The following is a 120000-nucleotide window of genomic DNA, read 5'->3' as shown; positions in this document are numbered from 1 at the left end:
TCAATCAATTACGAGAACTTTAGAACGCGCAATTGACAAGTTGTTTTTTCCTAAAAGTGAACGGCTAACTATGAAAATCGTTAGTTAAATATACCACTTGGACTGAATGAAATATACGCGATATGAACAATCCACCTCAGGCGGTGTGAATTTTCTAATAATTATTATCTTTATTTCTTAAATTTCTGTTTCTAGTTTATTTATGTATTTCATTATTCTTTTAATTCACATTTAAATTTTTTTTATTTCTATTTTGTTAATTTCTTTTTTTCAATTTTTTTTAAATATTTTTTTTTTTTAGACTCCGCACTCCGCACTCCGCACTTCGCACTCCTCGTTTTCGGAACAGCCAGTCATTTCAGTCAATTGATACAGGCCAAACTAAAAAGTATATTGTGGGCGTGGTCGCATGTAGTAATGAACAATAACGATTTTCTACTATGCTGTTCTGTCGATTAGTACTCTGCAGATCCTTTATCTCTTTTTAAACCGAAGTAAAATCATCAGATAACTGCCTGCTGCAATGAAATACCGCGTTCCCTGCCACTGACAAAATGCAGGCGGTATTAGCTTTAGCCATTCTTGTCCGCAGTGCTGCTCGTTTTCGCCGATCTCGTCGTCAAAAGAAACAGAGGCTCTGGGGACAAAAATGATATATAACAAGATCTTTTTTAGAAGAATGAACAGCCTCGACGGAAAATCCTTAAAATCCTGGCTAAACGGACTCGCAAGTAGTCGCAAGCAGCCGGAAGTTGAACTTGTGTAGAAAGTTGCGTTGGGTGGCTAAACGGACTCGCAAGTTTCCTCGCAAGTACCCACAAGTCGCTATAAAAACCATTTCAAGTCAGAAATATCCTGTATTTCATTGGCTAATAATAGGTTAATGGACATCTCTCAACTTGCGCTGACTTGGGTTGAGTGGCCAAACGGTGAAAAACTTGCGTCGACCTGCGTGCAAATTTGATCTCGACCAAAGTGAACGCAAGTCATCGCAATTCAACACAAGTGCACACAAAGCCTGGCCAAAAGGAGTCACAAGTAGACCCAAGTTTTCAACTTTCGTCTAATTGCGAGTCCGTTTGGCCATGATCCCAGTGTTTCACGGAGCCAGCGAGGTTACCAAGTTATGAAGGACAAAGGCTCCAGCTGCATACAGACAAGCGGAATCATTCGCCGAACGATCGCCGGCCAAACAAAACTGGTCAGACGTGAGGCAAACGGGAAAACATACGAAAGAGTCTTTTTTAGCACCTCATAAATGCCCTACTTTTTGACTTGTGTGAATTCTTTCCGTTTGTGTGACTGATTTAAGAGAGGTTTATTCAACTTGAAACGAAAAATAAAAAACGCTGCTTGCTATCCGCAAGTTTGGATGGTCTAAAATAAGGTCCCCACAAAACCCGGGGGAGTACTCTTAGAAAAATTGTGTGGGGGTGTGCAGCCCACTTCCCAAAGCCCTTACCTATTTATGACCAAAATCTGCTATGTTCTCTACCATATTTAAGACCTGGCCAAAAATTAGGAACCCTATTTATGACCTGATCCTTAAATCAATACTCTGTTTCGAACCTGCCTTATAATTAGTTCCCTAGTTCAGACCAATGCTAAATTGCCGTAAGCATAATTTGTGAAGGGCTTTTGTTGATGGTCTTATCAATAATGATGAAAGTGTGGCTGCTTCTTAAAAACATACTCATGTCAAGACTAGATTGCAAAAACCATACCCTGATTTATGACCAGAATGGCCAAAATTCGATACCCCATCTATGACCAAAACGGTTGAAAAACCATGCCCTTTGGGGCCGCACATACCTATATAGCCCATAAAAGGGAGTACCCCCCCCCCCGGGCTACAAAAAGCGCTTAATTAATGTATTCCCACTCCCTACTCACTCTGCACTCACTCACTCACTTACTCACTCACACACACACACACACACACACACACACTCACTCACTCACTAACTCACTCACTCACTAACTCACTCACTCACTCTCTCAAGGGGCAAAATCCTTGACACACAGAGATCTGTCTCCCTCGACTATAGTGAGAGACCTGCTCAAGGAAGACACACGAACAGTTCGGTTGCAAAAATCGTTCCGTGCCTAGACCTTCATGATTTTCATGGAGACCTTTAACCTTTAGGCGGCTTACCTGATTCCGACCTGTACGTGACCGACAGCTTCAAAACACGGAATTCGTGTTTCCTTTCTTTTGTCCTTAAGCAAAATAAGGCATCGATTGATGTTAGAAATTGAATAAAAGTAAAAAAAGACACCATGCCGATTTTTTTGTTTCTGTTTCGACCTCACACGCCGTGTAATAGAGGCTTGAAATAAATAAGTTACGCCATCTAAGGGAAAATCAATGTCCGTTTCTTTCAGGACTCCAAAAATGCCACGTTAATTAGTGTCGGACAACAAAGGTTCGTCTCTATTTATCTGTACAATTCACAACCCTGAGTGTATAATCTGTAATTAGTTTGCACCGTTAAACTTAAACAAACACCTGTTTTCCGATACTACCCGATTTTATTTTCTTTCTTCAGTTATTTCGATATTTTCTGTGACAGAACTGAATTGCGAAAGGGGAGTTAAACTCTACCAGATCAATTTAAGAAGTAGTAAACAAATTACAGGTCAAATTAAATTTAATTTTGTTCAGATTTTAACGCTAAAGAATTATTTTCACGCATTCGTGATAGAAAGCTACTTCAGATCAGGCGCAAATTTGATTTTCGTTTGTACCCCGATTCATTTGTCAGTTTGTATCCCGCTAAGATCAGAGCACATGTACTCACTAATCTCAAGAGCAGCAGTCGAGTTATACTCTGTTGTACGCATAATCCTGCTTCCTCGTTTTCTTGGTATTCTCTTAAGAAAAAGATACGCGTAGGCATTTCTAAGCGACAGTGTATCCACCCACCTACTTTCCAATTCTAATCGTCGAATTTAAAACTCAATGGGACCCCTAAAAAATAGCTTATAAAACTCGAGTTCGAGTTTGTGTACGGGAGAAGGTACACCGCAACCAGAGCAGTTGCAGGAGCAAGTTGGGCTAATTTCTGCAGATTACAGACATGACGGTACTTCTCAGCAAAAGGAAGATAAATAGCTTCACTTTCATGGCACTTTTAATAGTAGTACTCCTTGCTGATAACTCTCAAGGAATTATGGGATGGTTTGGAAATTCGGGAAAACGACCAAATGGCCGGAGGTCCTTAATTAAGGTATGATATAAAGACAACCAAGTTGACAAGATATGAGATTTAACCCATTCTGAATTTGGTTCGCGATCTGGCTTCAAAAGCGAACATTTGCTTTGATGTACATGCAAGTAAGCTCCCTCCAAACAATTACACAGACGACCGCGTAATTTCACCGCGTACCAGATTTTTATCAATATTTGTCAAGCCTCTGATAGCGTAATAGTATTATGTGACAGTATATTAGCAGCATTGTGTGCCACGCTAAAGGTGTCTGAAAATGGACGTTCATTTCAATGGAAGCTCGTTACAACGTTATCCTTGTCTAAGTGAAAGCACAATATTTGGATTAGCTAGGAAAAAGAAAATCCAAAAGGGCGTTTTTTGCTTGGCGATAGAAACTTTCCTGGCCTTAAAAATAAAATCTGGAAAGAGTTGTTTACTTTATCGTTTCTACACTTCTTAACTGCTGGAAAGCGTATAATTATTTATTGACAAGTTCACTCCTCTGCGAATCTCGGAATTATCAAAACATCGGTCAAACTGGTTATGCGCGCTGATTTAACAGTATTTTTCAGATTCTTTTCATTGTGTGCTCGATAACCAGGGAAGAATGAACAGTAAAAAAACAATTTAAATCGCTAAATACATACACCATACTCGATAAGAAAATTATGCCGGGCGGACGTAGGAGGTTAAAACCGTCTCTCTTTTTTTTGTCTTTTTACTGAATGCGACAGAACAAAAACCCGGATACAATTAGTCGGCGTTTACTTTATAAACCAGCGAGGAACATTCGATGAATTTTGTTTTACCCACATCCAAGTTCATAGCCTCTTCCAGGCGTTCAGTTAGTTGGGGCGCAGCGCGAAAACCTGCGAGTGAAAAAATAGTGGGAGCACAACGCTTCTCCCCTATTTTTTCGTTCGTCGTTTTTCCCGTTGCGCCCCAACCAGCTGAACGCCTGGAAGAGGTTACCAGGTTCAAAGAAGCAGATTGAATGGGCTGTAAAAACATCAAGAGAGAAACGAAACGCGCAACATGGAAGAATGCCTACTCTTCAACTGGAGACTAACACTGCCGATAGGTGTTCTCAGCCCGCGTCGGCCTAGCCACGCGTAACATTATTTTTTTATTTTTTATTTTTTTGTCGTGCCTAGCAATACTGAATAGGCTTCGGGGGAAAGAAACACAAGAATAAAATTCTGGGGCCTGTCTGTGGTAAGAAAACAAACTTAATCGAGAATTCGTATTTTTCCTCCTAGTTGCCAGATGATTTAGAACTGACTCGGGGCAATAACGTAACACATCGCCCCGACACAAGACCGAGTGCTCTGGGACAAATTAAAAGACAACCGCTGAACAAGCATCGCCGCCGCAAGCTGGTCGTTCTTGGAAAACACTTCTGCTTAAGGATTGATGACTGAAACATAAAACGGGTGGAAAATTGATTTTATTGCCAGTCTTACCGTACACGTTTCAACTGGCTCGCAAAGTTCTCCTGGCCTTCCGCGTATGAATTCCAAGTTTCATTATTAAACAAAGAAAGTCATAACTATGACCAGCTATGACTGTGTAAGGATATGTGATCTTAATTAGCATAGATTTTTACGATTTTATTTCTCCGTTTTCTCTGCAGTTTTAGTTTTGATAGAGAAGATATATCAAACACTCAAGACAGTGTTTGACCACATTTCCAAGCACCTCAAAGTTCGGCAGAATACTCCGCTACGCGTGGTATTCTCAACTCCCTTCTGAGGACTCGATGTCTGGAAATGTGGTCAAACACGGTCTTTCGTTTTTGATATACTACATTAAGCTGTCTCACTCGCGCTATCCTCTCTTGAAGAAATGGGTAACATATTTCGATGAGGAAAATCGTCCGAGTGGGAGTGGTTACTAGCCTGTGAAGGTGACTTCCGGTTAGATTGTCACCATATTGGTGGCGGCGGCCACCTTGGTGTCCCAAATGGGAGTTGAACTCTTGTCTTGTGTAAACACTTTCTTTTGTTCCTATAAATTTGCATGGCTGCTGGCCACCTGAGTGAAAACGCTCTATCTGATACAATAATTAGCACAAGAAGCCTTGTTTTGTTGGGTTTTCACGGATTACTTGCTAGTAAAATAGAGCCAATAGTTACACAGTGTGGTTCGGATTTGCTGCCAGTTTAGTTTATGGCTTTACTAACTTCAAAGATTTGTAAAGAGTTACAACCAAATAAACCAGTTTCACGACAATGTGTGCAATTTTTTTCGATAAATAATCACTAGAAATTTATTTTGCGACCGTGCACATGTATGTGTTTGTTTCGCGCACGATCTAAGTCTAGCTGTTAATAAACAAGATTACTTTTTAATCTGTTGAATAAACTCTTGGGTAAGAATGATATTGTTCCCGTCTCGCTTCACTGTTTAAACTAGTAAGATGCACTTTACAAAGCAGCAACTGATGGTTGCCAAAAAAAAAAAAAAAAAAAAAACGAAAAGAAATAATAATACTAGTGACAAAATGTCCAGAATCTGCACATCAGCTTTCTAAATGAACAATACTTGACAAGGGCCCCGACCATACTCTTATAACTACCACCGAAAATACCGCATTGAAGAGAGCATTGAACATTTCAGCTACATTCCCGTAATTCATAGAATGACTGTCTAAGATCACTGACGCCTCTATTGAAGTCATGCAAAACTCCCTGTTTCCATGCGGCGGCTTCAAACCGACATAAATGTACATCCCCTTCCCACGATTGCTTGCCTTATTTTTACTTGAGCCAATCAGCGCCTAGGTACTGTATGCGCTGCACCAATCACAGCGTAGCTTGCCGTCTTGGTGGGGACGTGGGGAAGTGGGGACGGGGAGCTTTTCGTGAACTTCGGCCTGAGCGGTGACTAAGGATCACTCACTCGGGGCCACTCCACTGTAGCCGATTGACACACCCAAGCTCAAAGCCATGTACAGCTTCTTATCTATTTCTTTGCCCAAACAATATGACACGACAGGTTACCGCCATCTGCAAAATAGTTCGCCTGGCAGCGAAAAGGAAAGCTATCGTGAGAAGGACAAGACCAAACATGTACACCGACACTGTTTGGGCATTTTCTTGGGCGCTTTTGGCAAGTCTCAATGCCTGGATCTGTGGTGGAGGATCCAGGATCCACCTCAAGTAGACAGCAAGGAGCCCCAACCCTGCTCCAGTGCTGTCACTTATACATCCGTCTGTAAATAAAGACAAATAGACAGTTTAAATGTTCGTCCAAAGCATCAGCCGTCAAACATAGTTATTTTCTTTTTTCAAACTTGTTTGCTGCATGTTGAACTATACTGTAACACCTTTATTATTGTATGTCCCTGGTTGACTTAATCTGTTTATAAGTTTGGAGAAAGGGCTTAAATAAGTAAAGGTAAAGTCTGCATACGAGCCAAGTGGCCCATCAGGCCCGAGCTTATCCCAGGTGCTAGTCCATCACAAGGCTACCCCCAGCATTACATTTGCTGTTGCCCATGTGTACACCCGGGTAGAGAGAGACACTGAAAGTGAAGAATGATCATCGCAGTTAATTTTCCAATTTAAGCAATTGGAAAGAAGAAGCCTGAAAAATTAGGGCTTCAACGGGATCCGTGACCTCCGCGATACCGGTGCGATGTTCTACCAACTGAGCTATGAAGCCACACATTGGGAGCAAGGTCAATTAATTGAGTTCATATCTTCCCGTGAGGAGTGAAATGATGTGAAGTTTATATGAAATAATTCATATATGAACTCCGGTAGTAGATGAAAGTGAAGAATGATCATCGCAGTTAATTTTCCAATTTAAGCAATTGGAAAGAAGAAGCCTGAAAAAATCAGGGCTCCCGTTGAAGCCCTGATTTTTTCAGGCTTCTTCTTTCCAATTGCTTAAATTGGAAAATTAACTGCGATGATCATTCTTCACTTTCATCTACTACTGCAGTTCATATATGAATTATTTCGTATAAACTTCACATCAGAGAGAGACACTATGAGAATAAAGTGTCTTGCCTAAGAACACAACACAATGTGCCCAGCCAGGGCTCAAACCTGGACCGCTTGATCTGAAGTCGAGCGAACTAACCACGAGGCCACTGCACCTCCACAGGGGCTTGTATAGGGATAGGACAATAAAGGGCCTCAAATAAGTTGAGCTGTTTCACTGCAGGATCATTTTGTTGTGAGCTAGAGAAACACACCATTCCCACAGCATCTCTCTACCCAGGGGTGTGTTATGGGTGCTGGCCATGTGCAATAACTGTTAGGCCAACATGATAAAATGCCAGAGGTAAACAGGGTAGACTAGCATCCCATCATGGGGGATTGGCAATACTCAAGCACAAGACCCCCTGGTATTGAGGAGGAGGCATTACAGTACAGGCTTAAGTTTATGTACAAAGAATAAACTTGCATAAAATCAAACCCTGTGTAATATTGAAAGCTAAGAGAAAATAATGAAACAAAAATGTAATGTAAAAGTGGAAGATGAATGATTCCATATTAAGCAAATGGAAAAGCAGTTACCTACATGTACATATTGTTTCTCCATTCATAAGTTGTCTTTAACAATGCACAGTTTGGGTGGAGACTTATTAGAGAAGTATTAATCATAATAAATTTGTAGTTGGAGAATTCATTAAGGGTATTGTGTACAGTGTTTTCAAACCGATTCTCTACTCAACCCCTTAAAGCTTTCCACCTAGAGTATAAAGTCATCGTGTCCACATTTATATACTGATGAAAAGGTATGTCAGAACTACAAAAAGGTTCAACCAATCGGAAAGCACGACAAATGGAATATATATCTTCCTAACAAAGAGACACATGTATATGCATGTGCGATACTAAGTACTCACTTCCAAGGTAAGTTGACTTTAGCTCACGTGTTGCCTTCCCAGCTTCAGTTTCACTGACAACAGGAAACAAAACCATTAAAAATGTGCGGACATACCTCAATGCTAAAAATGGATGTCTATTGTTATGTACACAATGAGCTGCTACATAAAGTGAAAGGCTGCATTTGAGCCCAGTGGCCTGTCAGGCCAGCATATGTGGTCCTAGTATCTGTACTGTAAAGCGACAAGAAGTATTTCTACTCCCTCCTGGATGGGAAGCTGCGCCTAGTCTATTGTATGGTTACCCCCAAATTAAATTTACTGGTACCCATTTATACATATGGGTGGAGAGGCAGGGTGAGAGTAATTTGTCTTGCCCAAGAACACAACACAATGACCCAAGCCAGGGCTCAAACCTGGGCAGCTTGATCCCTCCCACAGACAGCTGAGAATAATGAACAAAGATTACAACTCTATTTATCATAGTGGGAAAAGCATACTGCCTTGATCTTGCAACTTTTCTTTCATTTCAATCCTTTCATTATAAAAGAAATATTAAGTAACTACCTCTAGAAAAGTTTCCTATATAGAAAGCAATAGCCATATTGACATACATGTACAAAACATGGCCACAATCTTCAAATTTTACATTTATCATTCCTTTATTACACCATTTCACTATGATGTTAGGTCAAAAAATGTGCAAAATATGAGCCCATATAATTAAAACTTTTCTGCAGATTCATATTTTGTTCTTGTCATTTGCACGAGCCTTACATGATTGGTACAATTTTCAGATGATGCAGAATGTATTTCAAAATCTGCAAGCTGAAATACTACAAAACCGGCAACATGATAGTATAGTAATAAATCCTTTATTGGATGGTAACATGTAATACATGTTGCATTTTGTTCATTGCTCTGATTTTTCCTTGCCCCCTTCAGGCTACGACACAACTCACAAAATATCTGCACACATTAAATATGTTTTAACTAAACCATCAAATAAGGTGTATGTACATAAATTATATACATGTATGTATTTATTTAGCAAGAAGTAAATGTATGTGTGCCATACTGTTTGAAGCAAAACAAGCCATATAGAAATAAGTCAAAGCCCCCTTCAAGTCTGAACTAACCAACACAAAAATGTGAATCGTTATTACATAGCGCAATCATACTGCATTGTAATTCTTGTTTACCTCATTTTCTTCTCTCCCATTCTGGTGTAGTCTCCATAACATCCACTTTCCAGTTGCCAAGCAACAGCATTATATAGCCCACCCCCTGTTAACAGCTCATGGTATCCTAACAAGCCACAACTAAAGCTAAGCTTCAAGATCAGCATGAGGCCCTCTGGGTCACCTCCTCCATGAAACTGAGCCCAAGCGTTGTTGAAGTATGCTAAAGTACAAATGTGTTGTAGGTGTGTCGCTAGCTTGTCTCCAGAGGCTTCTATTCTTGACAGTAGTTTGTCATGACAGCCTTGTTAGTAACCAAGTAAAAGAAATACAACCAAAAAGATTTAATGTGACTACACAACAAATTCATTCTATTAACAAAATATCAAACACCACAAGCAGAGAAACATGCACAACTGATTAATATTTATTTAATAATGTATTAATTAGAGCAATTGATGAAAATAGTCAAACAAGCTCTAAAATTTAAAACTTTCAGATTTCAATTTTTGTTTTAAGCCATTCTTGCTGCTGTTGTTGTTGTTGTTGTAGTTGCTGTTGTAAAGAGTTTTTTCTCCTGAAGGCCCACCTGGAACTTCATTATTATCATCAAATGACTGTATTCAGTGTGTCATAAGCACAGGCCAAAGAATAGAGAATGCTGATTTTCCACGTGGGAACTCAGAATAGCCATTCTCCCATAAATTCATTCTAATATTTTGCTTGTTCCCTACTCATTATATGTACATGTATGAGGTACATTTATGCGATGTGCCAATGGGTGAGAGTGGAAAATTTAACAATTTGTCTTTGTAAAAAAACAAACTGACATCAGTTTTTCATGTGTCTGTCCAGTTGTTGACAGTGAATTTCATCATAACATTGTCAAAGTAGTCTGCAGATCCACTCAGCTATCGACAATGTTATGACGAAATACATGATTAATAACAGGACAGACACATGAAAAACTGACACCAATTTGTTAAATTTCACATGTGAAATTGCCATGGCAACATTTGGCACAAAATTTGGCACAAAACATGCGTAAAATTATCCCTTAAATTTTACCGGTCACCATTTGATTACTCATACTAATATCACTTTTATTTCTAAAGGAATTGTTATACCTACATGTACAAATGATTTGGTGACAGACATATATACAGTGTATACACCATGTATGGTGACTCATAAGAATTCCCTTCTCATTAGACCAATTTTGATATATTAAAATTCAGCCTAAAACAATAGACCTCAGTGCGAGGCTCTGCGGAATTAAAAAAAAACTCAAAGCAAACATACCCGCTGCCTCGCCTAAGATGAAAAACAAAGACTGGTGATAAAGAACATTACTCGGGGCTCCTTTTGTCATCATAGTCGCCCAACACTCATCAGAAATTGTACATGGTTCACTCTGACTGCTCCTGCTTCCCACAACTTCTCCAACACAGTGCAAGTATCTTTCTCTATCATCTGGTCTGCTTTCTCGTCTCCCAGAAACACCCCCTAATTCTAAGAATCTGTAGGCTTTGTAGTAAGTCCATGGAGAATTCAGAGCAGGATAAAACAAAGGATCATTTTCTTGCAACAGTGGAACAATCTTTTTCAAAACTTCAGAGACTTGGTTTAGAAGTTCTGTCACATTGCTGTAAGCTTTCAGGCTCAGCTTTATTTTCCCATTGTCTGTCTCTTGTATAATCCTGCGAATGTATCCTGCAGGTATATGCAGAGGCAAATTTGAGAAACATAGCACAACTTCATAAAAATATTTCTAAACAAAGAAAAATAATTGTAGAAGTGCTCGATACAAATACATGCAGAGCGTAATACAAATTAAGATAAATATAGAAACTACAGTTACTTGAGTATCACACTTGAAGTGATCATCAGAGTGTTATTTAGAGCCTACAGTGTACCATAAACAGGCTAATCTGAGTGCTATTCAGGCTACCTGTCATGCTCTTCAGCCTAACCAGAGCTCTTCAGACTTGCCCCCCCCCCTCCCCCCCCCCCCCACTTTTCACCCATCATTCCTGTTTTAAACCAAGCTCTAGAGGAAGAAGTTCCAGCGATCTACAACAGAGTCTCAAAGAATTATGAAACATCTCTCAACATCATAACCTAGACCATAATCGTTCGCAGTGGAGTTGGACCTTGATCGCGACACAGTGGGCTCACATAAACGCAGCAGTTTTGTTGGTGAGCGCATGCATGCGAGCCTAAACCAGCGTTTAAACTAGTTTTACAGGTTCAAAGTTAATTTATTCGTCCATGACACTGGACAGCGGTTAACTCAAAGGAATTAATGGTTGCTCACAATGGTTTCTCTCTCGTTCGGCACATGAGAAACCAACTGCTCACAGGGGATAGTAAAATATGTCAACTAAAAAAAGATTCTGCAAAATGAGAAGAATTTCATGAAACTTTACTCAGGGCTTCTGATACTTTGCACGGTTGCGGGGCCGCGAATTTCAAGCACATTCGTAAAATCCCACAAAATTCACAAAAACACGCAAAATACCACAAAATTCTCTAATAATCGTACCAAATACATGTCGGTACAACATATTTGAAACTTATCTTGGCTGCTGGAGCCCTTTACGTGCCGTAAACTCGCAAATTTATCGTGAAACTTCGTCACTGCAATGACTAAACAACATCCAAAACTACCGGGCACTAACTGTGGCCACCATGTAAAAAGCTTTGCCGCTGACTCATTTCTTGAGCGCATTGTTGTTAACAGAGTAAATGATGATTTCTGTTAAAAAGAACCTCGTGGTCAAACAAATACAACACGTACGATAGTCCAAACGAGTTGCTCAAATTTTCCTGCAAAATCGGCCGTTTTTTCCGCGAATTTGTCTCTGAAAATCACGCGAAATTAGACTCTTTGTTTCCACGACCTATCATAACCCCTGTAATTACTTTACAATACCTTATATTGTTTTGTGAATTTTCCTTGGATGGAAATCAAAACTGTTGATTAAAAAATCACATGTGGACGGAAAGGGAACCAAACTGGCCCTGGATTTAACCGTAAGTTTTATGCCTTTGATACATTGTATCGCTCTCCCCGATGCCAGAAGAGGTTAATCCTCGTGCACCGGTACACAAGAACCGATACAAAAGCTCTAACAATATATACAACAGCTAAAAAAAGATGGTTATGCTATCAGTGTAGCGGTACACCAGGAAACAACCCCAAAAGGAACATTTTTTTTAGCTTCTTTTGTAAACATGTACCTTCTGCAACTCGCAGCCCAAGCACGGCATCTGAATCCAAGTACTTGTATTCGTGGTTAAAATAAGACAAACCATTCATGAAAGCCTTATAAATATCCTCGAAATTACTGTCATCCACGCCATCTTGTGATGAGGCAACTTTCAGCAAAAAATTTACCAAGATAAGAGTAAAACCCGAACGAAAATAAGCCGACATAGCAAAAACAGGGCTTGCAAGACGAAATGAAAAACACACTCCAAAAGGACTGGGTAAGAACTTAGGTGTACATCCGCTGAAGGTTGCGCGCAGGCGTTAAATGTGTTGGCGCTCAGAGACTGAGTTTCTGAAACTGAGCGGGCACAGGCTTAGTGCTAGGCCAAGGGTGTTAAGTGAACTTATAACTGGGGAGAAAGCCAAAAGAGAAAACCAACATGAAACAAACTAAAATCATGGAAATTATGCTAGAGAAGCAAATTAAGAGGATAATCATATAATTTCTATAATAAGAAACAAGATAATGAAGCAGAGTCAATGTCTTAGTGATCACAAGCTTTCGACGCTGTCACAGCCTTTTTCTCAAATGAACATGGCGGATATTTGTCAAGTGAAACAAGTCACGTGCCAAAACATCCCCGGAAGCTCATCCCGGAGGTTCAAATCCACGGTCTCGATTGAGCGTCAGGGACTAGCACAGAATTTTAAAGACCTCGCCATTCATACATCTTCGGATCTTCTTCGGTCGTCTTCGGCAGTATTCGGAAATTGTTCGGAAATGTTCGAAAAATGCTCGGGAACGTTAGTCTGGCCTTCGGAACAATTTTGGAAAATCTTCGGAAAGTGGTCGGAAATCTTTGGAAAATCGTCAAGAACGGCGTCATCAGCATGTCCATATAATAAAAAGAACACGGCAAAAACAATATCTCACGAGTGTCGTGAGATATAGTTCTTGCCACTCGAACATAAAATTCATACCTTCTCGCCACCGTGTAATATTCTCTATGTACAATGATAATTGTGGGCCGATAATCGGTGAGTAAAAAATGGTACTCGATTGGATTGTGTAGTCCTTGAATGATTCATTTCCAGGGGAATGCAATCGTTCCAAATACGACCCTAAAAGCGTCGTTAAAAGAAGAACTGCCGATACAACCACAAAAATGCATCGGCAAATATGTGACCTCTCACGCGAAAACGTTCCTTACGGCCTCCGTTCGAACGGCTCAACGCACGGCAAGTGAACGGATAATTTGAATAACGATAGTCAATTTACTTGTTCCAAGATATCTTCAAACTACTTGGTTCTATATGAGTTAATAACCATTGAATATAATGAGTAATGACTATAGAAACGATTTAATGAAATGCAAACTGTGAAGGTAAATGTGAGGGATTAATAAGATGTGGGCTGTGTAGGTATATGTTGGGAATTAATACGATGAAAGCTGTGTAGGTATTTGTGGGGGATTAATGAGATGTAAGTTGTGTAGGTATATGTAGGGGACTAATGAGATGTAGGCTGTGTAGGTATATGTGGGGGATTTAATGAGATGTAAGCTGTGTAGGTATATGTGGGGGATTAATGAGATGTAGGCTGTATAGGTATATGTGGGGGATTAATGAGATGTAGGCTGTGTAGGTGTATGTGGGGGATTAATGAGATGTGGGCTGTGTAGGTATATGTGGGAAATTAATGAGATGTAGGCGGTGTAGATATATGTGGGGGATTAATGAGATGTAGGCGGTGTAGGTATATGGGAGGGATTAGTGAGATGTAGGCTGTGTAGGTATATGTGGGGGATTAATGAGATGTAGGCGGTGTAGGTATATGTGGGGGATTAATGAGATGTAGGCTGTGTAGGTATATGTGGGGGATTAATGAGATGTAGGCTGTGTAGGTATATGTGGGGGATTAATGAGATGTAGGCTGTGTAGGTATATGTGAGGGATTAATGAGATGTAGGCTGTGTAGGTGTATGTGGGGGATTAATGAGATGTGGGCTGTGTAGGTATATGTGAGAGATTAATTAGATGTAGTCTGTGTAGGTATATGCAGGGGATTAATGAAATGCAGACTGTGAGGCTGTGTAGGGGATTCAGATGTAGGCTGTGTAGGTTTATATGGGGGATTAATGAGATGTAGGCTGTGTAGGTGTATGCGGGGGATTAATGAGATGTAGGCTGTGTAGGTGTATGTGGGGGATTTAATAAGATTTAGGCTGTGTAGATTTAATGAGATGTAGGCTGGAGATTTAATGAGATGTATGCTGTCTAGGTGTATGTGGGGGATTCATGAGATGTAGGCTGGGTAGGTGGATGTGGGGGATTTAATAAGATGTAGGCTATGTAGGTGTATGTGGCAGATTTAATGAGATGTATGCTGTGTAGGTGTACGTGGGGGATTCATGAGATGTAGGCTGTCTAGGTGTATGTGGGGGATTTAATAAGATGCAGGCTGTGTAGGTATATGTGGGGGATTAATGCAATGTAGGCTGTGCAGGCATCAGTGTGGGAGATTAATGAGAAGTTAGGTGTACGTGGGGGATTCATGAGATGTAGGCTGTCTAGGTGTATGTGGGGGATTTAATAAGATGTAGGCTGTGTAGTTATATGTGGGAAATTAATGCGATGTAGGCTGTGCAGGCATCAGTGTGGGAGATTAATGAGAAGTAGATTGTGTAGGTATATGTGGGGGATTAATTAGATGTTGGCTGTGTAGGTATATGTAGGGGATTAATGAAATGCAGACTGTGAGGGGATATTGGGGGATATTTAGGGGTTGGTTGAGAAAGAATACTTGATTATATATCCAGGAGGTATTGTTTTAAGAGAGAGATGTAAATATTGCGGTGGAGTTAACTAGCCGCCCAACCATCCGGGTGGTGTCGCACTTATAAAGCGGAAGAACAAAAGGCTTGGTTTTGAGCCAATGAGAAAGCACTGAGGTCATAGCCAAACTGGACAAACGAGGTTCTGATACCGGCTTGATTATTCAAAATGGCGGACATACCTTAATTTAAGGCTACAATATGCTAAATTGTCAAACATTCTTCGCGTGCACGCTTATGTTCTGTAACGGCTTTGTAATTTATGCTAACATACAGTTTTAAAATATTATATTGAAATACGCGTTCACCTTGTGTATCTTGAGTTACAGTAGCCAGATTAAGCCTTGATTGATGAGGTTCGTTTCAATTTCTCTCTGCTATCTAATATTACACGTTGCAGCAATAGGGTGGACCCAATTCGTTGACAACGTCTACCGTCTACGAATGCCTACGAGCGAAAACAACTGCCGGTGCCTCGCCGCCTAAAGCATCATAATTTTCAATGTTATTCCACCAGATATCATTGTCTCCGCAACACTTTAGATTTGAGGTCAATTAAGTGGCGAGATCCCTGAGAACTGCAAGCTATGGAGAGAGAAATACTGTAATAATTACTTGGTTTGGAGTGCGAAAGCCACGAGTATCAAGACCTATCAACTCGCCATGTTCAAGCACGCGATTGATGACGATGACCTTTAAGTGTTCCAAGCCTTAAGCTGTACTGAAGAAAAAGATGCTAACGATTGCCGTGTAGAAATGGGGAGGATAAACAAGTATTGCATCGGCGAAGTAAAGTAAACGAGATTGTTTCAGCAGGAGGGAAAAACTTCCCACCGAAACGCTCGACAACTTAATCGCTGAATTAAACTGAAAACCTTGGAAAAGAGCTGCAATTTATGTGATTTTTTTACGGTTTTTTACACGATACTCTCATCTGGGTTTGATTGTCTTGGGATAAAACATGAGCAAAACACAAAGCAGCCACTTAGGATGACAGACCCCACGTTAAACAAGTGTATCGACCTTCCAGCATCCGAAATGCAAACATAGGGATCTTAACAATGACGACGGCGACGCCGAGGACAAAGCCTTGTAAAACTGAATTTCTCCAGGATGCCGATGGCTCTATAGCCTCTCTCAGGCTAAATGTGTTATGACGGCGTTCAATTCAAAATGGAAATACGAAAATTAGCAGTTCGACGTCTCACCGGTCATTTTGCGTCGTTGTTTTGCAGAGGACGGCTATGAACTGTACAAAGGTTTACTGAACACACTTGTACAGCCATTGTTTTCCTCATTAAACCTTTTGTTTGGTGGTGCTCATTGACATCGTGGTTTGCTCCAGACTCCGTCCACACTACGCCTCAGGAATTTAAAAACGCATAGAGCTTTATTTCTACGGTTAGGTCTACGGTCCGGGGGAGTAATCCGTCCCGAAAACGGAGCTTTTCGAAAACGCTCTTCAAACCGGAGGAATTTGAAAACGCCGGCTTTGAGTTTTCGTGTGGACGGAAAACATATACAGCGGTTTCGACAAAGGCTGTCCCACACAAGCGTAAACGCGAACGCGACAATGCCGATTGATATTGTGCCAAATATGGGTAGTAATAGTTTGGCATTCCTTGTTTGAGGTCAACAATGCTTCAGGGAAAAAATAACAAATATACGTGCTTGTGCTGTGTCGCTCTGTCATGATGAAATGCCTTTAGCTTCAATCAAGCAACCGTTGCTCGCCATTACCCATAATACCTTTCGACATTGTCGCGTACGCTTTTGCACTTTCGTAGGGCAACCTTTCTTAAAACAGCAGTGTTTTAAAACGGACCTTTTAGGACTGTGGAGAACCACGTGATTTCCCTGGCCGAGATTTTCTTAAACTAAAATATAAAACGACCGGTGATTGTTGCGTTTTTAAATTGTTCCGGTGTAGTGTCGACGCTTCCTAGGCTCCTAATGAAGTCAATAATTTTTAACTTTTATTCACAAGATCTGACACTGAAGAAGCTTTATGCTAGGACAGATATTTTTAAGTAAAGCTATTTTAATAGGATTGTCCATATGTGGAAAATGCTGCCACTGTCAATTCGTCATGCTTCTAGCATCTCTGGTTTTAAAAAGGGAGTAAAGAATTGCCTAATTTCAAGAAATGTTTAATTTAATTAAGCTGTTTTAGAATTTTTTTTCCTCTTTTTTCCTTTTATCAGGTGGTCTGCCTAGTATGGGGACTTTGGTTTTTTTGCTGACCATCCTTATGACCATTTTATTCTTGTATTGCTTGTATTTTCCATGTTATCTTCGCCATTAACTTGAATAATAATAATAATAATAATAATAATAATAATAATAATAATCAGACAGCGCTCTTCAATGAGTCCAAAGAGAAAAAAAACGGGAGGAGGTCCCGCCCAAAGGAGAAATATACCATAAATAAACACCGCAAACAAAATAAATATTTAGGAGTGGAACGAACTCTTTGAGGACCTCGATCAAGTTTAATATTCGTTATATGTTACTAGCATTATCATTATTTATTATTATTATTATTATTATTATTATTATCGGTCGACAAACTGGTAAAAAATAACACTGAAGCTCATAGTCCTTTTGCAAGGTTTAACTATTTTCAATTGACTTCTTCCTATGATTTGTATCACAATTGTTTGGACCTATAGTAGCATGAAAATCCATGAAGATCAAAGACATCAGAGGTCAAGAAAAGGATTTGCCACGATTTGATGATCTCTTTTAAGACTCTATTTACCATTTACTTCGAATGAATGCTATCCTTCTAGTTCGAAGGACGTTCACTTATCGCGGAAATCTAATTGGTAAATCACGCATCACGTGCTTGTAAAATAGCAAATCATGCATCACGTTATGATGTCTTGTCCCGCGTCACGCGGCTAATCTATCACGCATCACGCTGCTGATTTTGGGGCGATCACGCGTCACGCAAAAAGCGTTTGCAACCCTCAAAATGCAATGCAACCCTAATGCATCCACAAAGTAAACGTCAAGCCGGTTTTCAACAGGAATTATTCAAACGTGTTACTAAACTTCAAATAACAGCTGCAGTCGGCGTCATGCTGTGGACCCTCTAGAAGTTCCACTTGTTAAGAGAGTCTCAATGGGGGCTTACCTTGGACGGCTGACGGTTGAAAAGTATATAGACCTTTTTGACGGTTGATGGTTGATTTTTGGTTGTTTGACGGCTAGCTGACGGTAATATATTTTTTCCTTATTTGAAGGTTATCTGTTTTTTTCACTCATAATCAATATGCTGCAACGAGTGTGAAGTCTTTATTGGGGGGAATGATGGTCGAGTTCGTTCTTTGCAAGTTTATGGGCCCAGCCGTCAGCAAAGTCCATTAACGTGGAAAAAAGAACGAGACCAATGTTTCACAATACGAACCGAACAAAATAAAGTATTTGCTTGATGAAATAATCCTTTTGATGGCGCTTCTTGATTAAAACTTTGCTGGGTAATTGATTCGTCCCTGTAATCTACTCTCGAGAAATATTGTATAACCATTTATTTACGTTTCTCAGTTCGTTAAACTCAACTTGTCTACCAAATATGAAGGGAGGAAAATTAAGATTTCTTACTTCATCTTAACAACAAGCTGTTCGCTTTTGTGCAAAGGTTTTAAAAAAGCAATTTAACACACGGAAACAAATTCACGAGTCATTCATTTTAGCGATCCGTATTGTAAAATTCGGACCCCTCAGGGAATCAATCAGAATTCTCCTTGTCATCGCGTGCCAGTTTGCAAATTCTAAATTGAGATCAGTAACAACACCGGCTGCAATCATATGGCTCACACTCAAATCATAACAAAAAATGGAGACAAAGTCATTGAGTCAAGATACCACTGCGCAATGAGATCGTGGTCTACCAAACTATGTTCAGACCAATCCAGAAATACGCTACTCTTTCAGGCATTTGCATTTTCATATAATGGTTTTACTCACTCCTGCTCACAGTGAGGCATTTTCAGCTAATCTTAACAAGACCAGACTACAACAGGAGCGCCGAAGATTCTACCCGGAGGTAGAATTTCTTGGCAGCTAATTTAACAATTTACAAATGCTATAATTTGGGACAAAGATAGTAGTCAATACCAGCGAAAACTTCAGAATTTATCAGTAGACTGCGACTCAAAAAGGACAAAAACTGAAGAAGTTCTAAAACTTCATGCTGGTATCAAATTCATGACTTTCTTCCCTTAAAGGAGTTAACTCACGGCCGCTAATTTGAGTAATTTTGGCCACGGAAAAATTTATCTTTAAATTGGAGGAAAGCTGAAACCAGCAGTTTACTAAGATTGAAAAACACCAAGGAGATACTAATAAACCATAAAGGAACAAGGATGGAGAAAATTGACGCAGATTACAGACGTCCGACGAACTTGAAAAATTTAGTCTAAACTTTTCAAGATGCGCAGACCTTGAGGTAGCTCCTAGAAGCCTCCTTAGAGCATTTTTTTTTCTGTTTTTCCCTGACACATACTAGCATGATCGCGATAATCTAAGGACTGGCGGGACGAGAAAGTGGCGCCCGGCGTTTCATCTCAAAATTCAAATCCTATTTTGGGCCCAGCTAACAAGAGCACGGATTATATGACCTTACCGTGGGTAGAGTGAAAATTATTAACATTAGGGACATTTTTCTCATTCTTTCCAAATTAATCATATCCCAGCTCTAGTATCTGGAAACGTCATGTAAGTTTTGCAAGGTGTCGACAATATCTTTATCAACCCTAAAGATCAGACGCAACGAGACTCTCGAGCTCTTCGTAAAATCGTTTTGTGTCTTATTTTACTTGTTTTCGTTTCGATTCCTTCAAAAGATCAGGTGATGCAGACCAGTGTCGTTTATTCTTTATATCTTTTTTTCTAAATTGTTGTTTGCTTATTATTATTATTTTTTAATGCAATAACGTCTAGCTTTTGGACTGAGGCTCGACGTTCTTAGTTTTGGTTCTTTTCCTTTCATTATTTATTATTATTATTATTATTTTTTTGCCATTTCAGCTTAAGGTGTTTTCAACATGTTCTTAAGTTACCATTCCCAATTCCAATTACTCAAGTTATCGGTAGTTTATAGATAACCATACGACTTTGGGGTGGGGGGAGTACCACAAATAACTATTTTTCTTTTTCCCCATCAACATTAGTGAGTATGTAGCCTTTATCGAAAGTCTGCGTAAAAGGAAGCCAATTCTGGTTGGCTGCGGACATATTATTTAGAACCATGAACTACAGTGTAGAGGTCTGAAATGGGGTATCGAATTTTCGCCCAGGTCTGAAAGAGTATTGGAAGTCACAGATTTTGGCCTGAAATAGGGAACGGGCCACAAGGTTCGGGCCGCACACCCCCACCAAAGACATTGGCGAATACCTCCCGCCCCGAGCATACAACCAAAACATTTGATTATTGGACTGTTACAGTGTTCCTACTGATCTTGGTTGTCAAAGTTGGGTTGGACGTAGCCTGTACACTTCTAGTAACTTCAGTTTTTAAGGATCCGCTGACATTTATAGTCCTCTGTTTTTTCAAAAGGCACGCAATGGCCTCTTTTAATTTGCATGTCGCATTTGCACAGCAGTTCAGGTTGTCCAACGAACGCCTCGCACAGTCTGAATCGCATTGAGATTTAAGGTTGAAATAAAATTAGTCCCTTTATGCGGAGAAAGGATTGCAGCATACAACAAACTCTTCACTGTTAAATTGTCTTCAAAATATCATTCTCTTTTTTTTTATATTTTGAGCTATCCGCATGCTGTGAATAGTCAATTAAGCGCGGCGTCTGTTTAGGACCTTTCCGGGCTACCTCAAACTACAGGTGCGATATTTCGCAGTATATTTGGGTCGAAAAAAGCGCACCAAAAAAAGGGGAAAAACAACTTGGTGTGGTCCAGAATATCAAGAATCCGGAGCCAGTTCCCGCCACTTTTTAAGCACAAAAATTAAACGTAGAACATTGCATGTACTCGTGGACGCTTATGATTGACTAGCTAATATTTTAGCTCGCACTTGTCTCATTTGAGTTCTTTACGATAAAGGAAGTCCATCTGTTTTGAATTGACACGATCGCGCGATCAGGAACAAAAGATAAAAAGGACGCAGTTAAAACATTTTTAGATTTCCAAATATTTTATCTTTTTTTTTTTTTAACTGGGAGACGTGCTCGTTTCAAACAGAACGGAAAAACAGCTGTTTGAAGCTATTCTTTAATCCACGATTGTTGATATATTTTCTTGATCTCAAGTTTTATCTGCCGCTGGGATGACAAAATATTGAAAATAATAAAACCTGTGAGAAACGGATGCATTTATGATTTTAAACAGAAGGTTAAATATACAACTCACGCGTGCTTTGTTTCCTTTCTATGCTTTGGTATAAAAACACACCTAATCAAAAAAGACGGCACTGTACCTCCAACTGTTAAATGTTGTTTTAGTGTATACATCGGATAGGCGTAGCACTAAACGCTTGGAAGAGCGTCCGCGTCACCTTCCACGGGGGTTGGCGTTTTCTTGTTTTGTTTTGTTTTTTTTTTTACAAATAGAAAACAACTTAGTCCTTCCAGAATTATAATTCAGTGTTAAAAAGGGAATAAAAACGAAAGCCTTTTAATTCTGTGCTCACAGATGAAGTCACAGCTGTAGCCCTATTATTAACGATACTTGGAAAGCTATATAAACTCCAAAGAACCGGTTAGAATCAATAGCTACTGACGTCTGTAACTGGCTTTGTAAGGTTTCAAAGAGACGAAGACAATTATGAAGAAAGGTTTAGTTGCTTTTTTGGTTTTCTCTGCCTTGCTTTGCAACTTCAGTTCTCAAGTATCAGCTGCTTTTGGTGGCATAGACATGCCGGGTGGAAAAAGATCAAGTATTTTCGATATGGTAAGTAATTATCAGGGTAGGGAGGCGCCGAGTGGAAAAAGATCTCTTCTTAATTTTCGATATCGTCAGTAGGAACTAAGTATAGGGAGGTTTTTAGCAGAAAATAGGAATAAATTTTTGGCGGAGCTACTTCTAAACTGAGACTAGGCCCGAAATTTTAATTTTTGTTCTTAATAAACAAATTCAAATATAAAAAGATTCCTCTTGTAAAAACTGATTTCATGTTCCAGATCTCGAAATAGTTTCGGCGGCCTCAGCCGCATCTATCTCAACACAAATTCTCGTTTCTGTTGTGTTTTCAGTCTCGGATTTTGCGAATGTGGCTCAAGTTGGCATCTCGTCATGCAAGACTCGGATTTTACCATTCGTCACCTCGTTCTTTTGCTGTACACATCTACTAATCTAATCAACACACAGAGGCAAAGAGGTTTAGGATTTAGGACGTAGAGGGGTTGGTAGAAAAACACTTGGGAAAAACTTTTTATTTTCGTTACTTTATTTTATCTTACAGTGAATTAGTCATCGGCTACAGAAATAGTTCATGCTGATCGAAAAAAATAGAAAAGTAAAAAACAAAAAACAAAAAACCCAAACAAACAAACAAACAAACAAATAAAATAAAAATAAAAACTGGAAGACACTCGTTGATGATGACGACACCGGGTACTAGTTTAATACACGATTGTTATGGAGATGTTAGTAAAGACTGTCACAACAATGTTTTTTTTTTTTATAATAATAATTTAAAAAGTAATAATTATAACCAAAAAAAAAAAATCGATTTTAGCTCTGCATTATATAAGCAGCACAGTTCATTTCATTATTCTGTAAGTCTGAGCACTGCCAATTTGCCTGTGAAATGTTTGTTTTTTAGACGGGATTTGTTCGTTTGTATGATTATATGAGCTATTTGTTCTCGTCTGAGACTGTCGCTGTTTTGTTTGTTTGTTTGTTTGTGTTACTATCCATCCAAGTACCTGAAATCTTCGAATTAGCGCCCGGGCGCTTATTTAATTTTTCCCAAATCGTAGCCTGACATTATCATTTTTTTAATGCATCATCTGCGCATAAACACCAACATAAGCTGTTTATTGACATAAAAAGCTGATCCTAAAGTTTAAATCGCGGCACCGTTAGTACTTAACGTGTTCACAAACTGAAACAATGTACAAATCCAATACTACATGACGAAAACTATACACCCTTTGTTGTCTCATTACTCGTCCACAAAATGGGGGCAGAGGAGGGGGGCGTTTATTCGAGGGGGCCGCTTATTTTAAATTTCGGCCGATAGGAGGGGCGCTTATTCAAGGGGGGGGGGGGGAAGTGGCGCTAATTCGAGGATTAACGTAGTTAGTACATCAATGTTTGCGGTGACCTGCCAAACACTAGGGACTTTGCAGCGGGAACGCGGACGGCGACGGGGAGGCCGAAACCTGTGAGAAGGCTGGGGAGAGAACGCCGTTGTGGCGGGAATTCACAAACATTAAGCAGCACCGTCGGAAACCGCGGTTTCCACACTGTCAAGTTTATTGACATTATTGATATTCGTCGTCTGTTTATCAGGATGAACTAGGATGACTTCATTGAAAGAAGTTCGCAATCAACTCTTGATAATCCACGATGAAGGTGTGTCAAACGATGACGAACTTCCACTCTTGTACGATTTAAACCGATCTAATGATCTCGACCAACCTTGATTCCTTTCCTGATTTTAACGTCGATGATTTGAAGACGACGAGTGCCTGTCTGAATTTCGCTTCCACAAACGCAACTTGCCCCTTGGCCCCCTTCTCGCTGAGTTGTACAATGAAGTAAATGAACTTGTCAGCAGATGTTTAATCTGACTGGCGCGACAAATCAGTGTGCCGACTGATAAAGATCTAAGTAAAGCACTGACTTACGACTGAAAATGGAAACAGCTACACAAGGTTTTATAATGCCATTTAAATGTGTTAGAATTTCACCATAATGAGTCATTTGACATTTGAGTACCTCTTGAAAGGAAAAATTTCGATTGAAATTCGTGTAAGTTGTCTTAATTTACATAAGTTTTCAAAAGGATATTTCACGGTACTCACATGTTCGCCGACTGGCTTGAGTTCGCTTCAGAATTCTCGACGTTTCTTTAAAATGAAATATCTCACTTAACAAGAGAAAACAAGCATTTAAGTTCCTCGAAGTTAGTAACACGGGTTATTTAGCGTTGACACAGCAGAGGAAACGAAAGCGAAAACTCACGTTTCCAGACAACGCGAAATGAGCTTCACTCATGTCGGGCCCGAACACAGAACGTCAACCTGTTTCCCGCCAGTTATGTGCAGCGGACCTTTTGGCGTTTCCCTGATCTTATGACGTTCCCGTCGCCGTCCGCGTTGTCGTTGCTCAAAGTCCCTACTAGCGCTTTCTCAACGAAGAAACGTTCTGATGTAATGAGTTTGTCTCTGTGAACGATATGATCTTATTAAAAGACAATAAGTTTCTTTTTTCCAGGCTTCGAAGAGAGAAGCCGACACAACGGGAAGGAATCGAATTCGAGAGTACTGTAGCACATGCAGTAAAGCCTGCAGCGGCATGGAGGAAGAACTGCTGAAAAGGCGGAGAAGATAGATTCCACTGACAGGCATGGCCACAGATCAAGGGCTCGTCATTGACTGATTGTGGAAGAAATGTATTGTCAAGGCACAAAGTTAACTCGAAAATGTTGTTTAGAGAATTAAATTAATTAAAGAAACGAAAAGCAACGATATTTGTGTTTCTATTGTTTCCTATAGCTAGTATAATGACAAGATATGATCAGTAACACTAGGTACAGTTTTGTAGTCTTTAGACACTGTTTGAAGAAGATTCGTCGACATGCGTGAAATAATGGTGCCACGATGTGTTCCCCCCTCAGATCCTCATTAATGTGTCAACAGTGAACCGCATTTACTTTTCCTTACAGACTAGTATAGAAAGTAGTCTATAACCTGAAAACAGCATTTTGAGTGTTTAATCTCAGAAGTAAAAGAGAAAAGACTATCATTCTGTTTATGGCTCGGCTTAGTTTGTGTATAAATTTTAAATATTTTATAAAGTGCTTTAGATTATTTTTACAATTTTTGCGCCATGGAAATGTAATTATTACTAGCTAAGTAGATTTAATTTAAACATGACTGCTCCTTGAAGCACAAGCGGGTCCCAGAAAACTATAAGACTTTTGTTCGAATTCTGTTAACCCTAACCCAGACTGTACGGAAAGCACCCAGGTTCATTTTTAACCGTTTATAGCTTTTGTCAATGTTAAAGTAAAAGCTGCTAAACTTTGCGTCTCTATCTGAAATTTATCTAAAAACAATTTGGTATGACATTTTATCGTTCCGAAACTTAATGTTACCATGGCAACCATATTTTGATCGCATATTTTTTTACTGACCTATGACTGGAGCTCATCAAGCTCCTGTCGGAGAATAACAGTTATTCGAGTTTATCTATGAACAAGGCAGACGAATAGTGAGCAGTACCCTGTCGCAATTAAGAATAGTCTGATACTCAGTCATCATGACATGTTGTTCTGGACGAACTGAATATCCTAGAAGTCTCATTGCTAATAAAATACTCTTGAGTGAGGTTACTAAGGGACCTGGCCGAATAGACAATTAAAATAAATATCAATAAAGTAGATAAATTAATTTTAGAAAGTAAGGGGAAAGATTGCCGGCGGCTACGAGGCAGACTTCTACTTTGGAGACCAAGCTAAACTGTAATTAAGACCTTAGTCGACAGAATCACTCGTCAAGCGGAAATTGTTAAATTCTCGAAAGCGCTCAATCTTATTAGGGAAGTGAAAAAAAAAAAAAAAAGTCAGTGCGAGATATAGTACTTGTAAACCCTGTCTACCAGCCAGGCAACTTCTTACCACTATAGTAAGAATTTTGTACATCTTGCTATTGTCGCTGGCTTATTTCTTTATTGTCTCGGTCTGTCTCTCCAACAGTCTCTTACAGTATAACGCTAAATCATAGGATAACTAATCAATTAATTCTTTATCGCGTTGCATTGAATTGAATTGAATTGTTCACCGGACCACCATCCTAAATAAGGTCAGTGAAATATTTCAGTGTCTTCAATATAAAGCCGGCCATTCTCCTGTTGTACCGGTAGAGGGATATCTTCTTCCGTTAAATTGGATTAGCTGCTAAGATCTGGGAGACGCTTTTTGGTCTTGTCACGCCGCCCAAAGGGCGTCGACGTAGTAAAGAGGCTAAGACCTGGCTAGACTTGCGGAGAGCTTCACACGCGAGTACGGTGTTTCAGTGTCCCAGCGACAGTTTATTTCTGTTGACTAGAGACTTGCAACGGTTCAGTCCACTTAAACACTGAATGCAACAGTACAGTAGGCAGTATGGAATGAATAACATGATGCAACTGAGAGATTTTTCTTTCCTCTTGTGTCCTTCCTTCCCAGGCTCCTCTCTTCTCCTCTCCTCAGCTTCCTTTCTAGTTCTTTCCTTACCTTTCCATTCCATCTTTTTCCTTCCGGTCCTGTCCTGTCCTCTCTTTTTGCGTTGCCTTCTCTCTTTCACACCAGATCCACTGAGCGTGCCACGGTCAGCCTGACCCGTGGTCTGAGAATGCGAGCGCCAGCTGAATCTCTTTGTCTCTTGCCCTGTGTTAAGGTCACTTCTGTCTAATAAATATCAGCCGCAATCACTCAATCATACTTTATTTATTTCTCACAGATTACATTTATAAATTAAATTACTACTTTTTTTGTTCACAGTATATGTTGGCCAGAATTTAGAGATATTAAAGTTACAGTATGGAGTTCAAGTAAACCATTCGGTTTTCTTGTTGGCTCCCACATTTACAATAAAATTAGTTACTTATTGGATTAGTTACAATCAGATCAACAAAACCCTATTGTTTGCAAGTTTTTTTTTTCTTCGCAGTTTTAATTAATTAATTTGTAATTACATTCTTGAAAGATGGCTTCTAACTGTGTGATTGTGAGGGAAAAAAAAAAGACAAAAGCAAAAAAATTCACGTGCTCGGTCAGATACTCTAAAAGTGACGATTGTCTTATCTATGTTGATGGTCGAACCACCCTGTTGCTGTTCATAGTTTGCAGAACCATATTTTCAACCCGCGTTTCAACTGATTTTATTTAATTGAGTCTGCACCCGTTACCAGAATCATTTTTACCTGGCCTCCTTCCCGAGGTCTCATTCTCTCTCGATTCTCTCCTAGAGAAAGTTGTTCAATTCGCAAATTCTGCCTCGTTTCCCTGGTCAAGCCTCAGTTCGGCAAAATTTATTCATTCTTCTTGTCCCGTGCTGCTGTACCTGTCATAAAATGCCCCGCTAAACTGCCTGTCGTAATGTGCAGGTAAAACTCCGACGGCGTAGATGATGCCTCGCAAATGGCGGTGAGCCTCGCGCGTCGCTCTCGCAACACGCACACTCGTGGCTGCAAGGGAAAAACCGTATTTCCCGCAGGCTGTATATTATGTAAGATCATTAGTTTCGCAATTATTTGCGACTTAATTTTCTGAATCAAACCCTTGCTGGGTGTCGGCACAAACTAGCGTTTCTTTTACAGGAAATTCACCGGATATCAACAATGTGACCTTGATGTTCTCAAATCAACACGGCACATCTTGCCTGCGTGTATTACAGTGTCGAAAGCGGATTTGAATGGATTATAAACATGTTTACTTTTTGCTCAGAAACGCTCCGTTCCAGTCTTTCCTATTCCTATTACTATAATTTGTCACCGCGACTGAAATCGTCTTTAGATTATCCGATAATTTCGAAATCCAGGACGAAGTAGCAGACGTTTTCCGATTTGAGAAAAGTAACCGGAAATTGAAAGACTGTGAAATGGAAACTGGCAAACACAGGGGCACAACGACGATTTGATGTTCAGTACCATGGAATTCACGCCTGAAATTCGCGCAACTTTCACCTTTCGCCTTTTTCGACTCGGCGGGCGTTTGGATATACCATTCCCCCAAAACAAAGCAACTCGAAGGTTTAAATTAACGCGGAGAATTTCCTAACGCGTGCTAATCCCACCTAATCCATGTTACTTGCGACGGGAACGGCGACTTTTCGCGACAAAATGAATTTTCAATTGTCTCCTTTGATTAACTCCGACTTCATATTTCTAAGCGAGCGTCACTGGACTAATGAGTCTTGGTTTATTTGTGACATGTCACCTTTGATTGTGTTCAAACAATGCCCCACCCCGAGTGCATTCAGCACACGCATAATCGATCGAGTGTTCATTTACACAATTGCCTCGCGCGCTTTTCGGACTTCGAAAAGCTCGGCGCTTGAAGAGAGAGTCGGGAATCGTAAGGAACATGAAAATCATGCTTGCTGTCTGCACTTTTCTGCAGCTGTTTGTCTTTGCGAACTGTGTGAGCCTGGAGGACTTTTTCTCCTTTGGCGAGGCGGTCGGTGATGTGAAATTGCCAAACAAAAAGCATGTGTTTGGTAAAGTGTTTAACCTCTACAGCACGTACTCATTTTACAACAAGGGCTTCAACGACCTACGAGTAAGTGAGTTTTCAAGGTTTTACTTGCGATGACCACTATTTAGTGCACTATATAGAGTAGTTTACGGATTAAGCCATCTTTCATTTTATCTGATGCTGTGGAATTTTTTTGCGAGGTATTCAAGCAACACCCCGGTAATGCATTTAGTGTGCCTTGAATGTTTGTTTTCTTGTAGATCATTCATTCAGTTCGGTAAACCTAATCTGAAACCAATTGTCTCTTAATAAAGTACTCCGTAATTCTTTTGAATTAGAGTAAAAGTCCATTGCATTTGCGGCAAAATCCCTTTCAGAGAAACGAGTCTTTTTGCGCTAATGGTTCGCAAAGAACTGTTTTGTGTTAAAGATTTCTGCAACACGGCTCTCCTTTCCTTTGACAAGCCGTCAATTGTTTTGAGTGCAAATCAAACACGATGGCCGATTGCTATCGAGACTTTTTAGTTTACCTCCATTTTTGCCCCTTAAAAAGTATAATGGCACGAGGTCAAGACCTGTCGAAGAGTTTGTCATTTTGAGTCGCGGAGAATTTCAACGCCCTTGCGAACATCCGCAACGCCAGTTAGCAAAATTTCGCAACCAATGACGAGTTGATGACCCACTGCATTAACTTTATCTTTATTTAATAATTCACAGCTATTCAATTGCATTCCAACAGGCTGGCGTTTATACAAATGTGTGTTGATAAACAATTGAGACAACGATGTTTTTAAAAATTCCAGGCTGGCAGGTTATTGAGAGTTTTGAGGTTATCTCTGCAAGGCAACTTTTTATCTCGGAAAAACGCGTGAGGCCTTTCCTGATGGTGAACTTGCGCAGACTTTGAAATATTGAAGTGGCGTTTTCTGTGTTCGTGGGTGGCCTGTTTTGGCGGCAAAATGGACCTTTCATAGGCCGATTTGTTTGAGTTGTGAGGCGATGGAAAAACATTGCGTTATTCTTGACACTATAATAGCAGCAGCGGTTTTGGGGGTTTCGTAAAACTGCAAGTTAGTGGCGGGAATGAAGTCTCACAATCAATCAGCGCTGAAAATCAAATGCGATAATACCGGTGATTTGCGAAAGCGGTTTAGCTGTCAAAAAGGAATTATGTGTTCTCTCTCTCTCTCTTGGAAGCGGCTAAATCTTGGCTTCATTGCTAGCAAAAACAATCAGATTTGTTTTAATTGGTTCTCAAGCAGTCTTCAGGGTAAAACGTCTGAAAGTGCAAGAAGATTAAAAATGCATGCCAATGGTGTTTTTAGAGGAAAACCCATTTGGAGCGTAAATTATGCTCTTTTATCATCGCAAAATATGCAAAGGATGTTAAGACGGTCACGGAGGGCATAGTAGTTTATTTCGTTTATTTTCCTACTCAATTGACCTGAAATATTTTCCCTTCAAAAATGTCGTGCGTCAAGACTTTAGTATGATGTTGTAATCCAGTTAATGTGAGCCGGTTACAAAGCTGCTTAGCCGGGCTTTTCATTCGCTGCCCCGTTTGCTTTCTACCTCGGCGTCTTCTTCATTAGGCTCGATTTCCGCCGCTCTCTCGGGGGTGAGTGCGGTCTCATTTCCCGAAACAGCGGCTGGACATGAAGCCTACTTCTTCATCAAGGGTCTAGGGTAAAAGTGAGCGACTTGAAAAAAAAAAAAAAAAAAAAAAAGAAAAAAAAAAAAAAAGGAAAATCGGCATATATAAGTCCGGATTTCGCCTTCTACTTAAAAACGTTAAACCAATCGGCTGTAGTCAAGACACTCAACTAATTGTCTATTAAACGTCGCAGCGCTTTAGTAAGATTTGTTTTAAATCATACACTTTGTTCAGTGCCTCTTGTTGATCGGTATACATAACGTTAACACGCCAAGTTCATATTTCACCTTTCCTCTGTTGTTTTCTCCTGTCTTTGATTGATTTCCACTGCCAGCATTCCTTCGGTCCATTTGCGCACGATCTAAACCGCGCAGCTGGCGGTTTGCGGTTGTATTTCACTCAACAGGCTACTTACATGTAGGCCAGCACGTTTCTCTGCTCGCCCAAATTTTCTTTTCAGTAGGTTGTGTTTTAAGAACGATTTGAAACAAAAGCACATACTTTGTTTGTTTATTGATATCTAAAATTACATAAACACCGTTAGTAGCTTAAGGATTCTTAAGCAGGGTAAAATATACCCAGGGAAATGATAAGGTGATTGACGCAGGAGAAAACACAACAAAAGCTAATAAATTAAACGAAACACCTAGTGCTGGTCACGTGACTATCAGCATTCCCTGACGTTCGTTTTCGCTAAAAATCCGGGAACTCGAAAATTTAATGCAATCATTTGGGTTTTAACAATAATAGGCTAATTTCAATATACTTAAACTCTAACTTGGCTCCGAGGCTTGGGTAATAAAACAAAAAAATCACATGGAGGTCTGGGGATGAGTGACTGATTTCTTTTGTTTTACTCCGCCAAACTTCGAGGCCAAGTCAATATTTTAATCTATCGCAATTGGCCTGTTCTTAATATGTATTCGTTTTCTTCTATCATAGGTACATGCCGACGGAATTATCACTCTCGGAAAACAAACTTTCTCCCAAGCTGCGCTACGACACAGGAAATTTCCATTTCCGCCTAATGTCCCATCCATAGCAGTGTTCTACGCACCCATTGAAGTGAAAAACGCCAGTGAAGTATTTTACAGAGAAACTAGAAACGAGAGCATCGTCAAGAAAGCAACGGACCAAGTTCGCGTGAGTTTTGTCAGAGAGAAAGATTTCCTCGCCACGAGTGCTTTCATCGCTACGTGGAAGAATGTGGCGCATGCAGATGGCAAGTTTCCTAACAAGGTAAAATTACCCCCCAAAAGTGTTCCGAGAACAACTTTGCAAACACTACCAGCAATCAAGCAGATTACTTACGTGGGGAGAGAAGGTTGCTAGCGAGTGGGCAAAAATTTACCCACCCCACCCCCACGCCTTCCCTCACCCTTCTCTTCCACGTCTATCGTTTGCAGAAAATGTTGGGGCGAAAAGAAAGTGAAAAAATTGTTTTCCTGTTTCTTTTTCACTTGCAATTCTACTGGCTAAGCAACATACACAATCTGTTTTATCCTTTTTAAGAACTTCCTGGATGAAGGCTTGGGGGGGGGGAGGGGTGGGGGGGGGGAAGAGACTTTAATCTTGGGGATATGTAGTCCCGTAACCTTTCTCTAACCTTGTTACGGCAAATGCATAAAAAACTGTCGGAGCCGGTGAAGTGATTCGGTTGGTATGAACTAGGGTAACTACACCATAAAACCTTTTAATTTATTCTTTGTTTTTTGCACTAGAATCAAACCTCTGTGCATACATGTACTTTAGTAGTGTTCTTTCATTTTCCTAGACGAACACGTTCCAGGTTGTCCTCGTAACAGACAACAAGAATACATTCAGTCTGTTCCACTATAAATACGATGGACTGCAGTGGATCAAAGGTTATCATGTGCGTTACCAGGGCGGGAGATTTCTCGATGCACAAGTTGGCTTCAGCGCTGGGGATCAAGTGAGGTACAGTAACGGTATCTAAAAGAGCTAGAAGTCGTTCTCCGGTATTGGATATTGTTGCACGAAATTTCGGAAATGCCACCGTGATTTCAGTAATTATGCCCAAACATCAGGCCCCTTTCACACTTCGCCGGAGAAATTTGAACACAGCTTTATTTCTGCGGTTAGGCCTACCGTACACACGCTATTCAAACCGGAGGAAGTTTGAAAACGCAGGCCTAGCGTTTTAGTGTGGACGGACAACATTTGAAAACGGAGCTTTTCGAAAATGATAACGTCATGATAGTCACGTGATTTCCCTGCCCGGGGTTTCCTCAAACACGACTGAATCCAAAATTTCCGCTAAATAGTTGCCTTTTCAAATTTCTCCGGCGCAGTGTGGACGGGAAACGCTTGGTCCGTTTTCAGAGTAAAATCTGTGTGGAAATTTCTCCGGTGTAGTGTGAACAGGGCCTGAGGCTCCAGGAACAGAACTGCTATGTAGTGTTATGTCTTAGACGTCCAAGAGCAATTTGTGATTATTTTATATCTGCTTCATGGACGACTGATTCAAATTCGTTAATTGCTTCAGAAGAACGTCAAAATCTAACGGAGGTTATATCTTTGATATTTTTCTAGATCCTATTTGTTACCCGGGTCAGGAACCAAAGATATTAAGTTGCTGACTGAGAGGTCCAATGTGCAGTATTCGGGACAATGGATGTTTAAGATCGGATGGCCAAATATGGGAGGTTTAAATGTAGAGGCTGCGGATAGTTACTTCCAAAAGGATTCCGACAAACCGCCCTTCTTCATAGTGGAACAATGTGAGTACTATGGGCAGTCTAAATTGCAGTGAATGGTCTGCTGGCAGTAAGGGACCGTATAGCCCATCTGTTTTATAGAATACCCATTTACAGCTATGAACTGCGGAAGCGAACGTCTGGCGTGGATTGTGAAGATGAAAGATATATTTGCACATAACTTCATTGCTGGTTCGAAAGTCTGTGTAGTGTTAATTCATGCAGTATGTCTGTTATTGATGCATTCGGCATGTTCACAAGCCAGGTTAAGGTTACCAGAAGCGGAAGGGAACAGAAATATGAAACAAATGAAGCAATTCTTAACGCAAATCTCACAGGGTACTTCTAGTAAGAAGATCAGGATAAGATTACCTGACATTTCATCACTGAGTATCCGCGCTAAGCTATGTCTTTCGTAGAATGCCGGAAACGACTAGCAGTATGACTGCTTCCCGGAATCGGATGCTACAGACTACCAGAGTTTGGTTGTGAAGACATGACTGATTATCACAGCGATGATCAATCATTTCTTCATATCTTTCTCCGCATGCAGTTCAAATATATGATCTTCCTTATATTCACTTGTATTCTTCATCATCTACGGGTATATTACAAACTCACAATGTGACCAGCTCCCAGTTGGCTTGATCGCTCAGTTGGTGGGGCACTGCACCAGTTTCGCAGAGGTCATGGGTTCGAATCCCGTTCAAGACTGACTTTTTTGTTTTTTCAGACTTAAATTTCGCAGATGCGATGTTTATATAACTGCGATGATCAATCGTTTCTTCATATCTTTCCCCGCAGTTCAAATAATAAGATCTCGTAGAGTTTGGTTGTGTTTGCTCAACAATTAATCATTTATATCCTCTTGGGTACGGAGGGGATGTGCTGGCTTGGACCGCTGTAACTCTCGTATTTCCAATATCTTCCAAGTCTAACGCACGCACCCTAAAACCGTTCTTCCTATAAACTATACCACTGACAGAAATTCTGGCTCCTTCTTGTTTCAGATTTTGAGGGTTGCTTTAAAGTAGACGCGTATCTTTCTTTATCCAACGCGAGTCAGATTTGGCAGGATGTGAGCATTCGTTCGTGCATGATTCTGTGTCATCAGAGAAATCATAAGTACGCTGCTCTCCACAATGGTAATGAATGCGCCTGCCTGAATGACCAGGAGGTTTCGAGGCTAGAGAAATTACCAGCTGAAGCATGCGACGTTCCGTGCAGCGTAAATGACGAGGAACGTTGCGGTGGGAAGACCGCTGCGTCGATATTTCTGGCTGTTGCCAAATCCATCTTATCCGCTGATGAAAGAGCTGCAGGACTGAATGGTGAGAACACTCGAGACTATTATAAGGAGACCAGGAAAAAAATTGAAATCTCAAAGGGCGGGGGAACGGGTGAGGAGGAGAGGCTGCATTGTATTTCGTTCAAATAATTGTACAAGTAGGTATCCACAATTAGCAGATGGTACTTCCCCTCAGCTACGAAATTTTGACACGTTAGGAAAGTTTTTGTTTTTCTAATTATTTATGTGAAATTGTCATTCTGGCATGTGTTCCATCCACAAAACCACAAAAGTGAACGTTAGTAAAATCTTGAAACCTTGAACAAAGTGCTGTTCATTTGAACGTTTTTAATGCTATAACCGTAATAGTTCTTTTCATCGAGTGTCATAAAACGAAGCCCAAAGTAATGACTCTGGTCAATCACGAAGGACACAGACAGTCCAGTGCACCAATCAGAACTTGAAGCAAATACGTGTGGCTGTCATGAAATGCTAGAAAAGGTGCGCGATGAACCACGTCTTGCTTTGATATTAATTTGGATTGGCTGACCAAGTGGCGCGAGTTATTATTATTATTATTATTATTATTATTATTATTATTATTATCGCGTAGCGTAGCGGTGCAAAACCCTTTAAAAGCGAACTACTTCCAACACAGGTGAAACCTCCCTGTTTTACAATAGATAAATAAAAGGTTCTCCTTGAAGGAGCTATTCAGTAGCCTTCATTTGAATGGTCACATATTAGGGTTTCATCTAGGGTCACATTTACATTGAACCATGTTTTATCTTTTCCTTAGATGTCGATGAATGTGACAACGGTGTATCTCAGTGCCATTCAAACGCGCTTTGTAAGAATAGCGCTCCAGGTTACTGCTGTGAATGCATGAATGGTTACTATGGGAACGGAGTCGACTGTGTCAAGGAAGGTAAGATAATTGTTTGCTCCAGAACTAAGAAGTACTGAGCAAAAAATTAAACAACATGCACTACACATTTTACCCGAACACTGATACAGCAGTAGTTTGTTGTATCTCTGACATTGGGACATTGCCTCCATGAAATTGGGAACAACAAGGCACCTGGAAAGAGTGTATTAAAATAAACATGTTCAGTGGGTTTTTGTTTAACTCTTTATGTCTTGGAAGATGCACCGAAACTGTCATTTCGCTATTTGGTGTTTTAAACACGTCCCTTTATGAACTTCAATTTTTCATCTTTTATCTCGTCTAGGAGAAGTCATTCATTTCCTCGGCAAGTTTTCTGGCATCCTTAATGGTGTAGATCTCCAAGATCTTCGTCTGGATTTAATTGCCATGTCTAGCGATGGCCGTGTTTACGTCGTAATAAGAAGACCACCGACTGCTCTGGCGCATTCTCTGAAGATCCTCACCCCTTTCGCTAACACTGCTGGCTGGATGCACGGTGTAAGCAAAGTCAAGGGTGTTCCCAATGGCTTTAGTGTACTCGGGACAAGGTTGACAAGAAACATGGTGGTCTCCTTTGACTCGGGTAACTTTGTTTTAAAATGTATTTCAACCAGTTGTTGCACGCAGAAAACAAGTAGCACAAAGTGGAACCAAAATCCTGTTCACAAGCAGGATGCTTAAACAAACACACAAACAGATATTTTTACAACGCATGTGCCTTATAACTGTCTTAAACGACGCAATATTATTTCTTTGTAATCAAAAGGCGAGGAATTACGTTTGAAACAGAAGTTCAAGGGTAAAGATGCCAGCGGCCGTTACATCTCCATAGAAACTACGATAAACGGAACAATGCCGGACATCAGCTCTGACTCCGATATCAGAATGGATCCTTTTAAGAAAGTGTATCGTCGTGAGGATCACGGGAAAGTAGAATCCGAAGGGACAACAACATTTCAAGTTGATGGTGAAACCAACGGATTCTCTGTCTTAGAGACCATTGAGTATGATGAACTGAGAGGATGCGATGACAGTTTCTACAGCTTTGATGTGGAATCTAGGGTGCTGTTAACCAAATATGACCCCAATCAGAAGTACGCGTCAGTAGCCATCCAGTCTTACATCGTCAACGCCTCTACACCAGACAGTACGTATAGTTCACTTGATTTGAAGACTTACCCATCGTACACCAATAGAGCTTGATAGTTAAGGCTTTGGGCCATTTTTCACAGGGGCAAAAGTCGGGTGTAGGGCGTTGTTTGAAAGGGTTTGGAAAATCCAAACGAAGGAACTGACATTTGGGCCAATCCCATTAACCCCAGTGCCACAACCGCCCCCCCCCCCCCACCCACTCCCCCACTCCTCAGTCTCGTCACTCGATTGTTTCGCGTTCTCGTGGGAATAGGAGGTGATAAGAGCAGTATACATGTATAATCTGTTGCTTTAAGGGTAGGGTTTTTTTTTTCTCAGCTCAAGGTCAACAAGGTAATGGTAGCCCCTGTGGATCCCAGAAAGTCACCTGTCACGCTAAGGCAAGCTGCTTGAATGACCAAGGATTGAAAGAATGCCGCTGTAAAGACGGTTACCAAGGCGACGGTACCAAATGTGAAGGTGTGTCCTTTAGTCTTTCTATTAGCAGCTTTTAAGCTATAAACGAGCCAAATACTCTTATGACTTTTTGTAAACAGATTTCCGTGTTGAGAAATGTGCGAAATTTCTTTCTTTAACCATAACTTGAACTTAAAATGGAGCGATCCCACCGTAAACGTCTTTGCTCTCGCCAGACGTCGCCAACTTAAGCTAAGGAGATTCCAATGAAGAAAGAAGCAATTCATATGCATGCGCCCTTAGGAACTGACAAAACCCTGGCTATTATTAATATAAAATCCCCCGACTTATGTTCTTCTCATGACTTTGCAAGATAGATATACATGTGTACCTTTTTCTGCTAGATGTGGATGAATGTAAATTGGACGTGGCCGGCTGCAGCTCTTCTGCTGACTGTATTAATACTGAGGGCTCATTCTCGTGCAAATGCCGCAGCGGATTCACTGGCGATGGTTTCAGTTGTATAAAAGGTATAAATTTCCCTGCGTTGCAGTGATTCTTCTCCCTCTGACAGGACTGACAGGATATGTGCGCGCAATAGAGAATGCTATCTTATGCAAGATCGAACTGCTCCGAAAAATGTCATAGCAAAGATACGACTTAGTTCAGATGGCTGGGATTCCCCTGCCGTTTCGGGACTCGGCGAAGCGAATTATACCGCTGAACAAGACGAATCGGCCCACGGAGCAAGTCACGAGAAACTGCAAAAGCATGCAACAGTAGACCTGAGAAGAAGAAAGTTTGATTGCGTCTCTGAAATTAGCAAGGAATGGGATTGCAAACATAAATCTTAAGGTCGGCTTTAGTTAACCAAACCAATGTAAACTTTCGAATAAAGGCGGAGGGAGGAAATTGGTTGCACGTTTGTCTCCGGAATGTAGGGCGCATGCGTATTAAGATAGCCCTCAGAGATATCCCACATGGAAGGCATCGCTGGTCTCAATCAGTATGTATACGTAACGCAATCAATAAAATAGTCGAGGTCCGGATTTGGGGGGGGGTTATCCACTACCTAATATGAGTTGATTCTTTCCCCCTCCCCGCCCTTTGACCTCATCTTTTGAACTTTTAAAATTACAAGTTCAGAATAGGCCCTTTGCAGGATCCGGTCACATGGTACGGAATTAATTATGCTGGGACGCAAGTTACGCAGTGGGACTTCCAAAACAAAGGAAAGTCGGGCTGGACTGGTACAAGTTCCTTTGTTTTGGAGGTCCCACTGCGTAACTTGCGTCCCAGCATAATTAATTCCGTACCATGTGACCGGATCGTGCGAAGGGTCTATTCGGCAAAAAAAAAAAAAAAAGCCTCGGTAAACTTCCTTACCGACAGTAAGGCTGTCCATCAGTAACAACTAGGAGATAGACTGAGTTCTCCTCACGATACGTTCACTTAATTGATTACTCATTAATTATTTATTTTCTTTGTTTTGTTTCCCTTTGTAAGCATAATCAGCTCACACATGATTTGAATTTGTTTCCGTAGTAACCGAACTACAGTGTCCTAGCAATTGTGACCCGGACGCTAAGTGCGTTCAATATGTAGGAGGCTGGAGGTGTGTGTGTAATCCGGGATTTAAGGGCAATGGAATCATTTGTCAACGTAAGTTTGGTATATTATCTTTTATTGTATCTCTCACTTACTACGCGCGTTGTGATTGGTCAATTTAGTTGGCCGCTGCGATTGGTCAATTTACGACCCGCTAAGGTTTAAGGCTGTTTTTGTTGCCAATATCTTTCGTGGTTTATCGCCAAGTTTTCTTAACTTTTGTAGCAAGTAAAAGTTTAAAACTTTCTTTAACTTCAAAACGTGTATTAAAGTGTGCTAACGACTTAACGATTTCAAATTGACTCGTTTTGCTTTCAACGTGCGTCAGAAATTTGAAGCCGTTCGGCGTGAATAGAAATCGTTCCCGAACCCGTCAGACAGAGTAGAGACACACTAAATATCTTACTAACCGATTTCGCGGTCCGTCCTTATGTTACGGATCCGAAACGCTTGGGCTATAAATTGAAGGGGAAAAACGAGAATCCGTAACTTACAGTACGGACCGAGAACTCGGTTAGTATGAGGTATGTATCTCGTACGCTCGTTGTGTAACTGTAGTTGTTAAAAACTGGATCATTGGATGATGCAATTCGAGAATTTTCATTGGCTTAGCCATCATGGGGTATGAATCATTATATCTTACTCTACAAATATGGTAAGCGCACGCGTGATTTCTTGGGGATTTTTTTCTTTTTATTTTAGTTAACGTTTAGTTTTCTATATTTTGGGGGTGTTTTTAATAATGCAATTATTCCACTCGCGCTTGTTGGATGTGAAATGATTATAACCGACTCATATCCAACGCGTGCTCAAGGAATAATTGGTAAGTATGTAGGTATCTAAAGTTTTGTGAGTCAGTTCTGGTAATGAGATCAGAAGAGTTCGCAGAGTTTTTCGCTAATGGTTTACTCTTTATCGTTACAGCTGATGGGTCGTGTGCGGGAGTACAGTGCAGTGAAAACGCCCAATGTACCTACACCGCAGACAACTCGAGGAAATGTGTGTGTAACTTGGGATACAAAGGCGACGGTGAAACCTGTTCCCGTAAGTAACTTTGCCTTGGGACAACGTCGGCGAGTGAAGTGAATTAGCTTTGGTTAATTACCTTCTTGCTTTCTTCTTTTCGTTGATATTTCTTACCGTTGAAAGGAAAATCCTTTAAACTGTTTATAATGTGGCCGAGGGTTGCATTGTTTTCGTTTAAGAAATTGAAACAATTGTTTCCCTAGTTGAAGTAATTGCACCCAAATTCGTGCAATACCTTTTACCACAACATTCAAATAAATGAAGTAAACATTGTTCCGTTATTTTCCTCAGCTCGTGATAAATGTGAAGGGGTAACCTGTGGCACCAATGCGACTTGCGATGCCACTGGAAACTGTGCCTGCGACCGCGGTTTCCAAGGGGATGGACAGCGTTGTGACGGTAAGGGATAACATCGCAAACCAGTTCTGGAAGATTGCGTCAGCGCGCGCGATCCGTGCCCGACCAGCGCTGATTACACGTGATGGGAAAGGGTGCAACAGAAAACATCAGAATGGCTTCGTGTTTTAACATGCACCACTCCTAGAAGCTAAATTATAAAATATTTTACTTCCTGCAGAGCCTGAAACACAGATTTTCTGTTTTCAGAAAAAGAGAGAAATTTGAGTTGTACTTCAAAGAACCCTCGTCACTCAGCTTGGCTTATCTTAAATCCCCACTTTAACTTATCTTAAGTGATAAGAAAGGCGCCTCAATTAGGTTGCTTTATCTTGTAAGATAAAGACAATCTGGTATCATGACAATTTCGAGCGGCGCGTAGCCCGTGTTAAGTCTGTTCTATTTCACGAATTCGATGTTTTACATTGAGAGGTTTTATCTCGTAATCAGTAATTAGCAAAAGCAACTTGGTGGTTCTCATCAGAGAATAAGTGTTTACAATGGATTGCAATATGTTTGTTCACGAAACACTAATTCGTGAACAAACGAATTGTTTCCTCCAATTCAACCTGTTCACGATGTATTGAAATCGATGACCACTCCGTACAGCTGTGCTGTAATTTTCAAGGCATAAAATTACATGTCACGATTCGTTTCAAGCACGGCCGTATCCTGCTTTACGTCAATGTGGTCAGTTTCTTCTCTGTCACGGAACCTCCCGCGGTGAGTATTGAAAAGTTGTTCCTCAGCTCTCTTGGACTGCCCGCACACGAGTGTATCTAATTGTCGAGAGTCGAGAGTCGAGGGTAACATGTCGGGGGTAACATGTCGAGGGTCGAGGGGTAACTTAAAAAGTATATTGAAATAAAATTTTAAAAAAAGTATATATGAAATAAATTGCTGAAAAAATCAAGACAGAATTTTCTTTCTCCAGCTTTTCTTTTTCTTTTTTTATTTTTTTGAGTAAAGCGTTGCGTGACACGGCCAAATGACTTCTCGCTCCTTGTAGTCTTGGGCGGTAGTACCAACAGCGCTCTCTGTACTGTCACGCAAACGTAAACTTTTATCAAAGGAAACATGCACGCTAATTTTCATTTCTCGATATTCACGCTTATTATCTTCATTTAGGACTATAGAACATTATTATAAACCAGTAACTATCTTTGCTTTCATTGTTTTCATGCCTTGTTCTAATACTCGCCAAGCAAACAAAATTAACGTAAACACTGGATTAAAATAGGGTTACGTGAAGTACTAAAGAATAGAGGATAGCATGTCTGTCATCTTATCTTAGCCTTCAATGTCTTCCTGTTTGTCCATTGACTGCCCAAGATAACATTGGATACTTTCAAATAGTTCTCTCTAGTTTATTTAGTATTTATTGGAAACTGTGCAATACTAGACCACCAGCTCTAAAGCAGGGTGTAACCTTAGTCTTTTGAGCGTACGAGTATAGTAAATGCAGTTATTGGAGATCATTTCTACGACCAAAACGTCGCGTGACAAGTGGATAAAACAGACATTGCCATCCCCTTTTCTTTAAAAGCTGGCGAAAGAAAATTCTGTCTTGATTTCTTCAGCAATTTATTTCATATATACTATATTTTTATTTTTATTTTTATTTTTTTATTTTTTATTTTTCACTTTATTTTAATATATTTTCTAAGTTACCCTCGACTCTCGACTCTCGACATTGAGATAGTTACGTTAGCTGGCAATCATGTTCATTTGGTTTCATTTTACCCTTGGCCCTATCTTTGTCCATCAAGGCTTCTTTTCTTCTGAAAAGCTAAAGCAATATATGCTGTTAACAAATCGAAATTAAGAGGGTTTTTTTTCTCAAATCACCAATTACGTCTTGACTGTTACCCTGATTGATAATAAACTCTATTTGGTTAGGCTCTAGTAAATGCTCTCGGAGTTGGAGGGGTGGCGTGTGTGGGGTGTGTGGAAGAGGTGGCTAGGGAGTACGAGAGACAGTTCGTAAGTTGAAATAAGGGCTCCTGTACATCTATAGACTTGAAGATTTCCTTCTTAAAGTTAAAGCACAATTTTACTTTGCCATGTGCAGAACCAAGATATTGCAGCAGATTTAGGAAAATCGGTAAAATATGTTCAATTTAATTGGACGAACGTTGCATTTTTTGTTTTAGATGTAGACGAATGTAAAGAAAGTCAGGACAAGTGTCACAGTGACGCTGACTGCACGAACACCGTGGGTTCGTATAAATGCCAGTGCAAGAAAGGTTACCTTGGTGATGGATTCACGTGTGTGAAGGGTGAGCATTCTAAAAAGAAAATGGATAGATTTCGGTTGAGTTTCCATATATTGATTTACAAACCCCCGCAACATAGCGAACAAAGACGATTTTAACATCTTGAACATTACAGACCCCGTTTAAATTTATGAATGGAAAAGTAAAGAAATCAAATCAACCTAGACATTAGATATCATGTAGACTCAATGGACCTTTCAGGCGATACGACGGCCATTTTGAATTCCATTGTTTCAAATAGCTATGTTGGGAAAATGAATGCTCAGGTGGCAAATGCATCACTGGAAAAGCCCGGACTCGAGAGAGCGGTGGAAATCGAGTCTAGATATCATGCCATAACCTGCAATTCTTTGTTACTGCGAGTTATTGTCTTGATTTTCAAAACTGAGTAAAAGTTTTGTCCTGGAATTAGTAAGAGGAATTTCAATTCCCAGTTCGTGGCTGCAAGTATCAACTTATTTTCTGCTTCCAGAGGAGGTTGGTCAGTTGTGCAGTGGCAAGAAGTGCCATTCACAAGCTCAGTGTCTCGACGATCAGGACAGCCTTAAGTGTGTCTGTAACAATGGTTACCAAGGAGATGGGGTCACGTGCGCAGGCAAGTATCAGTGAATAATTTCCGATATTTTCAAATCACATGCTGCGTGCATCTGCCCAGCGACATGGAAATTGCGACAAATATCGTCCTGGCTTTTTTTTTTTCTTTTTTTTTTTTGGGGGGGGGGGTCTGCAATGTCGCTGTTAGGTTCATTTCCATACTTAGCAGAAAGATATTCTTACTCTAGATTGGGAGGTATTTTCCGGTAAGGAAATTAACGACTTCTTAGGTTCCAGCTTTCCCGCTCTAAATCTCTATTTAGATGCAGGCTTTCATCATGTAGATGCCGACACGAATACATGATATCAGTTACATATATAGTTTTCGGTTAAAATACTTATACGCTTTGCCCGCAACACGAACGAACTGAATCGAGCTCATGTTAGGAAGTTGTTGGTCCTAGTCTCTAGTGAAATAATTTGGTTTGTTTTCTAGACAATAATGAATGTTTGGAGAATAACTTGTGTCATGAATTCGCTGACTGCATCAACACTGAGGGCTCATACACGTGTAAATGTAAAGAGGGTTACACAGGAAACGGACAGGAGTGCACCAGAGGTAAGGTTGCGTCTAAGTAAACACGATTTTCATTTGCGGTCTTTTAATCCGCAGCTACGGACGGTTATGATTCAACGGGGTTACTTCCGTACCAAAATTCATATTACAAGATTTAGAGAAGACCCACATCAGCTTTAGCAGGTTTTCATATGGGTCCTTTATCCCGGTCCAATTGGAATTTGAATACGTTATTGCTGGTGGTCAAATTTTATTTCTGACGCTGTTCATCTTAGTTTCCAGCATTCTACAACCTGTCGTATACATAAAATAAAATTTCCCCGATTTTCGCTTTCACGTTTTAAATGAGAATTCTGAACTTTTCCTCGCCCAGTCATGATCAGAGTACTCGCTGTTGACCCTTACTTATTATTTACCACCTCACTTGTTTTTTTATGTATTGCGTGGCAGATTCCACTGATGGCTGTGGTGGAGAGAAGTGTCACATGTATGCCTCGTGTCAAGTAAAACCTGATACGGGCAAAGAAGAGTGTCAGTGTCAGTACGGCTTCACTGGCAACGGAGTAGACTGTAAAGGTTACTAATAATTTTTGCCTTTTTCGTGTGTGTTTTTCAAAAATATTGTATGCCTACTTTTGCGTTAGTCAAAAGTTCTGTTTTGTTTTCTTTAACCTTTATTTCGTGTCGTTGTTGTTCATGTTTCTAATTACTTCCTAGTCAGTGCCTATTTACTTTGTTCTGTCAAGTTGTATCTTTTCTTTTCTGTTATCGTGTTTAGTGTTTTTGTTTTTCCTTCCTGTATTAGTTAACCTGATATTGTTTGTGCTTTCTAATGCTCTTCTGTTGCAGATTTGAATGAGTGTGCTGAAAGTGACGACATTTGTCCAGACAACAGCACTGAATGTCAAAATACATTTGGAAGCTATGAATGTCTATGCAAGAAAGGATATATGGAAGTTAACCGCAAGTGTGTCTGTAAGTTGTTGATCTATGCTCAAAATATTTTCTCTTGTTAATTGCTCTCAATATATTTTTCTTTTCTCTCCTTTTCTTTTGTTGTTGCTGTTGTTGTTGCTGTTGTTAACTTCTGTGTTTTTGGCGGCTCTTCAGAGCATTTTTCCAAGCTAGGTGATATTTTTTCACACGTTGTAAATGGCCAGTTCCCGTCCATGAGACGGGCCGGGCCTGCAGGGAATCCATAGAGGCTGCATTCAGCGTTGCCAAGTCTTACACTTGTTTAACTTGTTCTGCTGAGTGAAAATACCATGATTACCTTATAAATGTAGTTTTGCTTCATAAAGTGAGTTTGGAATTTGTGGCTACCTACGATTTAACTTTAAAACCAAGGCAGAAACTTTTAAATCAGTTTTAAAGGTTGCTAGCGATAGCTTCTCACGGTGTGTGCCTGTGCATGTGTGTTTATATCTCCAGCTGATGATTCCTGCATGGGTGTGGACTGTCACCCGGATGCTATTTGTGATTCTATTCGGGGATGTTTATGCAAGGATGGTTTCCAAGGCGATGGAGTTAGTTGCGAGGGTAAGCAATCCATGCAATACACACTGTGATCTAAAAGTCCCCATCAAATGTCAAAGTGCTTAAGGAAGAGTGGTGTGATACTACGAACTGGCACAGGAGTTATCAGCTCCTTACTCCCCATTAGTCTTTTTGTAAACATTTTGTTAGTAAATTTAGGTTTACGGTTCGATAAAGCTCAATAAACATCTTTCATTGCTCTTTAAAGTCTTCTTTTTTTTTTTCCTTAGACGAAAACGAGTGCAATCTTACTCGAAGTCCGTGTGACCTGAACGCAAACTGCATCAACACGAATGGCTCGTTTCAGTGTGAATGCAATACAGGATTTACTGGTGATGGATTCCGTTGCGAAAGAGGTAGGTCCAGGTATAAATGTCACAAAAGGATCTCCTTCATTCTGGGCTGTGTCTGTTACATTATTTTTAACATTGGACACTTGATTACGTGGCCGTTTTCATCCGACTTCTCTATCGTTTTTTATAGATAAATAAGAAAAACGATCTTTCAGCCATCGACCCATGCATCTGTTCCTTATTTTGCGGCATGGAGTCACAATCATGACAGTTGAAACTGATAGAAGCTGTTTTTTAATATTGTCCTTTCCTTTCAGCTGAGGGAAACTGTAATGGCGTTGCGTGTGATACCCATGCCCAATGTGTCCAGCCTTTGGATGACGGTCCACCCCAGTGTGAATGTGACAAAGGTTGGGAAGGCGACGGACAAGTCTGTTCTGGTAATACGAACATTAAGTCGTTTGCATTGTAGGGCTAATCAGTTGCATGCTTTAAATGGCGGTACAGGTGATCCTTTTTGGTCCATTAGTGAGGCCATACTTGACAATTAAAATTTGACTTTTGTACTCTGATTAAGCAGGCGTTTCATTCCGTCCACGGCTTGATTCTTCCTGCGCTCGAGACACCTCCGAAATTCTCTGCAGAGATCCGCATAGGGTCGCTGGTCGATGCATGTTAATACGTGTTCGCAAATTGAAGGCCTTATCTTGGCGACGATTCAGAGACACTACGCGAACCGCTGCGGCGCTTCGTCATTAGCAAGGGTTATTTTGTTCGTTTCTTTAGTGAGAAGTGGCACTGGTTACACAGGCTGGTTCGGAATAAATAGTTATGTAGCTCTTTCTGATCACATATTCATGTTATATAAGATAGTCCAGCATTATCAAAAATCGTTTACCAAACGAAGAGCAACCAGAAAGGGCACCCAGACGATACAGTGTTCCACGCAGATTCTTGGCTAAGTACAGAGGGTGAAACAAATAAGTAAACTCTTAACTGATCTGGCATGCTGTATCTAAGACGACTACCTCTCTTTTTACAGATGCTGACGAATGCAAACCCTTTAAAAACTTGTGCCATCCGTTGCGTGCTGATTGCATCAACACAGTTGGTTCGTATAATTGCCGCTGCAGGCCAGGCTACCAAGGAGATGGCTTCAATTGCATATGTAGGTGCCTAATTACGTATGCAGAATGAACAAAATGGCGCTGGTAACATTTTCGTCTGTCTGTTTTTCTGTTTACAGAAGGGCTTAACACTGTTGAAGTTGCTTTTCACCTCGCTCGTCTGTTGGTCAAGAGTAGCTAAGAAGTAACGAAACAGCAATTAAACAAAGAAAACAAACAAAAAACGAAAACAATCTTTCTGGTGCTGTCTTATTATTTTCCCCCTATCAAACAGTTGTCGTGTAATACAAGTCATCCGCGTTTTGTGTCTCTCTCTACCAATCAAGCTACCAGACGAAATCATTACCACCAGACCTGAGTAATACAGTTCTAAGTTTCTCTAATTTGACCGTGTAGGAAATCAGTAAAGTAAGGGTACTGCATTTGTTTTGCAGTCGATATTCGGTTTACCTGAATTTCATTTCCCTTTTTCAGCTGATGGTACCTGTGATGGAGTCCAATGCGATGTCAACGCCACTTGTTTTAAACCGTCACCTGAAAAACCTGGTCAGTGTGTATGCACAGATGGCTGGCAGGGTGACGGAAAGACTTGTGAAGGTCAGAAAAAAAGCGAAGCCATTTGCGTTTTAATCTTTCTTCTTCTTACGTACCTCTAAGGATGTTGACAGGGAGTTTTAGTGTGATATTAGCAAATTCGATAACAGGAAAGCAAATTAACAAGGGTTTGGTTTAGTAGGGCAGCATGCGACGATTAGAAGGAACCCGTAGTTAGGGAGTGACTGTAGTCGATGTGGCTATCTTTAGGAAAATGGGAAACTGGAAAAATAATTTGAAACTTAGTAATTATGGCAATAATTAGTGAAATAAGTTGAATCTTGAAAACCGGCTAAGAAAAACAAGATATACACGACCATTCTGTGATGGGAAACTCAACCTTAGCTCTCTAAGTATTAGCTTTCGGATATTATTGAATATGATTAGTTAAAGCGAAAGTGTCATGTTATGTCTAGTGTATAACCACCTAGGGCTTGTAACGGCGCGCATGCTTGAGGAGGCGATGGATTAAATTTGATTGCTTATAGCATAACCTATTCTGTAAAGAAATAGAAACCAATGATGCGGTTCAAATCGGTATTTTAAGATTTCTCTCTGTTATGATTCTTCCTCCTTTCTTTTTTTTCCCTAGCAGTCGACTTGAAATGTGGTGGAGTAGTCTGCGATGCCAACGCTAATTGTTCCCAGCCTTCATCCGGTGAAATGCGGCAGTGCGTTTGCAATCCAGGATGGACTGGAAATGGCCAAACCTGCCTTGGTATTGAAACATTTTTTCTTGCAACATTTTCTGATCCTAGCATTCTCTTCTAGCATCATGTAAAACCTTCATGACAAGGTTTGAGTCGAAGCTGACCCTCCGGCGTGTTTTTCGTGAAGTTGAAAAATTTGCTGCCAGCTTTGAAGCCAAAATCAAGCGTTTCCTTGTTGCTTTCATCCACAGATATAGACGAATGTCAGCCTTTCATGAACAGTTGCCATAGAGATGGTGAATGCGTCAATACCGAGGGTTCATACTCATGCCGGTGTAGACCTGGTTTCCAGGGAGACGGATATGACTGCGTCTGTGAGTCTTTGTTATATTGGATTTCAACTTCCATAAGAGCCTCGTTTTGCAAGTTTTGTTGCATGCAATGGTTTGCAAGTTCTCCTCGGATCGTGTCAGTGGACAAATTGAGCGCTATCCAGCGATCTTTAGATCGAGTTGTTCTCCTGGATTTCCATAATTACTTGTGTATAGCGAGCTACGTTTAATTGTCACTTTTTAAAGTACTAGGTCACTCTATTTTAGGGCGTTATGCGATACAAAGAAAAAAGTATAGTTATACCAGTAAAACGGCCTTAACATTGCTTCGTTCTGTTTTAAAGAACTCAAATAAGTGACCTGAACTGCCCAAAGAAGTGTAGCGTTTAAAACCCTCCGTAAAAAGGTTAAATTTTGAAAAACACTTGTTTGTAGTGCGCTTGTATGGTGCGTTGTTCAAGCTTTTTATTTTTCTCTTTGTCCTTTTCCCTTCAGCTGATTCGGATAAATGTGAAGGAACCAGATGTCATCCAAATGCAGAGTGTATTGAGTTCGTTCCTAGCAGACGACGATTGTGTGTTTGTAAGGAAGGTTGGCAAGGAGACGGACGAACCTGTTATGGTATGTGATCAGGGGAGGCTTTCCATTTGTAGGGAAAATCCTGTGGGAAACCAAATGCTGTTTCACTGGACCATCTTTGGCTTGTTGCTCGCCGAAAAATGTTAAAAAAGAAGTTCTTCTCTCCGATTATTCCTGTCACGTACCTCCTTCAAAATGCTTGCTTTGCAAGGATGAATTAATGTTGATCACTCTCGGCTGTTGGTCTTTGGAGGAGCTAACTGATAAGCACTCCTCTCGAACATACGTACGTGCAGATCTTCGATACTACTATAAATCGTTGCTTTTAATCTTTCTTAGATATAGACGAGTGCCAGGCAAAAGAAAACGAATGCGACCGCAATGCTGACTGTTCAAACACTGAGGGCTCATACCAATGCCGTTGCAAGGCCGGGTTCAAGGGAAATGGCTTCAACTGTACTTGTAAGTGAACACAAACAGAAAAGAAAGTCTTTCCTCTACGTAATCCATCGCAAGCTTGCTGGTTCTTTGCTCATACTGATTCGATCTTCTGTTGTCGTGCGATAAGGTCGTCACCAAGTAATTCATTGGTTTAACATACCGTTCGCTGTATGAAGTTACCACGTGTTTCGCAAAGCTTCATCTGTGTTCCACTATCAACCTCTTCACGAATTGCCCCTTCTCCTTCTTGGGTTCAACTGTGTACCTGCCTTTACTCTCTTCCTTTTTGAAACAGAATACATATACCGGCATGTCCTTGCCAATGATGTCTGTCAATTCCACGTCCCATATACATCCTAAAATACCAGGTTGACGTTTTCTAACTCGCCGTGCTGATTTGTTTACTAAGCCCGACACCCTCGGCCTGACTTTTGCAAACAAATAAATTTTTTATCACAACATACCCCAAAGAAAGTATTCAGCTTTTATTAATTACATTTTCTTCATTTTTCCTTCACTAGCGGATGGCAGTTGTGCTGGAAAACTTTGTGACTTGAACGCGGAATGTGTTTTTGATGAAGGACAACAGCGTTGCTCGTGTAACAAAGGCTGGAATGGAGATGGCCAAACCTGCTTTGGTCAGTATCTTGAAACTGTAAACATGAAGTGATCAAAGCACTGGGGCCAACTAAGTCACAGCACTACGTCTTTAATAGGCAAATTTCGCTATACTAAAATTCTAGCTTAGCTCCGAGGCCTAGGAGGATAAAACAAAAGAAATTCATTATTCATCCCTCAACCTCGACGCAACTTCTTTTGTTTCATTCTCTTTAAGCCTCGGTGCAAAGTTAGAATTTTATTATATCGAAATTGGGCTAGTACACTTGTAACCATTTAGTCTGGAAACTAAAGAGACCAGTAGGAAAGAGTTTAGAGGTTATCATTGTATCGTTTTATTTCCACAATACGTTATTGGAACGTGCAGTGTATATGTGGGCACCAACATGCTGTGCATGCTTGGGTGAAGTAAAATCAGTAAAGAACACGCATGTTGATTAGCGTCTGCGGGAAAAATTGAACGTGCAATGTATCTAAAACCAGCCTAACTCTTGTGACGTAACAAAGGCTAACCAATGGAAATTAAACTGATGGGACAGCTTACATTTCTGGGAATTGTTCGACGTTGTTCACTTCCATCCGTATATGTACCTGCGTATGAGAGATGTAGAATTACCAGCTAATCAAGGGATCTAACATTGTCTTGTTATTCTGTTCAGATATAAACGAGTGTAAACCCTTTAAGAACAACTGTTCCTTAGAAGCTGAGTGCGTAAACACCGAGGGCTCATATGAGTGTCGATGTAGGCCTGGTTATCAAGGAGACGGTTTTACCTGCGTCTGTGAGTCTCGTTTTTTTGTCTTTTCTTTTCTTTCCTTTTTTTTTTTTTTTTTCAGTCTTTCTTTTTGAAATTAAATGACAGTATGTTATGCTGCCGAGGTTCTGCAAAGGGATTTAGGTAGATTGTACTAAGGATGAGGAATTTTCCAATGGTTTTTTTGATTTTATTTAGATTGTGTGAAAGACTTTTTCTAATGCTTTTTTCGTCCACCACTCTATCGTTTTTGGATAATCTTTAGGATTTAAATTCCTACAGTTCCATTAAAGGAACATTGCTACATCACTGGCCATCAAAGTGCTAAAATTATGACTGTGTACCTTCGCTCGTAAACCAAACGTTCCTTGAAAGCACCATATGAAATTGTTAAGTTAACTGATCAAGAGAAAACAGATTGTTAAGGCGACAGATTTTTCCAACCTTCCAGGCTTAATCAATTTGACATCCCAGTCTTCTGCATACGTATCTTATTATATCGCTCTTTTTATAGCTTCAATGCTCTCAGTAATGTGGTAAATTTGACAAACGTAGACCGTTCTGTTACATAAAAAGTTGTTTTTCGAATTTTAAATTTTGAAGCTCTGCTCTTGAAAGTGATCCTTTAATATTTAATTTAAATCCTTTCAGCGGATGGCTCCTGTGAAGGGGTAGTTTGTGACTCCAATGCCGAATGTCTCCGATCGTTTATCGAAGGACGGCGACAGTGCAAGTGTAAAGATGGTTGGCAGGGAAACGGTAAAACCTGCTCCGGTAAGGCTATACAATGTTTATAACTTCAACTGGTCCAACATGTTTTATGAGTGAAATAAAATAGCGAATGCGTATGATGGCTAGCATCTACGGAAAACGCCGAGGGCGCAACCTACCTAAAACAAGCTAAACTCCCCCCATATGAACGTAACAGAAGCGAACCAATGGAAATTAAACTAATGCCATGGCTTGCATTCTGATTTGCGGAGGGTGTTCGACATTGTTTGCTTCTATCCGCAGAAGTACCTGTCCATAAGAATAAGCATATCATCAACTAGTCAAAGGATCTAACATTGTCTTGCTATTCCATTCAGATATAAACGAGTGCGAGCCAATCAAGAACAACTGTTCCTTAGAAGCTGAGTGCTTAAACACCGAGGGCTCATATGAGTGTCGATGCAGGCCTGGTTACCAGGGAAACGGCTTCACCTGCGTCTGTGAGTCACGTTTTGTTCAGTCTTTATTAACCTGTAATAATTTCGCCGTACTGTAAATTTTACTATGTCGCTAAAGTTTTACTCAGGTCGGCAAGGAAATTTAGGTAGACTATATTATGGAGCAATTTTGCAGTCGTTTTCCTGACAATGTTTGACATTACTTGTAAGAATTATCAAAAATTGTTATATATCTCTATCTCTTTGGATAATCTTTGGATTAAAATCCTTATAGTTCTATTAAAGAAATGTTGCTACATCTTTAGCCACATAAGTACTAAAAAGAATAACTGAGTACCTTATAATTGGCTCGCACACACCACTGAAATGTTCCCCCAAAACACCAAGCTGAGTTGGAAATATTCAGTCAAATGATGAAGGGGGGACTACGTAAACGTCGACTTATTTGAAAACTTCTGCCAGGCTCTCTCAATTTGACATCACAACCTTGAGCATATGTAACTAATTATATCACTCTTTTTGTAGCCTCTGTACATTTATTTAGTAAATTAACAAAAGTAGATCATTATGTTTAGGTTTAAATCAATGACAAGATGTGTTTCGGGATGTGATCGACTTTTTCGAAGCTTTGCTAATGTAGTAGCCTGTTGATATACTTTTATTATTTAATTTAAATCCTTTCAGCGGATGGCTCCTGTGAAGGAGTAGTTTGCGACTCCAATGCCAAATGTCTCCGATCGTTTCCCGAAGGACGGCGACAGTGCAAGTGTAAAGATGGTTGGCAGGGAGACGGTAAAACATGCTCCGGTAAGGCTATACAATGCTTATAACTTCAACTGGTTCTACATGTTTACGAGTCGAATAAAATAGGGAACGCGTATGATGTCTAACGTCTTCGGAAAGCGTTGAACACGCAACGTATCTGAAACCAGCTAAACTTCCCTCCATACGAACGTACCAGAAGCGAACCAATGGAAATTAAATTTACGCGATGGATTGCTTCTGCGGAAGGTGTTCGACGTTGCTCGCTTCTTTCCGTATATGTAACTTCCCATAAGAATTAGGAAATTATCAACTAATCTAAGGATGTAACGTCATCTTGTTATTCTGTTCAGATATAAATGAGTGCCAACCATTCAAGAACAACTGTTCCTTAGAAGCTGAGTGCTTAAATACCGAGGGCTCATATGAGTGTCGGTGTAGGCCTGGTTACCAGGGAGACGGCTTCACCTGCGTCTGTGAGTAACGTTTTGTTTTGTCTTAATTTCGTTGATAAGTCTTCTGTATTGTAAATGACACTATGTCGGCAATGTTCTGCTGGGATCAGCAAGGAGATTTAGATAGAATATATTATCGAGGAGCAACTTTGCAATCGTTTTCTTGATAATGTTTGAGATTACTTGTAAGATGATTCAAAAAATTGCTTTTCCCCTCTGTCTCTTTGAATAATCTTTGGATTAACATCCTTACAGTAATATTAAAGAGATGTTGCTGCCACAGAAGTGCTAAAATTATAACTGAGTCCTTATAATTAGCTCGAACGCACCATTGAAATGTGCCCCAAAACACCAAGATGGAAACGTTAAATTAACTGATGAAGGGGGGACCACGTAAACGTCGACTCAAAATGAAAAGGCTCTGCCAGGCTCTCTCAATTTGACATCACAACTTTGAGCATTTGTAACGAATTAGATCGCTCCTTTTGTAGCTTCTGTACACTTAATTAGTAAATTTAACAAAAGTAAATCTTTATGTTAAGGTTTAAATCAATGATAAGATGTCTTTCGGGATCTGACTTTTTCGAAGCTTTGCTTATGATAGTAGCCTGTTGATATATTTTTAATATTTAATTCAAATCCTTTTAGCGGATGGCACCTGTGAAGGACTAGTTTGCGACCCAAATGCCGAATGTCTGCGATCGTTTCCCGAAGGACGCCGACAGTGCAAGTGTAAAGACGGTTGGCAGGGAGACGGTAAAACATGCTCCGGTAAGGCTATACAATGCTTATAACTTCAACTGGTCCTACATGTTTATGAGTGAAATAAAATAACAAACGCGTATGATGGTTAGCGTCTGCGGAAAGCGTCCAGGGCGCAACGCACCTAAAACCAGCTAAACTTCTGTCCATATGAACGTAACAGAAGCGAACCAATGGAAATTAAACGAACGCGATGGATTGCATCGGCGGAAGGTGTTCGACATTGTTCGCTTCTTTCCGTAGATGTAACTTCCCATAAGAATTAGGAAATCATCAACTAATCAAAGGATCTAACATTGTCTTGTTATTCCGTTCAGATATAAACGAATGTAAACCATTCAAGAACAATTGTTCCTTAGAAGCTGAGTGCTTAAACACCCAGGGCTCATATGAGTGTCGATGTAGACCTGGTTACCAAGGAGACGGTTTTACTTGCGTCTGTGAGTCACATTTTGTTCAGTGTTAATTCCTCCGTAATATTTTCTCTGTTTGGTTAAATGACACTATGTCACCGATGTTCTGCTTGGATCGGCAAGGAGATTAAAGTAGACTTGTGGTATCTAGGAGCAATTTTACAATCATTTACTTGATAATGTTTCAGATTGTTAAGGTTTAAATAAAAAAATGCTGTTTTCGTCTATCTCTAGGACAATCTTTGGGATTAAAATCCCTTTGGTGATTTTAAAGGGACATTGCCACAGAAGTGCTAAAATTAAGACTGAGTACCTCCGCTCGCATACCAGGATGAAAATATTAAGTTAACTGACGAAGGGAGAACAGCTAAAACGTCGACACAATTTGAAAACTTCTGCCAGGCTTTCTCAATTTGACAACACAACCTTGAGCGTTCGCAGCTAATTTTATTACTCTTTTTGTAGCTTCAGTGCACCTCTCTGCTAAATTTAGCAAAAGTAGGCATTATTATATTCAAGTTTCAACCAATGGTAGTCTAGTGTGTCTGTTAATATATATTTTTGATTTTTCATTCAAATCCTTTTAGCGGATGGCACCTGTGAAGGAGTAGTTTGCGACCCCAATGCCGAATGTCTCCGATCGTTTTCCGAAAAACGCCGACAGTGCAAGTGTAAAGATGGTTGGCAGGGAGACGGTAGAACATGCTCCGGTAATGTTGTACGAAATTTATAAGTCAATCGTTTCCACTTGGAGGTTCGCCCATTCTTTTATCAGTAATTTATGTCCTTTCTCGCTCTCATTTATTATTATTATCATTATCATTATCATTATCATTATCATTATCATTATCATTATCATTATCATTATCATTATCATTATCATTATCATTATCATTATCATTATCATTATCATTATCATTATCATTATCATTATCATTATCATTATCATTATCATTATCATTATCATTATCATTATCATTATCATTATCATTATCATTATCATTATCATTATCATTATCATTATCATTATCATTATCATTATCATTATCATTATCATTATCATTATCATTATCATTATCATTATCATTATCATTATCATTATCATTATCATTATCATTATCATTATCATTATCATTATCATTATCATTATCATTATCATTATCATTATCATTATCATTATCATTATCATTATCATTATCATTATCATTATCATTATCATTATCATTATCATTATCATTATCATTATCATTATCATTATCATTATCATTATCATTATCATTATCATTATCATTATCATTATCATTATCATTATCATTATCATTATCATTATCATTATCATTATCATTATCATTATCATTATCATTATCATTATCATTATCATTATCATTATTATTATTATTTGCATTGTCAGATGTCGACGAATGTCAGCTATTGAAGAACAACTGTCACGGGAAGGCAGAGTGCGTAAATACTGTGGGTTCGTTTGAGTGCCGTTGCAAGCTTGGTTACCTTGGAGATGGAGTGAATTGCACGTGTAAGTGGACCTAAAACGTAAGGTGGCATGCATTGTTAATCATCATAAATCAACACAATCCTCGTCGTTGCCACTATCGTCATCATCATTATCGCCGTCAGTTTCATAGTGTCACTGATTAACACCAATGCGCAACTGGTGAAGACCTTTACTGACGCGGTTTGTTATCGTAACTTAATACGAAGGCGTGAGGTTTTAAATGACTGACCTTTATAATTTCCTCCGTTGAGTTACAGGTCAGCCAGTTTGTTGCCAAATTTTCTGTAGATACGTACTACAAACGAAATGCGAAAATTGGACATACATTTAAAATCTAAATTCATGAAACTCTCTCGTTGTGTAAGGGACGAACACACAATGTTGCATTCAGCCGACGCAGTAACATCCCTGCCGACTTCATGTCAGAGAATCACGAGATAAGCGCCACATGTTTGAACGCTGCCACAGTGGTGCCACTGGACTAATGTCAACAACACTTTTTTTTAACAATTTTCTCTCTAATACTTTCAGCTGATGGTTCTTGCGATGGATTCTTTTGCGATGCCAACGCCATCTGCGAGGAAAGAGCTTATGGTGATCAACACCAGTGCTCATGCAGAGACGGTTGGAGAGGGAATGGAACCTACTGCGCTGGTAAGCTGCGAGAAACTGGGCATTAAGTAACGAGAGAACAAGAAAACATCCAGCAACAAGATATTTAGATTATACGTCATGATCGTGTGGTATATGTAAATCGACTCGCTGTTGGTGAAAACCTTCGAATTAAAAAGCCTTGCTTTTTCTTAGGCGGATTTTTGGTCAAGCATGCAATGAGACTGTTCGGTATCATCTTTTATGAGAAATTATTGATTTAAAGACTTCTCGGTGAATATTTGCTGGTACAAGACTAGACTTTATAGCCTCACGCTGACTGTTAATCATTTTAACCATTCATCGAGACATTCCTGGAAAGGAATCTCTTGATACTGATTCCATTATCTTGCTGTTTATTGCTGTTTATAGTATCTTTATTGTGTTGTTTGACTATTTCTTTTTTAGATATTGACGAGTGCAAATCGTCCGCAGCCAAGTGTGACCTGAATGCAGATTGCTTCAACAACCCAGGCTCTTATCAATGTCGCTGCCGGCTTGGTTACCAAGGAAACGGAACTCAATGTGTCTGTGAGTACTTAAAGAAGAAACGGAGAACGAGAACACGTTGATTTCCTTTTCAATAACATCGTTAGGGTTGCTCGGGCTGTTATATTCATCAAATTATTTCTTCTCTTCTGTAGCTGACGGCACCTGCGATGGAGTAGTATGTGATCAACATGGTGCATGCGTACCGAAGACCGCTAGCGGAAGAGATCGACAGTGCGTTTGTGTGACTGGCTGGACAGGGGATGGACGAAGTTGTGATGGTAATTGAATAGTACATTCGTGCTATTTTGTGTTTTTGAAGTTCACTGAAGGTTTTTAAAACACAAATGGCTGTCGTTTATTTATCATTGGCTCCCTCTAAGCAGGTTTTTCACAATTTCTTAGACCTTGAAGCATTCTGTCCCTGACAAAATTTTATTTGCGAACTAAACTATAGAGTTTCTCAGCTATTTTGTCACCCTCTTCAGCCCCGTTTCTGGGTGTTGTGTCATACGGTGTGTTCGAACACAAAAACAAGGACTGTGTGCATGTTTTGCTGGCAACCCGTCTCATTTTACTTGGCACCACCTGTGAAGCTCTTTGGAAACACCTATGAGCCAAACATACTTTTTATGAAAACACGTCCTTGGGGTCCGACCAATCTTTCGTTTGTTTATGCTTCCTTCTTCTCTACACTAACCCTCTAATCTGTTCCCTGTACAGATGTGGATGAATGCCAAGCTGCAAATGACAGCTGCCATCAGCATGCTGACTGTCGCAACAGTCCTGGGTCATTTTCTTGCCGTTGCAAGCTGGGATACAAAGGAAACGGTTTTGAGTGCGAATGTAAGTAGCAATGCATCTGTGGATATCTTCCGAAAAGCGATAGTTAACATTCTTGGAGATGGCCTGTGAAAAAGTCTTTTTTTTTCCGCGTGAAAGGAAGCATTAGTCGTCTCCGTCCTAGTTGTCTGGAAACAGACCACTCTTGTGACACGTATATACTTTTCCTAATTCACCTAGCGAAAATTAGATTTACTTTGGCAAAAATGTTTGGGTTATTTTTCTTTATTCCAAACGCGTTTGATTTGCTATGTCTCTTGACTTTTCTTGACTATCAGTCACACAACAGGCATAAAGTTTTCATTAACAGACATGACAAAGCTTACTTTTTAAACGCTAGAGCTAAAACATTTAGATGATTATTTTTTTTGTAATGATTACAGCTGACGGTACATGCGCGGGAGAAGTGTGTCACGTGAACGCTACCTGTCGCAACTTGATTCAGGGACCAACCTGTGTGTGTAAGCGTGGCTACCAAGGGTCTGGAAAGACTTGCACTGGTGAGTGAGTTTTGAATAAGTACTGCCCTAGAAACTGCTAAACACAACAAAATGGTCTACGTTGTTTACTCTCTCTACACAAGTCAGGAGAGTTAAAAAAAAAAAGGAAAAAAAAAGAAAAAAATCTTTCCTTCGAGCCGGATTCGAACCAGCGACCTAAGGATATCATTCACGCTTCTACAGTCCTCCGCTCTACCAACTGAGCTATCGAAGGAACGCGTATGTAGCCACGATATCAAAGGGTAGACATTATTTCATACCACATCGATAAAAATAAAGTGGAATTTACTAGATTGGATTATAGTTTTCTTTTCCAAAGGTAACAAGTAGACGGATTTCAAGCAATACCAAAAAAAAAACAAACAAACAAACAAACAAACAAAAAATAGTTATTAGCGGTTTGCTGAAAACGCTCTACCAACTGAGCTATCGAAGAAACGCCCGTGTAGATGAGATCTCAAAGCGTAGTCACTACCTCCTCTCTCTTGTCTCTAGTATTTCGGCTTCTAGTCTTTTTATACATACTGCATCATCCGAAGATCGTACCAATCGCATAAGCTTTAGGTGGCTCAAAAAAGTTTTCTGCTTTTTGAGACTTATAGAACTAGGTGCAATTTTTCAGGCTTGAAACTGCACTGTTTTGAATGGCTGTGTTAATTTTTTTAAAGGAAACCTTGGCTGAAAAGCAGTTCAAGTTCCAAAGTATACCTAACGGTTTCCTTTAACTAATCTCGGGGTGTCAAGTTGATATCTCTGTAAGTGGTTCGAATACGAAGTGTTGGGCTTTCAGTTTAAATCACCTGGGCGTCCCCATGTTTACTTTATGATAATTTATGACGTCAGTGCGCGGTAAGAGTTCTCAATATGGAGTCTACAGAAGAAGATTTCTCGTTGGAACTGTACATATTCATCTGGAACGTGAATTATAGAGGATTAGAAGCACTTTCATATCTTAAGGTTCACCCAATGCAGTGTTTTATGAACGTCTAATCGCGCAATGACGTCACAATTTCCCATCAAACTGCAAAAATAAACATGGCGGCGTGCGGGAAATTTAAAATCTTAAAATAGCTGAGAGGAAACGCTCAGCATTCAAAACAGACGAAGCTAAGAATTATCGACTTCCAATCAGAGAAACAATTTAACAACAAGCATCAATTTGTGATTTTGAATAAAATTGTTTTTGACCAAGATTCCTTTGAAGGTAACTCTCCACTGTACCTTTCATCGTGTTTAAGTCATAAATTAAGGTTGCACTGTTCTGTTGCATAGCAACAATCTTCACCCTCTTTTTACCATCGATTGCACCTATCTTAAAAACTAAGCCTGTGACCCCAGATTTTTTTCTAAAAATCTTTTTTATTAGCCACAGAAGAAGAAACAGGGAAAATTGGAAAAAAAAAATCTGTGGAGTAGATTTTGCCTTAATTGAAAAGAAAAAAAAAAAAAAAAAAATTAAAGTTTCCAGGTTGGGTGAATTCAACTCCATAATTTTATTTACAAATTCGCACATGCATTCCGGTTTTGTTGTTGAATAATCTTTTCCTTTAAAACAAGTAGGGTCACCGAATCAGTTTTTGAGATATTAGCTTCGTGAATACGGAATTTTTGGCGCGCGTTCTACTACACGCAAATTAAAAACTCGACCAGGAGATCTCGGATTTCATCTCGATCTCGATCTTTGAACTCGACTTTGATCTTGATCTCTGATCTCGACTTTGCAAGATCGCCCCTTGCGCACGCGTGAAGGCGGTACACTGATCAGCAAAGCCCGCAATTCCGCCCCAATAAAGGCGAATAAACGCGAATAAACTCGAATAAACGCGAAGAAAGGCGAATAAACGCGAATAGCGTTTTCTTTTTCGCTGTTGTTGTTAGCAGCATAAGTGGTAGGAGAAGAGAACCATACATACCCGAAGGTGAGGCTGGTCAAGTTGAAAGAACGAAGAAAACCTGAAGAGTATTTTATTTCCTACTGTATTTTAGACTGATAGCCGGCGCGATCGATCGCAACATCAACATCACAACTTTCGTTTACGTTCCAGCACAGCAGTTTAAAAAATGTTTTTCCTTTGAAATTACCTGAAGGATGGATGTTTTCGAAGGTAAAAGTAACTGATAACGCAAACAGCTTACTAAACTTGGCGGAAACAAAGTTTTACAAAGTAGGCCTCGCGCCACCATGTTTGTTTTGAGTTTTGCAAACTTTAATCTCGCGCGTTATCTCGCGACCCCTCGGGTGATTGGGTGATGCCTCGCGCTGAAGTGCGCGTTAGAGCCCAGGCGTCTTACGGAAATAGTTCTGTTTTGAGCCACCTTAACGCGGGCTCATATTTTGCGCATGCTCTTCAATCTCGTTCCCAGGTTAAAGCCTTGGGAACGAGGTTGCGTTTTCTTGACCTAATATGGTAAAATGGCGCAATGGCGTGGAATGAAATAATGATTAGTGATTAGTTTGCTTCCCATAGAAAAAACAATAGAATTGAAACAGCAAATGGTGTAGATAAGATTGAAAAGCAATAAAAAATCTCCTCGAGCCGGATTCGAACCAGCGATCTAAGGATGTCGTCTACGCTTCTACAGTCCTTCCGCTCTACAAACTGAGCTATTGAAGGAACACGTTGCCGGGAAGTAATTATGTCAGGGGAAATTACGAGCAAGTGAAATTTCACTTACACTAACCTATTTTAGATCCACTGACAGAGAGGAGGTTTAATTGAGTGTCGTAAGACCAAAGCCAAAGTAATCACTCTAGCCAATCACAAACTGAAGGACACAGACAATTCAGTGATCGAATCAAAACTCGAAGTAAATTCATGTAGCTGTCGCAAAGCGCGGGAAAATCGGATTTCATGGCAGACCGAGAAAATTGAAGCGAAAATTACTAGATTCAATCTTTCCTTTCGAAGGGTAACAAAAAGACGGGTTTCAAGGTTTACCAAAAAACAAATGAAAATAGTTATGTGTACTAAAATAAAATCCTTAAAAAGAGGAACATACGAGCTCTCGGTTATGTTAAGAAAGAAAAAGATTCCTGCGAGCCGGATTCGAACCAGCGACCTAAGGATGTCAACTTCACTTCTACAGTCCTCCGCTCTACCAACTGAGCTATCGAAGGAACACGTTGTAGGGAAATAACTTTGTCAAGTGAAATTAAGAGCAAGCATATTTTTACTTACATTAACGTACTATAGTTCCAAGGACAGAGCAATTTTCAATAGGCCGTTTCCGAGTTACCTTGTACCTTTGTATTGAAACGATTCTTCGTGCAAAACCTTTGCTATGAAAATGAGTTTCATTTGCACGAAGATTAACGTGAAGGCAGAACACATTTTGAGATAAATGGCTTTGCATGAAGACTCGTTTTGACACAGAGGCCAAGGGCAACTCGGAAATGGCCTATTGAGTGTCGTAAAACCAAAACCAGTGTAATCACTATAGCCAATCAGAAAGGGCGCACAATCCAATGATCCAGTCCAAACTCATAGTAAATACTTGTAGCTAATGCAAAGCGCTGGGAAAGGCAAACGAACAAGTCACAATTGGTGTGGTTTTACTTCTGATTGAATAAATGTGGTGCGAGTTCCTTTAAGCCAATCGTGTCGCGTAGTAATGCAAAACCAATTACTTTTCAAAACAAAGTGAAAGTTAAAAAAAAAAAAAAAACGAAACAAAAAACATTCCTTCGAGCTGGATTCGAACCAGCGACCTAAGGATATCAATTCAACTTCTACAGTCCTCCGCTCTACCAACTGAGCTATCGAAGGAACGGCTGTGCAGAAGAGATTTCAAAGTGTAGGCATTTCCTCCTATCCGTCCCTCCAAATTATTCTTAAGTAATTTAGGGTTGAAAAATATAAAGTAAAATGTTTAAATTTCTCACAACTTTTACGAAAAGCAATGACCTAAATTCACAACTTCTTCAGTCATATTAAAACCATCAGCCACAAGTTAACTAGAAATATTCTTACTTCGCATAAAAATGTAAAACAATGAAATCAGCACATAGAGTAAATGAAATTGAAAAGCAATTGAAAAAATCTCCTTCGAGCCGGAGTCGAACCAGCGACCTTAGGATGTCAACTACGCTTCTACAGTCCTTCGCTCTACCAACCGAGCTATCGAAGGAACGCGTATGCACGGGGGCAAACATTATTTCACGCCGCGCCGATAAACTTGAAGAGGAATTTATTAGATTCGATGATAATCTTCCATTCGAAAGGTAACAAGAAGATGGGTTTGAAAGATTATCAAAGAACAAATGAAACTAGTTATGTATACACTAAAATCAAATGCTTGAAAAGTGTAACATTCGAGCTGTCGGTTACGTTAAGAAAGAAAAAGATTCCTTTAAATCAGCGAACTGAGGTTATCAATTAAACTTCTACACGCTCATCCTCTTTACCAACTGTGTCACTGCTGGGTTCCCTGTGAAGACACATTTAGGTTCGCGCATGCGTAGAGGTGGCCTCTTCGAACGGTGACCACGAGGCCACCGAGTTAAAACCTCAGTTATGTCAAGTTTTCCTGGGTTTTTAGGTCAGATTTAGTTCAAATTGTCAGTGTTTTTCTGAGAATTACGCCGTTGTAATATTGTGGCATCACTGTGAGTTGTTCTCATGGCCCATCGTGAATTAAACGTTCTGGTTAAAGTGAATTTGTCCATGGTTTGTCGCCGTTCGCAGCTACAAAGTGAGCTATCAAAAGAACACGTTGTAGGGAAGTAATTGTGTCAAGTGATATTACCAGCAAGTATATTTTCACCTACATTAACTTATGTAAGGACAGAACAGTTCCTGAGTTACCTTTTGCCTCTGTTTCAAAACAGGTCTTCCTGCAAAACCTTTCATATGAAAATGAACCTGGAGGCAGAACATTAAGGAAGTTAAAAAATTGATGCCAGTTTTTCATGCGTCTGTCCTGTTATTGATCATGAATCCTCATAACATTGTCAAAATAGCTGTGGAACCACGAGGCGACAGCAAAGAACCAATGGAAACTTGAAGTAAATACACGTAGCTGACGCAAAGCGCGGGGAAATGTAGTCACATTTGGAATAAGTCACAATTGGCGCGGTTTAACTTCTGGCCCGGGTTGTTTGAAAGGTAGATAACGATATCCACCGGATAAATCACTACCCAGCGGATAGCGCGGTTTGTTTTGTTAAGATTTATCCACTGGATAGCAATTTATCCGGTGGATAACGTTATCCATGGCTAGCGTTCCAAAAACGAGCACCTGATTGAATGAATGTGGTACAAGTTTCTCAAAGCAAATTGTGTGGCGTAGTAATGCAAAACCAAATACTTTTCAAACAAAGTGAAAGTTAAAAAAACAAAAAAAGAAAAAAAGAAACAAAAAAAACCTTCCTTCGAGCCGGATTCGAACCAGCGACCTAAGGATGCCAAGTCATCTTCTACAGTCCTCCGCTCTACCAATTGAGCTATCGAAGGAACGACTGTCCAGGAGAGATTTCTAAGTCAGTGTAGCCATTTCGTCCTCTCCCTTTCTCCATATTATTTTTTAAGTATTTTGGGGTTGAAAGAAAAGTACAATTTGAAAAACAAAACCAAAAAAACGTTAATTTACAACCTCTTCAGCCGGATTGCATCATCAGCCACAAGTTAAGCTGAAATATTTTTTGCATAGTATAGAAGAAAATAAACCAATAAAAACCGCAGATAGAGTAAATAAAATTCAAAACAATAAAAATAAGCACAATTTCTAATTCAGTGTAGAGATTTCGTCCTCTCCTTTTCTCCATATTATTTTTAAGTATTTTGGGGTTGAAAAAAAAGTACAATTTGAAAAAAAGCGCAAAAAAAAAAAAAAAACGAAAACAAAAAACAAACAAACAAACAAATGAACAAAACAAAAATCCCTCCTGAATTTAAAACCTGTTCAGCCGGATTGCATCATCAGACACAAAGTAAGCTGAAATATTTTTTGCATAGTATAGAAGAAAATAAAACAATAAAAACCGCAGATAGAGTAAATAAAATTGAGAAGAATAAAAATAATCTCCTTCGAGCCGGATTCGAACCAGCGACCTAAGGATATCAATTCACCTTCTACAGTCCTCCGCTCTACCAACTGAGCTATCGAAGGAACGGCTGTCCAGGAGAGTCTTCTAAGTCAGTGCAGGCCATTCGTCCTCTCCCTTTCTCCGTATTATTTTTAAGTGTTTTGGGGTTGAAAAACAAGTACAATTTAAAACAACAACAACAGCAACAACAACAACAACAACAACAACCTGAATTTACAACCTCTTCGGCCGGATTCCATCATCAGCCACAAGTTAAGCTGAAATATTTTTTGCGTAGTACAGAAGAAAATAAAACAGTAAAATCAGCAGATAGAGTAAATAAAATTCGACACAGTAAAAATAATCTCCTTCGAGCCGGATTCGAACCAGCGACCTAAGGATATATATTCACCTTCTACAGTCCTCCGCTCTACCAACTGAGCTATCGAAGGAACGGCTGTCCAGGAGAGATTTCTAAGTCACTTTAAACATTTCGTCGTCTCCCTTTCTCCATATTATTTTTAAGTATTTTGGGGTTGGAAAACAAGTACAGTGTGAAAAACAAAACCAAAAAAAAACCTGAATTTACAACCACTTCAGCCGGATTGCATCATCAGCCACAAGTTAAGCTGAAATATTTTTTACATAGTATAGAAGAAGACAAAACAGTAAAAACAGCAGATACAGTAAATAAAATTTAAAAGAATAAAAATAATCTCCTTCGAGCCGGATTCGAACCAGCGACCTAAGGATATCGATTCACCTTCTACAGTCCTCCGCTCTACCAACTGAGCTATCGAAGGAACGGCTGTCCAGGAGAGATTTCTAAGTCAGTTGAAACATTTCGTCGTCTCCCTTTCTCCGTATTATTTTTAAGTATTTTGGGGTTGAAAAAAGGTACAGTTTGAAAAACAAAACAAAAAAAAACCTGAATTTACAACCTCTTCAGCCGGATTGCATCATCAGCTACAAGTTAAGCTGAAATATTTTTTACATAGTATAGAAGAAGACAAAACAGTAAAAACAGCAGATACAGTAAATAAAATTCAAAAGAATAAAAATAATCTCCTTCGAGCCGGATTCGAACCAGCGACCTAAGGATATCGATTCACCTTCTACAGTCCTCCGCTCTACCAACTGAGCTATCGAAGGAACGGCTGTCCAGGAGAGGTTTCTAAGTCACTTTAAACATTTCGTCGTCTCCCTTTCTCCATATTATTTTTAAGTATTTTGGGGTTGGAAAACAAGTACAGTGTGAAAAACAAAACCAAAAAAAAACCTGAATTTACAACCTCTTCAGCCGGATTGCATCATCAGCCACAAGTTAAGCTGAAATATTTTTTACATAGTATAGAAGAAGACAAAACAGTAAAAACAGCAGATACAGTAAATAAAATTTAAAAGAATAAAAATAATCTCCTTCGAGCCGGATTCGAACCAGCGACCTAAGGATATCGATTCACCTTCTACAGTCCTCCGCTCTACCAACTGAGCTATCGAAGGAACGGCTGTCCAGGAGAGGTTTCTAAGTCACTTTAAACATTTCGTCGTCTCCCTTTCTCCATATTATTTTTAAGTATTTTGGGGTTGGAAAACAAGTACAGTGTGAAAAACAAAACCAAAAAAAAACCTGAATTTACAACCACTTCAGCCGGATTGCATCATCAGCCACAAGTTAAGCTGAAATATTTTTTACATAGTATAGAAGAAGACAAAACAGTAAAAACAGCAGATACAGTAAATAAAATTTAAAAGAATAAAAATAATCTCCTTCGAGCCGGATTCGAACCAGCGACCTAAGGATATCGATTCACCTTCTACAGTCCTCCGCTCTACCAACTGAGCTATCGAAGGAACGGCTGTCCAGGAGAGATTTCTAAGTCAGTTGAAACATTTCGTCGTCTCCCTTTCTCCGTATTATTTTTAAGTATTTTGGGGTTGAAAAAAGGTACAGTTTGAAAAACAAAACAAAAACAAACCTGAATTTACAACCTCTTCAGCCGGATTGCATCATCAGCTACAAGTTAAGCTGAAATATTTTTTACATAGTATAGAAGAAGACAAAACAGTAAAAACAGCAGATACAGTAAATAAAATTTAAAAGAATAAAAATAATCTCCTTCGAGCCGGATTCGAACCAGCGACCTAAGGATATCGATTCACCTTCTACAGTCCTCCGCTCTACCAACTGAGCTATCGAAGGAACGGCTGTCCAGGAGAGATTTCTAAGTCAGTTGAAACATTTCGTCGTCTCCCTTTCTCCGTATTATTTTAAAGTATTTTGGGGTTGAAAAAAGGTACAGTTTGAAAAACAAACCAAAAAAAAACCTGAATTTACAACCTCTTCAGCCGGATTGCATCATCAGCTACAAGTTAAGCTGAAATATTTTTTACATAGTATAGAAGAAGACAAAACAGTAAAAACAGCAGATACAGTAAATAAAATTTAAAAGAATAAAAATAATCTCCTTCGAGCCGGATTCGAACCAGCGACCTAAGGATATCGATTCACCTTCTACAGTCCTCCGCTCTACCAACTGAGCTATGGAAGGAACGGCTGTCCAGGAGAGATTTCTAAGTCAGTTGAAACATTTCGTCGTCTCCCTTTCTCCGTATTATTTTAAAGTATTTTGGGGTTGAAAAAAGGTACAGTTTGAAAAACAAACCAAAAAAAAACCTGAATTTACAACCTCTTCAGCCGGATTGCATCATCAGCTACAAGTTAAGCTGAAATATTTTTTACATAGTATAGAAGAAGACAAAACAGTAAAAACAGCAGATACAGTAAATAAAATTCAAAAGAATAAAAATAATCTCCTTCGAGCCGGATTCGAACCAGCGACCTAAGGATATCGATTCACCTTCTACAGTCCTCCGCTCTACCAACTGAGCTATCGAAGGAACGGCTGTCCAGGAAAGGTTTCTAAGTCACTTTAAACATTTCGTCGTCTCCCTTTCTCCATATTATTTTTAAGTATTTTGGGGTTGGAAAACAAGTACAGTGTGAAAAACAAAACCAAAAAAAAACCTGAATTTACAACCTCTTCAGCCGGATTGCATCATCAGCCACAAGTTAAGCTGAAATATTTTTTACATAGTATAGAAGAAGACAAAACAGTAAAAACAGCAGATACAGTAAATAAAATTCAAAAGAATAAAAATAATCTCCTTCGAGCCGGATTCGAACCAGCGACCTAAGGATATCGATTCACCTTCTACAGTCCTCCGCTCTACCAACTGAGCTATCGAAGGAACGGCTGTCCAGGAGAGATTTCTGAGTCAGTTGAAACATTTCGTCGTCTCCCTTTCTCCGTATCATTTTTAAGTATTTTGGGGTTGAAAAAAGGTACAGTTTGAAAAACAAAACAAAAAAAAACCTGAATTTACAACCTCTTCAGCCGGATTGCATCATCAGCTACAAGTTAAGCTGAAATATTTTTTACATAGTATAGAAGAAGACAAAACAGTAAAAACAGCAGATACAGTAAATAAAATTCAAAAGAATAAAAATAATCTCCTTCGAGCCGGATTCGAACCAGCGACCTAAGGATATCGATTCACCTTCTACAGTCCTCCGCTCTACCAACTGAGCTATCGAAGGAACGGCTGTCCAGGAAAGGTTTCTAAGTCAGTTGAAACATTTCGTCGTCTCCCTTTCTCCATATTATTTTTAAGTATTTTGGGGTTGGAAAACAAGTACAGTGTGAAAAACAAAACCAAAAAAAAACCTGAATTTACAACCACTTCAGCCGGATTGCATCATCAGCCACAAGTTAAGCTGAAATATTTTTTACATAGTATAGAAGAAGACAAAACAGTAAAAACAGCAGATACAGTAAATAAAATTTAAAAGAATAAAAATAATCTCCTTCGAGCCAGATTCGAACCAGCGACCTAAGGATATCGATTCACCTTCTACAGTCCTCCGCTCTACCAACTGGGCTATCGAAGGAACGGCTGTCCAGGAGAGATTTCTAAGTCAGTTGAAACATTTCGTCGTCTCCCTTTCTCCGTATTATTTTAAAGTATTTTGGGGTTGAAAAAAGGTACAGTTTGAAAAACAAAACAAAAAAAAACCTGAATTTACAACCTCTTCAGCCGGATTGCATCATCAGCCACAAGTTAAGCTGAAATATTTTTTACATAGTATAGAAGAAGACAAAACAGTAAAAACAGCAGATAGAGTAAATAAAATTCAAAAGAATAAAAATAATCTCCTTCGAGCCGGATTCGAACCAGCGACCTAAGGATATCAATTCACCTTCTACAGTCCTCCGCTCTACCAACTGAGCTATCGAAGGAACGGCTGTCTAGGAGAGATTTCTAAGTCAGTTGAAACATTTCGTCGTCTCCCTTTCTCCGTATTATTTTTAAGTATTTTGGGGTTGAAAAAAAGTACAGTTTGAAAAACAAAACAAAAAAAAAACCTGAATTTACAACCTCCTCAGCCGGATTGCATCATCAGCCACAAGTTAAGCTGAAATATTTTTTGCATAGTATAGAAGGAAGTAAAACAATAAAGGCAGCAGATAGTGTAAATAAACCTCAAAACAAAAAAAATAATATATCTCCTTCGAGCCGGATTCGAACCAGCGACCTAAGGATATCAATTCACCTTCTACAGTCCTCTGCTCTACCAACTGAGCTATCGAAGGAACGGATGTCCAGGAGTGATTTTAAAGTAAGTGTAGACATTTCGTCGTCTCGTTTTCTCCATATTATTTTTAATTATTTTGGGGTTGAAAAACAAGTACAATTTCAAAAAAAAAAAACAACCTGAATTTACAACCTCTTCAGCCGGATTGCATCATCAGCCACAAGTTAAGCCGAAATATTTTTTGCATAGTATAGAAGAAAATAAACTAATAAAAACCGCAGATAGAGTAAATGAAATTCAAAACAATAAAAATAAGTACAATTTCTAACTCAGTGTAAAGATTTCGTCCTCTCCCTTTCTCCATACTATTTTTAAGTATTTTGGGTTGACAAAAAAAGTACAATTTGAAAAAAAGCACAAAAAAACAAAATAAACAAAAAAAACAAAAAAACGAAAACAAAAACCAAACAAACAAACAAATAAACAAACAAAAAACCCCTCCTGAATTTACAACCTGTTCAGCCGGATTGCATCGTCAGACACAAAGTAAGCTGAAATATTTTTTGCATAGTATACAACAATAAAAACCGCAGCTAGAGTAAATAAAATTGAGAAGAATAAAAATAATCTCCTTCGAGCCGGATTCGAACCAGCGACCTAAGGATATCAATTTATCTTCTACAGTCCTCCGCTCCACCAACTGAGCTATCGAAGGAACGGCTGTCCAGGAGAGATTTCTAAGTCAGTGCAGGCCATTCGTCCTCTCCCTTTCTCCATATTATTTTTAAGTATTTTGGGGTTGAAAAACAAGTACAATTTAAAACAACAACAACAACAACAACAACAACAACAACCTGAATTTACAACCTCTTCGGTCGGATTGCATCATCAGCCACAAGTTAAGCTGAAATATTTTTTACATAGTATAGAAGAAAATAAAACAGTAAAACAACAGATAGAGTAAATATAATTCGACACAATAAAAATAATCTCCTTCGAGCCGGATTCGAACCAGCGACCTAAGGATATCAATTCACCTTCTACAGTCCTCCGCTCTACCAACTGAGCTATCGAAGGAACGGCTGTCCAGGAGAGGTTTCTAAGTCACTTTAAACATTTCGTCGTCTCCCTTTCTCCATATTATTTTTAAGTATTTTGGGTTGAAAAACAAGTACAGTGTGAAAAACAAAACCAACAAAAACCTGAATTAACAACCACTTCAGCCGGATTGCATCATCAGCCACAAGTTAAGCTGAAATATTTTTTACATAGTATAGAAGAAAACAAAACTGTAAAAACAGCAGATACAGTAAATAAAATTCAAAAGAATAAAAATAATTTCCTTCGAGCCGGATTCGAACCAGCGACCTAAGGATATCGATACACCTTCTACAGTCCTCCGCTCTACCAACTGAGCTATCGAAGGAACGGCTGTCCAGGAGAGATTTCTGAGTCAGTTGAAACATTTCGTCGTCTCCCTTTCTCCGTATTATTTTTAAGTATTTTGGGGTTCTAAACAAGAACAGTGTGAAAAACAAAACAAAACAAAACAACACAAAAACCTGAATTTACAACCTCTTCAGCCGGATTGCATCATCAGCCACAAGTTAAGCTGAAATATTTTTTGCGTAGTATAGAAGAAACTAAAATAATAAAAACTGTATATAGAGTAAATGAACTTCAAAACAATAAAATAATCTCCTTCGAGCCGGATTCGAACCAGCGACCTAAGGATATCAATTCACCTTCTACAGTCCTCCGCTCTACCAACTGAGCTATCGAAGGAACGGCTGTCTAGGAGAGATTTCTAAGTCAGTTGAAACATTTCGTCGTCTCCCTTTCTCCGTATTATTTTTAAGTATTTTGGGGTTCTAAACAAGAACAGTTTGAAAAACAAAACAAAACAACACAAAAACCTGAATTTACAACCTCTTCAGCCGGATTGCATCATCAGCCACAAGTTAAGCTGAAATATTTTTTGCGTAGTATAGAAGAAACTAAAATAATAAAAACTGTATATAGAGTAAATGAACTTCAAAACAATGAAATAATCTCCTTCGAGCCGGATTCGAACCAGCGACCTAAGGATATCAATTCACCTTCTACAGTCCTCCGCTCTACCAACTGAGCTATCGAAGGAACGGCTGTCCAGGAGAGGTTTCTAAGTCACTTTAAACATTTCGTCGTCTCCCTTTCTCCATATTGTTTTTAAGTATTTGGGGTCGAAAAACAAGTACAATTTGAAAAACAAAACAAAAACAACCTGAATTTACAACGTCTTCAGCCGTTTTGCATCATTAACCACAAGTTAAGCTGAAATATTTTTTGCATAGTATAGAAGAAAATAAAAGAATAAAAACGGCAGATAGAGTAAATAAAATTCGTAACAATAAAAATAATCTCATTCGAGCCGGATTCGAACCAGCGACCTAAGGATATCAATTCACCTTCTACAGTCCTCCGGTCTACCAACTGAGCTATCGAAGGAACGGCAGTCCAGTACAGATTTCTATGTCATTTTACACATTTCGTCGTCTCCCTTTCTCCATGTTGTTTTTAAGTATTTTGGGGTTGAAAAAAAAAAGTGCAATGTGAAAAACAAAACAAAAACAATCTGAATTTACAACCTCTTCAGCCGGATTGCATCATCAGCCACAAGTTAAGCTGAAATATTTTTTCATGGCATAGTATAGAAGAAAATAAAACAATAAAAACAGCAGATAGAGTAAATAAAATTCGACACAATAAAAATACTCTCCTTCGAGCCGGATTCGAACCAGCGACCTAAGGATATCAATTCACCTTCTACAGTCCTCCGCTCTACCAACTGAGCTATCGAAGGAAAGGCTGTCCAGGAGAGATTTCTAAGTCTGTGTAGGCATTTCGTCGTCTCCCTTTGTCCATATTATTTTTAAGTATTTTGGGGTTGAAAAATAAAGTACAATTTGAAAAACAAAACAAAAACAACCTGAATTTACAACCTCTTCAGCCGGATTGCATCATAAGCCACAAGTTAAGCTGAAATATTTTTTTCATGGCATAGTATAGAAGAAAATAAAAGAATAAAAACAGCAGATAGAGCAAATAAAATTCAAAACAATAAAAATAATCTCATTCGAACCGGATTCGAACCAGCGAGCGACCTAAGGATATCAATTCACCTTCTACAGTCCTCCGCTCTACTAACTGAGCTATCGAAGGAAAGGCTGTCCAGGAGAGGTTTCTAAGTCAGTGTAGACATTTCGTCGTCTCCCTTTCTCCATGTTATTTTAAAGTATTTTAGGGATGAGAAAAAAAGAACAGTTGGAAAACAAAACGAAAAAAAAAAAAAAAAAACCCGGAATTTACAACCTCTTCAGCCGGATTCCATGATCAGCCACAAGTTAAGTTGAAATAATTTTGCATAGTATAGAAGAAAACAAGACAATAAAAACAGCAGTTAGAGTAAATAAAATTCAAAACAATACAAATAATCCCCTTCGAGCCGGATTCGAACCAGCGACCTAAGGATATCAAGTACACTTCTACAGTCCTCCGCTCTACCAACTGAGCTATCGAAGGAATACGTTGTAGAGAAGTATTAAATTGTGTCAAGTGAAATTAAGAGCAAAGGTATTTTCTCTTCCATTAACTTATTTTAAATCCGAGCCACAGTTATACGATTGGCGTAGCCCAGTTGGATTATCCACCGTTGGTTTTGCTAGAATCATCACCCGAAGATCGTCTGATTGTTATTATCATTATTTCGACCTAAGCAGATAACATTGATGTGGAATGAACTTGACTCAATGATAGTTTTCCTTTGGAAAGGAAACAAGAAGACGAGTTTTAAGGAATATATAAATATATAAATGAAAATAGTTATCTATACAAAAAATAATATAAAAAAAGCTTGGAAAGTGTAGCATGCGAGGTGTTGATTAAGAAAAAGATTCCTTCGAGCCGGATTCGAACCAGCGACCTAAGGATATCAACTACGCTTCTACAGTCCTCCACTCTACCAACTGAGCTATCGAAGGAACGAGTGAGCAATTCTGATATCAAAGGTTAGACATCATTTCATGCTAAACCGATAAAAAGGGTTCGTACGGTCCTTGAAAACCTGGAAAGCCTCAGAATTTTATTCCGGCATTTTCCAGGACTGAAAAATCCTGGAAAAAGGCTACTGGTCTTGGAAAATTCTGGAAAACTGTTAAACTCAAGTAATGAAGTTTTCTTTAAGAGCGGTTGGACGGAAATCTTCAACCACTGAAGAAGAATTAACCCCTTTACTCTCAGTAGTGACCAATAAGTAATTTCTCACAATATGCAATTGTCAAGCTGATAGGTGATAAGAATAAAGAAATTCATCAACTAGGAGACATTGTTGATTTAACACCACATTCTTCAGTAGAATTAACTGTATAGGAAAAGTATGGCAGACAGTGAGGGGAATTAATATTGAGATCTCAGGAGTAAAAGAGTCGATGTGAATTTTAGAGTCCTGGAAAAACCAATATGAGTCCTGGAAAAGTCCTTGAAATTTTGTTCTTAAAAAAAAGTATGAACCTTGGATAAAACTGAAGTGGACTTTACAGATTCAAGGATAGCTTTCATTTCGAACGGTAGCAAGAAGTTGGTTTCAATGAGTGTTAAAGAGTCAATGAAGACAGTTACGTGTACAAAAATAAAATACTTTAAATGTGTAGCATGTGAGCTGTCGGTTATGTTAAGAAAGAAAAAGATCCCTTCGAGCCGGATTCGAACGAGCGACCTAAGGATGTCAACTACGCTTCCACAGTCCTCCGCTCTACCAACTGAGCTATCGAAGGAACGCGTATTGACACGATAAAGACTGAATTAAAATGTCATTAGCTAAAGAACATTTTTACGGCGGCCATATTTGTGTTCCCAAACATTGAGGAATTTTTGCAGAAGAAAACGACTCAATTTCATCATGTACATACATATATACGTCTATACATATTTTTCAAACATAAATATCTCTGAAACTAATGCAGATATGTCCAAACGGTAAACGGCGTTTTCATTCTTTCATGGAATTCTATACGATACACCTAAAAAAAAATCAAGGGGTAAAAATTTGATCATAGTACCACTTAATGTGTTTTATTATATGGTTAGCTCCGTGAGCGGGTAAGATGAATCAAATCCTGCGCTGTGATTGGCTACCCGAGCGGGCAAGATGGAGCTATCTTGCCCGCTCGGGACTACCCGCCGTTTGCCGCAAGAAATATTTCCGCGAAAGCCATATAATAAATCCTCTATTGACTAAGCTTGTTTGGTCAAGATGGCTGGATATTGGCCTCATTCTTTTTTTGTTGTTGTTGTTTTTGTTGCGAGTTTATATGAACATCGACTCCGTCTCGGTCTATAAACACGTAAAAAATAGAACTTGGCCAATATCCAGCCATCGTGACCTCACACTTGGTCAATTGCAATAACCCATACATATTTACGTTTATTTATTTATTTATTTTTTTTATTGTTTCTTTTTTTTCCTGTGAAACAGACATCGATGAATGTCAGACGGATGATCATAGTTGTCACTCGAACGCGGACTGCCTCAATTCTATTGGCTCCTACACTTGTCAGTGTAAACCAGGATTCAACGGAAGTGGCCTCAGCTGTGAATGTAAGTAAATAAGAAATGGAGAAGCTAACAGACGCAGAACCTGTGTCTCCACAGGTTCGTAAACGTCTACCAGCAAAACGAATTTGGAACGTTCTTCAATGTGTGCTCCTCTACCGTTAAAAATATTTAACGTTTTCGGTTAGCTTGGTTCACCAACGTTTCCAAACCGCATCGCATCAACCTCACAGTTGAAATGGTCTCAAAATTGACATCGGAATTATCAACCACATCATAAAAATACAAGCACAAGCGGAAAAGCTCCGTTTTCGTGACGTATTAGTGTGGACGGTAGGCCTAACGGCAGAAATATAGCTGCGGTTTCAAATTCCTCCGGCGTAGTGTGAACGCTACCTTAAGCTTGTCAGGTAACAATAATGGCCAGGCAGACATCATCTAGAATAGACTCCCTGCACGTGAGAATCACAGACAGAGACCACAAGAGACCCAGTTTTCTACCGGGGCACTGGAAGTCGGCGGTGGCCTGGTGTCATTTCTAGTTGCTACACATTTCCATTTTTTTTTAGCTTAAACTAATGTACACTTTTTTATATATAAGAATACATTTTATAAGAATATCGAGGTTAAAAATTACCGAAATCTTAAGAATAATTTACGAATAATACCGAGGCTGCAATGTTGTAAAGAATATAATTTTTTGGTGTGTTGAAATTCTGTAAATACATTGCAATTATATGTTTCCAACTGAGCCATAAAAAACTGGCCAAAAAACAACAAAAACGCCATTAACCCTTTGTTCGATGCTAGTAACTTTTCTGTTATGTCTCATATCAGGCTTTATTGCCTGCAGTCTGGCTACAAAATTACTTCAACGGCTTCAACGGCGCCAAAGTGGCACCGAAACATTATACGTTAAGAATATTCACAAGAATATTTTCAGCCCAAAACCGGCAGAAAAATAAGAATAAGCAGCCTCGGACGGAAAAACAATATCCTTGATAAAAAATAGTGTAGTTCATTTCTCAGTTGTTTCTCTTCGAATTCGCCTTGCGAGAAATACGATTTCTGTTACATTCTAATATCTTGGTATTAGAAGCAAAAGATGAGGTCAATGAGCGGTGAGGGGGGTGAGAATCATTTTTGAGATAACCCTCACCAAGTCCGGACCTCTGTTTCCACTGTGGACCGCTTTAGCTATATATAATGATCGGAACTACCGATGTGCTCCATATGGTGCTGTCTAAGAGCTGCTTGATCATACGCATGCGCACATGCACATTGTGATTGACATGACTAAAGGTAGGGGTATCTTTCGTATCAAAAAATCAAGGTATAACACACATAGCCTTTATCTCAGCCGGCGTTCCAAAAGTACGACGAGAAAAATTTTCTTAACTTCTTGTATATTGTTTTCAATTTTAAATTGAGTAGTCGCCACAATGCCTTATTTTGTTGTCTATTTCCGTGTTTCATTTTATAGTCAAACATGGTATCATGAATTCACATATATTAACGGACGGAAACGTTATTCATTAAGATTTTTGACTCTGTCTCCATTGAACAAAAATTACTTGCATCGTTCTGTCGGTTAACAGCGTTGAAAATACCACGAAATAAACAATGTTAATGGGGAAAATAGAACTCCAAATCAGCGACTCAAAAAAGTTAAAATAAAATTACGTGGTTTCCCAGTTTTAGACATTGCTTGCGATATTTGCATATTTTCGTTTCCTTGAACAAACATCTGCTCCTTTGGTATGTACGCATAGGGAAAAGAGTTTTTTGAAGTTGTAAAATATCTTCTCTATCTTCTTCGAAGTAAAACTGATATGTAAATTGTTTTACGTATGCTAGGAGGGTGATAAGAACTGTGATGTTTTTGTTCTGGGAACATTGAAACGCGACGCCATAATGAAAATGAAAGTGGGGGGTTTCCCCAAACTGTAAAAGTGGATATACTATTTGCATATTTTCGTTTCCTGCAACAAACATCCGCGTCGCGCCATTTCCTTCAAGTTTGCTTCATTCACTAACTTTGTTAATTTATTACACAAATTAAGCGAACCAAAACTGACGGATTTTTGGAGAAACAGTTTTCTCATAGAGGCTCTATTGTCTGGAAAAGTCTTGATAGAGCATCACGTAAACTGAATTTTCCTTAAGGCGCTATTTTAAATTATAACTAGTATCTGAATAATTTTATTAGTAGTATTTTTTCTACATAAAATACGGCGGAAAGATGGCACCAATTTGTACTCAGGGACACGGCGTCCCCTCCCCTATTTTGCTAGTTAGGGGAAAAAGGGAACAAGCCAAGAGGAAATTGATGAAATGTAACTTAGTCTGTCAAAACTGCTTAATCTATCAGCTGACGTATTCTCCAGGCGATTGGTCGAGATGACCACATTTTCTCGCTCTAGGATACCTTCCTTCTCTCGTTTTTCCTTCGACCATCCTTACTTGATATGAATATCTGGAAGCACGCTTCAACATGGAGTACAACAGTTTTCGTTTGCGTGGCCAGATTTCTTGCGCTGCGACATTTCGTTCTAATTCCATAGAAATCATTTTATTTTGCAATTCCGTCGTGAATGTGGTTCAGGTTTGCCTGGTAAATCAGTTAACAAATTTCCTTCCCTTACAGGATTACCGTGTTAATATTATTTCCTTTTAAGTTTCCTGCCTTCTCGTGTTGTGATATTCTCAACATTCCCACGAGTGGAAGGCAAAAAAGTGAGGTCAATGAGCGGGGAGGGGTGTGACGAGCACTATTGAGGGGTAACCCTCCCCTAATCCGGACCTCGATATACCGAATGGCTTGCTTCATGTATTTATATTGCTGATAACTTGTGCTGTTAGCCATGTAGGACAGTTTTAAAATATGATTCATTTACGCATGCGCTACGCGCTCCTTTTGATTCATTTCGGTCAATTGAAAACACACGTTCTTAAACGAATTATTGTCTTAATCTTAAAGTTTGCTTTGATTTCGTATAATTGTTTTTGTAATGCGATATATTTCGGGGAAACCCCCTTATTAATATGCAGTGTGTCGTCATGTTGGTCGCAGGCCGTGAAATCGGTGTTATTCTTCTGCGAATTGAAAGCTTGCGTCCTTAATTGATATCGGGAGTAAAAAATTTCGCTCAGTTCAGGTTTTTCTGGACAGTTGGGTTTATTTGCTACGCTTTCCCTCAGTTTTACAGCGGTTGGCTAGTGATGGAGCCGACATAGACTCTTGAATCGGGACATAGATTAGCATCAACAGGCCACGTTAACACTCCCAAAATAAATATTGATTCTTCGAAAACCTCTTGATTATTTTCGTAGACAAAGAAGTTCAGCTGTCTCGCTGCAATGCATTATGTGGGTGCTGTTCAATGCGCCAGTTAATCATCTTAGCTTTTAGCCCGCTACTTTGTGCCAAAAGGAAAGGTATACATGTATAATATGTAGAACACATGAACGATGTAACAAAATACGAGAGTTCAATGTTTTTCACTCCGTGCTACCTAGTCTGAGTTCAAAAGATGAGGTCAATGAGCGGGGAGGGGGGAGTATCAACTGATATGAGGTAGTGGATAACCCTCCCCAAGTCCGGACCTCGAAAATGTAGGGGGCCTGCTACAGTTAGATATATTGATCACAGTCAACCATGCTTTCCATGTGGGATTGAGTTTTTTCCGTTGATGCTTTACGCATGCGCTCTAAGTTGGTGCCTTCCGTCAGTAAATGTTGTAAACCTTAGCTGTAGTTTCTTCATGTTCTAACTTAAATCGTTGTCATCAAAAGAAGCTGAATCAGCTTGGTACATCATGGTTTTACCAGTTTGGCGACTTTTATAATCTAAGTCGCAGAGAGCCTTGTGAAACGCTTCGTTTGTTTTTCTCTCTCGGGCAAGTACACTGTTTTACCTCCCACTTCTCGGCTGGCCGTTCTTCTTCGGCGATAACTGCGCAACTCGATTCGCTACATTTTTAGAGGAACAAAAACAAAGTATTACAGTTTTGTTTTAAAGGTTAGCGTCTAAGCAGAAATAGTTGAGATTTGTCTAAGCAGACTAAGACCTACAACCTCCTTTCCTTAGAAATAATAGTAACCGTGCGTTGTAAGACTGAATTCAGTTTGCATGACTCTGAGTAACGGATTTCAGTCAGTGTGCGATATTCCTTTATACGAATTTTAGACCGTATTCAATGTTTATTATTCTGTGTCAACATCAAAACATGTTTCTTTTCTCCTTCCCCTAGACGTACGAAGGGGAGTGGGAAGGGAAAGGCTTTCTATATAAAATACGGGGGAAAGATGGCACCAATTTGTACTCCGGGACACGGTGCCCCCTCCCCTATTTTGCGAGTTTGGGGAAAAAGGAATAATTAAGCAAATATAAAATTGAAGAAATGTAACTTAGTCTGTCAAAACTATGTAATCTATCAGCTGATGTATTCTCTAGGCCATTCGTTGAGGTGTCCGCATTTTCTCACCCTAACATGACTTCCTTGTCTCGTTTTTCCTCCGTCCATCTTAACTTGATATGAATGTCTGGAATCACACTGCGACATTGAGTGCAACAGTTTTCGTTGGCGTGGCCAGATTTCTCGTGTTGCGACATTTCGTTCTAATTCCATAGAAATTATTTTTGTTTTGCTACTTGTATTCCGTCGTGAATGTGGTTCAGGTTTGCCTGGTGAATCACAACAGATTTCCTCCCCTTACAGGATTACCGTGTTAATCAAAACTATAACAATATTCTCGAACGTAATTGGCTATCAGCAGCCCGATTTGAGCATTAATTGGACAGTGTACGCGTCATGCTTGTAATTGGACAGTGCGCGTCATTTTGCGCGCGCTGTTGCGGTGCACTTTGTTGAGTAAACTGCTGTGTTTTTCAGTATTCATAACGACATTTAATCGTTTAGCGCTCGATCGATGGTTTGTACGTTTCTCGAATTTTGTCATAGTTTTGATTAATTGGTAACAGGGCTTCGCGTCGTCCAGTTCAGTCTGTAATCATACTCGCGATTAACAAATCGGACTCCCGCTTCGCCGTCGTCCGATTTTGTTAATCACTTGTATGATTACAGACCGAATTACACTCCACTCAGTCCTATTACCATTATTAATATTATTTCCTTTCGCAGTAAGTTTCCTGCCTTCTCGTGTTGTGATATTCTCAACATTTCCATGAGTGGAAGGCAAAAAAAAAGTGAGGTCAATGAGCGGGGAGGGGTGTGACGAGCACTATTGAGGGGTAACCCTCCCCTAATCCGGACCTCGATATACCAAATGGCTTGCTTCATGTATTTATATTGATCATAACCTTGTACTGTTAGTCATGTGGGACAGTTTTACATATGATTCACTTGCGCATGCGCTTCACGCTCCTTTTGATTCATTTCGATCAACTGAGAACACACGCTCATAAACGAATTATTGTCTTAATCTTAAAATTTGCTTTGATTTCAAAGTTTTCCATGTACCTTGTTAAATGGGAATTTATTGCATTTACCCTTGTTGTCGATATAAAATTGAAACAATAGTCTTCTTTTGGCGTTCTATATACATGACGACATCATTCTGTAATTGAAGCTTGCGCCTTGACAAAGACTTCGGCAGATTCTACTGTTTCTTTGAAGGTTAAAATCTGCATCGTTATAGACATGATTCAAGATTTTTATTTGCTAGTCATGGAAGACAAAAACAGCGCATTATTCAGCGCATGGAACTTTCCTAAACCTGTTCCTTATTTAAAACAAATGCGACGTATAATTGTTTTTGTAACGCGATATATTTCGGGGAAACCCCCTTATTAATATTCACTGTGTCGTCATGTTTGTCGCAGGCCGTGAAATCGGTGTTATTCTTGTGCTAATGAAAAGCGTGCCTCCTTCACTTGATATTGGAAACGGAAAATTTCTCAAACTCAGGCTTTGCTGGACAGTTGAGTTTTTTTGCTATCCTTTCTCGAGTCCCTCAATTTCAACAGCGGCTAGCTGGTAATGGAGCCGACATAAACCCTTGACTTGTGACAGATTAGCATCAAGAGACTACACAAAAAGTCACACTTGACTCTCCCAAATAAATCTTTAGTATTCGAAAAGCGCCTGGGGTAGTTTTGCGGACAAAGAGGTACTTTTCCAGTTGCAATATGAGTGCTGTTCAATACGCCAGGTACTGATGAAAATTATTATCATTATCTTAGCATTTTAGCTCGCTGCTTTGTACCAAATTAAAGGGAAAAGGTATATGTAGAGGACATGAACGATATAGCACAATACGAATGTTCAATGTTTTTCTTTCTGTGCTACCTAGTTTGAGTTCAAAATATTGAGCTCAATATTGTACATTTTGTACATTTTTAGAAATATTGTACACTTTTAGAAATTTTTAGAAATTTTTAGAAATATTGTACACCTTTAGAAAGCAAAAGATGAGGTCAATGAGCGGGGAGGGGGAAAGATCAACTGATTTAAAGTAGTGGATAACCCTCCCCAAGTCCGGACCTCAAACATGTCGAGGCCTGCTTCAGTTATATACATTGCTCAGAGTCAACCATGCTATCTATGTGGGACTGATTTTCTTCTGTTGATGCTCTACGCATGCGCTCTAAGTTGGTACCTTTCGTCGGTGAATGTTGTTACCCTTAGCTGTAGTTTCTTCAATTTTCAACCTAAATCGTTGTCATCAAAAGAAGCTGAACCAGCTTGGTACGTCATGGTTTTACCAGTTTAGCGGCTTTTATAATCTAAGTAGCTCTAAGTCGCAGAGAGCCTTGTGAAACGCTTCGTTTGTTTTTCTCTCTCGGGCAATTATACTGTTTTGCCTCCCTCTTCTCGGCTGGCCATTCTTCTTAGACGATAACTGACAAGTTTTGTATTGAAAGTAAGCATCTAAGCGAAAATAGTTGAGATTTGTCTAAGCGAATTAAAATCTACAACCTCCTTTTCTTGAGTAGAAATAATGATCGATTACGTGTATCTTTATTCATCATCTGTCGCTACTGAACAATAGCCGTACGCTGTATGACTGAATTCAATTTACATATCCCTCAGTAACCCTGTTAAGACGGTGTGCGATATTCCTTTTTACGAATTGTAGACCGTATTCAATGTTAATTATTCCATGTCAACCTCAAAACATTTTTTTCTTTCTTCCCCGAGGCAATATTTAATATTTTTGTCGCAACACACCTGCTTGCTGAAAAGAGCTTAATAAGGCCGGGGAAACCCCTAATTTGATATGCACAGATTGAGTCGTGGAAGTGTTCCTGACACAGCCTTCGTATTGTGAAGTCGCTGATGTACCTGTGTCGTCTTAGTGGAATATGAATACATATCGACATGAGGCAGAATTAGAACTAAGAGCTGACCCCGCTGATGGTTATTGTTTGGTCGTGCGTAATATAACACCAGTTATCCAACACCGGAAATGAACTACAAACAACGAGCAAGCAATGAGTGACAGGATGATTTATGACTGTGGCGTGAAGCCAAACTAGGCACATAATTTATTCATAAAATTCAAATCGCTTGTTTACTTCGACTCTGAGACTCGTCCTTCAGCAAAAGATCTACGATATCTTGATCTCTATAGCTCTTGCCTGCATGAAGTTATTTTAAGACATGAGTTAGTCTGGGGAGAGCTATCTTTGCAGCTGTTTCTAGTGTTTATGGTCTAGGAGTTGCCGATAAAGCTTGCTCGCAGGCTGTCGTATTCACGAATTAAGAAGATTTCGCAGGTTTTGTTAGGTTTTGTTAGCACTTCTTATCAAGAGTAACCCCAATATGTTCAACGGAAAATTCGTATACTTTTTTGCTATTGTTATTTATGTTAATTTATCCGTTATTTTCTAAACCCGCCTGAAAGCTGTAAACCGTAGAAAAGCGTTGTAATTTTGCGCGGCCAAACGGGGTGGGCATCGGTCTAGCGGTCACACTGAGACGTCAAATTGATAGTGTGACGGTTTATAAATAATATAGCTATACATAATATCGCGTACCTTACTGTCAGCTACTTGTATTCTTGAAAAAAGTGGATGGAGCTCATGAAAAAAAAAGCCAACCAATATGTTTCAATTAAGTGTTGTAACAACACTCGGTACTTACAAAAGGCATGGCGCTTTACACGATACCGTCAGTTTCTCGAACACGATCGGACAAAAGCAATAAATCGAAGGAACCTTTGAGAGGATGAATCTATTTAAGTTTACCTCGTCTGCTATATGTGCCAGGGTAATGTGGCGTTGTCAATGAAGTGATATGGTCCATGCTTTACTTTTCCCCTTGCCTAGTTTGATATTATACGGCTGAATCATTAATGCTTTCATGATCTTAGCAGCTTCGTCGCTCCAGACTAGTCTTTTGTCATATTCATGAGTACATGTAACCGAGGTTCCATCTTGCTGAGGCAACGTTCCCATCAAAAACATTTCTGAAGAACAGTGAATACCCTAAATCACAATATACTGAACTATACTTAGTGAAATCAGTGAAATCAGTTTCACCAAGAGTACTACACAGAGTTGCTTTGAATTGCGGTCTGTTAATCCGGTCATCTGTACAAGGGCATGTTTCCTTCCCGTGTTGGTGTTTGTGTTTGTGTTGATGTTACTTGACACTTACTCCGTCGTTTTCGTCGTGTCCTTAGAAACATTTTCATTATTTTTCTCGTGTTTGAAGCCAGCAAAAGTGAGGTCAATGAGCGGGGAGGGGTGTGACGAGTCACATTGAGGGGTAACCGTCCCCTAATCCGGACCTCAATTCCTGCTATAAATTGCTTTGCCTATTTATTATGATCAAAGCAAGCGCTGGTAGCCATGTGGGTAAACTAAGAACCACTTTGCTACACGCATGCGCCTTTTGAATTGAATTCAAGAAAGAAAAACCTGTAATATATGGTGCATAAATTTTTCATCTTTGGGTTGTAAGTCTTGTAAGACTTTGTGAAAACCAGTGTAGTCGATGAATATTTGAATCAGTCAATTTTTTCAGGGTCGCGATGTCTTCCTTAATGACTCTGTGACTTCCGCCTCAAGCCAAAGGCGTAGCACAAGTCGTTATATTGCGAAACCAGACAGTAGGTTATTTTTTTCCGTGTGCGTCGCTCTTGACAGAATTTTTCATGATTTCAACGTCTGTGATACCACAGGGTAAACTGTCACAAAATATAAGATGAAGTACTCTGAAATATCAAAGAATACTACTCTACATGTGCTATGAAAACGAAACGGGGGATTTCCCCGATTAAGATATCTGAGATATTTGAGTTTCCTTTCTGTTTCAGTGTTTGCATCAAGTTATCTTGCCTTTTTATCTCATATTTTATACAAGAAAAACAACCATTCTTGCATTCTCTGCTTCCCTAAGATAGTGTTACTTTACGACCACTTAACGCTGACGAAGTAGGTTTTATGAGGGGAACTTACAATAATATTCTTAAGGCTCGTTACGCACTCCTCCCTAAGGGAAGATTGTGTGACGAGCTCAAAGAACGTTTGCGTAGGAGGCTAATCTGAAGTGGGTCGCTAGCACCAACGTGCATGTAATGTGAACATGTTTTCCTCGCACGAAGTAATGAAAGTTGTGATAAAAGTTAGGGATGAATTTCTTTCAACTTAATGACATGGAAAAGGTACAGAGGTGTTGAAGTGACGTTGAGTTTCTCTGGGTTAGAGTGCAGTGCAAATGCAAACATTTCTAAGTTAAAACGGATCCCTGTGAAAACATTTTCTGAGGGAAAGGGCTGCGGGTTGTTTCTTTTTTTATAAACCAAGAAAAAATCTTGAAATCGGTCAGCAAAAGATGTTTTGTTTAGTCAGAAAAGAATTAATGTTAGGTACAGTGAAAGTTCAAAGGGATAAAGGGATACTCTACACTATATTTCGACTTTTGCTCAAAATGTAGCATATGCACTATAAAAACTTATGAGAGACAGAAAAAGCGGGAGAAATAAATTCTAACGACTGAAAACTGCGCTAGAAAAGCGAAATTTCGCTCAATTCGAGGACCGGAAGTGAAACGGACGACTTTTCAGGCACGTGATCAATGACGTAAAAGGAGAACTCGATTAGCGCCATTGCTTGTTTCACAAAGGTTATAGTTAGCATGGAATCGGGGGATTCGTGTAGTTCTTCTTCTGTTTCTTCTCAAGAACATTCTACAGAAGACACAACCTGGGAAGACTGTCAAGGAACGCAGCCGTATGTCTTTGAGCGTTACGACAGTGAGGCTAGCTCAGACACGGACTCCCCAAATGAGTCCGATGAAGAAGAATTCGAACGACTGCAAAACACAGACTGGTAAGAGATCAATCTACTTCTTGTGGCGAGTTCTCTTTACAACCCGTAATTTTGTAACTTGATTTTTTAAGCGAATAAATGAGCTCAAGATGACAACAAAGTTATCTTGTCGTGGTCTTTGTGATGGAATTGTTTTACTTGTATTTTCGTGCGCAGATATCCACAATATCGATGTGTGAAATAATTCTCGGCTGGAATGTGTTTTTGCGTTCATATGCATAGGTCATAAGCTCTGGGTCATGAGCTAAAACCTCGATTGGAAATTTTAGGTGGAAGTGTGGAAGTTGCCAGAGACTAAATCGAGTTGTAGAGTACATTTGTTGTGCCGAAATTGACTGCGTCGTAGCCAAAAACAATGAAGCTGTTGAGGCAGAAGGACTGGCCGAACCTCCCATTTGCATCACACAGCATCCAGGGTTCCACGCCGTTTGTTTGAATCGCTGGGTTCTACAGACGGCATGGTACCAGTACAAGCAACAATACCAAGATTCTTACGAAGGGCCATCTCACAAACGAAATAGACACATAGCCTACAGGCAGTTGGCGAGGTGGTGCTGGGGTCTTTTGGGAAAGGAAGTGCGAGTGGTTCTGCCATTATGTGCTGTGTGTTGCATACGAGCAGACTTCCCGCCTCCAGGGCTCGAAGAAGACTTCGTATTTGAAGGATTTCACTTTCCAGACCCGTAATTGTTTTAATACTGTGTAGTATTTCAATTGAGCTTCTAGTTGACCTTACTAGTCTGTTGGGGTTTTCCTTGAGATTATAACTGACGAAATAATCGCATCTAGGGTGATTGGGTAAGATACTTTGAAGAACATATTTATATTGTGAAGGTGGTAAACATTCTAAGATCCTCATTTAATGTTTTATTTTCCATTTCACTTTGTGTCACTGAGTCAGTCTTCCAAGACTGATCAAAGATCCTTGCATTTATAAGATCAGTGGAGTATTACTAACAACAACGGGGACTGCGGAGGGGGAGGGGCTGGCAGGGCTATAGCCCTACCACTTTTATTGCTGGGATTTATTTTCTAGGGCTTCAGATGCTGTGGATAAAATTCGGATTTTATTACTTGAAAGTAATATTGGCCAGTAGTATTGGCCAGATTTTTAAGCCCTACCACTTAAAAATGGTCTCTGCTGTTCCTGAACAACAACAACAGCAATACTCTTTATTTTCTTTCATTTTAGTATATAATTCTAATGAAATTAATTTTGACTTCAGTCTGACTGTGGTTAGATTTCACTAATTGTATGGCTGTTTAACAATATATTGCAATGTGAACAGTGAATTGATCAAAGTCATCATCATTCACCATCTTTATTCACTTATCACTATTCCTGATACTTTGACAGTGCTGATCCCAGCAGTAGGCAGGACACCTGTCACATATGAACTCACTTTAATGACCTTGCTGTCCATGAGTTCTCATAGCTCAGTGGATAGAGCATCCACACAGTCTTCGGGAGGTCATGGGCTTGATTCCTGGCAGGGAATCAGAATTTTTCTTTGTCCCATGCTCGTGTGTTGTTGATCAATTCACCTTTCACATTTCAAAACCTGAGCTTAAAATTCACCATCTTTATTTACTTATCAATATATCGCAATATAGCTTTTAAGGATGAGGACGATCCTGGTGAAGAAAGTCACTTCCTGAATCTTGATTTTAATGCATCGACTGCGGCCTGTTTGTCAGGGCGGCCATAATCCGATGATAGTGATCGGGGAGCATCAGCTCTCTCCAAAACAGAACTTTCAGTGCCTTGGAGAATTCGTACAACACTCTCTTTCAGGTTGGCAACATACCCTACGTGAAAAATGAAAGTAAGTGGGGTCTAACCATGCACATGTAATGTAAATATGTAAATGAAAAAATTGTAAATCTCAGTTTGCTAAATTCTTTAATTCTTTACTCACAATATAAACATTTCACTAAAATCTTCTATAACTGTATGCTCTCCTTTCTTGTACTTTGGGAAAGCAATGTTGAATCGTTCTCTGCCATCTTGCAGTGTTGCCTGCTCCCTGTCACTGTTTTCGTTGAAATGCATGATTGCAATCTGCAACCTAAAAAGATAGATATTTTTGCTTTTGTTTTACCTTCCATTCAATATGACATAAATTCAGAGAGGTTTTTTTGGCAACCTGAAAAATGTCACATTTCTAACCAAGGTTAGTGTGCATTATGATGTTATGATATGTTCAAGTCTTCATACCTGCTTGTCATTCCATGGTACGAAAAGGCCACCATTTTTGCAGTGAAGTGGTTGTAGACAGAATGGAAGGCCTCCAGAGAAGATGTACCATGTCCTGAAATTTGCTTTATATCTTTCAAGAGGGACCCCTTTGTCAGCAGCTCTGTGAGATTTTCATAGGGTGGTGTACCTGCAAAAAATAAATGTATAGTGATAAGCATCTAATCCCTCCTTACAACTATCAAAGATCATGATACATACCAAATAACTGTGTTCATGTAAAAGCATACTCCTGAATATGCATGTATATATGGGGGCTATTAATGAGACAGGCTTGTTGATATTGAGACTTGACGAATTTTAAGGTTTTTTTAACTATGTACCTGGCTTGAGCCATTTTTTCTTTCTTTCTCTCCCATGTAACCTTCCATGAGCACACTTAGGAAACAATGGATTTTCATGTCCAGAATGCCTGTTCATGAGGTGATTTGTTATGGACAGCCATTTTGCCTCCTTGAGGTCAGGGTCATCATCATCTGTTGACGAGGCACACCAGAACATGTGGTTGAGAATGCTCTTCTTCCATTTTTGAACCACAGCACAATCCTTTTTTTTAGCAAGGGCATCAATCTTCTTTCCAGTTCCTAAATAAAATTACAGTTACTAGTGGCTAAAAATTGTGCCAGTTGATTTTAATCCAAATTATATTTCTTTCAAATATTCACCTTTTCCCACATGCCAACCATCCAACCTGTGCTTAACTCCAGGCCATAACTCCCTCATATATTTTCTTATTTGCACATGCCTGTCTGTTATTAAGGTGTTAATGGACAATCCTTCACCAGTTAAGAATGTGAGTGATCTTGCAAGCCCCTCTTTTTCCATAGCACCTGAGTTTTTCACTTCGTTGCTCTAAAGATAAGTATTAATTAAAATGCAGTATTACTTAGCACAAAAATACTTCTATGAGCCCATTTTAAATTTAATCCAGTACAAACCTGTATCAACTGAGAATCTAGGATTTTATTTTGCTCAGCATCCATAAGGGAGTAGGTTCCATACTTAGCTGAATGACCAGGGCTGTCACAGCGGCCATCACCTCCCACTATTAATTCCCGCCCTTCAGCTTTGATGTTGTTCAGCAGACTGGACTGTCGCTGTTGGTATGTCCTCTGCACAGCAGTATGTAGATACTTCTTTTGGTGATTCATAAACGTTGAGTAACATATCGTTGGCACATTCATATGTTTCAATATCTTCAGCACCTTTGCTGGGCTTCCACCACCAAAGAGGATAGAAGAGGACAGCATGATGTTCCCAACAGGAATGTCTCCAACTGAGGGCTGCGAATCCCAGCTTGTAGTGAACGTGCAGGAATAACATTTCTGCGACACTGTTATTTTCGTACCAATTCTTGATTCGACCATCCGTTCACATTCCGACCGGCAAACTGGGCAGAACCGTAAGAGGTTAAGAAGTGAAGACTCTGCCACTAGGAACAGGTTTTGTTGGTGGGGAGGTGCATTTTGGGGAGACTCCCTGTAAATTAATAGAGTGAATTATTAGTGGGCTTGTTCTCTTGAAATATTCATAGTTTTTTGCTACAGTAGATCACAGTGCAATGACTGCATAATGTATAGGGTTTGTGATAGATAGTTCGCTTACTCGCATAAACAATCATCCAAATCGTCAAAACCAGTATCATCATCATCATCTGCATCAATGTCTTTGGGGTCAGGGACGTATGAAGGGTCATCATCTTGCTCCATTTCTTCTTCATTGTCTGACAACTCCTCGTCACTCTGGACTGGGGTCGAAGTCGTGAAAAATTCTTTGAGAAGGGTGCATTGAGTTTCTTGACTTTTTTGGGCAATGAACGTTTGACAACCTGCAAAGATATTTCAGCACAGAATTGTTTTTCGCCTGACTGGATGACCCGTGTTTATGATATACAAGGAAAATTATCATGGTAGTTTCGTATTTCTATCACGCATCAGTAGAGAAACCAAACTTGCCTTTAGCGGTGCGGCTGCTTCGAAATTGTACAGAAACGTTTTTCCCTGTATACCGGGTTTGGGTAGCAACCTCTACAACTGCAGGCAATGTTTCCTCTGCATTTATTGTTAACTCCTCATTATTTTCACCGGAAGTTGACTGCAATTCCTCCCTCTCATGTTCCGCGAGGATCTTAAAATAGCAGAACACAAGTAAGTATTATTCTAATTTTCTGAACGAGTTTCCCTAGCTTTCAATTTAAGCTAATCTATTAAGGCAAGTTTTAATTTCGTCCTGAACATACCCTAGCAGCCTCTCGTTTCCTGTAAGCTCCTCGTGGCGGCTTCTGCGCGTGTTTTGATGGTCCGGTGAGAGCGTCTTGAGAGATGTTTTTGTCATGTCGTTTTAGCTTCTTCGTCTGTGGAGGACCATTCTTAAAAATCGTAGGAACAGTATTGGGTTTCAAAATATTTTTCATCTTTAAGCCCAGAGATTTCGCTATCACCGTCTGTTCTTCAAAGGAATCCTCAGTGAAGTGAGCGCTACAAAGTCGGCTAGTCGTCGGGTTGAAAACATCAGAACGGGTGTTCTTCGCGGTATTCGTCCATAGTTTAGCGTAGTGGGCATCTTCAGGCCATTTGTGAAGGCTTACTCCATCTTTGCGAATGTTAGAACATCCACCAGCTATACAGCGATGTGGCATTATAATATGTTGCGCTTAAGCCGAAGGAGTGTTACGCACGGGGCTGTGGTCGCGTCGCACTGTTTGGGCCGGTATTAAATTCACACAGAATGAGCACACAACTCAACTGCTGTATATTAAACTCTATTACACTTTATTGCTTGAATTGACTTCTTGATATGCGAAAGCGAACTTATACACGTGATTATTGGTACAAAGAATCTTTGAAGTGTCCTCAGTCGATAACGACATAGGTGCAATTTTAGAGATAGTCGCACCTACTTACAAATGGCTGTAAGGATGTTGAACTAGTCATTTACGAGAAGAATCTTACGCTAAAATTATTCAAAGAGAGAAACAAGGTTTTCTATGGTATTTTAAGCGTAAGGCTTGGACTATGTTTTCGCACAACACGCGACACGACGAGCTTTTTCGTAGCACAGCCGATCTTCCCCAGTGTAAATATTATCGAAGAGGTTTTGCGAGTTCTCCTTTCTACATCACTTCCGGTTTTTGACCTGTGATCCAAAGCTCGAACCGCAAGTCAAGAACATTCCCCATTTACACAAAAAATACGAAGATTGACCACTTATAGCTGTTCAATACTTCTTATTTGGGTTATAAGCTATCTTTTTTTAAAATGTTGTTCTGAGGTGTAGAGTATCCCTTTAAGCTATTTGTCAGTGCGTTTCTGAGACACACCGAGAGATTTCGTGTGAACGGAATTGGTTCATATTGGATTCCTTGCCTTTACCTTCCAGCTAATGAAAATTGCTGTATGATTGTTTTTCTTTCTCCATTAGCCGATGGTACATGCGCAGGAGTGAGATGTCATCCGGATGCCACATGTGATCAAGACCAGCCACTTGGTCCAGTGTGCATTTGCAAGGCTGGTTACCAAGGAAATGGACGGAAGTGTTCTGGTAAGGTTCTATGACCGATCAACTTCACTAATCCCTCCTCGTTCTTCGATACTGTTCTCTCATTGCCTCCCTCCACCTACATATAGGGATACACATGGGCACCGGCGATGCACTACATCCCATCGATGGGCAGTAACAATAGTCTTTGCCATTTCATAGGGTTCATATTAGAGTTAATAAACGAAGACAATGTTAAGCCTTGGGAGTGGACCTTGGAAGGTTTCACGTTGAGCCACTCCTCAACTCAATGACGAACGTATCTTTTGCAGACATCGATGAATGCACCAGAGATGATCATGAGTGCCACCAAGATGCCGGGTGTATCAACACTGTGGGATCCTACAACTGTTCCTGCAAACTGGGGTTTGAAGGCGACGGGAATAACTGCAAGCGTGAGTAATCAGTTTATAAGAAGACAAGGAAACACTCAACTCCTCGATCTTGATGATTTCCTTACACCAGCTAGAAGAATAATATGATTGATTCATTCATCGGGTGATTAATCCATTGATTTGACTGAGACTGTCTGACTGTCTGACTGTCTGACTGTCTGACTGTCTGACTCTGACTGACTGACTTTCTGACTGACTGACTGACTGACTGACCGACTGGCCGACCGACCGACCGATGGACCGACCGACCGACCGACCGACAGACAGACAGACAGACAGACAGACAGAAAGACCGACCAACCGACCGACCTACTGCCAGACTGACTGACTGAATGACTGACTGACTCACTGTACTTGGTGTAGTTCTTTGCTTTATCAATCCATCGATCGACCTTTTGATTTAATAAGATTTAATTTTTCTTTAGCTGACGGGACTTGCGCAGGCGTCGTGTGCGCTGTTGACGCTGACTGTGTGACGTCATCTAGCGGTGGTAAAGTTTGCGAATGTAAAACAGGTTACTCAGGAGATGGTCGTACTTGTAGAGGTACGTACATGTCAACGTCTAATCACTCTAAACGCTATGATTAACCGGAGATTTTCACAGCAGGTCTACAACTTGACTCTGCTGTTTGTCAGTTTTCTTTGACTTAGCAGAACATGAGCAATCTGTGAAAAGACTGCCAGCATTTCAGTTTAAGGGTTATCTCAGCCAAGTTCTAGTCTTGAAAGTTTTGATAGATTAACTAGGGACGCTTTACATTCAACCAAAAATACCGAAAATTTCAAACGGGGACAAATGGTTCTAAAATTTACTGGGAACGTTTTCAGGGGTCTGGAGATTACTGACTTTCCGAAAAGCGAATTTTCAACCGAATATTCTGGAAATTTAGGGAGGAAAGCCAATGAAACAGAAATTTCCGAAAATTTTGGTCAACTTCGTAAGGCTGTCCTTTTTCCAGAAGTTCCGAAATATGCTGTTCCATTCGTCACTAGAAATTTCCGGAAATTCAAACGAGAATTTTTCATCAAATGGAAAACGCCCCAGCTTCCTCTTTGCCATTAGACAACGCAGAATAATCCGTTACTACAAAAACCATTTTCCTCTCTCCTTAGATATCGATGAGTGCTCTCTGCTTACCCACAAATGCCACAGGAAGTCAAGATGCATCAATCGCCCTGGGTCGTACTTATGTCGCTGTAAACCTGGATATTTTGGCAATGGTTTCAACTGCTCGAGTAAGCTTACAACTTGTTTTAATGTTAGGCCTTTAGTCAGAATTGGGCGTGTTTAATACACAAAATGACGAAATGGCCTACTCGTAAGAGTCAAAGTGGGACTCGGGTGTTTGTAGGGGCTAACCCTTACAGTTCCTTAGATCTAAGCATTGTCGAATCAGTTATATTTGGGCTGATCTTAGTGCTATTCTGTCATTTCGCCATTATCGTGTTTTTAACACTTCCTTCAGAATTTTCTCAGTACTCTTAAAAAAAGATAGTTTGTTGTATTCAGTAAATTTCTTTATACGCGAGAGCTATACGAAGCTAGTCGCGATACAGCTTCAGGTCAGTCTCTTAGTTTTGAATGATATTCCAGGTTTCATAGAACCTCTCTTTCATTTATGGACAGATTTCTCTTTAAAGTCCTGGTAGAGACGATACGAGTCCCGGAAAAAAACTAGGTTCTGTCTCTTATCCTGGCTTGTTTTAGCGAATGTAGAGGGAAGAAGAGCTCAAATCCTCTCCAACTGTCGTAGCAACTTGTTTCTAAGCATATTTTTGGGTATGTTATAGCACTCAACGTGTCATGCCAATTGTCACACCGTTAATTTTTTTTTTTCCAGGTGATGGTACGTGCGAGGGAGTTGCTTGTCACTACAATGCCGATTGCGTGGCACTCGACAACAGTGACGAACCAGAGAAGGAGTGCCGATGTAAACCAGGCTATACGGGGAGGGGAGTTATTTGTAGCGGTGAGTTGAATGGCATCTCATTCGGGAATTTAACGGGAAATGTTGCATAAAACTGCACGGATGCTTGATCAGGGCACAGTAAAAGCTATTTTTAGGATTTATGATGGGTCATCAGTTTCTCTGAAATACATGAACAGTTACGTTGTGAAAGGTGTTTTATGAGGTTATTCTGGGCTCAAAGAATGGAATCAATTGGCATTGCAAGTCTTGTGGTTGTCACGTGTGTAAACCTTGCTTACCACATGTCCCAATGGGGTGTTTCTTGGCGAACTTTTTACGTTTCAGGTATAATTTGCTAAGTCCTTATGGTGACGTAAATTTTCCTTCTTAGATATAAACGAATGTCTGGATAAATCAGTTTGCCCCGATAAAGCTGAATGTTTCAATATGGCTGGTTCATTCATGTGCCACTGTCTTCCGGGCTACAAAATGGTTGGAAAGACTTGCAGAAGTAAGTGTCGTCCTCATGTGAGGTAATCAACTTGTAGAACGCAACTAAATACCCAAAACAATGTTTGGAACGCGATCTACAATTGCAAATTTATTTACGAATTTTATACCAAGCCAACATTGATACTCTCTGTTTGTCTGTCTGTCTGTCTATCTGTCTGTCTATCTCTCTAAATGTATGTCTGGGCGATTGTTTATCTCTGTCGGACGGTCCGTCGGTCGGTTGGCCTGCCTTCCTGTCTATCTGCCCGCCTGCCTGCCCCTCTGTCTGCATGTTTGTCCGCCTGCCCCTGTGTCTGTCTGTTTGTCCGTTCACAGTGATTAGTTGTTTGATGCGGTGTCGAAGGGCAAGAAAAAACACTTTGTAGACTATCAACTTAATTGACGTATCGATCGTTAGTCCGCCGTTAGCTACCGACCAAGGAAGAACGCTCGAAAGGTCAGCTTCCCCTAATTTCGACAAATTGACGAATTATCTGCTTTTCTATCTGCTTGTTTGCTTAAAGTAGCATCATCATATTTGCACAATGGTACCTAATTTTCCCATTTGCAGAGGATTGTAATCTATGTTTGAACGGTGGCTCCTGTACTGATAATAACACCTGTCTGTGTCCCCCTGGATTTTCCGGCGCAAGATGCCAATGGCGTAAGTATGACACATTCATTTGTTACTGTTGCAAGAACACAACACTATGACCCCGACCAGGGCTCGAACCCGGAGTGCTCGATCCGAATTCAGGTGCACTCACCATAAGGCCATCGCGGTTACCACAAAGAGATGGTCCATGCAATGTCATTTATCTTGTTGTTTACTACGTTGAGTTATTTTTATTAGATGGAGATGCGTCTCTGATCTTCAGTAAAGGAAACAGCATACAGCGCATGTCTCTTCCTCCCCGACCCAACAACATAGGAGTAATTTACCAGAAAGCAGGCGCTGTACACGTTGGTGTTGACTATGATTGCGTGGACCAGACGGTGTACTGGACTGAGGTCACTAAGGGCGTTATCGTGCGTGCTAAGTATGATGGGAGCGACATGGAAGTCGTTATTAACAGCGGAGAAATTACAAGTCCAGAAGGTGAGAGAAAACAAGCTTATGGATTCTTTACTGGTTCTATTTACTCATTAATTATCATCAAGTTAAGGGGTTGAGACTGTGGTCGACTTAAGATATGTTCAACAGAGTCTGGCTACCACTGAATAACTATCTGGTCCGCACACCTCAAACATTGAGCTGAATGGAAATTACAAAGGTACTAGTGTGGTTTTCATATGAGTGTCGAAAAGTCATTGGTTTTGTTTCACTACACTCAATTGAAAACCGCTCTGACCTTTACTTGATCAATGAGGAGTGTATTTGCCAATGACGATGGCAAGCATATTGGCAAGCATATTGGCAAGCATAGTATAATGGGTGTATTAGACAATCAGACGAACAAAGAGAATGAACTGAGTCAAAGGAAGCCCTGCCGATCAGAAGTCTTTTGCTAGGATTTGCATCCATTTCGTCAAACCTAATTATTTACTTATCAGTTCTCTCATTGTCATTAAACAACCTTTGAATTTTCTAACTTTGACAGGAATTGCGGTGGATTGGTTGGGAAGGAACATTTACTGGACGGACTCGTGGCTTGACACCATTGAAGTAGCCATGCTGAATGGCAGCCACAGACGAACTCTTATCTCTTCTGACCTGGTGGATCCGAGGGCCATCATAGTTGATCCACCTAACGGGTAAGCTGGAGGGGACAACAAATAGCCCAGTGCACTGTGTTTGTATACAAACAAATATTGTACGAGGAGTAACGTTAGTTTTAATTTGGAATGACTTGTACGACGGGTTCGTTGTACGAGAACAGTAAGCTTCTGATTTGGCGGAGCACATAAGGCCAGCTGAAATATTACATACTTTCTTGAATACATCATTCGAAATTGGCCGAAAAATACAGAGAGATTTCCCCAATCTTCACTCTAGATGGTGAGATTTGAGCCCATGTATTTTAATGACAATGAGGTTTGCCCTGTTGAGTGTTCGCTAATTTTCATCAACTTCTTGTCAGTCTACAGGCTAACTCATTACATCGTTCTTGTGATATAAATCATAAATATCCTGCTTTGGATGAAAGTGTTTCTAAGCTGCATCACTATTCATTTCGACTTTTAGGAAAATGTACTGGGCCGATTGGAGCCGAAATCGTCCGAAGATCGAAGTGGCTAACATGGACGGAACCGATCGCCGAGTACTCGTTAAATATCCCCTGAGTCTTCCGAACGGCTTAACGCTCGTACACTCAACAAATGAACTTTGCTACTCTGATGCCGGCATGTGGGCGATCTCTTGCGTAAATCTAGGAGATCTGAGCATGCGTAAGGCTTACAATCCAACTACTTACCCGTTTGGCATAACCAGTTTTAACCGGACGTTGTTCTGGACAGACTGGACCTTGGGAAGAATCCAAAGGATGGGAATGAACTCAAAGATTCCTGACAAGCCCCTCAGGTCATTTGTAGGGAGCAGTGGAAAGATATTCGATATCAAAGCTGTGCAACCGTGTGGAAGAACAGGTGAGAAGGACTGAGCGATAAAAGTAACAAGGGCCTATTGATCGATTCGGTCGTTAGCCATTCTTTAGAGCGATTTTGTTTTGGCAGATACCATAATAGACATAAGACTCCAATTGTCACTTCCTTAAGCTATAATTTCAACAAAATTGTGATTTCTTTATAATCAACTCCTAATCTTCGCATTTTGTTTTCTTTCTTCTTTAGCTGCTGCAGTCAAGAACCCCTGCGCTGTTGAAAATGGCGGCTGCACGGGATTGTGCTTATTGAAACCGAAAGGTCATTCATGTTCATGTCCCAATGGGCTTCATCTTGTCAAGACAGGAAACGGAACGAGATGCCAGGGTATGGACAAGATTTGCCTTCATTCGTAATTGGAGATAGCCTTTCCTTGATTCAGGATCTCTTCTAGACTCTTCTACAAAATGCTGAGAATAGAAAAGTTAAGTTTCAAATAGCCTGCTTAAGTGAATTCCGTTTTTTCGACTTCTTTTTTTCATTCACTGTAGAAAAATGCAACGGTGCCTTGGGAATGGAAAGTGGTTTTATCACCGACCAGCAGCTATCAGCTCATTCTGCGTGGAACAACAACCGTGCGCGTTACGGCGCCGCACGCGCGCGTCTGTACTTGAGCGAATGGCCTCAGGGGTGGAGTGCGAAGAAAAATGATCCGTCACCATGGCTACAAATAGACCTACTGCTGGTGCGAGCCGTGACTGCAGTGGCAACTCAAGGGTATGGGAACAAGAATGAAAAGGAATGGGTTAAGACCTATGTGATAATGACGTCGCGTGATGGAGAAAGATGGAACACATACAAGGAAGGAGGACGAAAACGGGTAAGAGGAGGAAAGCTGTTAGAGAATGTTTAGTTGCTGACTCGTTAATATTTTGAGCGCTTCTTCTTGGAGCTAAAAGTTTCGGAACAAAAGACTTGCTTTAAAGGAACACAGTCAGCTTTGAGACCGCGGTGACCTGGACAGTAGCTTTCTCACTTTGAAAAGAGTTCACCTCATCTAGAAATCCGCTTCAATCTTCGCAGCGTTTTGCTTGATTTTCGATCGTTTACTAAAAAACCTGTTTTTGAGTGTGCTTTTGCTCATCCTGTGATATTATTTCTATCATATTTGGTTAAAAACAGTATGAGTCGCGTCTCTTTGATATTATCTATTATCTATGTCCATCTATTTAACAGGCTGCAGAAATGTGCGTACGAAGCATTTGAAATGCGGGATCTGCTTAATACATGGGACGTTTGTTGAAAGATTTAGGTGTTGTTACATCTTCTAGCAAAGAGGGAGGAAATACAAGAATCTTTGCCATAATGCAGGAACACTACCTCTTTCATCATCAATTGCCCTGATTTGAACTTCTCCATCTTAAAACTGTTTCTTGTTTCGACAGATTTTTATCGGGAATGTTGACACGAATTCAGTGGTACGAAATGAGCTAAAGATACCGCTGAGAACTCGCTGGCTCAGGATCGTCCCTCGCTCATGGAACAATCACATAGGACTGCGGGTGGAATTGTACGGCTGTTGAGTTCATAAGAGGTACGTCTTGACGTGTTGAGAACAAGTTATTAGACAGCTTAAGCAATGACGACGGCAACCCCGAGGACAAATTTCGCAATTGTCTAGATCTGTTTAGTGCGCCTATTGGTCTCAGAACTTGCTCCGAAAACTAACTATGTAACGCCAGCGTTCAATTCCAAATGAAAATACAAAACATTAGTCGCCGTCGTCCACATTTTCCAAAATACGCAGAACTTAGTCATTTCACGTTGTGCACAGCTACTGTTCTACTCATTAAACCTTTTGTTTTGTGGCGTTCTCGTTGCCATTGCTATCACGGTTTTCCTCCATAAAGCTCTTTGTAAAACCTGTAAGACTTGTTGCGTTTTATAAAATTATATCAATATGGTGCTCTTCTCGATATCCAAATCTCCATATGTCTTTTAATATCAGCTTTAGATATGCCTTATAATGACTATTTCATTTACTATTCCCATCTTTCTGCATTACAGTCTGTTGATATAGTAAAGGAAAATTATCTGTTGATCACTCGAATTTTAAGAGTGTACTCTTCGTCTTCATTTAGGAACGGCTTACATTCCCAGGCGGTACTGCGAAGGGCGCTTACTTGGACCTGTGGAGGTTGACGACGGTTTACGAATTTGAAGAATCGTGAATATTATACAGCATCTGCTAAGATAAGAACTTTGCAAACCCTATGGGATTTTGCTTTTAAGACTTTGCCGATATTAAATTTAGTAAATATGTTAATGAAATATTTTTTTTAACAGTAACTTTATGAAAATCGTGATATACATGTAAATCAGCACTGTTATATATATGTGGCACGATGACGAGATAATCTTAGTCACGATCGACTTTTAGCTACAGTTATTTGATTTGCTTGCTTTTTAAAGCTTTGCTGGTCTCTTTAAAATTTTGCAAAATTCTTCATTCTGTTAAATGAAGAATCTAAGCAAATGTCAAACCTCAGCGCTTGTCTAACAACAAAACATAAAGTTGGACATCTCTGTTGTCCATAGTAACTCAATTCGCCGAATAAATAATAGGCTACTTTCAATACAGCGATATTCGAAAGTAGCTCAGAGGATAACAATAAAAAAATGAATTCGTGAACTTCTTTTGTCTTGTATTTCGCCCACAGTATTGGATAAATAGAAATTGAGATTGTTGTACACCAAATACAGGTTAGAATTGAGACAGCATAGAAGTCGTAAGGCAGCTTTTATTTTAACTGAGGCAAGCTGTAGATCATCTCAAAATATACGAATTAGCGCAAAATTTAATATTTAGCTATGTTTATCTAATAAATAAAGTATTTTTTCGAAGGCCTGTTTACTACAACTTGCATATTATCGGTCAAAGTGATTATAGAATATATTTATTTTCTTAACGACAACAATGAATAATGGCATAATTCGGATTATTGTAATATGAACTGACCCGAGCTTAGCTACCTCTAGTCGTTCAGTGGATACTCTTTCTCATTAACTTTATGTGCCTAAGAAACTAAGGTGAACATTTCTATATTACTTAGGAAAGCAGCTCTGTAAGTAAACAGTGTTCTCTATAATAAAACTAGAAAAATAAAATTGAAACAAGAGACTGGAAATGGACATCTCATGAATTATATCAGCCCACCACAGTTTTGCCGGTATATACGTAGATTAATACTATCCAAAATTTCCTTGCATAATTTAAGATGATATCTTTTCTTCTTTCTTTTGTGTTTTTGTCAACAGATTCCTTGCAGGTTTCATTGCATTGTAACTTCAAGCTATTTAAAACCTTTATTTTTTTTTCTTTTCATAAACTAAGCAATAAACAAAGGTCTCATCGACTAATAATTTCAGCATCCATATTTGCTATGCTCTCCTTAGTGACTTTTTATCAAGCAGAAAACAGTACTTGGAAAGTAAGAACGTTAAGATATTAAGTCGAAGGCGTGTCTCTAAAGTTCCCATAATGATCTTTTTTAGAAATCTTAGCAACAATTATTTTGCTATCAGGTAATGCAGAGACATCGGGGCTATGTGCTTATTGTTATTCCTATGAAGGTATGGCACAGTACTTTCCGGGCGATATTGTTATAGGCAGCAGTTACAAGGCCCCTTTAAGTTTATCAAAAATTAAACAATGGTCCTGCTCAACAAAATTTGATTAAAATTCATACATTTAAAATGAAGGAGTATTGCTTATGCTTCCCCGGTGATCATTTATCAAGGTGGAATGGCTTTCCCCAAGACCTCTGTGTTACTTCTCACATTCATTTCCAGGTGTTCGATCTTGACAATTTCCTAACTGATCATGCATGCGTGAGACTTTCCCCTACGATGTCAATTTACTTGTTTATGGTAAAGGAAACGAGTTCCTAATTGAATTTAGGTTGATTAGCGCGAGAACTATTCAGCTGTTAAATATCAACCGTTAAGCCTCGGTACTTGAATGCAGACGTTCCAAAAGAGTAAAAAGTGAAGGCAGCAATTACATTGTAAGACGAAGTTTTCATACCGTTTGGGCGGTCAGTGAAAAAAATCCTCAAAACAATTGTAACTGACCTGAAAAGATATAAAAATACTTGATTCTTGGCAGCCTCGTCAGAGTAAAATAACAACATGAATAATTAAAATTAGTATATTCTCAGCTCCGACTATTGCATTTCTAGCTCTCTGATTGGCTCAAAAACTCCGACTATGAGCCATTAGTCGGAGTTTTACCTTATATGGAAAACAGTGCGCCAAGTTTAAAAATTTTCCGCTCTGTAAAATTGTTGAAATAAAAATCGGCGGCAAAAACCCGATTAAGAATATACTAAAACAATTATTCCATTCGACCTTGTTGGATATGAAGTGATCATAACCAACTCGCGCTACGCGCTCGTTGGTTATTTATCACTTCATATCCAACGCGGTTTCATGGAATAATTGTTAAATATTCTTTTCAAGATTTGTTTTAAGTCCCTCGGGTATGAAACAAAAACGGGGGTGCTGAAAATTCATTTTTTTTTTTTTTCCTTTTTAATTTTAGGTCAGATACAGTAGATTTTTTAAGAATTTCCTAATGAAGTCGTTCGTTATCCAAGAATGAACGAATCTATACAGTGCATTGCGAAGAACATGTATTTTGAGCTATGAACAGAGTATAAAGAACAAGTCTCGATTGCACTAACAAAAATAATATCAACCCCCAGCGTCGCGGCTTAAGCTGTGAAATTGTTTCAAAATATTTTGATTCTGACAAAAAATTGTCTTAGTCATTGATTAATCACATGCAGATTACATCATTCCTGATAAAAAAGGCAAATAAATAATTGATTAAACTTGAAACAACAAAAGTCACAACAAACTAACAAGGAGATACTATAGAAGGATATCCGCAGCATATATTTTTTTATCCAAGTAAAAGTGTTATTTTCTAATATAATCCACGCACTCTACAGCCCAAGCTTTGTCTTTACAAATCTTTTGTTTCATCGTTCAGTTATATCCTGTTAATTGACACTTGTGGGGAACAGTTGGAAGTGTGGCAGCGTAAAGGATAGATCAGTTATTTTACAAACACTTATGTGCATAGACTGCATGAAATTAACTTACAGAGGTATTCTCATAATTGTCGATCAGCAGCTTTACTTGGAAGATTTTCTTTTCTGCGTTTTATCAACTAACAACCGTTATGGCGAAATGATGCGGGAGAAATATGTGGGAATCAGATTTCAAGAGGAGAAAGCTAACTAAGTCCCTGCTTTTCCAAGTGTTCGCGGTAAGTTCAGCATTACATCGCAGAAAAACTAATCAAACCTAGATTGTTTGATCTGGCAGATGTGTCTTTTGAAAGAATTTCTGATAAGTAGAAATGCTATTGCATTGTCTACAACCAAGAAACGCCGAAATAGATGAATCATAAAGTAAAATTAAACTAACCAAACGTGATTAAGGTGGCTCGAAGCAGCTTGCAGCATGTTTCAATACTTCTTCTCAGAAAAATAGACACTACCACTCTTTTTCAATATACACTGCAGTCATGGCATCAAACAAATGGCTTATCATTGGTAAATACATTATAGTCATTTCATACCTTAACAACGATATAAGCCGATGAAAACACCTTGATGTTATCTTTAGGGGATTATAACTCAAAAACTTGTTCGAGTACCCCCTCCACCTTTTCAATTATTGAGTTATTCTCAGCAAGTTAAATTTCAAAGTTTCAAAGTTTCAGTTGTGGGTGCGGATTCAGAAACAGGTTAAACGGTGGCTCTAAACACTGTCTGCTGGAATTGTTTTCTTGGGAGGGGAGCTCCCATCCAAGGCAGGAACAATTTACGTAACCTCTACATGATTAAGAAGATGGAACGGAGAGTGACTCTAATGAAATGTCTAGCGCATCTCTGAAGGTTTGGTAAACTACCTCATCAAAATTATTGAAAGGTTAACATTTTCTCATTCAAGACAACGCATCTCATTTATCAGTTCTTGGATTGAGAGAAGCAAAAGCTTTATTATAAGTGCCTGGCCCAATAGCACGACTCGGCGATCCCAGGCACAGTTCGCATTCAAACCGACCGTAACCACCTAGCGAGCTTCTCATACCGAAAACAACCCTAATTTCACTGTGTGGAGGAAAACTTGGGAAAGCTCAAAAGGTTTTATTTTATTTCATTTTTTTTTTGGACATTCTCTCTCTCTTTCTTGCAGATTTCAGTTTCCGTGCTTTTTCAGGTCAGACCAACGTTGGCGCAAAGTAAGAAGCAAACATTTTATATTTTTTGGATGTGTAATTGGAATAAACTTATATTTAAATTATGTGATTTTTGAACGTTTTAGTCCTACGTGGTGGTCAGGGTATCTGTGTTATATTTGCCTTCTGCCAATCTGAAACTTGTAAGTGTTCGCCTGGTTACTATGGAGATGGCTTTACTAGTTGTACCAAAGGTAGATAATGTATCAGACATTCAATCACAGTGGGAGCAAAGCTACCAAATTGATATTTCACCGTTGTCACCGTGTTAATCAAATGTCTTACAGTGAACTCTCTAAGGCTAGTAGGATCGAGCTAGTAGTGACAAATAGAAAAAAACTTAGGGAAGGTACGTTTTTCATTGGGGGGTGGGCCGGGGCTTTGGAGGGGTTTGACCCTCCCCAATTTTGCAATTGGGGAGGGTCAAACATGTTGTATTCGCAACCGGGGGAGGGTCACAATTTCTTTTGGCAAGGAAAACATTACCCCATGTCGCTTAGTTGACTCTAACAAACACGCGAAGTGTATAGAAACCTTAAACTTGTATATAAAAGCAAAGCTACCAATCAAGATTAATCTAAATTATTTACTGGTGTCGAAATATATCAAAAAACTATCTTGTTCCAACTAACATAATTGTTTCTCTCGACCCGTGCCCGCTTTCATCCATAGTTTGACGGCGGTAATGTTTCCGCGCGGGGTTCTGGTATAAAATCAGTCTCCGGTAACGATTCGTTACTTAAGCTACTCGGGCTTGAACTGACAACTCGATCTACTACATCACTTTGCGAGTCAGTTTCAACCTTGTTGACACTCCATTGAATCGTACAGCACGCTGCCAATGCGCGCTGTGATCATTGCGACCTTTTCAGCTTTCTTCCCCTTGAAGGTGATCTTGTGATGGGAAAAGTAAAAGGAATACTCTTCCACCCTCAAGGACGACAGCTTATCGAAGTTGTACAGTCCAACCCAGTCAATGTCATTGTACTTCCGGTTCAGCCGTTCTATTCGCTCCTTTTCAGTCTCCTCTTTCTTCTTTTCCTTGCGCATTTTTATCTGGGCAAGGTGCTCAACATACTCTGCCACAAGCTTTTCGGGGACAATGTATTTATCTGAAAACTTTCTAATTGCCTCACTGTCCCCACTGACTAGCTCACTTTCCTCAAACAATCGCTTAATTAATCTGAGCAAGTTGCTCCATCTGACCTCATGAAATCCTCGCATTCACCACGAGCGCATTTCCTTCTTTCTATTCCTCGCACATCCTTGCCCATTTTCAGGTTTTCACCGCGCAATCACACGCCACGCAATTAGCTGCTTTGTGCGCAGACGCGGTTATGTGATTAACACTTCCGGTTAGTTCTTTTCACTTCCGGTTATTTTTGTCTTGGGGGGAGTGGGGAGAGGGTCAGATGTTTTGTGTAGGTATTTGCATTAATCCATTCTGGGAAGTGGGAGGGCCCCGCCTTTTTTCGCAAAAAATTTCTAAAATACCCCGACCCACCCCCGCCCCCCAATAAAAAACGTACCTTCCCTTAGCAGCATTATGCTGTTATTTTATACAATACGTTGTTGAATGAGTGGTTAAATGTGTTGGTAAACTCGTCCCCGATCTGCACTTAATCGAGAAATTTACCTTACCTTCTCATATTCATACGAGAAATACTAAGTGGAGCGAGGCTTTCTATAGTCTACGGAATGCCCTTAGCGGTGACGCGCATAAAATCTCCAGACTTCATAAGAGTTTATAGATCACGAGTGATTAAGTTACTTTTAGCCGATTAATCTAAGAATTTGTATTTCCTTTGATAAGCTTATTATATTATTATATGCTAGTTTTCATGACTATTTAATTGCTTATCTGCGTAACTATAAAAGCCCTTGTTATAGAGTATGCATGTGTATGTATGTTTGTATCTCCCTTCCTTTCTTGCAATGCCGTTATATACTCGTTACACGGTCCCTTATTGTTATCAAGTACGTTGCGACCTCGAATGCGCAATCGTCAACTATCACGCGATAGAAACCGAGAGCAAATATTCTAATGTGCCAAGACTCAAACGAAACTAAAACTTGTTTCAAAAGTGTCGTTAACAAACTTGACTTGATTTAAAATTGTTTTTTTGTTTAATATTGTCCATGTTTTGTTTTTCCCTTAACTTTGTCGCAGTCGTCCACTAATTATCTAGAGATGATATCATCTGCTAAACTCATTAGCAGCACAGCAATAAGCCCAGCGACTTCTTCAGCTCCTTCTTTGTCTTTGCCCATGATTTCTACGGCAACACAAGGTTAGACACAAGATGATTCTTTTCCTCTCGGTAATTTTTTCGCCACAAGGGTATGGTTGACTGACACGGATGAGGAAATTGTTTAACCCTCTGACGTACCCTAGGGAGGTACAAGGAGGGTGGGAAGGAGGGTCGACCGAGCTTTTCCCAGGGATTTCGTTGTGATAATACATGCCTAAATTGTTTAACATTTAGGCCCATTTAGTAGATAGCTCTCGGCTCACTCTAAACGATGACATATTTTTGGAGTTCATGGCGTCATTGAATCTGCCAAGCTTTATCGGCAACTAAGGTTTCACTATGCTCTCTGAAAATCAGAAAATAACGCGTGTTGATGGAGAATTTACCTAGAAAATTATTCTAGAAAGTAGAAAAATACTAACCCTGCAATGCTGTTAAAGAAACCCGGAAAAATCCAAGGATTCTGTTGAAGAAGACGAAATTTGGCTTGATTAGTGGTTGCTATGGTAATGTCAAATGACTCGAAGAGACAGTTGAGCCGTCAAGATCTCAGCGAGGGGTGAATGAACTGAAATCATCATAGTAAACTTCTCCTGAGGCCGCCTGTCGTCACTTTGTGAGTGACCGCTGCGCATGATAACGGTTATTGTTTACCAGTTCTATCGTTCGATTTGCAGAATTGTTTAACTCATGTGAGATATTTCGGTGACATCCGAGGCGTTCATTAAGAGCTATTAGTAGTTTAAGAAGAAAGCATCCAGAAAGATCAATGACCTTCCTCCTTAACATATGTTGCCTCATACATTGTGTAACCTATTTGGGTAAAAAAGGAATGAGCTAAACTTTCCCATCAAATAGGATCTAACAAGGTTCACCATTTTTAAAGGCTATTTTCACGTGACATTTATTGTCACTTCATGCTTTATGATACAGGCTTTTGATGAGAATATTGAACCTCGTAAGCTAAGCCTCAATCCAGCTAGCTGCAATTGACGTGACAATCTACCTTTTCTTCACAGTTTTCTTTTTGTCGCTGTTGTTGTTTCTCACGACTATATGCGGATATGGAGTTGTCGACACGACTTTGTTAATAGCGAGAGCATTTGACACAGAACCATACAAGAATGCATCTGTAAATTTATCTTCTTAAAAGGAAAAAAAAAAACTGTCTTTCATTACTCGCGAGCTTAGATGCATTTAGATGCAAATCATGTAGAAGAACAAAAATAAATCAATAAAAGTTGCTAGTTAGACTGTGAGATTATCTATTTGTTCTGTTCTATTTGTTCCTCAGAATCTCTCATGAGTTCATTACCGCTCTCCACGAGCAAGTTGCAAATGACTTCATCAGCTGCAATGATGAATTCATCGCCGGAACAATCTACAGTTAAGATCAGTCACAGCAAACCACAGTCTTTGGCGACCTTACAAGCATCGCCATCCCGATCAGGTGGGTGAATGAGTCCGGTGTGGATGATAAATGTTACTGTGTAACTAATCGATGTAATGACTTTGCTGAAAGTATTTGCTACACAGATTTGTTGTTGTTGTAACTGATGTGGAAGAAGAGGCTCAAAGCAAGTCAAAGCAATACGCACTAAGCTCGACAGAAGCTGATCAAAATATGGTACCCCATTTAAGCCTTTATATACCAAACTTTAGTCACTATTAAATCAGTTGGTATAGCTAACCATACGGTTTCGAGTCAATTTGGAATTAATTTGCACTTGTGAGTTTTTCAAAAAGTTGAAATTGCACTCGCCGAAGCGGCTCGTGCAATTTCAGCTTTTTAAAAAACTCACAAGTGCAAATTAATTCCAAATTGAACGAGAAAAACTGTATGATTACTTATTAATAAAATAAACATGAAAAAATTTGCGTGGAGGAAGTGCCGGAAGACCTTTCTAGAAGCCATTTTTTCTCATTCGAGAAAACTTTTTTCAAAGTTTTCGCACAAAATTTTCTCATTATTTTACGTAATAACATTGGTTTCGAAAATTTCCTATTGTCTTTCAGCCAATCATAATCCAGAATTACGATGTGTAATTTGCACTGGTGTTACACTTTTTGCACTGGTGTTGCGCTTGAACTGCACTGCTCTCAGCCAATCAGAATCGAGTAATTTTATCATGTATATTACTATCTCTAATAAAGGTTAGACAAGAAAAGTTGTAATTACGTTTTTCACCTTACGAAGTGAAACAAATGCACCAGAGCAAGCATCGAGGCGTACACAGACTGCTTTATAGAACCTTGCAAAAGAAATGGAGCTGACATTGATTTAACGACTTTCGAGCGTTATTATCGCGAAATTTCGAAGTCATTTTGTCGAAATTATACCTGAAACTGAAAGGTCGTCGAACAAATGCATTTTGGTAATTTATAAGTCCCAAAGGAGTCAATGAGACTTACATATCACATTTTATGCTTTATTAAAGTCTTAGGTCCTAACACCAGCATCGTCAGGACTGACTTACAAACAAAACCCTGTCCATCTCAAGCTCACTGCATCATTCTGGAGAACAGTTCCTGTGTGTGTTACTGTATGTACTTGGCCAGAGATTATCCAGGGTTTACAGAATGTCTCAGTAAGTAAAGATGTCATTTTAAGATGTCTTCGGGGCGCAGGGATGGCGCAGTGGCCATAGCTCTCGCCTCCCGGTTTTCCTCCCTCCTCAAAAACCAAAACTCTAAATTCCAGTTGGACCAGGATAGAGGACCCGTATAAAAACCAGCTAAGGCTGATGTGGGTTATAAATGTTGTAATATCAATATTCTTTCAAAAAGTGAATCTCTTGTTATTTGGCTCTTCCAAATGTAGGAAACTTTGAAATTTTCTCTCCGTTTCGACGATCTATGAAAGAACGCAGTTATTTTTATCTTTATCTGTTAAATATTTGTTATTTGTTGAGGTGTTCGTGTCGTCTTAGTATAAGTTAGATGTTTGATGTAGGTGGAAGCCCCGACATAGATGCGTCCTTTGAGCCTTGGGGCAAATATATATGCGAAAAAAAAAAAAATACTAATTCGGATATTGAGTTAAGATCGTTATCAGTTCGTCCCTTGACTAATGCTTTTATCATTCCCTTTTTTATATAACAATAATCTAAAGACAAAGATTTCGTCGCGTTACCTGAAGTAACAATACTGAACGTACACCAACAGCCCTTCATGGATGGACCGGAAATTGTAACATGTGACGAGGAGAGAATGTTCCAAGCATCCGTAGACAGTAAAAACGTCAACTCGACAATGCAACTGTCTTTTGAATGGTATATAAGGAACGTGTCAACAATGCCGTTTGCAATTTCCAAAGAACGAACCCTTGTACAACGAGATGCCCTGACATGGAATCCCCCTCGTGGATCGCTTACAACAGGTCTAAAGATGATTGAATTTGAAGTTAGAGTACAGAACGTTCCTGCAGTGAGAAGAGATTTTGGCTTTATTGAGGTGCAGGAACCCACTTTGGTTGCTCTAATTGATGATGGATCCGACACGCTACTTTCATCCAATGAAGAAATAATCCTTAGTGGATCAGGTTCCTCTGATCCATGGCCAGGGATGGGTAACAACCAGCACTCTGGAATGTCTTTCTCGTGGTCTTGCTTCCAAGGAGGACAATTGGTTCCCCATATTTATAGTGGTCAGAAAAAGGTGGTAGTTCCTTCGGGATCAGCTAAGGAGAAAGAACCTACCTGCGGAAACGACACAATGGACATCCAAAATGGATCGACAGTTACCATTCGACCCAAGGATAATCAGATGTACTACATAAAACTGGTTGTTCAAAAAGATCAACGGCAGTCTGAGGTTCTTAGGACTCTATATGTCGCAGATCATGATGTTTTACGCGTTGCAATCAGGTACTGGCAGTGAAAAACATTACATTTCGATTACTTTACAGTACTGTGTCACATAAGATGTAAAAAGGAAGTTTTGTCAGAAGGTTTACATCCATCGACAAAAGCCTGATTCCAAGACCCTGGCCTGCTTTCCAGTCGTTTAATTTGAAAATTCCTCTGGTATTGTATGCTCGATCACTGGCCACTGCGTCATATCTCCCTGGACAAGGCAAATGGGCGCAACGGTATAGCTAAGTGGTAACTAATGAAAGCTGTGCGACAAATAGAAATTCTAGTAACACCCATGTGGGTTACCCTGTTTTACAAAAGCGTTTCCAGAACTGCGAGTTACATAAAAGTGCAGAGGTCCTAAGTTGACCAGATGAAACGATATCCTACCGGCCTACTCGGCTGAGCAATGTGTATAACCATGTAACAACGTCAAAGCCTGCCTGGCCAATATCGCCACTTGTAGATACTTGTTTCTCTTGAGACATGCACTTTATTTAATTGATGTCCAATATTCTGACGTGCATTTCCTTTGCAGGTGCATCAAAAACTGTTATCAGATGGTGATACCCAGCCACCGATTCTCTTTAAAAGTCACATGTAATGTTTGCCATTCTAAACACATCACCTTCAAATGGAAATTGTACTCAGAGGGATTACAAAGCAATGAGTCTGTCACGGTTTGGTATCTCAACGAAACATTGAAAAGCCTGGTCTCTACTAAGCCGAATTCCAAGAATATCGTTTTCAAAGAAGACAAGCTGCAAGAAGATTCCTCTTATTGGCTCACCGTTGATGTCCATCTGCCAGATGGGTTGCGCGGCTGGGCAGCGTACAAGTTCAAAACGGCAGCCACGCCGTCTGGTGGAGTGTGTAACGGTAACCAGATGGAGAAAGGAGCGTTTGGAATTACCCTATATATTGACTGCACAGGATGGTACGACGAAAACAAGCCTCTTGCGTACGAGTTTTTCCAACAAACAGACGACGGAAGTTTGCACATGTTGCGGTATGGCATAATGCCTTTTGGTGAAGTTCATATTCCCCAGTTTGATAATGGTGAGATTAAAATAAACGTCGTCATTATAAACTCTTTAGGAGCGAGGACTGAAACGCACATCGTAGTTCAGGTTAGTTAAAGTTCATATGTAGATGAATGCCTTTTTGGACTTTAAGACATCTATTCACACGTAAAAAGATAATAAAAACAAGTTCCCTTCGACATGTATCAAATTTGAGGATCCTCGACGATTTGGCAACGACAAAGTATCAAAGGGTCTGTACATTCCCAATAGGCTACTCTCCTTGTGTTGTAACTTTGGACAAAGCGACTTATTTTCTCACTGGCTTATATTCCCACCGATCTGCACGATAATGCTGACACTGTAACGACAAAATGCCAAAAAGGTAAAGAAAAATGGACTAGCATTCCGTCTCGATAAAATAACTTTTTCAATTGACTGAGGCTGTTGATAAATTTCTCCCTCGACAGGTTGTACAACCATTGTGGCTAAGTGACGCTGGCGACGGACTTTCGGTTTTTGAACACTCTGAGGATATGTTTGATAAATATTTGATTCAAAGAAAACTGTACGACGCGTGGCAGATAGGGCTTGTTCTGGCAGAGGCTATGAACATGGAGAGTTTCTATTGGATAACACCACTTCGTGCCAAAGATGTAAGAAACACTCGCTTATGTCTTTCTTCTTTAACCCGTCACAAAGCTACCCACAAGCTGCCTGGCCTGCGCTATGTTTACTGGGTGATAAACAAGACAGCAAGTACTGATTGGACTAATGTGGCTATGAGCACAGGCTCATAACCGTATTTATATGTGTCAAATTTCAGTTCCAAAAGATTGATAGATTAAGTGACCCAGTAACGGTGAGGGCAACACAAACGCCACAAGCATTATGATGAACTCACAAATGCTCCCCCACCCATGGGTAGCTGTGAAGCACTAGGAAGTGAAAACATCAGAAGTAGTTGCCCTTACTAACTGCTTCCAGATACCACTTTATCTAACATGAACGAAAGAAGCAAATGCCCATGCTAATTGGTCCTCAAAACTATGAAAAAGATATGGACTGAACAAAGAACTTAGAAAAATTAAGAAGCTATTGCCCCAGCTTACTGACCGATCCTCAAAACTAAGCAAAATGTGTTAATCGTTTAATCGGGAGTTTTAACTTCATTTATGTGTTTTGTGTGTTTGCACATGAGCGTAGATACTTTAACTCTCTACGTATTTTCGCAAAGAATGGAAAAATAATTGTTGTAAACTTTTGTTGATTACCTTGCAGCTGAAGTATCACATAATTCAAGAGATACCAAGATCCAATGCAGCCGACGTACAGAGCATTCTTCTTCTGTCGTCGGTGTTGAAAGTGACGACTTCAATACCAGAACATCTTTTGCTCAGCAGTATGGTAATTATCTGCGTATTGATCATACTTCTTCTCTATTTCATCGTCTTCTTTGAAAAAAATTAGTTTCCTGACCAGATAGCTTTGAAAGTGTGGTTTAGCTGAAGTTGTACATGTAGGTAATGCATAAAATTGTAAGGAGGGCTTGAGTTAGGTACTACAAAGGTTCCATTTAATCTACTGTTGTCTTTGGTGAGTTTAAGCCGTTGACTGATTTGACAAGGCAATCAAAGATAAGTTTTAAATTTAATTAGAATTCCAGTGAAGCAAGGCTGATACTACGGCACGATAGGGTTAAAACTAAAGGCCAAGAAGGCAATCATGAACAGTTGTTTCACCAAGTTGGGTCTCGTCGGCTCGGTCTGAGCAGCAAGAAAATAGAGGAACGAGTGCGAGGACTAATTGTCTACTAAATGCACATAGTAATGACCTGAGATGAAACTCAAATCCAAATTTTCGCGGATTCACACTTTGTACATGTGACGTTAACCAATCTGCAAACATTTGGATTTCAATTTCACCTTAGGTCGTTCCTGCTGTATCTGCACCGTGCTGACGATACCCAACCAGGCTTTCAGTTTGGCCTCTATCATGCTTTTGTCGTGTTAAATTTTCTACTTTGGGCATCAGCCGTGCTTTATTACCGTCTATTTCTATTGTTAGCTGATCAGATCTTTTACAGATCCTTCGCGTACCATTAGCATTTTTGTTGTAGGCTCTTCAGGCACATTTGTATTTTAGTTATAAAACATCAAAAACCGAGCCTGAGAGTAAAAGATAAAAGATGTACAAATTAAGATCTCCTTCCTCGGTGGTGATTTCAGTTTATGTTACGGCTAGCGCCGTGAGCAGGCAACATGAACCAAACCCTGTGCTGCCGTCATCTGCTACTCGAGAAGGAGGACGCTATCTTGCCCGCTTGGGATTACAAGGCATTACCTTAGCTCCGCCTCGGTCCATAAAACGCAGAAAAGAACTTGGCAAGTATCCTCGATCCCATCATGACCTCGTGCTTGGTCAGTAATCCATATAAGCTCATATATATTGTAAAGCTGGTGGATATTGAAATAGGGAACGCACTATACCAATTTTATCGAGGACTCCTTTTGAACAGCGTGTGCTCCAGCCACGTCGTCGATCTTTCATAAATAAGCTAAGAAAGGCTGAGAGATAAAGCCATTGTTCTGTTGCAACATTTGACATTCTGCGAAGCCATCCAACAAGAAGGCGTAATTTGGACCACTTTTTACCCCTCTCTCGTGCATGCAGAGTTCTGTATTATAATAATTATAATGGCGTCATGAGGTCGCCGAAACGTCGATCATTATATCGTTATCGTTTTTACTTGTCTGTGTAATATTAAGTAATAAGAAGAAATTCGAATAGTGGGTTAGTTTGGTGTTGACTGGCCGCTACTCTAGGAAAAGGGCAAGAGCGCAGAGACCGTCGTAGTTTGGATTGACTCCGTATGAATACTTGTCCTTTTTGTTTTTCTATCTTAGGAGATTGCTTTGGATGTTCTTCACGAATGGGTGTCAGTAGTAAAAAAGAGAATTCACGGTGGAGGCGGAAAAGACCGTTCTTTTGAAAGGCATGCATGGAACGAGTTGCTACACAGCTCAGGGAACATTCTTCACGCCATAACTCAGAGAGTTTCCAGGGGTGAATCGGAGCGAATAAAGGTAAGCGTTTCCTTGGTGCTACTTGTAAGAGGTCGAGAATTCAGGTCAGCAATTGTTAGTAGAAGAGCACAGAACCCAAATGGCCAGATTGTCCCAGAGAAACTTACGTGTGGAGAACACCTCTAGCCGAGCTGAAATCACATCAATAGGAATGACCCGCTTGTCAATTAATGTGCGTGTCATAATTAAACCCCGTTGCTCTTTAGCATGCCATTGCTGTTGCTTTTCCTTGCAGATAAAAAAGTTGCAACTGTATGCTCTTAAACTTAATGACGTCATATCGGATGCTGTTCTATCGTTAAAACTGACTGGGGAGGAATACAGTTCAGTGAAAACAAAACATCAGTCTTTATTGTTGGGAAAACACGAGCTTCATGAAATGAGTAGTCTGCAAGTGAGAGATGAAGATTTTCATTTTATCTTCCCTGAGCTCAGCGAGGATATGACACAAACAGTCTTTGGTGAAGCTACTAATGTACACGTTCAGGTAATGTGTGAATTTAACTACCAAAACTAGTGACGTACTGTTCAGTATTAGGAGTATTAAGATATAATCTCTTAAAGTTTTTGTGTGAAGTGAATAATATTTATTTGACCTGGTACCATCTTTATTTAATGTCTGCGTGAATGTCAACTTTATGGGGCTTTCAGTGGTAATTTTAAGGGTATGCACTATGCACCTCGCGCTTTTTTTAACCACAAAGAATAGATGCCACCCTTTGAAGTGGCAACCTATTATGCCAGAATGAAACGGACGGGATTCGTTGGCTGCCGCGTGCACTTTTGTGGTGACGAAGATGCATACGAGAATAAAGTTGAAATTGAGGTATGGGTGTAAGTGCAGTCTGAAAGGGACACAAACCTACTTCTACTGGAGCGAACTATATGTTATGCAGTTGTATTGCCGATTGCAGTTCCTCAAAAGGAAAAGAAACTTACGATTGGCTCGAGAGATTTAGAGCTCGAGATATCTGAGGTAATGCCACACTGGAAAAAAAAAAGATTTTTGGATCAAATTATGGTAGAAAATTTCAAAAAAATCGAGGATTCGAGAAATTCGAATTCCGCTGTACAGAAAAATCGCTTGAATTAAGTTCTGAATAATTATTTCAAAAGATCAGGTTGTAAATGTTTGCAACATTTCGTGTCCCCTCTTTTGTAGATGATCAGCTACAACATCAACCCTCATATTTTAGGCCATCAATCCCTTGATGATATCAACTCAAAAGTGCTTAGCGTGACCCTAAAGGATGAAAACGGGAAGGTAATCAATATCTCAAACCTGCACTCGGCCATATCATTGACAGTTCCTTTGAAGAATACTGAGAACAGAACAACACCAGTTGAGGAGTACTCAGTCCCTGATGTTATGTTGCATCGAGTCTTTACCGAGAATCGTGGAAATAGTTTAGTCCAGCTGTCGTTCAAACTTGAAAGGTCTGCACCATTTGAAGTGTACGTAAAGTACGGCGCAAGGCCAACAAAGGAAGATTATGATTACTTTGCCACTATAGATGAAGAAACTTGCCACAATGGGGAAGAGATTTGCAATGTCAGCACCCAAGTATGGTTTGATGCTGAACGCATTGGAAAATATTTTATTGGGCTGATCCAAACGACGAAATCAAGGGAACGAAGATCTGCCTCGAAAAGCGAATCTCTTAACGTCTTAGCGCTGAATGCCCCCACAAAATGGAGGTCAAGATCCCTTTCCCAGTTAGATAATCAAGATGAAAAGTTATGCGTGAAGCTCAAGGATCCCCCAACGCCACAACCGGTGGTCAACGTGACGGTTAAAAACGCTCCATACGACCCAGAAACATCCGTGAATTTTACGTTGGAGGTCGACTCAACTGGATGCCTGTTTTGGTCCGAGACTGAAGAGCAGTGGATGAGTGAAGGATGTAAAGTAAGTACAAGTAGATGAAATAATTTCACGAAAAGCGTTTAGTCATCAGATATTTTCGTTGAAGGTGGTAGATGGGTGCAACTGGTCAGGGCAAAGACAAAGGAAAAATTATACAGTAGAGGGAAAGCAGGGGATAGAATTTAGTACCTTATCGCGGCAATTTAAATTTAATTTTGTTTTGAAGTGTCGACAAAGTCAGGGAATTGCGCTATGGAAAATAACGTTCTCATCATGCTCGAAGCAACTGTCTGCTACAAAAGATGAAAAGCAAGTTTTTGGTAAATGTTTTTTTGATCACTCTGCGGCAGTCATAATAAGTATTGTTTGATGGACAGTCTTATTAGTTACTAACACCATCAGTGGCCCAATCTGCATGATGCTGCAGTTGCAGAGATCCACCCTAGTTTGAGGTACTTGTAGTCTACTTTCATGTACTGAGTTCAGTGTATTGTTCCTGTGCATGTTTTGGTTACCATCAGACAGATAGTCACGGGTTTCAATAATGTTTTCAGCCAAGCGCCGTAAAACTTTTAAGAACTAGCTGAAACTCTTTATGAGAAAACCTTTCCTCTAGATGGCCAAACCAGGTGGGCAAAATCGTCCTCACAGTCCGTCAATTTGACGCTGACCGGCCCTTAATGACTCACAAGAGTGATACCGATGAAGACAAGCACAGTGATCATGACGATATAAAATACGTCTTCAATCACTCAATTCTTTTGTTGCTTCTCTTTTCAGCCTGGTACCAATTCCACCCCGTCCACCGTGCAATGTCTTTGTAATCACCTAACATCTTTTGGTGGTTACTTTCTGGTGACGCCCAACACAATAGACTTCGATCAGGTGCAACTAGGATTTAAGAGCGTTAATGACCCGGGGGATGTCCCCGTTATTGTGGCAGTGGCAGTTGTGTTTCTTATTTATTTCATCGCTGTAATCTTCGCACGGAGGGCCGACAAGCGAGATCTTGAAAAGGTACGTTGCTAAAACTAATCTGCAAGAACAATATACGCGTGTGCCATACAATTCAATCCCTCATATGCCGCATCATATGCCGCAATAGTGTGCATTCCGACTCTGCCCGAAACTACAGTATTTTCTGGCCAGCGCAGATTGGGCTGACCTTCCCCTAGGGCTACTTAATATAGCACAAAAGACATCATTGCACCACTTACTGCTATTGATCTTTCATGATAACTGTTGTTATATTTTAGGTAGGTGTCATTACGCCTTTACTATCATCAAAGGACTCCCTCCACCAATACAAAGCATCTATCAGTACTGGAGCATGGCGAAACTCGGGTACTTCTGCCAGAGTATGCATGATTCTTTACGGAACTGACGCCTCTAGCGGTGTTATTGAGTTTTCATGTAACCGGGATGAAAGCAGGAAGCTCTTTAGTCGAGGTAATTCAGACAACTTTCTTTTCACTGTCGATCAGCCAATTGGGTCTCTAGTTAAGATCCGGGTTGGTCATGACAATTCCGGCGAAGACCCATCCTGGTTTCTGAACGAGATTTCTATCACAGATATACAGGCAAATTCTAGATGGAAATTCCCCTGTTATCGTTGGTTGGGCCTAGAACTAGAAGACGGGAGCACGACATTGGAGCTCCACTCCTCAAGCGTCAAGAGATCCCCTGACTTTAAAACCGAGTTCAGTAACGCGCGGACGTACGGTCTTGCAAACTACCATCTGTGGTTCTCAATAGCTACAAAAGAGGCAAGGGATTTGTTTACTCGCGTCCAACGACTAACGTGCTGTTGCTTCTTTCTGCTATGGATAATGATTGTGTCTGCAATTTTCTACTTCGAAAATCGCGATGAAACGCCAGCTATTCACGTCGGGCCTCTCAAAGTGACAGCCAGAGAACTTTCGGTTTCTGTTACCACTGCATTGGTCGCCTTCCCGACTACCTTTTTCGTTGTATTCTTATTTCGCAAGAGTCAGCGTCTAGGAATAACCATTGACCGGGATACTTGCTATGACGATGATGGCAGAAAACAGTTCCAGCTGCCTCATTTTTGCATCTATGTCGCCTGTTTTGTTTGTATTGTTGGTTCACTGCTAGCTTCGGTTTTTACGATTCTTTATTCTCTTCAATGGGGAAGAGGGAAATCGGAACGATGGTTGTCTTCCATCTTCTTGAGTACGACTGAGGATATATTTGTTTCACAGCCCCTGAAAATCGTTGTTTTAGCAGTTATTCTGGCTCTGAGATGTAAAAGTAAAGGAAACCGTGCCGGTGACCTCGCGGAAAACGGGAAAAGGGTCCAATCTGATCATCCTGAAACAATGTTTGACATCGCTAAGAATGATATCGAGCAACAAAGGAAATACAGAGTTCTTGAAAGGAAAACGAACATATTTGCAAGAGATATGCTATTTGCTTGCTTCTTCCTTCTCCTTCTCATGTTTGTCTGTTATGGAGATAAGAGTAAACAAAGACATCACATTGCTGAAACCACGCGAAACTCTTTTACAAAGTTTAATAAGGTAAGAGAGAAGTAACGAGGAAGTAGGAGAGGAATGTAAGAGTTTTAACACAGTCACAACTTTTTATTCGCAATTGGACCCTCATAATGTCTTGCCTAGCATGTCCTTTGCGGAGCACCTGCATAACACGTAAAACATTACATTTTTGACTCCAGTCGAACTTGAACTGACGGCCACCTCTCTCTACGGCCAAGCATTTTTTGTCCCGGCGAACAATCCACACATTCCTTTATTATATTAATCTCTCTACGACGTTCACCGCTCCACAACGGCAACGGCCACTAAATCGCGCCCCGACTGCCAAAATAGGGAGCTGAAGAAGCCACGAAGGCGACGCCGAGGACAAAGTCGATTAATAAATGAATTTATATTTTACCTACGAATCTCGCGGTACTCTAAAGTCATTTACTTTGTTTATCACTGTCAAAACTATCGCAAGACGAAACCCAGAACACAGCGATAGTTGAAATAAAAATGTAAAAAAATTAGCCGTCGTGGTTCACCTTCTCCATACAACGCAGAATTTGGTCATTTCGCGTTGTCGATGTGAAGAGGACGGCAAAGAAATGTACCAAGAATTATAACGCACGTGCACATCCATTGTTCTACTCATAACTTGTTCGGTGACGTTGCCGTTGCCGTTGCCGTCGTCGTTCTTAGGTTCCCTATAACCTCTCGACAACGTGTCTAGTTTAAGACTGACGAACGATGTATACAAGCCCCCATCAGTTTTCTCTGTCTGTTTGCTTTCTATTTAAACGATACATTGAAATTGTGAATTGTATTTATATGCTAAAACAAGCATTTCTTTTAAGAAACGAAATGTTGCCCCCCCCCGAAAAAAAAAGAAAAAAAAAAACAACAACAACAACAAAACAGGTGTCATGTTACACCCCTATCTTCCCATGACAGCCACCACTCTACAAAGGCCACTTTCCTCTGGCCCCAAGTGGCCATTCAACATGTTGAAAGGTACGACTGTATAACATTTCACAGGTCAAGAACACGTCACAGCTCTGGACATGGCTTGACGACCTTTTCATTCCCGTGGTGTATGCTGGTAAGTGGTACAATGGGCAGAGGGAAACAACGACCGAATACACAGGAAACAAGAGGTCCATTTTAGTTGGCATGCCACGTTTGAGACAGCTTAGGGTTATGAAAGGTAACGAAGTATAGTTTGACATTGTTTCGCACTTCTAAACTAGTCAGTGTTACATAGACAGAAATGTACTGTAAGTGTTGCTGTATTACTACAGTGCGTGTTTAACAAATAGATTCTATATCTCCTTGCGTCTGTTCAGTAATATATCACAGATGACGTCAAAATGAGGTATGTTTTCACCACATTTTGACGTCTTCTCTGATCTATTACTGAACTGGCGCAAGGAGACTTAAAATCTAATTCTTTTATATAAAGAAACAAAGAAAACTATTGAGGACGTCATCTATATATGCGTCTCTCCTTCAATAGATCATATGTAAGAACAAATAAAAATGCGAGAATAATTTGACATATAATTTAAGATGGGATGATTTGTTTTTTTTTAGATGAAAGGCTAATTACTCTACCAAATTGAAAGCGATCAAGCGTTTTCTTCTATAGGTTATTTGCCGCCAACTGACTTATGTTTGAACTCACCGATAATTGTTGTAAGTTTTTTTTGTTTTGTTTTGTTTTGTCTTGTTTTGTTTTTTTTAATTTTATGCAGATTCTTGTGATGTGCCCGATGTTTTTAAGAATATTATTTCATCTTGTTACGACTTTTACCGTCAAGATAAAGAGGATAAATTGGGTTCATGGAGCGCATTATCAAATAAGACGTCCCTTAACTGGACAAGTATTTCGTGTCCCGAAAACTGGATATACAGTACTGAAGATGATACCGGTATCCATAAAAGCCGAGGCGTACATTCTCTCTACAGTGGTGGTGGTTACGTGGCTAATCTTGGATACGACGATTCTACGGCTCGTCGAATTTTGAAAGATCTGGTCAATAATGGATGGATAGATCGTCAGACTAGAGCTATCTTGGCCGAATTTTCAAAGTTTAATGTAGCCACTAAGCTGCTTGTGGATGTAACTTTACATTTTGAGATGCTCCCGTCTGGCCTTTTGGAAACTTCTATGCGAATCCCGGTGATTCCGATGGCGAAATCAGATTCAGCTTTTAATGAAATGTACATGGCCAATATACTGTTATTTGCTTTCGTTCTTGGGTATTACTTGGTAACCGAGTGCATCAGACTTTACCGTCTGAAATGTGCTTACTTCAAATCGATATGGAACTGGCTTGAAATGCTTCAGATTGTTAGCGCAGTCCTGGTCTTGGCCATTTCCATTGAAAGGGAGAGACAGACAGTGCAAGTGCTGCAGAAACTTGTGGCAAACCCGTTCGTGTCTGTCAGCTTTCACGACGCATTGCTCTGGTTGGAGATCGAAAACTACGTAATCTGCATCGCAGTCACAACTGTAGCGCTACGTCTTCTAAGGCTACTCAAATTCAACAGCCATATCATAGTGCTGTTCCAAGTAGTTCGGAAGTCCTTGAAACCCATCTTAAGCTATGCAGTCGTGTTCTGCGTTATCTTTACCGCATACGGGCATGCAGGATTTCTCCTCTTTGGCAAGAATGTTTACATGTTTTCTACAATACACCGAACTATTGCCTCGCAATTTCTCATGTGTCTAGGAGACTCTGTGTTGCGTTCTAAACTGGAAAATACCCGCATTATATTTTTCAGGCTTTATGTCCAAAGTCTCCTTTTCATTACGATGGCAATTCTCATTAACTTGTTTGTGGCAATTTTAAATGACGCACACTCAGACTCCACCAGTTCAGACGAAAATAGTGAGGACATGGAAGTGGCTAATCTATTGCTTTCCAAGTTTCTTAAATTTATTGGCATACGTAAAGAGAAACAAGGAGACTCTTCTTCTGTAAACGAGGAAAACGAAACGTCCAAAGGAAACATAAGGCAGGAAGCGTTAGATTCAGTTACACAGCTAAGTGCTGACGAAAGTGAAGAGCTGAAAATTTCAGTAAAAGTCGATATGGGTGTGAAAACTTCAGAAATAAATTGGCAAAACGAGACTTCAGAACCATTCCATAGCTCGTTGTCGCTAGATGTAACATCAAGTTTAGATAGGTATACAATGCTATCAGCTTCAAGACATTCATTTGACGAGAGAAGTGAGCCTCCAGGACTTACTGACAGTTCGTTTTTAACAGATAGGGAAGCAAAGCCAGCAAAATCCAGGAATTCATTAGATTCTAGCTCATTCGACACACAGTGTGCTCCAATTGTCATCCGAGATGAAATGCCGGCTTTCTTGGACAGCGGTGATGTCCGCATGGTTCACTTTGGCAGCGGCGTGTACGCAAGACATCTCAGCATCACCTCAAGCAATTTATCCACCGCTTCACTCTCGTCTCCTCGCCTTTCAGACATGCCAAGCAAGGAAACAGTAAACAGCGAGGAAACGACTGACAATACAGAAACATTGCCCCTCGCTGGAGAGTCAGAAGAGGTCGTTCCTGTTGGGCACGCCTGCCACACAACTCACGCGGAAAGCGAGAAACGGAAGGAGAGAATAATCAGTTTTGATGAAGTTAGTGAGTGGCTGAAAAAGATCAATTTGTCGGCAAACAATGTTCTTCAAACCACTGATAGCCCTAAAGAAACGGGAGCAATCTCAACATCAAGTGGCCTTCAAGTAGGAAAACGACCCTGCA

General features: G+C 39.8%; 6 protein-coding genes and 29 non-coding genes across 37 annotated transcripts in view; 5 read left to right on the top strand and 30 right to left on the bottom strand.

Moving 5' to 3' along the window:
- Positions 1 to 4330: 4330 nt before the first annotated feature.
- Positions 4331 to 12673, bottom strand: LOC145484427 (UPF0764 protein C16orf89 homolog). The gene is made up of 5 exons (XM_081463049.1): positions 12477 to 12673; positions 10536 to 10946; positions 9255 to 9537; positions 8074 to 8126; positions 4331 to 6426 (listed from the first exon to the last, which is right to left on the bottom strand). Exons 1-5 carry the CDS (start codon positions 12670 to 12672, stop codon positions 6173 to 6175), a joined length of 1197 nt encoding a protein of 398 aa, XP_081319175.1. The 5' UTR covers position 12673; the 3' UTR covers positions 4331 to 6172.
- A 14895-nt stretch (positions 12674 to 27568) lies between these two features.
- LOC145484395 (uncharacterized) lies at positions 27569 to 99450 on the top strand. Of its 3 annotated transcripts, none has more exons than XM_081463012.1 (57): positions 27570 to 28734; positions 31247 to 31543; positions 32079 to 32242; positions 32858 to 33045; positions 34032 to 34352; positions 35109 to 35237; positions 35542 to 35820; positions 36004 to 36384; positions 36708 to 36848; positions 37190 to 37315; positions 38331 to 38447; positions 39318 to 39437; positions 39711 to 39818; positions 41969 to 42094; positions 42564 to 42686; positions 43122 to 43244; positions 43653 to 43778; positions 44052 to 44177; positions 44634 to 44741; positions 44969 to 45094; positions 45349 to 45471; positions 46074 to 46199; positions 46633 to 46755; positions 47348 to 47470; positions 47654 to 47776; positions 48230 to 48355; positions 48653 to 48775; positions 49276 to 49392; positions 50032 to 50154; positions 50779 to 50901; positions 51216 to 51338; positions 51981 to 52103; positions 52412 to 52534; positions 53162 to 53284; positions 53593 to 53715; positions 54276 to 54398; positions 55100 to 55222; positions 55733 to 55855; positions 56261 to 56383; positions 56497 to 56622; positions 57065 to 57187; positions 57568 to 57684; positions 73819 to 73941; positions 89874 to 89993; positions 90263 to 90385; positions 90811 to 90930; positions 91500 to 91622; positions 92228 to 92356; positions 92688 to 92807; positions 93360 to 93452; positions 93642 to 93887; positions 94390 to 94543; positions 94974 to 95374; positions 95579 to 95716; positions 95881 to 96209; positions 96775 to 96923; positions 97471 to 99450. In XM_081463012.1, exons 1-56 carry the CDS (start codon positions 28540 to 28542, stop codon positions 96910 to 96912), a joined length of 8484 nt encoding a protein of 2827 aa, XP_081319138.1. In that variant the 5' UTR covers positions 27570 to 28539; the 3' UTR covers positions 96913 to 96923; positions 97471 to 99450. The 3 variants fall into 3 exon arrangements, with proteins under 3 accessions (XP_081319139.1, XP_081319138.1, XP_081319137.1); XM_081463011.1 differs by having other exon boundaries at positions 47345 to 47470; XM_081463013.1 differs by lacking the exon at positions 50032 to 50154 and having other exon boundaries at positions 27569 to 28734; positions 47345 to 47470.
- On the bottom strand, positions 57813 to 57898 carry Trnay-gua (transfer RNA tyrosine (anticodon GUA)). Its single transcript is given in 2 exon segments — positions 57813 to 57848; positions 57862 to 57898. It is a non-coding gene; the product is annotated as a tRNA-Tyr (tRNA).
- Positions 60717 to 60802, bottom strand: Trnay-gua (transfer RNA tyrosine (anticodon GUA)). The gene is given in 2 exon segments: positions 60717 to 60752; positions 60766 to 60802. It is a non-coding gene; the product is annotated as a tRNA-Tyr (tRNA).
- Trnay-gua (transfer RNA tyrosine (anticodon GUA)) lies at positions 61366 to 61451 on the bottom strand. Its single transcript is given in 2 exon segments — positions 61366 to 61401; positions 61415 to 61451. It is a non-coding gene; the product is annotated as a tRNA-Tyr (tRNA).
- Positions 61727 to 61812, bottom strand: Trnay-gua (transfer RNA tyrosine (anticodon GUA)). Its single transcript is given in 2 exon segments — positions 61727 to 61762; positions 61776 to 61812. It is a non-coding gene; the product is annotated as a tRNA-Tyr (tRNA).
- On the bottom strand, positions 63052 to 63137 carry Trnay-gua (transfer RNA tyrosine (anticodon GUA)). The gene is given in 2 exon segments: positions 63052 to 63087; positions 63101 to 63137. It is a non-coding gene; the product is annotated as a tRNA-Tyr (tRNA).
- Positions 63707 to 63792, bottom strand: Trnay-gua (transfer RNA tyrosine (anticodon GUA)). The gene is given in 2 exon segments: positions 63707 to 63742; positions 63756 to 63792. It is a non-coding gene; the product is annotated as a tRNA-Tyr (tRNA).
- Positions 64076 to 64161, bottom strand: Trnay-gua (transfer RNA tyrosine (anticodon GUA)). The gene is given in 2 exon segments: positions 64076 to 64111; positions 64125 to 64161. It is a non-coding gene; the product is annotated as a tRNA-Tyr (tRNA).
- Trnay-gua (transfer RNA tyrosine (anticodon GUA)) lies at positions 64427 to 64512 on the bottom strand. Its single transcript is given in 2 exon segments — positions 64427 to 64462; positions 64476 to 64512. It is a non-coding gene; the product is annotated as a tRNA-Tyr (tRNA).
- Positions 64776 to 64861, bottom strand: Trnay-gua (transfer RNA tyrosine (anticodon GUA)). Its single transcript is given in 2 exon segments — positions 64776 to 64811; positions 64825 to 64861. It is a non-coding gene; the product is annotated as a tRNA-Tyr (tRNA).
- Trnay-gua (transfer RNA tyrosine (anticodon GUA)) lies at positions 65127 to 65212 on the bottom strand. The gene is given in 2 exon segments: positions 65127 to 65162; positions 65176 to 65212. It is a non-coding gene; the product is annotated as a tRNA-Tyr (tRNA).
- Positions 65478 to 65563, bottom strand: Trnay-gua (transfer RNA tyrosine (anticodon GUA)). The gene is given in 2 exon segments: positions 65478 to 65513; positions 65527 to 65563. It is a non-coding gene; the product is annotated as a tRNA-Tyr (tRNA).
- On the bottom strand, positions 65827 to 65912 carry Trnay-gua (transfer RNA tyrosine (anticodon GUA)). Its single transcript is given in 2 exon segments — positions 65827 to 65862; positions 65876 to 65912. It is a non-coding gene; the product is annotated as a tRNA-Tyr (tRNA).
- Positions 66176 to 66261, bottom strand: Trnay-gua (transfer RNA tyrosine (anticodon GUA)). Its single transcript is given in 2 exon segments — positions 66176 to 66211; positions 66225 to 66261. It is a non-coding gene; the product is annotated as a tRNA-Tyr (tRNA).
- Positions 66525 to 66610, bottom strand: Trnay-gua (transfer RNA tyrosine (anticodon GUA)). The gene is given in 2 exon segments: positions 66525 to 66560; positions 66574 to 66610. It is a non-coding gene; the product is annotated as a tRNA-Tyr (tRNA).
- Trnay-gua (transfer RNA tyrosine (anticodon GUA)) lies at positions 66876 to 66961 on the bottom strand. The gene is given in 2 exon segments: positions 66876 to 66911; positions 66925 to 66961. It is a non-coding gene; the product is annotated as a tRNA-Tyr (tRNA).
- Positions 67225 to 67310, bottom strand: Trnay-gua (transfer RNA tyrosine (anticodon GUA)). The gene is given in 2 exon segments: positions 67225 to 67260; positions 67274 to 67310. It is a non-coding gene; the product is annotated as a tRNA-Tyr (tRNA).
- On the bottom strand, positions 67576 to 67661 carry Trnay-gua (transfer RNA tyrosine (anticodon GUA)). The gene is given in 2 exon segments: positions 67576 to 67611; positions 67625 to 67661. It is a non-coding gene; the product is annotated as a tRNA-Tyr (tRNA).
- Positions 67925 to 68010, bottom strand: Trnay-gua (transfer RNA tyrosine (anticodon GUA)). Its single transcript is given in 2 exon segments — positions 67925 to 67960; positions 67974 to 68010. It is a non-coding gene; the product is annotated as a tRNA-Tyr (tRNA).
- On the bottom strand, positions 68279 to 68364 carry Trnay-gua (transfer RNA tyrosine (anticodon GUA)). The gene is given in 2 exon segments: positions 68279 to 68314; positions 68328 to 68364. It is a non-coding gene; the product is annotated as a tRNA-Tyr (tRNA).
- On the bottom strand, positions 68936 to 69021 carry Trnay-gua (transfer RNA tyrosine (anticodon GUA)). The gene is given in 2 exon segments: positions 68936 to 68971; positions 68985 to 69021. It is a non-coding gene; the product is annotated as a tRNA-Tyr (tRNA).
- On the bottom strand, positions 69298 to 69383 carry Trnay-gua (transfer RNA tyrosine (anticodon GUA)). Its single transcript is given in 2 exon segments — positions 69298 to 69333; positions 69347 to 69383. It is a non-coding gene; the product is annotated as a tRNA-Tyr (tRNA).
- Trnay-gua (transfer RNA tyrosine (anticodon GUA)) lies at positions 69647 to 69732 on the bottom strand. The gene is given in 2 exon segments: positions 69647 to 69682; positions 69696 to 69732. It is a non-coding gene; the product is annotated as a tRNA-Tyr (tRNA).
- Positions 70006 to 70091, bottom strand: Trnay-gua (transfer RNA tyrosine (anticodon GUA)). The gene is given in 2 exon segments: positions 70006 to 70041; positions 70055 to 70091. It is a non-coding gene; the product is annotated as a tRNA-Tyr (tRNA).
- Positions 70360 to 70445, bottom strand: Trnay-gua (transfer RNA tyrosine (anticodon GUA)). The gene is given in 2 exon segments: positions 70360 to 70395; positions 70409 to 70445. It is a non-coding gene; the product is annotated as a tRNA-Tyr (tRNA).
- Trnay-gua (transfer RNA tyrosine (anticodon GUA)) lies at positions 70708 to 70793 on the bottom strand. Its single transcript is given in 2 exon segments — positions 70708 to 70743; positions 70757 to 70793. It is a non-coding gene; the product is annotated as a tRNA-Tyr (tRNA).
- Positions 71063 to 71148, bottom strand: Trnay-gua (transfer RNA tyrosine (anticodon GUA)). Its single transcript is given in 2 exon segments — positions 71063 to 71098; positions 71112 to 71148. It is a non-coding gene; the product is annotated as a tRNA-Tyr (tRNA).
- Positions 71782 to 71867, bottom strand: Trnay-gua (transfer RNA tyrosine (anticodon GUA)). The gene is given in 2 exon segments: positions 71782 to 71817; positions 71831 to 71867. It is a non-coding gene; the product is annotated as a tRNA-Tyr (tRNA).
- Positions 72240 to 72325, bottom strand: Trnay-gua (transfer RNA tyrosine (anticodon GUA)). The gene is given in 2 exon segments: positions 72240 to 72275; positions 72289 to 72325. It is a non-coding gene; the product is annotated as a tRNA-Tyr (tRNA).
- Positions 73032 to 73117, bottom strand: Trnah-gug (transfer RNA histidin (anticodon GUG)). Its single transcript is given in 2 exon segments — positions 73032 to 73067; positions 73081 to 73117. It is a non-coding gene; the product is annotated as a tRNA-His (tRNA).
- LOC145484460 (uncharacterized) lies at positions 83772 to 86110 on the top strand. The gene is made up of 2 exons (XM_081463082.1): positions 83772 to 84196; positions 84466 to 86110. The coding sequence occupies exons 1-2, from the start codon at positions 84003 to 84005 to the stop codon at positions 84881 to 84883; spliced, it is 612 nt and encodes a 203-aa protein (XP_081319208.1). The 5' UTR covers positions 83772 to 84002; the 3' UTR covers positions 84884 to 86110.
- A 12888-nt stretch (positions 99451 to 112338) lies between the features above and the next one.
- Positions 112339 to 114928, top strand: LOC145485281 (uncharacterized). Its single transcript, XM_081463968.1, has 2 exons — positions 112339 to 112343; positions 113019 to 114928. Exon 2 carries the CDS (start codon positions 113019 to 113021, stop codon positions 113781 to 113783), a length of 765 nt encoding a protein of 254 aa, XP_081320094.1. The 5' UTR covers positions 112339 to 112343; the 3' UTR covers positions 113784 to 114928.
- Positions 114026 to 117843, top strand: LOC145485473 (polycystin-1-like protein 3). The gene is made up of 5 exons (XM_081464138.1): positions 114026 to 114043; positions 114504 to 114740; positions 114980 to 116263; positions 117260 to 117323; positions 117815 to 117843. The coding sequence occupies exons 1-5, from the start codon at positions 114026 to 114028 to the stop codon at positions 117841 to 117843; spliced, it is 1632 nt and encodes a 543-aa protein (XP_081320264.1).
- A 100-nt stretch (positions 117844 to 117943) lies between these two features.
- LOC145485330 (uncharacterized) overlaps positions 117944 to 120000 on the top strand; it is a 2409-nt gene continuing 352 nt past the window's right edge. The window contains exon 1 of the mRNA XM_081464011.1: positions 117944 to 120000. This exon is cut by the window's right edge and continues 352 nt beyond it. Coding sequence (XP_081320137.1) covers positions 118362 to 120000 — 1639 coding nt within the window. The 5' untranslated portion in view covers positions 117944 to 118361.

This window comes from Orbicella franksi, chromosome 4 (assembly GCF_964199315.1).
Source record: "Orbicella franksi chromosome 4, jaOrbFran1.1, whole genome shotgun sequence".
Classification (NCBI taxonomy): domain Eukaryota; kingdom Metazoa; phylum Cnidaria; class Anthozoa; order Scleractinia; family Merulinidae; genus Orbicella; species Orbicella franksi.
This window is presented reverse-complemented; position numbering and strand designations above follow the sequence as displayed.

Coding starts and splice junctions, on each gene's coding strand:
- LOC145484427 (XM_081463049.1), bottom strand. CDS start 12,672: ATGTCGGCTTATTTTCGTTCGGGTTTTACTCTTATCTTGGTAAATTTT. Junction 10,947..12,476: donor TGGGCTGCGAGTTGCAGAAG/GTACATGTTTAC, acceptor ATATACCTGCAG/GATACATTCGCAGGATTATA. Junction 9,538..10,535: donor CATCTTAGGCGAGGCAGCGG/GTATGTTTGCTT, acceptor GTTACTAACAAG/GCTGTCATGACAAACTACTG.
- LOC145484395 (XM_081463011.1), top strand. CDS start 28,540: ATGAAAATCATGCTTGCTGTCTGCACTTTTCTGCAGCTGTTTGTCTTT. Junction 52,535..53,161: donor AGACGGCTTCACCTGCGTCT/GTGAGTAACGTT, acceptor AAATCCTTTTAG/CGGATGGCACCTGTGAAGGA. Junction 53,285..53,592: donor AGACGGTAAAACATGCTCCG/GTAAGGCTATAC, acceptor TATTCCGTTCAG/ATATAAACGAATGTAAACCA.
- LOC145484460 (XM_081463082.1), top strand. CDS start 84,003: ATGGAATCGGGGGATTCGTGTAGTTCTTCTTCTGTTTCTTCTCAAGAA. Junction 84,197..84,465: donor CGACTGCAAAACACAGACTG/GTAAGAGATCAA, acceptor TGGAAATTTTAG/GTGGAAGTGTGGAAGTTGCC.
- LOC145485281 (XM_081463968.1), top strand. CDS start 113,019: ATGATCAGCTACAACATCAACCCTCATATTTTAGGCCATCAATCCCTT.
- LOC145485473 (XM_081464138.1), top strand. Junction 116,264..117,259: donor CTTTTACAAAGTTTAATAAG/GTAAGAGAGAAG, acceptor AACATTTCACAG/GTCAAGAACACGTCACAGCT. Junction 117,324..117,814: donor CATTCCCGTGGTGTATGCTG/GTAAGTGGTACA, acceptor GTTTTTTTTTAG/ATGAAAGGCTAATTACTCTA.